Here is a 126777-nt window from a genome sequence, read left to right on the forward strand (position 1 = left end):
CAAAAGTAAAAGTGTAATACCATTCATCCAAATGTATGGATATGTTGGGAATGCTGCCGCAGGGATGCTACCTAGAACAGGAAAGAAACATAAATGTGTGGAATGAAGAGAACACCATAACTAACAAATCTCCGCAATAGAAGCGCAAGACAGAGTAAACAGACATTGAGCATTCTACTAAGGTGACCCACAGCCTGTCAGAGGAAAAGAAATTAAAAGCTGAGGAGGCAGCCTGTGGGCTGAGACTGCAACAAAGATAGGCCAAAAGGTGCTTGCAGTCCACTGAATGGAATATGTGCCTGTCATGGGCAGGTGGCTGCAGGAAGGATAGAGGCAAAAAGAGCTGCTAATGTAGAAAGAACACTGATAGGACCCGAGGTAGGAACCTAGGGTGCATGCAGAGCACCACTCCATTACGATGAAAGATTGAAAACTGCTCCCAGGGTCAACGGTCATGGTCACAGCAAGTGTAAAGAAGTTAGAAGAAGTAAATATGTTCAGGTTGAGAATTCCCACTGACAGGAAAATAAATAGCGTAAAAAAGTGTTTAGGAAATGGGGACACTGTTGAAGGGACAGAACACCTACGGAGGTCTAAAAATGTGTATTCGTTACTCAAAGATGAACGCACTGAATACACTAAGATGACTCTCTAGCAAACCAACAAGTTTAAATTCAGAAAGAGTAGAAGGTATGAATACCATACAGCAAACTATCTCATTGGAAAGAGAAACACTTCTTAAGGAAAAGCAAGGCTGTGGATACACCATCATGAAAAACAGCAGAAAAAATATCCCAAAACCTGGCTAAGCCGTGAAGGCCATAGCCTGGAGGATGGGACGCAGATATGACTAGACGTTGCACGTGAGGAGGGTCAGAGAATACTCCATAGTCCAAAGAGAATTCCAGAACATGAGGAAGTCAAACTGTAGAGGCGAAGAAGGAATCATTAGAGAGTGGGCTCCCAGGACGCAGCTACTTGACAACAGAATCTGCCCCAACAGGGAAAAGAAAGGAGGTGAATAGAAAGTGATTCCCAAAGAAGGGGAAAAGTAGGAGACAATAGTCTGGTATGGACCTTGCCTGGAAGAGAAAGGCACGACAGGCAATGCACTGGAGTAACCATGAGAGGTATCACAGGGATGTTCTAGAATATGAACCAGACTGTTTATTTATTTGTTGCATTTGCATCCCACATTTTCTCACCTATTTGCAGGCTCAATGTGGCTTACATAGCACCGTGAGGCGATCGCCTTTCCGGTATGACAAATACAGAGTGATATTATGGTATAATAGAGTGCACGTGTGGCAGACACATAAGGGAATAGAAAGGAGGAAGTGTTATGTTAAGTCCAGTTCAAGTATTAGTATTGTTGTGTTAAAATTGCCTGTCCAAAAATTGGCGTGCAGCATATCCAAACAAACAACCCTCCATCACAGTCATACAGCCCCCTGACACAGATGGCGAAGCCAAAGCATCGACTGTGTGAACGAAAGTAAAGCAGCTAGACAGTCTACACTGCAAACATTGGATGTGTGAGGCCTCCTAGAGGCTGAGGCTGAGGCTGACAAACAGTCAAGAGGGGAAAAACCCAACAAAAGGGCTTTGCACCGTAGGTGGGAAACTGCTACCATTACAGGGTACCAAAATCGAGTACCAAGAATAACTGTTGCAGGGACTAATGGGGCAGAATTGGTCCCCAAAGGAGAAAGCAAACGAGTCAAGCCATGGGTACATAAGGATAAGTTCGTTCAGAGTCCTAGTGGTCTGAGACCACTAAGAAGTTAAAGTGCACCAGGATATCCCATGGAAAAGAAGCATGGCTGTGTATGGATGGTGGAGGCTATGCAATCCACAAGCTTAACAGAAATGGAAGAAGAATACGACAAGCCCAGTGCTCAAATGGTCTGAGTGACCAGAACATCCGCTTCCTATAGTGGGAGAGACACACAGGCGAGTCAACAACAGAAGAGGGAGACGGAAAGCAGAAGGGACCAGGGTTAGTGTAACAAGGATTCCACTAAGTCCAGCACCTAAAAAGTGCTCCAATTGGACCCTCGAGTACTGGTTGTCGATGTTAACTGTACGGAATCGAACAAGCAAATATAGAGACTCACAGGCAGTGTGGGGAAGCTGCCAAGAAAACAACACATAATAAATATCCTGCACGAAGTCAAAAGGAAGTAAAATGTCCCTAGTTGAAAAGAAAGAGACTGCTCGTGTAGAAATAGTCAGCAAGGCTACAGAGTACAGCTGACAATCACCCAGAACCATGGGGAGTAGGAATGGAAAACCTTCCCCAACTTGGGATGTCCCTGTCTTCAATGGAAGCTTTGGCCCATCTAGAAAACGCCACAGGAAAGGGGCCATCCTAGCCTGTATGCTGCCAAGAAGGAAGCAAAGAGTCCAAGAGGCAGGATAGAAAGCAGCTCCTTGGTGAACAAAGAGCCAAAGAAGCTCAGAGTAGAAACGCAATCATCTAACCCTGGTGAGAAGTGCCCGTGCTCAAAGGCCTTCAGAAAGGCTGAGAGATATTCCAGAAGAAACGTCACGTACTGAGATGATTTGAGAAGTTCTTGGCAGATGAGCCATTAGCCCGGGCCCCAAAGAACTGTAGCCTGCGTGCAACCAGTAAGGCATCTGGAAACTAATTTGTAACAGAGCAATTCTCCTCTGGAAAGTGAGTCTTCCCTAGGGTCATCCAATTTGGAGCATTATGCAGGCTGAGGGCATGCTGAAAACAGGAAGGAATAGGCAAGGTTGAAGTTCATGAAGTCCAGTGAGAAGAGGTGGCAAAGAAAAGGACCTCTATTCTGACTTAAGGAAGAACCTCCTAAAAAGCAGAAAGTCGAAGGAAGTGCTTTGGAGGAGAGAATGTGATGGCGGCCATCAGGTCTTGATGAGGTCAGCAATCCCCTCCAACCGGATCCCAAAAGGGGTCCACTCCAGCAGTTGGGAGCCACCAGCCTCCGTCGACCACACAGTCAGTGAGACAGACACCAAGGACCACCCAGCCCTGCTGTAAGTAGAAATGCTGGAAGCTGCATTAAGGAAAGGCACCAGAACCAGAACGGGGGATAGACCATCTGTCGTTCAGGCACGTGACCAAGTGAGTCGACCAGCTTCAATAAGTGATAAGCTGCCAATGCCAGCGTGGAACGAAGATCCATAGGATACATTCTGGAAAAGGTAGCTGGTCTGAAGTCAGGAGAAAGCCAATGAATGCTCCATACATGACCTTCAGAATAAGCCTATGGAACTAGCATCCTTGCTAGTGAGCACCAAAACATTGGTCATGAAAATCCGTAATCATGTGAGCATGTATCCAACAACCCTGGATGTAGTAGAGTCATAAAACCCAGGAGTGTTCTGAAACTGGTGCACGGTGTCCATGGGAGGGAGCAGGGCCACAGAACCTCACAATCCCTTACGAGAACATCAGGGAAAAACAGATGGAGTAGGACCAGGTCGGATCTCCTAAGAGAAGGTTCGGAGTCCAGAGACTCAAATGGGACAAACCATCCACCACCTGCAAAGGCAGTGAAAAGACAACAACACCAGGTCCTCAGAATAGAAGGGAAGGACAATGGCTGTGCCCATGGAGGGAAGCTGGTACAGACGGCATTCCAAAGGACCCTCTCTCCCAGAAGGTCCGGGAATATGCCACTGATATGTTTATGCTCTGCACACGTGTCAGCCAGTAACAAGCTGTGGAATTTGTTGCCAGAGAATATGGTAAAAGCAGTTGGCTTGGCGGGGTTTAAAAAAAGGTTTGGCTATCTTCTTAAAAGAAAAATCCATAAGCTATTATTAAGATGGACTTGGGAAAATTCACTGCTTATTTCTAGGATAAGCAGCATAAAATGTATTGTACTGTTTTGAAATCTTGCCAGGTACTTGTGACCTGGATTGGCCACTGTTGGAAACAGGTTACTGGGCTTGATGGACCTTTGGTTTGCCCCAGTATGCCAACACTTGTATTCTTATGTTCTTAGGGATCCTTTCACTAAGGTGCACTAATGGATTTAGAGCATGCTAATGATTAGCATGTGCTAAATGATAAGACGTCCATTATATTCCTATGGGCATCTTGTTTAGGGCCCCTTTTATCGGGCTGCTAGTAAAAGGGAAGTCTCTCATTCTTACAGGAAATGGCCATGTGGCCATTTCGGGGGGAGCCCTTACCCCCACCCACTGAGGTGGCCGTAAACGCTCCCGCGTTAACCCGGCGTTAACCGGACAGTGCACTGCACTGCCTGATTACCGCTATGTTCACTGTGGAACTATAAAAATAAATACATTTTTGTAGCACCAGAAATTACGGCAAGCTAGGGATGGGAAGTACCGCCGGGCCGCTGCGGTAGCCCGGTGGTACTTCCTGTATAGCGAGCAGTAAGCCCGTGTTAGGCTTACCACCGTTTAGTAAAAGGAGCTCTTAGTACGTGCGCTAATCATTAGCATGCACTAAATTTGAAAGTGCACCTTAGTAAAAGGATCCCTTAATCAGCTATATGGATTCCACAAAATAGTCAACATTTACATATACCAACTAAAATTTTAAAATAAATCCTTCCTTGAGAAAGGTTACTTTTACCTTATTGTTGCACTGTTACAGCATGACAACTGCATTTTACTGTGAGAGTCACATAAAACAAGTTAAATTTTTATAGTAGTTAGGACCTCTTGTATGATTCTCTCATGATTCTACTGATGTGACACAAGGGGATCAAAGAAGCCCTTTGATAAATTTTACAGAATAAAGATTCTCATAGAATGGAACAGTTAATGACAGCCATTCAATAACAAATTGTTAGTACATCAGTGTGTGCTCATAGCCCTAACTGGCTGGTTCCACTGCCGTACCATTTTAGCAGCTGAGAATTCAACCAAGGACCAGCAGAGGGTGCTGCAAGACCAAGTAATGATGGAATAATAGCAACACAGTTGCTTACTCAAAACCAATAAGGTGCCCACTTTCTTGACAGCTTACTTTTTAGGGCAAGTTAAATAAAACATTACAGATGTCCTGGAATCCAATTACTGCATGTAATTAACACAAGAATGAAGAGAACAACAGAAATGGCAAAAAGAACACACATTTGAGTCACAAAGAGGTCAGGGAAAACAGCTGTGTGAATTAAATAATTTTTATTTCTTGTTCTGTTTTCTTTTTCTAGCTTGCTAGTTTTCTTAATTTCAGAATAGACCACCACCAAGATTGAAGAGTCCCCATCTCTTACACAAATGACTGTATGGCTTCCACCCTTTCCTGGTACAAACGGTGGAATGATTTGGCCAGAGTGCGAAAAGGAACTTCAAAATTCTCCATTTCCTTCTGGAAAAAAAAAAAAGAGACAAAACAAACTATGCAGATTTACTTTATGTCTGATATGTTTTCTTATTATTTCTATTGCTTTAATATTGAATTTAATACTAATAGAATAAAAGATCATTAGTTCACTAAAAGTAACCATTCAAGCAGTGCCCTAATAGCCTATAAGTGTTGCAGACAGAAACATATTTATTACAAACCGCTGAGGTCTCAAAGTACTCCAGTTCATTTTGGGCTGCCCACTCCTGTGCCTGCTTCTGTTCCACTGTTCGGCGACCAACCAGGTCCGTCTTATTGCCCACAAGCACCCCTGAAATGGTGAAGCAGCACAGACTGAATAAGACCAAATGTTACACAGCCATGTCGTCAATGCACCAACAGCTAAGCTAGTGAAGTGAAAAAACTTTTATCTTTTTAAAATCCTTCTCATGCTTGATCTATCATTTTTATTACCCCTGCCTTCTCTTTCTCCCTTGCCTTTTTTTCTTTATAGTTTTCACACACTCTTCACTGACATTAAATTGTCTCTATTTATGTCAAATGGAGGAGTAGCCTAATGGTTAGTGAGGCGGACTTTGATCCTGGGGAACTGGGGAAAGTCACTTAACCCTCCATTGCCCCAGGTACAAATAAGTACCTGTATATTTTATTTATTTACAGCATTTATATCCAACAATTTCCCACCCATGGGTAGGCCCAATGTGGCTTACAACAATCTACATAAACACACAACAAGTCAGGGATCAAACAATTAATGTCCTAGAAGTATAATGGAGAAAGGGCAAAAGCGAGGTAGAGAAAAAGAGAAAGAGAAAGAGCAGTGGTGATTAATATGACACCGGGATAAAGACAGTTCAGAAGTTAGAGATGCCAGGCAGGAGTGGTGCGTAAGCTTTGCCAAATAGAAAGGTCTTGAGGCGCTGTTTGAAGGTAGGGTGATCAGGAGTAAGTTTCACTAGTTTAGGTAGATCATTCCAGAGATGAGTGCTAGTGTAGGAGAAAGTTGATGCGTAGGTGCTTTTGTATTTAAGTCCATTATATACTGGGTAATGGAGGTTTAAGTACGATCGTGCAAAAAAACACAAAGGCGGTAGGTATGTCAAGTCCCATTCCCTTTTCCTATTTGTTCTTTCCTAATACACAATGGGAAATGGCACAAGAAACAACATGAGAATCTCAGAATATCAGGGTGGAAAATGTATGAATTGTATTATTCAATCACACCGCTGAATTTAACATGGGGTCAAAAGCAATTTACAAGTGAAAATATATATTCATATGGAAAAAAAGAGCCATTTAAAAACTGACCACCATGTCTGCAAGTAAAAGTACAACTGTGGTACAGCAAAATATATATTTACACCTGCATTTTAGTGGAGGTATTCGTGGAATTAGTTTAGGTTGGGGGATAAAGCGAAAGCTACATACCTGTAGAAGGTATTCTCCGAGGACAGCAGGCTGATTGTTCTCACGAATGGGTGACGTCCACGGCAGCCCCTCGACCGGAGATCTTCACTAGCAACAGCGTTTGCTAGCCCTCACGTGCGCATGCACCGTGCGTATGCGCGACCGTCTTCCCGCCCGAACGCGTTCGTGTTCGTCAGTCCAGTACATAGCAAGACATAGACAAGGGAAGACACAACTCCAAAGGGGAGGCGGGCAGGTTGGTGAGAACAATCAGCCTGCTGTCCTCGGAGAATACCTTCTACAGGTATGTAGCTTTCTCTTTCTCCGAGGACTAGCAGGCTGCTTGTTCTCACGAATGGGGTATCTCTAGCCCCCAGGTTCACTCAAAACAAGAAACATTGGTCAATTGGGTCTTGCAACGGCAAGGACATAACTGAGATTGACCTAAACTTATTCAACTAACTGAGAGTGCAGCTTGGAATAGAATAAAATGGGCCTAGGGGGGTGGAGTTGGATTCTAAACCCCGAACAGATTCTGCAGCACCGACTGCCCAATCCGACTGTCGTGTCGGGTATCCTGCTGAAGGCAGTAATAAGATGTGAATGTGTGGACGGATGACCACGTTGCAGCCTTGCAAATCTCTTCAATAGTGGCTGACTTCAAGTGGGCCACTGACGCTGCCATGGCTCTAACACTATGAGCCGTGACATGACCCTCAAGAGTCAGCCCAGACTGGGCATAAGCGAAGGAAATGCAATCTGCTAGCCAATTGGATATGGTGCGTTTCCCGACAGCCACTCCCCTTCTGTTGGGATCAAAAGAAACAAACAATTGGGTGGACTGTCTGTGGGGCTGTGTCTTAAGACCAGACTCAGACAAGTGCAGAAGGTATTCAAGCAGGGTCTGTGTAGGACAAGAGCGAGGATCTAAGGCCTTGCTGTCACACCAGATGGCAAACCTCCGCCATAGAAAAAAGTAACTCTTTTTAGTGGAATCTTTCCTGGAAGCAAGCAAGACCCGGGAGACACCCTCGGAGAGACCCAAGGAGGCAAAATCTACACTCTCAACATCCAGGCCGTGAGAGCCAGAGATCAGAGGTTGGGATGCAGAAGCGCCCCCCTCGTTCTGAGTAATGAGGGTCGGAAAACACTCCAATCTCCACGGTTCTTCGGAGGACAACTCCAGAAGAAGAAGGAACCAGATCTGACACGGCCAGAAAGGAGCGATCAGAATCATCGTGCCTCGGTCTTGCCTGAGTTTCAGCAAAGTCTTCCCCACCAAAAGTATGGGAGAATAAGCATACAGGAGGCCTTCCCCCCAACCCAGGAGAAAGGCATCCAACGCTAGTCTGCCGTGGGCCTGAAGTCTGGAACAGAACTGAGGGACTTTGTGGTTGGTTCGGGTAGCAAAGAGATCCACCAAGGGGGTGCCCCACGCTTGGAAGATCTCATGTACCACTTTGGAATTGAGCGACCACTCGTGAGGTTGCATGATCCTACTCAACCTGTCGGCCAGACTGTTGTTTACGCCTGCCAGATATGTGGCCTGAAGACACATGCCGTATCGGCGAGCCCAAAGCCACATTCTGACGGCCTCCTGACATAAAGGGCGAGATCCAGTGCCCCCCTGCTTGTTGATGTAATACATGGCAACCTGGTTGTCTGAATTTGAATAATTTGGTGGGACAGCCGATTCCTGAAAGCCTTTAGAGCGTTCCAGACCGCACGTAACTCCAGGAGTTTGATCTGTAGGCCTTGTTCCTGGAGGGACCAACTCCCTTGGGTGTGAAGCCCATCGACATGAGCTCCCCACCCCAGGAGAGACGCATCCGTCGTCAGCACGTTTTGCGGCTGAGGAATTTAGAAGGGATGTCCCAGAATCAAACTGGACCGAATTGTCCACCACTGCAGGGATTGAAGAAAACTGGTGGACAGCTGGACTACATCCTCTAAACCCCCAGCAGCTTGGTACCACTGGGAAGCTAGGGTCCATTAAGCTGATCTCATATGAAGACGGGCCATGGGAGTCACATGAACTGTGGAGGCCATGTGGCCGAGCAATCGCAACATCTGCCGAGCTGTGATCTGCTGAGACGCCCGCACCCAGGAAACGAGGGACAGAAGATTGTCGGCCCTTGCTTCCGGAAGGTAGGCACGAGCTGTCTGAGAATCCAGCAGAGCTCCTAAGACTTCGAGTTGTTGAACTGGAAGAAGGTGGGACTTTGGATAATTTATCACAAACCCTAGTAGCTCCAGGAGTCGAATAGTCATCTGCATGGACTGTAGAGCTCCTGCCTCGGAGGTGTTCTTCACCAGCCAATCGTTGAGGTAATTGAACACGTGCACTCCCAGTTTGCGTAGAGACGCCGCTACGACAGCCAGGCATTTTGTGAACACCCTGGGCGCGGAGGCAAGACCAAAGGGTAGCACACAATACTGAAAGTGCCGTGTTCCCAGACGGAATCGAAGATACTGTCTGTGAGCTGGCAGTATCAGGATATGAGTGTAAGCATCCTTTAAGTCCAGAGAGCATAGACAATCGTTTTCCTGAATCATGGGGAGAAGGCTGCCCAGGTAAAGCATCCTGAACTTTTCTCGGACCAGATATTTGTTCAGGGCCCTTAGGTCTAGGATGGGACGCATCAACCCTGTTTTCTTTTCCACAAGGAAGTACCTGGAATAGAATCCCAGCCCTTTTTGCCCCGGTGGCACGGGCTCGACCGTATTGGTGCTGAGAAGGGCGGAGAGTTCCTCTGCAAGTACCTGCTTGTGCTGGAAGCTGAAGGACTGAGCTCCCGGTGGGCAATTTGGAGGCTTCGTGACCAAATTGAGGGAGTATCCTAGCCAGACTATTTGAAGAACCCACTGGTCGGAGGTTATGAGAGGCTACCTTTGGTGAAAAAATTTTAACCTCCCCCCGACCGGTAGATCGTCCAGCACGTACACTTTGATTTCGGCTATGCTCTGCTGGAGCCAGTCAAAAGCCCGTCCCTGGCTTTTGCTGGGGAGCTGCAGGGGCCTGTGGAGGCGCACGCTGTTGACGAGAATGAGCGCGCTGGGGTTTGGCCTGGGCAGCAGGCTGGCAAGAGGGAGGATTGTACCTACGCTTATTAGAAGAATAGGTAACAGTCCACCTTTCCCCATAAAAACGTCTACCAGTTGAGGTAGATGCTGAAGGTGTCCGGTGGGAGAATTTGTCGAAAGCGGTGTCCCGCTGGTAGAGCTGTTCTACCACCTGTTCGACCTTTTCTCCAAAAATATTATCCCCCCGGCAAGGCGAATCCGCTATCCGCTGCTGGAGCCTATTCTCCAGGTCTGAGGCACGCAGCCATGAGAGTCTACGCATCACCACACCTTGAGCAGCGGCCCTGGATGCGACATCAAAAGTATCGTAAACACCCCTGGCCAGGAATTTACGACGCGCCTTCAGCTGCCTGACCACCTGCTGAAAAGGCTTGGCTTGCTCAGAGGGGAACTTATCCACCAAGTCCGCCAACTGCCGCACATTGTTCTGCATATGAATGCTCGTGTAGAGCTGGTAGGACTGAATTTTGGAAATGAGCATTGAAGAATGGTAGGCCTTCCTCCCAAAAGAATCCAAGGTTCTAGAGTCTTTGCCCGGGGGCGCCGAAGCATACTCTCTAGAACTCTTGACCTTCTTAAGGGCCAGATCCACCACACCAGAGTCGTGAGGCAACTGAGTCCGCATCAACACCGGGTCCCCATGGATCCGATACTGGGATTCGATCTTCTTGGGAATGTGGGGATTAGTTAGCGACTTCGCCCAGTTCACCAGCAATGTCTTCTTGAGGACATGATGCATGGGTACTGTGGACGATTCCTTAGGTGGCGAAGGATGGTCCAAAAGCTCAAACATTTCAGCTCTTGGCTCATCCTCTGTAACCACAGGGAAAAGAATGACCGTAGACATTTCCCGGACAAAGGCCGCGAAAGATAGACTCTCGGGAGGAGAAAGCTGTCTTTCAGGGGAGGGAGTGGGATCAGAAGGAAGACCATCAGACTCCTCTTCCGAGAAATATCTGATGTCTTCCTCTGCCTCCCACGAGGCCTCACCATCGTTTTTTTTTTAGCTCTGCCGGCGCTGGTGTTTTTTCCCCCCTTCTATTTTGTCTTTGCCGCCCCTCCACAGCAAAACTTTTATATTTTCCTGGTTGCCGGAGAATCGGGACGTCCCTTTAGATTAGGCTCCTCTTCCTGGTCTCTTCAGCCAATCAGAGCGCGTTTCGCTGACAACAGCCAGCTAAGCCCGCTTTGATTGGCTGAAGAGACCAGGAAGAGGAGCCTAATCTAAAGGGACGTCCCGATTCTCCGACTCAGGTACCGAAGGAATAGAGAATGCAAGTGAGCTACAACGAGTAGCTCATTTGCATTCCCTATCGTTGATGCATTCCCGTTCCCTACCGATTCGCTATGGAATCGGTAGGGAACGGGAATTACCGACGTCTTTAATGCATCTGGGCCCAAGAGTCTTCCCATCTTTAATCTTCTTTTTCAACAGTGAAACTTGTTACTTAAAGGAGACAGTCATCTGTTCTCAGGTTAACGAACTGAAGCAGAAGGAGAGAAAAGTCTTTAACACCCACCTGGAAGTTGGGAGCATAAAGTTCGGGCACGAACCCTCTGCAGCCACTTGGCACAGCTATTAAAGGACTGCTCATTGCTGACATCATAAACCAAACAGAGGATACTAGGCTGTTCCCACTATAAATAATATAAGAAAATGTTAAGTGATACTGAAATGAGGCATACGCAAGAGCTAGCTTTTCAATCATTCACTGAAATGCTGGAACTGAAAAAAAAATGTATCCCATCTCCAGCAAGACTCTCAAACATGGTGTGCTTGCTTCCAACTCAAGGGAGTCCCACATAACCTTTAATAATGATTCTACCCAAGGCTCAGCTCAAAAGCCTTGCACAAGTCACATAGGAAGACCAGGCTCCATGCCTGACTTAGGAGCAGGCTCCATGTATAAAGTGTAGGTAAAAGAACTACGGAAGTGTCAGTAACAGCCAGTGTCTGTGTTGTGTGTGGGGGTGGGGAGTGGGGAAGAGAACCGGTACCTACAGAGTAGCTAACAGCAATGCCCAGGGCACAACATGGCTTATATTTGGAAGTTACAAGTTGGAGCATAAGCCTTTGAGAGAAGAGGAAATAAAACGAATACAGCTCTAACCTCAAAACAACAGAAAGCATATTTTAGGTTAAACAAAGGATCTTTGCTACTTGCCAGTTTCTCCATTATTTCGTAGAAAATTTCTTTGCCAGAGGAATCATAGATCAGAAGTTCCTGAAGAAGGAAAGAAAAAAGCATTTTATGTGAAATCGTTTGATTTAGAGGGCAAAAATGTGGAGGGAAAAGATAGGAGACATTGAAGGAGTATGAAAGGGAAAGAAAAAAGAAAAGGGGTGGCATCAGCAAGCGCCATTTTTCTGTAGACACACTCTGCAACCCAAAGAGGGGCATAATCGAAAGGGGCGCCCAGGTTTTCCTGAGGACATCCTCGCAGGACGTCCTGGCCAAGGGGCGGGGAAACCAGTATTATCGAAACAAGATGGGCGTCTATCTTTCCTTTCGATAATATGGTCGGGGATGCCCAAATCTTGACATTTAGGTCGTCCTTAGAGATGGTCGTTTCTGATTTTCGGAGATAATGGAAACTAAGGACGCCCTTCTCAGAAACGACCCAATGCAAGCCCTTTGGTCGTGGGAGGAGCCAGCATTTGTAGTGCACTGGTCCCCCTGACATGCCAGGACACCAACCAGGCACCCTAAGGGGCACTGCAGTGGACTTCAGAAAAAGCTCCCAGGTACATAGTTCCCTTACCTTGTGTGCTGAGCCCCCCAAACCCCACTACCCACAACTGTAAACCACTACCATAGCCCTTACAGGTGAAGAGGGGCACCTAGATGTGGGTAAAGTGGGTTTCTGGTAGGTTTTGGAGGGCTCACATTTACCACCACAAATGTAACAGGTGGCGGGGGGGGATGGGCCTGGGTCCGCCTGCCTGAAGTGCACTGCACCCATTAAAACTGCTCCAGGGGCCTGCATACTGCTGTGATGTACCTGAGTATGACATTTGAGGCTGGCAAAAAATATTTTGAAAATTTTATTTTGAGGGTAGGAGGGGGTTAGTGACCACTGGGGGAGTAAGGGGAGGTCAACCCCGATTCTCTCCGGTGGTCATCTGGTCAGTTCGGGCATCTTTTCGTGGCTTGGTCGTAACAAAAAAAGGACCAAGTAAAGTCGTCCAAGAGCTCATCAGGGACGCCCTTTTTTTCGATTATGAGTCGAGGACGCCCATGTGTTAGGCACGCCCAAAGTCCCGCCTTCGCTACACCTCCAACACGCCCCCGGGAACTTTGGTCATCCCCGCGACGGAAAGCAGTTAGGGACGACCAAAATCGTCTTTCAATTATGCCGATTTAGGCGACCCTGGGAGGACGCCCATCTTCCGATTTGTGTCGAAAGATGGGCGTCCTTCTCTTTTGAAAACAAGCCTGAAAATGAACTATCAGCTAGCGTGACTAGGGTTCAGACCAAAATGAAACCCTAGCTCTGCTCAAGCAGAGACAACACACTCAAGGTAGAAACATTTGCTTTTAGTTGCTGATTTATGGTGGTTTTCTAAGTGCTGAATGAGATTTCTTTGGCTTAAAATGTATTTAATGTGTGTAATAGTTCCTTTATTATAGTCTTTCCATCTTCAATAACTAGCTGGACACCATTACTGGAATAGGAAGCGGTAGGTTTGGGAGATTTTTCAGGAACCATTCAAAAGCAATACCAAATAGTTTTATAAAAACCAATGCTCTGGAAACAGTGAGTTAAGAATATGATGAATGCCAAACAAGATTTGTGCAAATTCCAAAAATATAGAAACATGACAGCAGATAAAGGCCATATGACCCATCCAGTCTGCCCATCCTCTGTAACCCCTAATTCTTCCTGTTCCTAAGGAATCCCACATGCTTTTCCCTTGCCTTTTTAAATTCTGGAACAGTCCTTGACTCCACCACCTCCACTGGGAGGCCATTCCACGCCTCCACCACCCTTTCTGTGAAATAATACTTCCTTAGGTTACTCCTAAGCCTATTCCCTCTCAACTTAGTCGTATGCCCCCTCATTCCAGAGCTCCCCTTCATTTGAAAAAGGCTCTCTTCCTGTACATAAATGCCCTTGAGATATTTAAACGTTTCTATCATGTCTCCTCTCTCCCTCCTCTCTTCCAGCGTATACATGTTGAGGTTCATAAGCCTGTCCCTATTAAAGAGGCAATATTGCTTTATTGCTTAGTCTGTACCTGTTTTTTTTCTGATTTTGTTCTTTCTTTAGCTGCTTTTTAAGTCAAAGCTGATTATTTTTCACTAGTAAAAAAAAGCCCGTTTCTGACACAAATGAAACGGGCGCTAGCAAGGTTTTCCTCGGAGTGTGTATGTTTGAGAGAGTGTGTGTGAGAATGACTGTGTGAGAGAGAGTGAATGTGCGAGTGTGACAGAGAGAGAGTGAGACTGGGTGCGAGTGTGTCTGTGAGAGAGAGAGTGTGTGAGAGAATGTCAGTGTGTGTGCCATGGGCCCCCCTCCCTCCCAGTTCCAGAGTCCCCCCTCCCTCCCTCCCTCCGAGTTCCAGGGTCGTCACCCTCCCTCCCTCCGAGTTCCAGGGTCGTCCCCCTCCCTCCGAGTTCCAGGGTCGTCCGTCTCCTCCCTCCGAGTTCCAGGGTCATCCCTCCCTCCCTCCTAGCTCCTGGGTCATCCCCTCCCTCCCTCAGAGTTCCAGGGTCATTCCCTCCCTCCCTCCGAGTTCCAGGGTCGTCCCCCCTCCCTCCGAGTTCCATGGTTGTCCCCTCCCTCCGAGTTCCTGGGGACCGAGTTTCAGGTTCCCCCCTTCCTCCCTCCGAGTTTCAGGGTCCCCCCTCCCTCTGTCTGAGTTTCAGGGTCCCCCTCCCTCCCAGTTCCAGGATCCTCCCCCTCAGAACGCGACGTCACACGCATGAGGGTGTCATCGTCCCTCCCTTCCAGTTCCAGGCCCCCTACCTCCAAATTTTAAAAGTCAACTTCACTTACGAAGTCGGGTTTACGGTGGCCGGCAGCAGAGGTAAAAGGCGTGCAGGCTCGGCCCTTCTCTCTCTTTCTCAGCTCTAGTCCCGCCCTCATTTTCTGTTTCCGCAAGGGCAGGACCAGAGCTGAGAGAGAGAAGGGTCGAGCCTGCATGCCTTTTACCGCTGCTGCCAGCCGCCATAAACCTGACTTCGTAAGTGAAGTTGACTTTTAAAATTTGGAGGTAGGGGACCTGGAACTGGAAGGGAGGGAGGGAGGGAGGAAGGGAGGGACGCCGACACCTTCAAGCGTGTGACGTCGCGTTCCATTGCCTGGCAACTCTGCAGCGTTCCCTTCCAGTGATTGGTCTTTATGAACACGGAAGTACGTGACATCATTTCAGGAGATGGATACAGAAAGCATGAATGCTTCAGGCTTCACTTTCACAGAGTCAGCTTCAAGAACGTTGGAGGTGCTTTTTATTATATACTAGTAAAAAAGGCCCGTTCCGAACCAATGAAACGGGCGCTAGCATGTGTTTGTTTTTTTGTGTGTGTGTGTGTATGTGTCACAGAGTTATTTTGTGTGTGTGTGTGTGTGAGGGTGGGGTGTGTGTGCAGGTTGTTGATGTGTGTCTTTTATTTTTTGTTTTGTTTTTTTGCTTGGGGGGTTGGGGGATGTGCTGTGCTCTGCTGGCAAAGTGGGATGGATTGGTGTGTGGCTTTGAGGGTGTGTGTCTGTTGTATTGTGTGTGTGGTTTTGTCTGTCAAGGAGGTTTGTGGAGGGGGGTCTTTCTGTTGGTGAAATGTAAATGTGGTTGTAGGGGGGGTCAGCCTTTGCTGAGTGGTGGATTGTTTTTTCCGTTTTTTTTTTTTGTGTTGTGCTGAGGCAGCAAAGTTGTTTTAGATGGGCGGAAGGTAGAGGAGCACGTTCTTGGTCTGTCGGTATTTTTTAGCCGTTTCAGGGCTGCTGTAGGGGAACACTGGAAGAGAAATGTGCTGTGGGAAGTCTTTTTCCGTTGGGCTGGGGTTCTGGGCATCCTGGAGGTGGGAGACGGCTTGCCTGAGGACGGGGATGGTTGTTTTAAGTTGGCGGGAGAGGAGCACGGTCTCGGGCCATCGGGTGGTGATCCGGTATGTTCGGTCCATTTCAGGCCGGCTGCAGGGGAATGCTGGAACATGCGCTGCGGGAAGCTGCGCCGTCTTTTTCTGGGTGCTCGGGGAATCCCCGAGGTGGGAGACTGCTTGCCTGAGGCTGGGGATGGTTGGGCACGGCCGCTTTGACAAAAGGGGAAGAGGAAGGGGGTGGGGAGTTACCTGTAGCTGCGTGAGAAAACGGGTACTCTTTGTTTTGTATTATTAGTTTGCATTTCTGTTGAAGAAAGACTGGATGCCTTTTGAATGATGGAGGTGGTGCGTCGGTGTGCGGTTGTTTCGTTAGTTTGGCAGCCAGTCTCCAGCAATTCCTAGGCAGGGAAGGAGTAGGGAAACACGCTCTGCGTGTTTCCCTACTCCTCCCCCTTCCTTGGTCGCTGTTTGCTGCTGGCTGGGTCGTGGGCAATCCTTCCAGCTGGGCCACAGCTTGTCCTGTTCGCCCACGTCCCAGATGGTGAGGGGCACGTTGTTTTCCGGCTCCTCTGACTCCATGTCAAGCGATCCCAAATATAGTCTTTGCTATGGGCCCTCTGGCACTGTTCAGTACTGGCATTAGGCTTTTAAAAATCTCCCCGCCCCCCCCCCCCCCCCCCCCGGTCTATTTTTGCACATACCCACAGCAGGAATATTCTTCTCTCGTTCCAGCGGTGGTTCAGTGCTCTCCGTGCTGCCCAGATAATGAGCCATTCTGCTGGGGAATGCTCCTCCCTTATTGTCACGTAGTTTCCTCTGATTGGTCCGTCTTACGTTGCCTAGTGTTGCCTGGGAACGGTGTTGTGATGGTCCTTTGTGTTTCAGAATGTTGAGGGTGTTTTTTCTGATTGGTCCGTCATGCGAGGGCGGGGCAGAGAGACATGGTCAGTGTTGTGGCTTCACCACCATGAATCCATGAACCCTTCAGTGAGTGACTGAGTGACTTCAGAACGTTGTCTTCAGAACGTTGAGGGTGAGTTTTATTATAGTAGATGATGATGGGCTCAATCCTTGCTGATCAGTTCCTAAAAACAAAACCAAAGCTGCCTGTGCAGGGAGTTTAGCTTGGTTCAAACATGAAAAATAAGATGAGTTTGGACAATAACCAAATAAAGATGGATTAGTCAATCCAGGCTTGGACAGCACCCTAGCTGGTTTAGTTTTCAGGGTATCTGTAATGAGTATTCAAGAGGTGTATCTGTATACTTGAAAAACAAACAAAAAAACAGCACCACGGGCCTTTAAAATGGAACAAAGTTCTTTAATGAATGAGCCTTGACCCGACACGGGCCGTGTTTCGGTGACTAGCACCTGCGTCAGGGGTCACAGTGATGACGTGGAAAACTTGGGGAATAACTCGAATATTTTCATCTACAATATTCCTTACCCCACGTCTCACGTAGCAAAAGTTATAAAGCACCAAGGCACCTTCACTTTCTGTATCCAATTCATTAAAGAACTTTGTTCCATTTTAAAGGCCCGTGGTGCTGTTTTTTTGTTTGGACTTTAGTTTGTACTTTGTTCCCTCTCTTTTGTTATACCGTATCTGTATACTTGGAAATTTTCATATACTAGATCTCCAAATATTCATTACAAGTATCGCGAAAAAATCAATTATCTAAAGTGTTCTGAGACCCAGATTGAGAACCACTACAGTTGTTGAACTCCTGTTATAATTAATACCCTGCTAGAGTGCATATTTCATTGAAGCTGAGTCGGCCACTGTATTTCAATAGAGAAAATGTTGGTTATAGTAAAAAAAAAAAAAAAACTGCTAGACAGAATATTTTAATATAAATTACTTTAAACTTTCCTGCTTGATCTTCAGTCTATTTATAAATGCAGAGAGAACATGATTCACATATCAAAATGGGATCACGATGACACAAACGCCCGTGTATGATCTTTATTCCTCCATATCATGCATTTTTCATGTTACTGGCACACAATACAGAGGAGGAAAATGCTCTTTTAATGAGACTCCTCCAATAATGAAGTCTGTTCATGGAAAACTGGCAGTAACTCCAAGAGTTCCGTGATATTTGGCTTACTGGCTGGGTTTCTGATGAAATTCTGCCAACTGTTTATTTAGAGGCAAATTTCAGTAGTGTCCTAGACACATTTTGTTTTTCAAACCTCAACAGAAGTGACAGCATCACTGTGTGAGAGCCATTTGATGATCAAGGTGAAATAAATTAGTAGTCTTAGTCTGATTCCCAGAGGACAAACATTCCCTTCACAAAGAAAGGCAAATACAACCCACTGTCAGAATTCAGCACTAATTGACACTGTTGGCAGCAGACTGAAGAACCCAAAGACTGAATTAGCCTCTTATCTCCAAAAACAGGGTTGAGGCATATTGGCAGCGGTTAGCATCTACAAATGACTTTGTTTTGCACATACTAGAACAGGAATAAAATTCAATCTTCATCCACAATATGTTGGGGAGTGCCTCAGATCTCTCAAATGTATTGCTATAGCTTGTCTTAATACTTGCATTGGGCCAAAGAGAGTTTGTTTCTGGTGCTCACGGGGTGTAATATGTAAATATAGCATATCGACGTGTACTTGGAAGTTCATCAGTGTTGTGACATCCATGACATGTGAAAAGCTTGTGCTTCAGTTTGCGAAAAAATACCAGACGGTTTCCAGTGATGCAAATCTGGCATCTTTCAGAAGCACTAGGCTACTAGGAAAAAAATATTTAAAATGCTGTATTTGTAAACTGTGGCAGACAAGTATAGACGTTCAAGCCTGCTACCTTCATAATCTGAGACCAAGAAAATGTGGCAGAAGGATACAGAAATATTTCTCATTGTTTTGGGTGCCACAGGTCTCATTAAAAAGTATTTTTAAGTGCGCCTGGATAAATTGCCTATGTATGTAATATCTTGTGAACTTCAGAAGGAAGCTCTCTTTGGCATAATGCATAATGCAAGAACTATGGTAAGCATTAATAGTAAATTTGAGAGCCAATGCACTAAAGTCCCTGGAGACAACTGCTCGCTATTTCCACCTCGGTAAAAGTTATCAAGGTGGAAACAGAAAGCGATTCCCAAATGAAATTGCATGCAACTGAGCTGCTCACAACAGTGTACAGCTCAGTAGGGGAAAGTGCCAGCGCATGTGTACAGCGGCTAGCTGCTAAGCATGGCTGCTATGCAAATGCCCAGAACAGACGAACAGCTTTCACTGGTACATGGCTTTCATGCACGCCAGATTCATCCGGCGTGTACGAAAGCCATGTAACAGTTCTGTGCTGCAGGACACTCCACCTCCTCCAACGATGAAATTTGTAGTGGGGGAATGGCAGCCAGATTGCTCCACTGGCTGTGGAGGGCAACAGGGACTGCATTTGCTGCACCCCTTCTCTCTGTCCTGTGTGCAACAGTGGCGGTGACCAGGGAAACACTGAAGTCAGGCTGGAAGGAGGGAGTGCTGTGTTCCTGGTCAGCCCTAACATGCAGTGCCAGCCTGGAAACCCCCTGCTATAGCACAAGAGAATGGAATCCAGCAGCATGAGCTGCCCAATATAAGTGGGGAGCAGCCAGGAACTCTACTGTACCGACAGCTCCAGACCTGCTTGAAAATTCTGCATGCTCCAACAGGCGATCCTTTTTGTGAATTGCTGGGAAAATGTTTGTGCAACCCTTGGACAGCTCATTTAAATACTAATGAGCTGATTTAATACTACTACTAATAGCATTTATATAGCGCTATACATTTGCATTGGCTAGTTAGCTGCTAAGGCAAACGGTAAAAGCCACGCTTAACCCCTTTATACATTACACCCAAAATAACATTCGCTTTAGACTAGTTACAACCAGTCTAAAGCAAACATTGGAAGCAAGTTAAGATTTGTGTGTCTGGGCCTGAGATCATACTGTGAGGTTCATTACTGTAATGGTATTCACAAAAATAATCCATTTGGAGACACTGCCCTCAAGAGTGACATGGACCTGAGGACCAGTAAAACCTGCTTCTGAACTGTTTTTAAATGCCTTAGGGTTACAACACATTTCTTCATGCATCGCACCCATTTCCAGATGCCCATATTTTTATGTATGGGCCCTTCCAGATGCCCATATTTTTATGTATGTGCTGCCCTCATCAAACAGATCTGCAGGTCAAGACTAAGAGAATTATGAGTGAGGTTCTGCTAGCTGAATGGCAGGAGTGCTGCAGGTCAGGACTGAGGGGATATTGACAGAGCTATATGTGGGAGCAAGTATCTAGATCCCAAGGAGTAGATCCATTTCTTGCCACTCACTCTCGGGGATATTTGGGGACTTTATCCAAGTCTAAATAAAAAAATAAAAATATTATTAGTATGGCTAATAATATTTTCTGGAAATGCTGAAGTTGACCTCAGCAGAGCTGTTCGTAGGACCTCAGTACTAGAAATAGTAGGGGTGCTTGAAGTCCGGAATAAGTCTGGAAATGCTAGGTTGAATGCCAGTGTTGAAATCATTTGTCCTTACCACGCTGTCGTTTGTTTCTGGAATATGCACTGTCTTCATTATAATATCCACACCAACTGTCTACAAATCAGAAACAGAATGAGTTAAAAAAGATATTACTCCAGATATTTCTAATCACCACTAAGCACCAGCAAGTCTCTCAACATTAGGGAAATACAATACTGAACAGTTAAAGGATGAACCATATAACAGTTAGGGGACTTTTACTAAAGTGCGCTAAGTTTTTGCACTTTGTGTGCCTTAACAGCAGATGTTATAAGTGTGCTAAGTGCAAACGCTGGGTGCTAATTTTGGGGGGTGTGCCCAGCACATTCTCAGCAATTACTACACTTGAAAGTTCATTAGTGCGTATACAATTTTTGTCAATTAGAGCGAAGGTAGAGGCACTAAGTGCTACATCCAAGCAACAGTGCTTCGTAAAAGTATATAGAGGACCATGATGCTTGCTTTACAGATATCACTTTCTCTCCTCTTCTCCCCCTGCACCTGGGTCTGGATCTCTATAGCTCCCCCCCCCAACCCAGTCCTCCTTATGCCAAGGTGGCTCACGGCAGACACAATACTGAAGGTGGCCTCTCTCTCAAGCTGGCGGAGATTTTCTTCTGCTACGTCCCACCCATAGGAAGTTATATCTGTCACGCTGGTGAGGAAAAGTGAGCCCTTGGGCCGCTGCCGAGGAGTGGCAGCAGCAGGCAAATCACCCAAACAGGAGGCATAGCAGACTGGAGCAGCTGGACCGGAACAGAAGCACTAAGCAGAAGCAGGAGAATAGTCCATGAATCAAACAGAGTCTTGGGCAGGCAGCAGACAGTAGAATAAACCAGGAAATAAGCAGAGTCTTAGGCAGGCAGCAGACCGTAGAATAAACCAGGAAACCAGCAGGGTCAAAGACAGGCAAAGGTAAAATTATGTATCATACCTGATAATTTTCTTTCCATTAATCATAGCTGATCAATCCATAGACTGGTGGGTTGTGTCCATCTACCAGCAGGTGGAGATAGAGAGCAATCCTTTTGCCTCCCTATATGTGGTCATGTGCTGCCGGAAACTCCTCAGTATGTCGATATCCAAGCTCCATCCGCAGGACTCAGCACTTAGAGAATTACACCCACAAAGGGACACTCTGCCCAGCTCACCACCGCCGAAACGGGGGAGGGGAATTAACCCAGCTCATCCCCACACAAGTGGGGGAGGGGAATCCGTCCAGCTCATCCCCGCGGAGCGGGGGAGGGACACCACCCCGCCGATGCGGGGGGGATCTGGCTTATCCTGCAACCGCAACCGCGGGAGGAGCTGACTGACCCTAACACCGCCGAAGCGGGAGGGGTACAAAGCTGCCCTACAGCCGCACGAAGCGGGAGGGAGCGCCGGCAGAATTTATGTCTCAATCCAGCCCCGAAAACGGAGGGGAGAGGAATGCAGCAGCTCACTGTAACACAAACTCGTCTCAATTCTTGAAGAATCCAATTGAAAAAACTTGAACACGAAGTCCTCCTGAACAGGAACTGAAGACTAAACTTGAACCTGAAATGCAACCAGAATATAAACAGTACAGATATCTGGGAGGGGCTATGGATTGATCAGCTATGATTAATGGAAAGAAAATTATCAGGTATGATACATAATTTTACCTTCCATATCATCATGCTGATCAATCCATAGACTGGTGGGATGTACCGAAGCAGTACTCACCCAGGACGGGACATTGAAATCCCTGACCGCAACACTGAAGCTCCAAACCGGGCCTCCGCCCGAGCAGCCACAGTCAAGCGGTAATGCCTGGAGAAGGTATGGGCCGATGCCCAAGTTGCCGCCTTGCATATCTCTTCCAAGGAGACGGACCCGGCCTCTGCCATCGAGGCCGCCTGAGCTCTAGTGGAGTGAGCCTTCAGCTGAATAGGCGGCACCTTCCCCGCGGCCACATAAGTCGCTGCAATGGCCTCCTTGACCCATCTTGCCACTGTAGGCTTAGCAGCCTGCAGACCCTTACGAGGACCTGCAAACAGGACAAACAGATGATCCGACTTCCGGAAATCATTGGTCACTTCCAAGTATCTGATGATGACTCGTCTCACATCCAGAAATTTGAGAGAAGAGTATTCCTCTGGGTAGTCCTCCCTACGAAAGGAAGAGAGGCAGAGCTGCTGATTCACATGGAAGCAAGAAACAATCTTGGGCAGGAAGGAAGGCACTGTGCAAATAGTCACTCCTGCCTCAGTGAACCGCAGAAAAGGCTCTCGACATGAGAGCGCCTGGAGCTCGGAAACTCTTCTGGCTGAAGTGATAGCCACCAAAAAGACTGCTTTCAACGTCAGGTCTTTCAGAGATGCCCTCGACAAGGGTTCAAAAGGCGGCTTCTGCAAGGCTCTTAGCACCAGGTTGAGATTCCACGCAGGCACCACTGAGTGCAGAGGAGGGTGCAGGTGATTAACTCCCTTGAGAAAAACGTACCACATCTGGCTGCGAAGCCAGGGAAGCACCCTTCAGGCGGCCCCTGAAGCAAGCCAGAGCCGCTACCTGGACTTTAAGGGAACTGAGCGACAGGCCTTTCTCCAGACCTTCTTGCAGGAACGCCAGCACTGAAGAAATTGGAGCAGTGAAGGGAGAAAGTGAGCCTGCTTCACACCACGCTGCAGAGGTACGCCAAACGCTGGCGTAAGCAGTAGAAGTAGAGCGCTTCCTTGCTCTCAGCATAGTGGCGATGACCTTGTCTGAGAAGCCCTTCTTCCTCAGACGCTGCCGCTCAATAGCCAGGCCGTAAGACCAAAGGGGGAGGGATCCTCCATCACCACGGGACCCTGATGCAACAGGCCCTGCTCCACTGGCAGCCGCAGAGGGTCGTCCACCGAGAGCCTGATCAAGTCCGCATACCAGGGACGTCTGGGCCAGTCCGGACCCACCAGGATTATTCGGCCCGGATGCTTTGCCACCCGATCTAGTACCCTGCCCAACATGGGCCAGGGCGGGAACACATAGAGAAGCTCCTGTGTCGGCCACTGTTGGAGAAGAGCATCTACTCCCAGAGATCGAGGGTCCCGTTCTCTGCTGAAAAAGCGCGGCACTTGGCAATTGGCCGATGACGCCATCAGATCTAGGCTCGGCTGGCCCCAGCGCTTCGTGATGTCCAAGAATGCCTGAGCCGATAACTGCCACTCTCTGGGATCCAAGGTATGGCGACTGAGAAAGTCCGCCTTGACATTCATGACTCCGGCAATGTGGGCCGCTGACAGCTGTTCCAGGTTCGCTTCCGCCCACTGGCATAGATTCATGGCCTCCTTGGCTAGAGGGGCGCTCTTGGTACCTCCCTGGCGGTTGACATAGGCCACAGCCGTGGCATTGTCCGACAGGACCCGTACTGGCTTCAACGCCAGTACCGGGAGGAACTCCAAAAGCGCCAACCGAATGGCTCTGAGTTCCAGGAGATTGATAGACCACTTTGCCTCTGCAGGAGACCAGAGCCCCTGCGCTGTCCTTCCCAAGCAGTGGGCTCCCCAGCCCGTCTGTTGTAGTGGTCTCATATGAGCCCTGGCCCAGGGCACTACTTCCATCGTGGCCGTCATAGAGCCCAACAGCTGCACATAGTCCCAAGCCCGAAGCGGAGAGGCTACTAGGAACTGGTCCACCTGAGCCTGAAGTTTGACAATCCGAGTGTCCGGCAGGAACACTCTGCCCACTTGGGTGTCGAATCGAACTCCCAGATACTCCAGGGACTGAGTCGGGTGCAGCTGGCTTTTCTCCCAGTTGATGATCCACCCCAGGGAGCTCAAAAGAGCAATCACCCGGTCCACAGCTTTGCCGCACTCTGCATAAGAGGGGGCTCGGATCAACCAGTCGTCCAGATAAGGATGGACTTGTACTCCTTCCTTTCGCAGGAAGGCCGCGATGACCACCATTACTTTGGAGAAGGTCCGCGGAGCAGTAGCCAACCCGAACGGGAGGGCTCTGAACTGGAAGTGTCGGCCCAGGACTGCAAAACGCAGAAAGCGTTGATGAGGAGGCCAGATGGGAATATGCAAGTACGCTTCCTTGATGTCCAAGGATGCCAGGAACTCCCCTGCCTTCACTGCCGCTATAACAGAGCGGAGAGTCTCCATGCGAAAGTGCCGAACTTTCAAGGCCCGATTGACTCCTTTGAGGTCGAGGATAGGCCGTACAGAACCTCCTTTCTTTGGTACCACAAAGTAAATGGAGTAACATCCCTTGCCAAGCTGATTTTCTGGCACCGGAACGACCGCACCCAGGCGGATCAGGTTGTCCAAGGTCTGCTGCACTGCCACAGCTTTGACCAGAGACTTGCAGGGAGAGAGTACAAACCCGTCTCTTAAGGGTCAGCAGAACTCTAGCTTGTAGCCGTCTCTGATGACTTCCAGCACCCAAGCGTCTGAAGTTACCCTGGTCCACTCGCCCAGAAACGAGGACAGGCGTCCTCCAATCTGCACTGGGCCATGGACCAGGACCCCTTCATTGGGTACGAGACCCTGGGGGAGGACCGGAGGGCGCACCTCTGGGACGGCGGTCTCTGCGAAAGGAATGCTGCTTGGGGGAGAAGTTCCTCTTGAAGGAAGAGGGGGCAGAGGAGCCCGACTTGCCAGGGCGGTACTGATGGGCTTCCTGAAACCGTCCTCTGGAGTTACCAGGGCGAGCACTGGCCCGAGCCCTGACCTCTGGTAACCTCTTGCCCTTAGACGTGCCGAGATCGGTCACAATTTTGTCCAACTCGACCCCAAAGAGCAGCTTGCCTTTAAAAGGCAACTTAGCCAGGCGGGACTTAGAGGCGTGGTCCGCAGACCAATGTTTCAGCCAAAGCCACCGCCGCGCAGAGACTGTCTGAGCCATACCTTTAGCCGAGGCTCTCAAGACATCATACAGTAAGTCTGCCAAATAAGCCAAGCCCGATTCCAGGGCCGGCCAATCAGCCCTCAAGGAAGAATCCGAGGGGGAAGCCCGCTGCACAATCGTCAGGCACGCCCTGGCCACGTAGGAGCCGCAAACTGAGGCCTGCAAACTTAAGGCAGCCGCCTCGAAGGACGACCTTAAGGCCGCCTCCAATCTTCTGTCTTGGGCGTCCTTTAGGGCCGTGCCACCTTCCACCGGCAACGCCGTTTTCTTAGTCACCGCAGTGATTAAAGAATCCACGGTAGGCCAAAGAAAGGCCTCCCGTTCACTTTCAGGCAAAGGATAGAGGCGGGACATAGCCCTAGCCACTTTGAGGCTCGCTTCCGGGACATCCCATTGAGCCGAAATTAAGGTGTGCATGGCATCATGCACGTGGAAGGTTCTAGGCGGGCGCTTCGTCCCCAGCATAATGGCGGAGCCAACAGGGGCTGAGGGAGAGACGTCCTCTGGAGAGGAAATCTTCAAAATGCTCATGGCCTGCACTAAGAGGTTGGGCAAATCCTCTGAGCGAAAGATCCGCGATGCAGAGGAGTCATCCGCTCCATCCGAGCGGGAATCCATCTCCTCCAAGGAATCCCCAAAGGACCGTTGGGAGAACTCAGATACGCTGCCCTCATCTAACATCAGAGGAAACAGAGTCCTCTAAGGCCTGGGAATCCACCCGAGGGCGTTTACTTCCGGGGGCCTCAACCCCTTTATCGGACAAGGGAGAAGGGGCAGCGTTTTGCATAAGGAAGGCCTGATGCAGCAGCAAAATAAACTCGGGGGAGAAACCCCCCAGACTGTGCACTTCAGCAGCCTGGGCCACAGCCCTAGACGCACCCTCAACCGGCGCTCGCAAGAGCGGGGGAGAAACATGCTGCGCATCCAAGATGGCGTCCGGCGCGACACTCCGCGAAGGAGCCGCGCGGGAAGAACGGTGCTTAACTTTAGCCGCTTTTTTGCCGTCGCCCAAATCAAGGGCGGCCATGGCATTAACGTCTCCCAGCTCAAGGGCGGCCCAAGAAGAAGCCGTCCGAGCAGAGTGGCCGGCCAAGATGGCGGAGGCGAGCAGCGGGGGATGGGCGTTTATGGTGGGAAAAACCGCAGCACTGGAGGAAGACCCAGGACACTGACCGGCCTCCGAACTGACACCCAACAAGGGCAAATCAGACTTTAAGACCCCCGCATCCCCGCTAGAAGCGCACACGCGGTCCGGGGAGCGATTCTCCGCGCCCTCGCCCTCCGACGCCATAGGCCACGTGGAGATCGATCGGGGAACCCCCTGCCCGCTATAAAAAGGTAAAAATTACCTGCTTCTCGCTCCGAGCTGTAACGACCTGGTGTCCCAGTGAGTAGCTGCAATAAACGTTTAAATAAACGTCGAAATAAACGCCCTTAAGGACGTCCAAAATTTTTTTTTTTTTTTTTACGGAGCCAGCGGGAGGGGGGAGAAAAGGAGGGACCTGGCGCCACCAGGTTTGCACTTGCTGAAGAAGAGCCCTCAACCCCAGGTACTCAACAAAACCTAAAAATTAGGCTTGGAGACCTAGCCAGAGTTGCTGCTGTGTGTGACCACCACCTGCTGAGACAGAGAACATACAGAGGAGTTTCCGGCAGCACATGACCACATATAGGGAGGCAAAAGGATTGCTCTCTATCTCCACCTGCTGGTAGATGGACACAACCCACCAGTCTATGGATTGATCAGCATGATGATATGGAAGCAAGTTTTCAGGGCAGGAACCGCAACAGACCAACAAGGACAAGAACACAACTGAAGACCTCTGTTGCCAAGGCAAAGCCTGAAAGTTCCCAGGTGCTTAATAAAGGCAACATACAAGGAAGTTCACCAGGTAAGAGTGCTGCTAAGTTCCAAAAATCCCAAGACAGTCTGGAAGGCTTGAAGATCCGGACCGGACCAGCATGACTTCTGGAACATGGGAAACAGCAAACAGACAGTCCATCGCAGCCACCAGGTCTGATCACCACGTGGCGAGATGAGTGAGAGCATGAAACAGGAGCACAACCGTGAGAATATCAGAGAGGCAGAACACAGGAGAGGCCACCTTCAGCACTGTGTCTGATGTGAGCCACCTTGGCGTGTGGAGGACTGGAAGAGACCTGGACCTAGACACAGGAGAGAAGGAGAGAGGAAAGAGAAAGACAGAGAAAAAGACCTGGAGAAAAGGGGGAGGGGCAAGCTGAAGGAAGATAAAAAGAGAGAGGCATAGACCAAAGGTGGGGGGGAGGAAGATACTGGACTTGGAGGGGCAGAGAGAGACACACATACACACAGACTAGAGAGAGAAGAAGAAACATGGACCAAGGAGGGAGGGAGAGAGAGATGCTGGTCCACAGAGGGAGTTCAGGGATCAGGAGTGGGGAATGGAGGAAGGGAAGAGAGAGGAGAGAAACTGGCCATGGGGAGGGACGGAGACACAGAAGAGATGCTGCAGTTGGAGGGAGAATGGAGACAGGGACACATAGGGGCGATGCTGGATACAAGCAGATGAATAGGAACACAGGTGGATGCTGGACAGAGTAAGATAAGAACACAAAGGGCACATGCTGAGTAATGGAGAGAGGATAGGGACACTGAGAAGGCAGATACTGAACATGGGGCGCAAAAGGGGCACAAAAGGGAGTCACTGAACATGGATAGAAACATTTATATAGAGAGAAAAGAGATGTCAAAAGGAAAGGAGACCATGGGACAAAACAGAAAAAAGCACAAAAGAGACACTGGGACCAAAGCAATGCTGACAATAAAGGTAGAATAAAGTAATTTTTATTTCTGAAATTATTAACTGTAATATGTCAGTTTTGGGAAATGTGCATCTCTGATATCTTGCGCTTCAGTTTCTATTTCTGTTACTATGACAGGTTTTCGATGTAGGTCTGGAATTTGTTTGCCTTTTGCAGGGTTTGTTTACTGGATCTCTGAAAGAGTGTCTCATCTTGCCCCTCCTCCCACCTGGTCCCAACCACCTTGGGAGAGATGATATTATTGTAGGCCCATTCAGTCCTAGATATGCCACAGCAAAGGAGACACTGCATTATACCCTGGCCAAGAAGAAGCTACCCCTCTAATGGAGTGACTCTCATGGTTGTAGGCAATTGTCTATCTGTTAAAACACATGCTAAAGAAATCATATCTTTAACCAGTGAGCAATGATAGCTTTTGATGCTGACTCGCCCTTCTTAGATTTACAGTGGTATTTATAATTCCTGCATTACTTGGTCAAAATCTATTTTCAACAGTTTAGAACAACACATAAAATACTCAGTTACACAACTTTAAAATGTGTTTTAGTTTTCCTTTCATTCTGGGTTATTATATACCATCACTTATAATATACACTATTGTTGGTACCACTATAGCCCTAATTATAAGCATAGAACATGTTACTGGTTGCTATTTTGAATTCCAACATTATTACTGATCAAATGAGTTGACAAAAATTGTGACCATTATATTTTTAACATCTATATGTTTTGCTTGTGATTTAAAATTTAGCTGCAAAAAAAGTCGGCATCTCTCTGGCATGGAGTAGACAAGCCTAGAAGAGAAGCTGATTCTTCACATCACCTGGGCAAATGACACAATACACTCACCCGCCGAATCACAATTAGTTCTACACTTAAGATGAAACAGGCGCGTAGAGCGCAGTATTCTGACAAATGTTATTTCCATTGCATACTAGCAATAAATGCATACCGTGGTAAATGCATTTATTGCCAGTATGCAATGGAAACAACATTGTATTGTGTCATTTGCCCTTGTGGGCTGTGCTACATCGACCAAATTGTGAGGAAAGTAAAAACGCGCATAGGAGTGCATATTAGTAACATCCGGATCAATAAATTGGATGCGCCTTTAACTTCCCACTGGCAGCAGCAAAACCATTTGATATCCGAGTTGCGATTTGTAGTGTTGCTTCAGGTGGTTGGAGAGGGGAGTATGCTGACAAGCAGATTGTTATATAAAGAACAACATTTTGTATATACATGGGATAGCACCTATTCCGGGGGCTTAAACAGGGAAATTGAGTGGTGACAATCTGAGGTGGAGAAGCGTTTTATAAATAGCAAGGGGAAGTGAGGTTTTGATACCTTTTGCTGGAAGCACTGCATTATGGACATGGATTCCCTCTGGAGGAGACGGCTGTGAGAAGCAGGTTAGAAATATGTTATGAAAGTTTTTGAAAATAATTTATGCATGCATTTGTATTGTTTTACTGTAGCATATCCTTCTGAGAAAGCCAACTGCGAAACTCTGCATGAGTAAACGAAACAAGCTATTGAGATTCTCCCACTTGGAGTTATGCCATGGGGAAGCTGGAGCCATTTTTAAAAACAGAAGTCACCTTTATAATATGCAACAGCTTAACTCGAGGATATAAATGATTGGTATTTCATGGAGACATTTAGATTTATGGTTGAACGCTATTGTGTGTGGTTCAGCACATTCAAGAGTGACTGTTGCAGATTGCCTGGGACTGGACACACATTATCATCATTGGGAGATTGGACTTAAGGTTAACATCTTTTCAACATATGCATATATTATCTTCATTGGGAGATTGGTTTGGGAGGTTTACATATTTTCAACATATTTGTATATGATACAGTGAGTGTGATATGGATAACCCAGGAGGCATATTTTCAAAGCACTTAGCCTTCCAAAGTGGAACTTTGGAAGGCTAAGTGCTTTGAAAATATGCCTCCTGTATTTTAAGATACTATACAGATAAGTATTGTTAGGAGTATGTTTTAATTACTATTTTTAAATAAACAATTTTGTGTAAAGCACTTCTGTTAAATAATTTAAGAAATTATTATTGTGATTGTTGATTTTTTTTTTTTTTTTAATGATTTGAAGTACTGTGCCTGGTATAGGGCATTAAATTTAACTACCAGACCTTTGATCATTCTTCTAGTTTTTGGAGATCTCTTCTCATGGTTTCTACTCCTTCCAGGGTATCCACTCTATTGGCAATCTTCAAGCCATCTGCAAAAAGGCACCGAAATAGAAAAGTTTGACGTGCTGAGGAAAGATTGGAAACCCAACCTCTCTGCGCTAAGGAAAACACTAGATTGCTGGTCCTGCGATCGAGCATCAGGATAAGTTTTAAAGTAACAGCGGACTATGGAAGTGCTGCACCGGGCTCCATGGATGACATCACCCCACATCCTATATAATAATTCTCACCTCCAACATTCTATTCGTCTTGCTGACTGAGACCGTGGCTCCTTGGTCTGCTAGGCTCCGTATATCAGGCTGACGTCAGAGCCGGAGGAGAAGGGGCGAAAGGGGCAGGGCACAGGGGCGGAGGCGGACCTTCAACGACAAACAGAACCATTGAGCAACCTGGAACTGGAAGGGAGGGAAGGAGGAAGGGAGGGACGACGAACCTGGAACTGGGAGGGAGGGACGAGGAAGACTAGGAAGGAACTACGGAAAGAGAAGCGCCGGCAGAAGAAAAGCAGGAGAAAAGATTACTACGAGTGGAGGCATTCGGTTGCCAAGGAGAGGACCCCACGGCAACCTCGGGGCAGAAGATCGAGCAGAAGCGAAGTGCTGGGCAGTGTCGTCAGGAGGTGGTCAAGAGTGCGGACCACAATGCGCAGAAGGTGAGAAGCGGTGGGAATGCGACAAAGGGGCCCCGTATCTCTCGGTGGCGAGGAGGCGACGAAGCGGGCCCTGTTAGAGGCAAACGTGAACGAGGAGCGGGAGATCCGCAGGCTGGAGAAGAGCCTGCGGCTGCATAAGCAGCGGAAGGTAAAATTATGTATCATACCTGATAATTTTCTTTCCATTAATCATAGCTGATCAATCCATAGACTGGTGGGGTTGTGTCCATCTACCAGCAGGTGGAGATAGAGAGCAATCCTTTTGCCTCCCTATATGTGGTCATGTGCTGCCGGAAACTCCTTAGTATGTCGATATCCAAGCTCCATCCGCAGGACTCAGCACTTAGAGAATTACACCCACAAAGGGACACTCTGCCCAGCTCACCACCGCCGAAACGGGGGAGGGGAATTAACCCAGCTCATCCCCACACAAATGGGGGAGGAGAATCCATCTAGCTCATCCCCGCGGAGCGGGGGAGGGACACCACACCCGCCGATGCGGGGGGATCTGGCTTATCCTGCAACCGCAACCGCAGCTGACTGACCCTAACACCGCCGAAGCGGGAGGGGTACAAAGCTGCCCTACTGCCGCACGAAGCGGGAGGGAGCGCCAGCAGAATTTAAGTCTCAATCCAGCCCCGAAAAACGGAGGGGAGAGGAATGCAGCAGCTCACTGTAACACAAATTCGTCTCAACTCTTGAAGAATCCATTGAAAAACTTGAACACGAAGTCCTCCTGAACAGGGACTGAAGACTAAACTTGAACCTGAAATGTAACCAGAATATAACCAATACAAATATCTGGGAGGGACTATGGATTGATCAGCTATGATTAATGGAAAGAAAATTATCAGGTATGATACACAATTTTACCTTCCATATCATCATGCTGATCAATCCATAGACTGGTGGGATGTACCGAAGCAGTACTCACCCAGGGCGGGACATTGAAATCCCTGACCGCAACACTGAAGCTCCAAACCGGGCCTCCGCCCGAGCAGCCACAGTCAAGCGGTAATGCCTGGAGAAGGTATGGGCCGAAGCCCAAGTTGCCGCCTTGCAAATCTCTTCCAAGGAGACGGACCCGGCCTCTGCCATCGAGGCCGCCTGAGCTCTAGTGGAGTGAGCCTTCAGCTGGATAGGCGGCACCTTCCCCGCGGCCACATAAGCAGCTGCAATGGCTTCCTTGACCCATCTTGCCACTGTAGGCTTAGCAGCCTGCAGACCCTTACGAGGACCTGCAAACAGGACAAACAGATGATCCGATTTCCGGAAATCATTGGTCACTTCCAAGTATCTGATGATGACACGTCTCACATCCAGATATTTGAGAGCAGAGTATTCCTCTGGGTAGTCCTCCCTACGAAAGGAAGGGAGACAGAGCTGCTGATTCACATGGAAGCGAGAAACAATCTTGGGCAGGAAGGAAGGCACTGTGCGAATAGTCACTCCTGCCTCAGTGAACTGCAGAAAAGGCTCTCGACATGAGAGTGCCTGGAGCTCGGAAACTCTTCTGGCTGAAGTGATAGCCACCAAAAAGACTGCTTTCAACGTCAGGTCTTTCAGAGATGCCCTCAACAAGGGTTCAAAAGGCGGCTTCTGCAATGCTCTTAGCACCAGGTTGAGATTCCACGCAGGCACCACTGAGTGCAGAGGAGGGCGCAGTTGATTAACTCCCTTGAGAAAGCGCACCACATCTGGCTGCGAAGCCAGGGAAACACCCTTCAGGCGGCCCCTGAAGCAAGCCAGAGCCGCTACCTGGACTTTAAGGGAACTGAGCGACAGGCCTTTCTCCAGACCTTCTTGCAGGAACGCCAACACTGAAGAAATTGGAGCAGTGAAGGGAGAAAGTGAGCCTGCTTCACACCACGCTGCAAAGATACGCCAAACCCTGGCGTAAGCAGTAGAAGTAGAGCGCTTCCTCGCTCTCAGCATAGTGGCGATGACCTTGTCTGAGAAGCCCTTCTTTCTCAGACGCTGCCGCTCAATAGCCAGGCCGTAAGACCAAAGGGGGAGGGATCCTCCATCACCACGGGACCTTGATGTAACAGGCCCTGCTCCACTGGCAGCCGCAGAGGATCGTCGACTGAGAGCCTGATCAAGTCCGCATACCAGGGACGTCTGGGCCAGTCCGGACCCACCAGGATTACCCGGCCCGGATGCTTTGCCACCCGGTCTAGCACCCTGCCCAACATGGGACAGGGCGGGAACACATAGAGAAGCTCTTGTGTCGGCCACTGTTGGAGAAGAGCATCTACTCCCAGGGATCGAGGGTCCCGTCCTCTGCTGAAAAAGCGCGGCACTTGGCAATTGGCCGATGACGCCATCAGATCTAGGCTCGGCTGGCCCCAGCGCTTCGTGATGTCCAAGAACGCCTGAGCAGATAGCTGCCACTCTCCGGGCTCCAAGGTATGGCGACTGAGAAAGTCCGCCTTGACATTCATGACTCCGGCAATGTGGGCCGCTGACAGCTGTTCCAGGTTCTCTTCCACCCACTGGCATAGATTCATGGCCTCCTTGGCTAGAGGGGCGCTCTTGGTACCTCCCTGGCGGTTGACATAGGCCACAGCCGTGGCATTGTCCGACAGGACCCGTACTGGCTTCAACGCCAGTACCGGGATGAACTCCAAAAGCGCCAACCGAATGGCTCTGAGTTCCAGGAGGTTGATAGACCACTTTGCCTCTGCAGGAGACCAGAGCCCCTGCGCTATCCTTCCCAAGCAGTGGGCTCCCCAGCCCGACAAAGAGGCGTCCGTCGTGACGACAATCCACTCCGGGGTCACCAGAGGCATTCCTGTAGACAACTTGTCTGTCTGCATCCACCAGCTCAGCGCCTTGCGCACTGCTGGATCCAAGGGAAGGCGCACAGCATAATCCTCCGACATCGGAGTCCAGCGCTGCAGCAGAGAGTGTTGTAGTGGTCTCATATGAGCTCTGGCCCAGGGCACTACTTCCATCGTGGCCGTCATAGAGCCCAACAGCTGCACATAGTCCCAAGCCCGAAGAGGAGAGGCTACTAGGAACTGGTCCACCTGAGCCTGAAGCTTGACAATCCGATTGTCTGGCAGGAACACTCTGCCCACTTGGGTGTCGAATCGAACTCCCAGATACTCCAGGGACTGAGTCGGGCGCAGCTGGCTCTTCTCCCAGTTGATGATCCATCCCAGGGAGCTCAAAAGAGCAACTACCCCGGTCCACAGCTTTGCCGCACTCTGCATAAGAGGGGGCTCGGATCAACCAGTCGTCCAGATAAGGATGGACTTGTACTCCTTCCTTTCGCAGGAAGGCCGCGATGACCACCATTACTTTGGAGAAGGTCCGCGGAGCAGTAGCCAACCGAAAGGGAGGGCTCTGAACTGGAAGTGTCGTCCCAGGACTGCAAAACGCAGAAAGCGTTGATGAGGAGGCCAGATGGGAATATGCAGGTACGCTTCCTTGATGTCCAAGGAAGCCAAGAACTCTCCTGCCTTCACTGCCGCTATAACAGAGCGGAGAGTCTCCATGCGAAAGTGCCGCACTTTCAAGGCCCGATTGACCCCTTTGAGGTCGAGGATAGGCCGGACAGAACCTCCTTTCTTTGGTACCACAAAGTAAATGGAGTAACGTCCCTTGCCAATCTGATTTTCTGGCACCGGAACGACCGCACCCAGGCGGATCAGGTTGTCCAAGGTCTGCTGCACTGCCACAGCTTTGACCGGAGACTTGCAGGGAGAGAGTACAAACCCGTCTCTTAAGGGTCGGCAGACCTCTAACTTGTAGCCGTCTCTGATGACTTCCAGCACCCAAGCGTCTGAAGTTACTTTGGTCCACTCGCCCAGAAACGAGGACAGGCGTCCTCCAATCTGCACTGGGCCATGGACCAAGACCCCGTCATTGGGTACGAAACCCTGGGGGAGGACCGGAGGGCGTACCTCCGGGACGGCGGTCTCTGCGAAAGGAATGCTGCTTGGGGGAGAAGTTCCTTTTGAAGGAAGAGGGGGCAGAGGAGCCCGACTTGCCCGGGCGGTACCGACGGGCTTCTTGAAACCGTCCTCTGGAGATACCGGGGCGAGCACTAGCCCGAGCCCTGACCTCTGGTAACCTCTTGCCCTTAGACGTGCCGAGATCAGTCACGATTTTGTCCAGCTCGACCCCAAAGAGCAGCTTGCCTTTAAAAGGCAACTTAGCCAGGCGGGACTTAGAGGTGTGGTCCGCAAACCAATGTTTCAGCCAAAGCCAGCGCCGCGCAGAGACTGTCTGAGCCATGCCTTTAGCCGAGGCTCTCAAGACATCATACAGTAAGTCTGCCAAATAAGCCAAGCCCGATTCCAGGGCCGGCCAGTCAGCCCTCAAGGAAGGATCCGAGGGGGAAGCCCGCTGCACCATCGTCAGGCACGCCCTGGCCACATAGGAGCCGCAAACTGAGGCCTGCAAACTTAAGGCAGCCGCCTCGAAGGACGACCTTAAAGCCGCTTCCAATCTTCTGTCTTGGGCGTCCTTTAGTGCCGTGCCACCTTCCACCGGCAACGCCGTTTTCTTAGTCACCGCAGTGATTAAAGAATCCACGGTAGGCCAAACAAAGGCCTCACGCTCACTTTCAGGCAAAGGATAGAGGCGGGACATAGCCCTAGCCACTTTGAGGCTCGCTTCCGGGACATCCCATTGAGCCGAAATTAAGGTGTGCATGGCATCATGCACGTGGAAGGTTCTAGGCGGGCGCTTCGTCCCCAGCATAATGGCGGAGCCAACAGGGGCTGAGGGAGAGACGTCCTCCGGAAAGGAAATCTTCAAAATGCTCATGGCCTGCATTAACAGGTTGGGCAAATCCTCTGAGCGAAAAATCCGTGCTGCAGAGGGTTCATCCGCTCCATCCGAGCGGGAATCCGTCTCTTCCAAGGAATCCCCAAAGGATCGTTGGGAGAACTCAGATACGCTGCCCTCATCTACATCAGAAGAAACAGCGTCCTCTAAGGCCTGGGCATCCACCCGAGGGCGTTTACTTCCGGGGGCCTCAACCCCTTTATCGGACAAGGGAGAAGGGGCAGCGTTCTGCGTAAGGAAGGCCTGATGCAGCAGCAAAATAAACTCGGGGGAGAAACCCCCCAAACTGTGCAATTCAGCAGCCTGGGCCACAGCCCTAGACGCACCCTCAACCGGCGCTCGCAAGAGCGGGGGAGAACCATGCTGCGCATCCAAGATGGCGTCCGGCGCGACACTCCGCGAAGGAGCCGCGCGGGAAGAACGGCGCTTAACTTTAGCCGCTTTTTTGCCGTCGCCCAAATCAAGGGCGGCCATGGCATGAACGTCTCCCAGCTCAAGGGCAGCCCAAGAAGAAGCCGTCCGAGCAGAGTGGTTGGCCAAGATGGCAGAGGCGAGCAGCGGGGGATGGGCGTTTATGGCGGGAAAAACCGCCGCGCCGGAGGAAGACCCGGGACACTGACCGGCCTCCAAACTGACACCCAACAAGGGTGAATCAGACTTTAAAACCCCCGCATCCCCGCTAGAAGCGCACACGCGGTCCGGGGAGCGATTCTTCGCGCCCTCGCCCTCCGACGCCATAGGCCACGTGGAGATCAATCGGGGAACCCCCTGCCCGCTATAAAAAGGTAAAAATTACCGGCTTCTCGCTCCGAGCTGTAACGACCTGGTGTCCCAGTGAGTAGCTGCAATAAACGTTTAAATAAACGTCGAAATAAACGCCCTTAAGGACGTTCAAAATTTTTTTTTTTTTTTTTTTTTTTTTAACGGAGCCAGCGGGAGGGGGGAGAAAAGGAGGGACCTGGCGCCACCAGGTTTGCACTTGCTCAAGAAGAGCCCTCAACCCCAGGCACTCAACAAAACCTAAAAATTAGGCTTGGAGGCCTAGCCAGAGCTGCTGCTGCGTGTGACCACCACCTGCTGAGATAGAGAACATACTGAGGAGTTTCCGGCAGCACATGACCACATATAGGGAGGCAAAAGGATTGCTCTCTATCTCCACCTGCTGGTAGATGGACACAACCCACCAGTCTATGGATTGATCAGCATGATGATATGGAATAAGAGCATTTTGCCACAGTCTTTTGCCCAGGACGGACTGGATTATATTCTCGGTGCGCTGGAACCTGGAACTGCTGACTCTGCCCTACACGAGAGTGAGGAGGAGCTGGCACACAGGACACTGCCGGCAGCGATCACGAGGAGGGCCAAAGTGACTTGGGGGAGGGAGTGGAGGAAGACGACGATACCGAAGAAACGCATGACCCCAAGGAAGAGGAGAATGATCATGAGGAGACTGGAGGAGAGCGACAAGATCAGCTAAATGAGAGCAGGACTAAAGACTTCTCTGGAGAGGGGAAGGTAAGATGGCTCACAGGCACACTCGCACCCAGTCTCAATCTCTCTGTCACACACACACTCGCACATTCACTCTCTCGCACACACACTCTCTCAAACATACACACTTCAAGGAAAACCTTGCTAGCGCCCGTTTCATTTGTGTCAGAAATGGGCCTTTTTTTACTAGTGTAAGAATATCATGCTGGCTTGTTCTTGAAGAAGGTCATGCACCCTTATTCCTACAAATTCCTTCCCTGCCGTTTCTCAAGAACCGTTCTTTCAGATTGGCCTCTTAAATACTCATTCTATCCATTATAAATCACACCTCGTGTATGACCTTATCCTTAATCATGAATTGGACTTGCTATGTCTCACTGAGACATGGTACTTTTTCCTCCAGCAATCCTGTCCGCCCTCTCACCACTTTGGCCTTTCTAACCGTACTTCTAAATGTGGTGGAGCCTTGCTTTTATCTCATCATATAAATCCACACAATTACATTTCTATTTGCTGGCCCACTTCGAAGGAATGACCTTTCATATCTATACTCCTCAACCTATCCTTTTTCTGTTGGTCTACCTTCCTCCCCTGTCTTATGCACTTCCCTTCAGGTCTTCTATGACATGGTCTCCCCTTTTTGATTGCCCCCCTCCCTCCTGGTCATTCTGGGTGACTAACATGCATTTCACAGATATTAGGGACTTTCTATAAACTGATCTCTTTATTTTCCTCCACCATTCAAACTTAGTTCAACATGTAAGCCCCTCTACCCCTAGTGTTGACCAAACTTTAGATGTCACCATTATCCCCCATCATTCTATTGTCTCCAGTTTGTCAACTCTCTCTGTCCCATGGTCAGATCATTACTTCATAAAATGTAACCTCTCTATTTCTCCTATGCAAAGTGTTCCACAAACTTGCGAAAAGCAATTTCAGAAACTTGGTCAAGTTACACTTGAATACTTCGTATCTGACTGCTCCCCTTTTCTATCTACTTCCTTACCCTCCCTATAGATCAACAAGTATCTACCTGGAACTCTATCATGACATCACCCTTGGACAAAGTGGCCCCTTTCCGTAAGGTTAATTTGCATTGTTGTCTGACACACCCTTGATACCATCAAGACCTCCATTTCCTTTGCTGTCAACTCTGTCATCTTGAACAGCAGTGGCATAAAACTTGCCTTCCGCTACATCTCATTATAAGAAGTCAGTTACTCAAGCTAAAAAGGACTACTTCTCCACTCTTCTTCGCAAAGATCCAAATCCTTCACACCTTTTTTTCAATCAAATTTAAAATTTTACACCAAAGCAATATACTTGTACAGTAAAGTGAAATACAAGAAAAAGAAAAATGACTTCATCATTTAAATCCAATCAAAGAAAATATCACTCAAGTCCACAACTACAGATCCAAGACTACAAAAGAAGGAGTAATAAGGTAACATTAAAGTAAACAATTTATACCTGAAATGCTCACGGATATACAGATATTCTTTCATGATGACCTAACTATCATGTGAACAGCATCTTGGTTGCCCACAATATGTTTTGCTACTGAGGAGGATTGGCCTAGTGGTTAGGGTGGTAGACTTTGGTCCTGGGGAACTGAGTTCAATTCCCACTTCAGGCACAGGCAGCTCCTTGTGACTCTGGGCAAGTCACTTAACCCTCCATTGCCCCATGTAAGCCGCATTGAGCCTGCCATGAGTGGGAAGGCACGGGGTACAAATGTAACAAAAAAAAAAAAGCAGAGAGGTGAGATGGCTAAATAAAGACATAGGTACCAAGCAGCAAAATACGTGAAATAAATAAATAAAGCCTTTTCAAAACTTCACCTTCATCTCCAGTTGCAGCCTTCAGAACTTCAAAATCTCTTGTCTTAGGGCAACAAGCTTCTGAAAATCTACAAACTGTGCATAAATTAGCTACATTTATTTAATAAAATAAATTTCAGAAAAATAACAGACTTCTTGTGTGTGCTGATGTGAAAGGTTATACTGCTTGGATATTAGAGCATGTGTACGTTCTAAGAGGGCCAGGAAGAGTTTCTCCTGCATAGGCACGCAAATCTGGAATGAACTACCAAAAACCATAAAATCAACCCACGACATAATTAATTTCCGTAAATTATTGAAGACCAATTTATTCAAGAAAGCTTACCATAATAACGCACCCTAATTATCAATTAATAAGATGTACAACGGACTTTCACAATATCTAATTCTTTATTTCCTATGTTTAATATTCATGATTGTTTCAAACTAAGCTATCCCGATTTTTATTATAAGATGAACTTTCCTTCCTGAATACCTACTCCATTCTATCTCCTCTACCTTAACTGTGCATTTCTTTCTTTCTGGAACTGGTAATCACCATTACGGAAATATGTAAGCCACATTGAGCCTGCAAATAGGTGGGAAAATGTGGGATACAAATGTTGTAAATAAATAAATAAATAAAAATATGAATAATTATTCATGTGGAACCTAATTTAAGAAATTCTATTAACAAGCATAGTGTGCTTCTAAGGACGCCTTCTACAGTATGTATAAGCAACAGGAGACTATCAAACCAGAGCTAAATAAATGTGCTGAATCATTCCAAGATTCTGAAGAAGTCTGTTTGGAAGTGAATTCTGTGTCAGTGAAAGGCTAAGGAGCCAAGTACAGCAACATTTTCTGACTTAAATAAAGCTACTTAAGTGCGTTTATAAAGAAAGCTAAACTGAAACTGAAAAGAATAAGACCATTCTTCCCAAGATCCGTCTTCCGCAGCCTAGTGCAACCACTCGTGCTCAGCCATCTGGACTACTGCAACTCACAATACGCAGGTTGTAAAGAACAATTACTGAGGAAATTTCAAACAGCCCAAAACAGCAGCCAGACTCATCTTCGGGAAACCAAAATACGAAAGTGCAAAACCCTTACGAGAGAAGCTACACTGGCTCCCACTCAAGGAACGCATCACTTTTAAAGTATGCACACTAACTAGTCCACAAAATCATCCACGGTGAAGCCCCAGCCTACATGTCTGACTTAATAGACCTACCACCCAGAAACGCTAAAAGATCATCCCAAACTTTCCTCAACCTCCACTTCCCTAATTGCAAAGGCATAAAATACAAAGTGCTGCACGCGTCCACCTTCTCTTACATGAGTACACAATTCTGGAACAAACTACCACGAAACCTGAAAATGATCTACGAACTGGCCGACTTCCGCAAACTATTAAAGACCCATCCATCTCTTTGAAAAAATCTATTGAAAGGATCAAAACACATGAAGTCCACACACTGTAACCATAATCTTGTTGTAACAGATTGTACTTCCATTTTTACAATGTACTGTAAGCCACACTGAGCCCGCAAATAGGTGGGAAAATGTGGGATACAAATGCAATAAAATAAATAAATAATAAATAAATTTAAAACCAGCAGTTGAAACTGTGGAAAGTAGTTATACTGACCACATTTCAGAGGACACTTTAACACTTCTATTGTTCTAAGAATCTTTCCCTGGGGTTCACGTGACACCATGATCAGGAGCGGCTGCTGAAAACTCTGCTCCTGCCAACTCGCTTCCTAACCCCTCCAAAGCGGCAATTTTACAATCCCGAAGCGAAGAGTCCAAGCTGCTAGGGAAAGCGCTAAACAAACAGTGCTTCGTTTACATAAGAAACGAACCTCATGGCGGTGAAAGGAGTCTGCAAAGACCGGGAGAAGGCGCGACTCGGAGAAGACAAGATGGCGGCCCCGGTAAGCCCAGCGGGAAACACTATCAGCTCGGCGTGGGTGGCGGAAGTAGCGGCGGAGGTAACCAGCGCTATGGAACCGCTGCTGGAGAGAAGATTAGGCCCCATAGACAGTAAGTTAGATCTAGTGCAGGAACGCCTGGAGCAACTTAATAAAGATCTGGCAGAATATCAACATCACCATGGAGCACTGGAGGAGAGAGTGCAGACTATGGAAGAAGAAAACTGTAAATTAAAGACTCTGGTTACTGGCTATGAGGAGAAGATAGAAGACTTAGAAAATAGGTCACGGAGGAATAACCTGCGTTTTGTGGGGCTCCCAGAGGCGTTAGACGGAGCTGGACCGCGGAAATTTCTGGAACAGTGGATACAAGAACAACTACAACTTCCAGCAGACCTGGGTACCCTCCGAGTGGAAAGAGCACACCGAGTGGGACCCAGGAACCCAGAGAATGCACGACCGCGAATGGTGATTTGCCGCCTGCTAAATTTCGCTCATAAAGAGGCGATACTGCAAGCTTTGAGAAGGGACCAGGAGCTACGCTATGAGAATAAGAAAGTGCTGTGCTTCCAGGACTACTCAGCAGCTGTTGCAATGCAACGGAGAAAATTTTCGCCTATCTGCAGTAGACTTTTTACTTTGAAAATTCGATTTGCCTTACAGTACCCGGCCAAACTGAGGGTAACTCATCAGGCGACCACAAAAATTTATACTACAGCAGAACAAGCGCAAACCTTTCTGGATTCGGTGGAGCCGAGATGAACGGAAATGATGACCATTAGGAGCTATCATATGGAGATATCGATGGAGCATACAAGCTGGGAATGCAGCGGGTGAGACTAGTATATCAGTTGTTTGGATTTCTATGGTAGTCCAGCCCAGTTTGGAGGGCTGACAATCTCTGAGCAGCAGATCAGAACAGCTACCGACGTTTTTTGTTTTTTTTTCTTTTGTGATGGAAACTGCAGAATGCGACTAGGAGAATACAATCTAAACATTGGACAGGAACATTGGCAGGAGTCGCAAGAGGAAGCAACAATTTAATGGGCACTAGACATCAGAATCAATTTGGTTAATTGCAGCAGCTGGATTGGTTTGAAGTTAATACACGAAGAGCAAAACGACCCTGGAGTTCTAGAGAGGAGAAATGCTGCGGACTAGAGGACATACAGGAAACAAGATGTGAGAGTAAAGAGAGAGACTCCTGTATGTTTCTTCTGTCCTCTCTACCTATATTTCCCCTTCCCCCCCTTTTTTTTGTTGTTGTTTGTTTGTTTATGGAGTTTCTGGTTCCTATCCTTACTCCTTGTTAGGAGGGGGATTTTTATATCTGATATATAAGGGGATGGTTCATGGGAGAATTTTGGAGAAGGGAGGGTGTGATGGATCTTGTTCAAGTGGGGTTAAGAGTGAGGGGCGTTAAACGTGAAGGTCTCGCATAGGGACATGGGGGATAAAAGGGGTAATTTGGGGATAGGGGAGTTGGGGGAGGGAAGGGTCAGTTGGGAAGGTAATAAAAGGGCTAGAAGGAGGGCTAGAGTAGGAACCTGGAAATTTAGGAGGGCTGTACTTGGAGGGAGGAACAGGAAACTCAATAGAGAAGATGGAGGGGGGTGGAGGCTGGGACACCCCCTTCAGTTGCAGGGAAAATATATAACTGGGATACGAAAATCATCGTTACACAAGGGATCCTGAAAGTAGTCACATGGAATGTGGGAGGCATCTCATCCCCTATTAAACGTTCCAAAATATTGTGGCACCTGCAACGACATAAAGTAGATGTTGCAATACTTCAGGAAACTCACTTATCTAATTCAGAACATGCTAAATTGCGGACATGGTGGATAGGCGAGTGCGTGTCTGCAGCAGCCCAGGGGAAAAAAAGGGGGGGGGGGGGGGGTTGCCATTTTGTTTAGAAAAGGAGTAGCAGATAAGATGGAATTGCATTTTGCAGACCCAGGAGGGAGATTTCTGCTATGTGAGGTCACAATTCAGCGTCAAAAAATTTTGGTGGGGAATGTGTACGCCCCGAATCAATATGATAGGAAATTTTATAGGGTACTATTGGCCAAACTGTTAGGGGGGACTCCCATGCCCAAAATAATAGGAGGAGATTTTAACATGGTGATGGACCCTTCAATAGATAGTACAGGGTCAAGGAAATATGATCTGGGACTGGAAACTCGGGGGCTGCCTAATCTATGCCGCCAGGTCGGACTAGTAGACGTTTGGCGGGTACTTCACCCACATGAGAGAGATTACACACATCTTTCAAGGGCGCATGGCACGCAAGCTCGTATTGACTACTACTACTACTACTACTATTTGACATTTCTAAAGCGCTACTAGGGTTACGCAGCGCTGTACAATATAACATAGAAGGACAGTCCCTGCTCGAAGAGCTTACAATCTAATGGACAAATGTACAGACAATCAAGTAGTGGCAGTCAAACTGGGGCAGTCTAAGGTTAGGTGCCGAAGGCAACATTGACTACTTGTTGGTCTCAGATCAACTGTTTGGGTCGATAGGGAGCTCAAAACTGGGTGCATATGTGATATCGGACCATGCGTGGATGGAAATGAGTTGATCGGGAAAGGAGGAGAAGAGAATAAATAGGAGATGGACATTCCCAATAGAGCTGTACTGGGACCAAAAATTCAAGATTTCAATAACAAAGTGCTGGCAAGATTATAAGATTAATAATGTAGAGCATGTAGGAGACCAAGTGCTGTATTGGGAGGCGGCAAAAGCAGTATTATATGGGGAGATAATCAGCTATGTGGCTCACAAACAGAAAGCCAGAGATCGAGAAGTGCTGAGGTTGAGCCGGTTGCTAGGTATTGCAAGGAGAAAGTATGGTCAGTTGCCCTCAATCGCGAATAGACAACAGCTACTGAATTTGCAAACGGCGCTAAATGAACTCCTCCATCAAAGGACCTTGAAGTCGCAGAATTATTACAGATATCAACTCTATAAGCATGGAAACAAAGGGGGTCGACTGATGGCACAATTGGTAGCAGTTAAGCAAGGAAAAGCTAGGATATTAAATATGAAGACAAGACAAGGTGAACGAGTTCACACAGATAAAGCCATCAGGGACATATTTTATGACTACTATAGACGGCTATATGAGGCTCCACAAGAAAACGGTTTGACGGGGGCCTTATACTTAAATCAATTGAGGCTACCTACAGTTTCATCACGTGATGAACAGCGGCTTAACAACCCAATAACAACAGAGGAGGTGCTTTTAGCGATTAGTCAGAGTGAGTTAGCAAAGACACCGGGGGGTGGACGGATATAGAGCGGAGTTTTATAAAATATTGGGGGAGGAAATAGTGGTACCAATGACGAACATGTTTAATGCTTTAGTGGATAAAGAACAAATACCTTCTGCCATAAACACTGCCTGTATCATAGTGATCCCAAAGAAGGGGAAAGACCCTGAACTAGCCGAATCTTACAGGCCTATATCGTTGTTAAATTACGAGGTAAAATTACTAGCTAAAATTATGGCGAACAGATTAACGAATGTACTGCCTAAGCTAATAAAGGAATCTCAAGTAGGATTTGTGAGTGGCAGGACAACTGTCAAAAATGTTCGGAAAGTACTGGCTTCATTGGAGGCTAGGCGTCGCGGGAAACTGGACTCCCTTTTGATAAGCTTTGACGCCGAGAAAGCTTTCGATGTAGTGTATTGGAGCTTTCTATATGCCGTATTGCAAAAATATGGATTCTCGGGTAGATTCCTGTCGGGAATAAAAGCCTTATACTTGAAGCCGAAGGCTAGAGTTTCGATAAATGGAATTGACACAGAAGATTTTGAGATAGGTCGGGGAACCCGTCAAGGGTGCCCGTTATCGCCCCTCTTATTCGTGTTAACTTTGGACCCACTAATTAGAGATATTGAGGAACAGCCAGCGGTGGCAGGAGTGAAGATCGGAAGGGAGGTTTTTAAAGTAGCGGCCTTCGCGGATGATATTCTGGTTCATTTAACGAATCCGCAGGAGTCATTAGGGGCTTTATTGGAGATTTTTTCCGAATATGGAGACCACGCGGGATTACGCCTGAACCTGGGGAAGTCAGAAGCCCTAGCCTTATACAGGGGCATCAACACTCCCTTTCTTCTGCTGGTCACACCTCTCTCTATACAGCCCAACAACCTTCTAGATACAGCCACCGCCTTGTCACACTGTTTCGTCGCCTTCAAATCCTCAGATACTATCACCCCAAGATCCCTCTCCCCGTCCGTACCTATCAGACTCTCGCCACCTAACACATACGTTAGGTCTTCTTTAAGTCAGCAGTAAGGGAGAGAAGAAGTCACAAGCAAGTCCCAGCACAGCTAATTCCCTCAAGTCTGATCAGCCAGCAAGAGATGGGAAAATTCTAGACCTAGCACTTAGTGGAGCGCATGATCTGGTGCAGGAGGTAATGATGCTGGGGCCGCATGATAACAGTGATCATAATATGATCACATTTGATATTGGCTTTGGAGTATGTACAAACAGGAAATCCAATATCTTAGCATTTAACTTTCAAAAAGGAGACTATGATAAAATAAGAACGGTGAAAAAAATAAAAACAACTTATAGGTTCAGTTGAGAAGGTCAAAAATTTACATTTTTTTTTGTTACATTTGTACCCCGCGCTCAATGCGGCTTACATGGGGCAATGGAGTGTTAAGTGACTTGCTCAGAGTCACAAGGAGTTGCCTGTGCCTGAAGTGGGAACTGAACTCAGTTCCTCAGTTCCCTAGGACCAAGGTCCACCACCCTAACCACTAGGCCACTCCTCCACTCCACATCAGGCGTGGATGCTGCTCAAAAATACCATCCTGGAAGCCCAGTCAAAATATATTCCGTGTATTAAAAAAGGAGGAAGGAAGACCAAATGACAGCCCATATAGTTAAAAAGAGAGGTGAAGGAACTTATTAGAGCTAAAAGAAAATCTTTCAGAAAATGGAAGAAGGAACTGACGGAAAATAATAAGAAACAGCATAAGGAATGTCAAGTTGAATGCAAAGTGCTGATAAGGAAGGCAAAGATGGACTTTGAAAAAAAGATTGTGTTGGTGGCAAAAACACATAGTAAATTTTTTTTAGGTATATTAAAAGCAAGAAGCCAGCAAAAGAATTTGTTGGACTGCTAGATGGCAGAGGGGTAAAAGGGGCAATCAGGGAAGACAAAGCTATAGTGCAGAGATTAAATGAATTCTTTGCTTCAGTCTTCATCGAGGAAGATTTGGGAGAGATTCTGTTGCCAGAAATGGTATTCAAAGCTTACGAGTCAGAGAAACTGAATGAAATCTCAATAAACCTGGAGATGTAATGGCACAAATTGACAAACTGAAGAGTAGCAAATTTCCTGAACCGGATGGTATTCATCCCAGATTACTGACAGAATTGAAAAATGAACTTGTAGAACTATTGTTAGTAATATGTAATTTATCTTTAAAATCAAGCACGGTACTGAAAGAATGGAGGGTGGCCAATGTAACGCCAATTTTTTAAAAAGGTTCCAGAGGAGACCCGGCAAATTATAGACTGGTAAGCCTGATATTGGCGCTGGACAAAATTACAGAGCATATTCAAAAGCATGGATTAATGAGACAAAGCCAATATGGATTTAGTGATGGGAAATCTTGCCTCACCAATCTATTACATTTCTTTGAAGGGATGAACAAACTTACTGGATTTTCAAAAGGTGTTTGACAAAGTACCTCATGAAAGACTCCAGAGGAAATTGGGAGTCATGGGATAGGAGATAGTGTCCTACTGTGGATTAAAAACTGGTTAAAAGATAAAAAACAGAGAGTAGGATTAAATAGTATTCTCAATGGAGAAGGGTAGATAGTGGGGATCCCCAGAGGTCTGTGCTGGGACCGCTGCTTTTTAACATATAAATGATCTAGAGATGGGAGTAACTAGTGAGGTAATTAAATTTGCTAACGACACAAACAGGCTTATTTTCGAAAGTGATCGCCGGCAATCTATTTCGCCAGTGACGTTCGATTATGCCCCTCAAAGATATTCAAAGTTGTTAAATTGCAAGAGGATTGTGAAAAATTACATGAGGACCTTACAAGACTGGGAGACTGGGTATCTAAATGGCAAATGACGTTTAATTTATTTATTTATTGCATTTGTATTCCACATTTTCCCATCTATTTGCAGGCTCAATGTGGCTTATATTATGCCGTAATGGCGATCGCCATTTCCAGATTAAAAAATACAGAGTGGTATTTCATTAGAGTACATATATGGTAGAGTAGATTACAAAGTTATGTTACATAGAAGTTCCTAAATTTATTTATTTATTTTATTTTTAGTACATTTATACCCCGCACATTTTCCCCACTAATGATAGAGTAGATTACAGAGTGTTTTAAACAATCAACTATAGAAAGTTCAGTTCTGGCATGAGAGATAAAGTGGTAGTGCGTAATTCGTAGTGTTCATACTTGATAGCGTAGTGTAGAGACGTCGGTTTTGTCTAGTTCAGGTAGGGTTTAATTGTCTAGTAATTAGGATGGATCGTTGTTGTATGCCTTTTTGAACAGGTTGGTTTTCAGTAGTTTTCGGAAGATTGTTAGATCATTCATTGTTTTTATGGCATTTGGTAGTGTGTTCCACAGTTGCATGCTTATGTAGGAGAAGCTGGATGCATATGTTGATTTTGTCACGGTTGTGCCCATGTTTCATGTTCTCCTTCCTCTCGCCACCTGGTGGCCTGACTTGGTGGCTGCAGTGAACTGTCCGGTTGTTGTTACCCGTTCCAGATTTCAGGCCAATCTGGTCTGGATCTTCCAGACTGCCAGACTTGCTCTGCTTGTTTGAACCTGCACAGCACCCATAGTTGCCTGGTGATTGCTGCAGCTGAGCCTCAGCTGCTGTTGGGCTTATTAGCCATTCTGAAATCCTTCTGCTTTGCCTTTGCATCGCCTAAGGCCCTCAGGTTTGTCGGTGTGCTGTGTGCACGTCTGCCTGATCTGGTTTCTGTTTTCACTCGTTTGATTTCTAGTTAGTCTGTGTGTAGTTTAGTTTAGAGTTATTGTTTGTTTCTTAGTCTTGTTCCTAGTTTGCAGTTCTTTGTGTAGTTCTTAGGTTCTGTATTGTCTGTCTTCAGTGGCTGCTTGCAGCTTCTAGTTCTGTCCCTTGTCTGCCCGTGTTTGTTTCCTGTTTTTAGTGGCTGCTTGCAGCTTTCAGTCTCTGTCCCCTAGCTTGTCCTCTCCCTGCCTTGTGTTGTATTGTCTGTTTGTGAGTCCTAGCCCAGTTTCCTGCCTTTTTGCCCGTGTTCATTCAATTCCCCTCTGACCCTCAGTCCCTGTGCTGCCTAGCTGATATCCAGTCCCGGCCCTGTCCAGTAAGTCCTGCCGGCTGCCTGCAGCCGGGAGCTCAACTCCCAGTGAAAAGCGGCCAAGTGTAGGTGAAGTCTCACTATTTGTCAGAGTTCTGCCTTGCCTCTGGTGTGGCTCACAACCTAGTTCCTGCTTGAAAACTTAACAGATTTATATTTAAGTCTTTTGCAGCTGGGGTAGTGGAGATTCAAGAATGTACGTGCTGATCTTTTTGTGTTCCTGGCTGGTAGGTCTATGAGGTCTGACATATAGATCGGGGCCTCACCGTGAATGATTTTGTGGACCAGGGTGCAAACGCAATTCGTTCTTTTAGTGGTAGCCGGTGTAGTTTTTCTCTTAGGGGTTTGGTGCTTTCGTATTTTGTTTTTCCATATACGAGTCTGGTTGCTGTGTTTTGGGCCGTTTGGAGTTTCTTAATTATTTGTTCTTTGCATCCTGCATAGATGGCATTGCAGTAGTCTAGGTGGCTTAACACCGTTGATTGTACTAGGCTGCAGAATATTTCCCTTGGGAAGAAAGGATTTACTCTTTTGAGTTTCCACATTGGGTGGAACATTTTCTTTGCTGTATTTTTCGCATGGTTTTCTAGTGTAAGGTTTCGGTCAATTGTAACTCTGAGAATTTTCAGGCTGTCTGACACAGGAAGGGTGTAGTCTGGGGTGTTTATGGTGATGGGTTTGTTCGTGTTGTATTGTGAAGAGAGGATGAGGCATTGTGTTTTTTTCTGCGTTAAGCTTTAGTTGGAATGCATCCGCCCATGAATTCATTATTTGGAGGCTGTGTTTGATTTCATTTGTGATTTTGGTTAGATCATGTCTGAACGGGATGTAGATCGTGACACTGTCTGCGTAGATACAAGGATTGAGTCCTTGGTCGGATAGCGATTTGGCTAAAGGTGTCATCATTAAATTAATGTGAGCAAGGGCAGAGTGATGCATGTGGGAAAGAGGAACCAAAATTATAGCTACATAATGCAAGGTTCTACATTAGAAGTCACCGACCAAGAAAGGGATCTAGGCGTCGTCGTTGATGATGATATGTTGAAACCTTCTGCTCAGTGTGTGGCGGCTAAGAAAGCAAATAGAATGTTAAGTATTATAAACAAAAAATGAGGACGTTATAATGCCTTTGTATCACTCCATGGTGCAACCACACCTCGAATATTGTGTTCAATTCTGCTTACCGCATCTTAAAAAGATATAGTGGAATTAGAAAAGGTACAGAGAAGGGTGACAAAAATGATAACGGAGGTGAGGCAAATTCTCTATGAGGAAAGGCTAAAGTGGCTTGGAGAAAAGATGGCTGAGGGGAGATGTGATAGAGGTCTATAAAATAATGAGTGGAGTGGAATGGGTAGACGTGAATTGCTTGTTTACTATTTCCAAAAATACTAGGACCAGGGGGCAAGCAACGAAGCTACAAAGTAGTAAATTTAAAACAAATAGGAGATAAATTTTTCTTCACTCAACGTGTAATTGAACTCTGGTATTCGTTCCCAAAGAATGTAGTAAAAGCAGTTAGCTTAGTGGGTTTAAAAAAGGTTTGGATGGCTTCCTAAAGGAAAAGTCCATAGACCATTATTAAAATGGACTTGAGGAAAATCCACTGCTTATTTGTAGGAGAAGCAGCATAAATTGTACTTTTTTAGGATCTTGCCAGGTACTTGTGACCTGGATTGGCCACTGTTGGAAACAGGATGCTGGGCTTGATGGACCTTCGGTCTGTCCCAGTATGGCACTACTTATGTAGTTCCTTGCATGAATATTCAGCCTGCTCTTAAACAAGAGCTGTCTCCTCATACAATAAAGAAAAGCAAGCAAACACACAAAGGCAAAATTTAATATACTGCACAGAGTGAACTGGACAAAGAGCTTGCTGAAGTAGATACACAGGCTGAGCAAAAAATAATGCAGACAAGGGGTTCACAGACTCTTTCTAGCCTCAATCTGAGACCAAGCCCAAAAGAACTTGCAGGTTAACACCAAAAGCTTTGGAAAATTACCAAGCAGAGCAGGAAAAGTATATTGTTAATCTAAATAGGTTCTGGTAGAAGGTGAAAAGAGACATGCATAGTATCTCAAAGGCAGAGGCAGGCAGTGATGCCTATTTTCCACCTCTGCAGACCAGTTATGCACTCAATCAGCAAAAGGCAGAAGAGTACTGTCAGTTCCTAATTAAAACCAATATATATAGCACATAAGCACCGCCATACCGGGAAAAGACCAAGGGTCCATCAAGCCCAGCATCCTGTCTCCGACAGCGGCCAATCCAGGCCCCAAGAACACTGCAACCCACCCCCCCACCCCCCCCACCCCGAAAAAAAAAATAATTTTTTCCCTTCCCCCCCCCCCCTTTTTTTTTTTTTAAATAATGTTCAATGGACTTTCCTTCAGGAATCTGTCCAAACCCCCCTTAAACTGCATAAGGCCAGCTGGTCCAGGAGACCACAGACCAGCAGTGCAGAGATACGGTTATAAATGCCGTGAAGACCTTGGAGGATGAAACCATAAAGGCAGCAGACAACATGTCAGTACTGTCACTCTTCTAGGCATATATCTAAACCATCAAGATCTTCTAAGACACATAGGAAGAGAGTCCACTGTTCAATTTCTATCAAATTGCAAACAGAAGCAGGGGCCGCTAAATCACATGCCCTTTATAGTGAAAAACAAGCAGTACTAAAACTAGAGAAGCTCAGAATAGAAAGCAGCTGCTGCCACCACTGCTGCTGCTGCACACCAGAAAACTAAATTAGATGTGGCTATGGAAGTACAACGGCAGCAAGGAGAGGTAGCTGCCATTGAGGTCCAAGTTAAGGTGCTTGAAGCGGCTTCAAAACAGGATGGTGTGGAGAGTCAGCACAGCCACACTGCCTTCGAAGACTCCGCTCAACGAACCAAAGCTTATGTGATGGCTCACACCTCAGCACCTACTAATGCACGGGCACAGGCTGAACCAGAGGAGTCCTCAGATTCTGAGGACACATACCCTTCTTCACCAGTGGCTATCTTGCCTGAAAGAAGCAAGCATAAGGTGCAACATGTTATGGAGGCCAACCACCACAGTGATCCACACACCAGCTTGCACACGGATACACTGTCAATGGTCTGCACTCCAGGTCTATGCACCAAGAAGATGCCTTACTACAGCCACAGACTCTGATGCTTCACAAGAAGTAGGGGGGCAACAAAGACTTGGGTAGTTACTCTCTGGAAGGACATCAACTAAACAGCCTTGGCCAAAACATGAGGCATCCGAGCAGTCTCATGCCACACCAACACTCAAAGAAGCTAAAGCAAATGGTCAGCAAGAAACAGCTCTCACTGCTATGCCTGATAATTCAGAAAGGGAAGATCTGGCCACATATATGATACGCAAAGACGCAGTGAGCAGGGGCTTATCCAGTTCAGTGACCGTCCTGAAAAGTAAAGAGGATGGAAATCTGACTTTAAGAGCACCATGGTAATTATGAAACATGCCCCAAGAAAAGAAATGAATCCAATGTTAAGATGACTGGGAAGCTAATCAACTGAACTTGTAAGGGGATTAAAGGTTGCATATTTGAACAATCCCTCTACAGGCTTGAAAGAGATGTGGAAAAGACTTGAACAGTACTATGGTAGCTCAGAAGCTATTCAGAATTTACTGATGGAAGAATAAAGAACTTTCCAAAAATCTCACACAAAGACAACCACCAGATACTGAAATTGGGAAAACTCTTCCAAAAACTGGTAGTAATGAAAGCTGGGCCAAACCTCCCAGGACACTCCTACTTAGACATATCTAGGGGCATAAATGACATTGTAGTAAAGATACCATATGACATCCAAGAAAAAGGGTCAGCATTTGGCATGAAAAATAAGGAGAACAATCAAGGGGAATTTCCCCCCTTCACAGTCTTCACAAAATGCATTTGAGACCTAGCAAAAAGGAGAAATGATCCTAGTTTCAGGTCTGCCACACCTGAAGCAAACAGGACAAGCAATTTGCTGAATGAGAAGCCAGTCAAAAGGTATGGCAACACCAGGAAACCTATATCTGTGCACAAGACAGAAATATTACCCTTGGCATCTATACTGTCCAATCCCCCCACCACAGATAAAGCAGAGGATTCAAACTGACAGTGCCCTGTATACAACAATGGCTAGGACAAATCAAACTCGGGTATAAATATAAAGTACCACACACCATGTATATTGAGTTTATCTTATTGGGCAGACTGGATGGACCGTACAGGTCTTCATCTGCCGTCATTTACTATGTTACTATGTTATGTTACTATTTTCTTCACAGAAAATGTCAGTGGTTTAGAAAGAAATCCCTGAAGGAGCTGAATTTTTAGGGTATATTTATTCCTTCTAATATAGTGGTACACCCACCAATACCTAGGAAGAAACAAATCACCCAAGGCTGCATCAGTTTGCTCTTTATTAGATACCCTATCAAGTATTTGTATTATTAGCAGATCAGTGATATCTCACTGGGAGTACAGAACACTGCTACACAAAATTACTTCTATATCTGAGACTCCAAAGAATATACAAGCAATCAGATACTTTTATTTACTATTCCCCAAATATATGTACAATCAATTGCTTATGGGATTACAGTACCACAGTTACACATAGGTGTTCTCTGTGTCTGAGTTTCTAATGTTTTATTTACCAGCCAAAGCCAATTAATAGATATAAAAGACTCAAGACTACTTATGAGAAAGCAATAGGATTATTTGCCAATTCAGATACAATTCATTGGTTTCTCATGAGAGAGAGCAGCCCTGCTTGCACAAAGGTACTGTCTGTGACTGTCTCTCTCCCTTGAAGCAGAAAGTACAATCACTTATATAAGCTCATAAACATAACAGGTCATACATAGGCAATCTGACAACAATCCCATCTATTGGATATTCTAATATAATGGTTAACACTGATTGGTTATGGTAATGAGTTGATTAGTATTTACTGGAAAAGCTAACAATAGACCAGCTCTTACTGGAAGACTAAGAGGCATATTTTCAAAGCACTTAGCTTTCCAAAGTTCCATAGGTTTCTATGGAACTTTGGAAGGCTAAGTGCTTTGAAAATGAGCCCCTAAGTCATCTTCCTGAGGAGTTATCTTGTTCTATTTTTCACAAAAACATCTGTGACCACCATGTTGCTAAATGATGTTACTCTGCTTTTCCACCTATGCCCGTTCCTCTTTCTGCTGCATGAATGTCACAGCAGATCATAAGTTCTGCAGTCACACTTGAAGTTCAGGTTAAAGTCATGGGCCTGTAAGGTTTTTTCCTCATTTTAGATCCTGAACCAAAGTCTCAGACCTTGAATCAAAGCTCATAGCTATAATAATAATAGACAGAGCGCAAAGAACTGCTCAAGAAATGCTGAATCTGCAACAAATAATGTTCCTCCTTAAACCACCTTACCAAAGACTGTAAAGCACCCATCAAGTGCACAGAATGTAGTAGTGACCAACATATCTATGCCCTACACAGTGATAATGCTAAACCAAACCCCACAGATTCCTTTATCTCTGAAACAAGCCAAGATGGGAAGAGGAAAGCAGGGCATTCACACCTCAAAGTCACTCCGAAATTCACAAAGGCATGTGGAGGAAGCTGAGAAGGGAGGTGTATTATGAAGGGCAGCCTGAGAAGGCAATTAAAATGTACATCATTATAGACGAATAGAGCAACAAGTCTTTAGCAAGATCAGAGTTCTACAGCCTGTTTGGCACTCATGAAGACTATTCCTCATACATCCTCAAAACTTGCTCAGGGGTCACACAGGTGAAAGAGAGAATAGCAAGTGACTATGTAATAGAGACAATGGATGGCAGCACTAAATCACGTCTATCCACGCTAACTGAATGTGAACAGAGATAAGAAGACAAGGATGAAACACCCACATCAGAAGCTGCTTGGAATCAACCTCACCTGAAGTCTATAGCCAACCAACTTGCACCTTTAGATCCAGATGGTGAGATCCTGCTCTTAGTGGGATGTGCTGGAGATGCTGGACATCCAAGAGTGGTGCAAGGGCCCACGCGACACTCCTTACATACACTGACTTGACTTGGATTGGACAACAGTAGGTGATGTCTGCCTCAATCGAACAAGAAGGCCAATGGGCTCATTTTCGAAAGAGGATGCCCATCTTTCGACATAAATCGGAAGATGGGCGTCCTTCTCACAGGGTCGTCCAAATCGGTATAATAGAAAGCCGATTTTGGACGTCCCCAACTGTACTCTGTCACAGGGATGGCCAAAGTTCAAGGGGGCGTATCGGAGACGGGACTTGGGCGTGCCTAACACTAGGACGTCCTCGACCCATAATCGAAAGAAACAAGGACGTCCCTGATGAACATTTGGACGACTTTACCTGGACCTGTTTTTCTTACGACCAAGGCACAAAAAGGTGCCTGAAATGACCAGATGACCACCGGAGAGAATCGGGGATAACCTCCCCTTACTCCCCACAGTGGTCACTAACTCCATCCCACCCTCAAAAAAACCCATCTTTAAAGATATTGATTGACAGCCTCTATGCCAGCCTCAGATGTCATACTCAGCTCCATGACAGCAGTATGCAGGTACCTGGAGCAGTTTTAGTGGGAGCAGTGCACTTCAGGCAGGTGGACCCAAGCCCACCCCCCCCCCCCCCCACCTGTTATGTTTGTGGAGGAAACAAACAGCGAGCCCTCCAAAACCCACCACAAACCCACTGTACCCACAACTAGGTCCCCCCTTCACCTGTAAGGGCTATTGTAGTGGTGTACAGTTGTGGGTAGTGGGTTTTGGGGGAGCTCAGCACACAAGGTAAGGGAGCTATATACCTGTGAGCAATTTATGAAGTTCACTGCAGTGCCCCCTAGGGTGCCCAGATGGTGTCCTGGCATGTCAGGGGGACCAGTGCACTAGAAATGCTGGCTCCTCCTACAGCCAATTGGCTTGCATTTGGTCGTTTCTGAGATGGACATTCATGGTTTCCATTATTGCCGAAAATCAGAAACGACCAAATCTAGGGACGACCATCTCTAAAGATGACCAAATTTCAGGATTTGGGCGTCCCTGACTGTATTATCGAAACGAAAGATGGATGTCCATCTTGTTTTGAAAATACGTGTTTCCCTGCCCCTGGATAGGGACGTTTTGCAAGGACATCCAAATCAAAATGAATTCATCCCTTTCGATTATGCCCTTCCATGTGTCAATGTATTTTCTACAAATGTCCTGGAACGCGGGTACACCTCCCTGTTTGAACCATGTCCCAACCACTTAACTATAAAGGAGTCTGGAGATGAGACAGCATTTCATGACCTTCATGCAGGACATGATCACCAATAGCAAAGCGGAGTCTGCCCCCTCCCCCCTCTGAGTGAGAATGAAGACTGCTGGTACCTACCCATCTTTGGAGTATACCATCCACAGAAACCAGGGCAAATCTGAATCATATTTGATTCTAGCACCCAGTTCCAAGGGACCTCACTGAATAATGTACTGCTCACCAGGCTCGACCTGATCAACAGTCTACTAGGGATTTTGATCTGCTTCGGAAAAGAGCCCATTGCCATCACAGCTGGCATTCAGCAAATGTTTTACTGCTTTGTTATCCGTGAAGATTACAGGAATTACTTCAGGTTCCTGTGGTTCCATGACAATGACACCAATGGAGATCTCACTGAAAATAAAGGATGAAAGTCCTTGTCTTTGAAAACAGCCCATTACCAGCAGAGGCCACTCATGGGCTCCAACACACTGCACAAGATGGAGAAAGGGAGTACAGTACTGATGCCAGGAATTTCATGGACAAGCTTATATATGGATGATGGGCTGAAGTCCCTGCCCGCAGAAAAAGAAGCCATCGACTTGCTAAAAAGAACACAGCTGATGTTATCAGAAGCCAGCATGAGACTCCACAAGATTACTTCCAACATAGCCAAAGTGATGAAGGCGTTCCCCTCAGTACATATAAGTACATAAGTATTGCCACACTGGAACAGACCAAAGGTCCATCAAGCCCAGCATCCTGTTTCCAACAGTGGCCAATCCAGTTCACAAAAATCCTGGCAAGATCTCAAAAAAGTTCAATATATTTTATGCTGCTTATCCCAGAAATAAGTAGTGGATTTTTCCCAAGTCATTTTAATAACGGTCTATGGACTTTTCCTTTAGGAAGCCGTCCAAACCTTTTTTAAACCCCACTAAGCTAACCGCTTTTACCACATTCTCTGGCAATGAATTCCAGAGTTTAACTACACATTGACCACGGTAAAGAATTGAAGGACCTAGACTTGAGAGTAGACATACTTTCACTACAACACAGCCTTGGCCTAGGTTGGGACCTGAAGGACACCTTCAATTTCCAGGTCTCCATCCAAGAGAAACCATATATTCAATGAATCATCTTGTTACTGTGAACAGACTGTATGATCCATTAGGATTTGTGGCACCAGTCACCATTAAAGGAAGATCCTTACTACGTAAACTCTCATGAAGCGCAGATGATGGGATGCCCCATTACCACAAAAAGAAAAAAAAAAGACAAGAGTAGGAAATGTGGAAAGACTCCTTAAGGTAAAATTATGTATCATACCTGATAATTTTCTTTCCATTAATCATAGCTGATCAATCCATAGACTGGTGGGTTGTGTCCATCTACCAGCAGGTGGAGATAGAGAGCAATCCTTTTGCCTCCCTATATGTGGTCATGTGCTGCCGGAAACTCCTCAGTATGTCGATATCAAAGCTCCATCCGCAGGACTCAGCACTTAGAGAATTACACCCACAAAGGGACACTCTGCCCAGCTCACCACCGCCGAAACGGGGGAGGGGAATTAACCCAGCTCATCCCCACACAAGTGGGGGAGGGGAATCCGTCCAGCTCATCCCCGCGGAGCGGGGGAGGGACACCACCCCGCCGATGCGGGGGGATCTGGCTTATCCTGCAACCGCAACCGCGGGAGGAGCTGACTGACCCTAACACCGCCGAAGCGGGAGGGGTACAAAGCTGCCCTACAGCCGCATGAAGCGGGAGGGAGTGCCGGCAGAATTAATGTCTCAATCCAGCCCCGTAAAACGGAGGGGAGAGGAATGCAGCAGCTCACTGTAACACAAACTCGTCTCAGCTCTTGAAGAATCCAATTGAAAAAACTTGAATACGAAGTCCTCCTGAACAGGAACTGAAGACTATATTCTGGTTGCATTTCAGGTTCAAGTTTAAACAGTACAGATATCTGGGAGGGGCTATGGATTGATCAGCTATGATTAATGGAAAGAAAATTATTAGGTATGATACATAATTTTACCTTCCATACCATCATGCTGATCAATCCATAGACTGGTGGGATGTACCGAAGCAGTACTCACCCAGGGCGGGACATTGAAATCCCTGACCGCAACACTGAAGCTCCAAACCGGGCCTCCGCCCGAGCAGCCACAGTCAAGCGGTAATGCCTGGAGAAGGTATGGGCCGATGCCCAAGTTGCCGCCTTGCATATCTCTTCCAAGGAGACGGACCCGGCCTCTGCCATCGAGGCCGCCTGAGCTCTAGTGGAGTGAGCCTTCAGCTGGATAGGCGGCACCTTCCCCGCGGCCACATAAGCCGCTGCAATGGCTTCCTTGACCCATCTTGCCACTGTAGGCTTAGCAGCCTGCAGACCCTTACGAGGACCTGCAAACAGGACAAACAGATGATCCGACTTCCGGAAATCATTGGTCACTTCCAAGTATCTGATGATGACTCGTCTCACATCCAGATATTTGAGAGCAGAGTATTCCTCTGGGTAGTCCTCCCTACGAAAGGAAGGGAGACAAAGCTGCTGATTCACATGGAAGCGAGAAACAATCTTGGGCAGGAAGGAAGGCACTGTGCGAATAGTCACTTCTGCCTCAGTGAACTGCAGAAAAGGCTCTCGACATGAGAGTGCCTGGAGCTCGGAAACTCTTCTGGCTGAAGTGATAGCCACCAAAAAGACTGTTTTCAACGTCAGGTCTTTAAGAGATGCCCTCGACAAGGGTTCAAAAGGCGGCTTCTGCAAGGCTCTTAGCACCAGGTTGAGATTCCACGCAGGCACCACTGAGTGCAGAGGAGGGCGCAGGTGATTAAATCCCTTGAGAAAACGCACATCTGGCTGCGAAGCCAGGGAAGTACCCTTCAGGCGGCCCCTGAAGCAAGCCAGAGCCGCTACCTGGACTTTAAGGGAACTGAGCGACAGGCCTTTCTCCAGACCTTCTTGCAGGAACGCCAACACTGAAGAAATTGGAGCAGTGAAAGGAGAAAGTGAGCCTGCTTCACACCACGCTGCAAAGGTACGCCAAACCCTGGCGTAAGCAGTAGAAGTAGAGCGCTTCCTCGCTCTCAGCATAGTGGCGATGACCTTGTCTGAGAAGCCCTTCTTCCTCAGACGCTGCCGCTCAATAGCCAGGCCGTAAGACCAAAGGGGGAGGGATCCTCCATCACCACGGGACCCTGATGCAACAGACCCTGCTCCACTGGCAGTCGCAGAGGGTCATCCACTGAGAGCCTGATCAAGTCCGCATACCAGGGACGTCTGGGCCAGTCCGGACCCACCAGGATTATCTGGCCCGGATGCTTTGCCACCCGGTCTAGCACCCTGCCCAATATGGGCCAGGGCGGGAACACATAGAGAAGCTCCTGTGTCGGCCACTGTTGGAGAAGAGCATCTACTCCCAGAGATCGAGGGTCTCGTCCTCTGCTGAAAAAGCGCGGCACTTGGCAATTGGCCGATGACGCCATCAGATCTAGGCTCGGCTGGCCCCAGCGCTTCGTGATGTCCAAGAACGCCTGAGCCGATAACTGCCACTCTCCGGGATCCAAGGTATGGCGACTGAGAAAGTCCGCCTTGACATTCATGACTCCCGCAATGTGGGCCGCCGACAGCTGTTCCAGGTTCGCTTCCGCCCACTGGCATAGATTCATGGCCTCCTTGGCTAGAGGGGCGCTCTTGGTACCTCCCTGGCGGTTGACATAGGCCACAGCCGTGGCATTGTCCGACAGGACCCGTACTGGCTTCAACGCCAGTACCGGGAGGAACTACAAAAGCGCCAACCGAATGGCTCTGAGTTCCAGGAGGTTGACAGACCACTTTGCCTCTGCAGGAGACCAGAGCCCCTGCGCTGTCCTTCCCAAGCAGTGGGCTCCCCAGCCCGTCAAAGAGGCGTCCGTCGTGACGACAATCCACTCCGGGGTCCCAAGAGGCATCCCTGCAGACAACTTGTCTGTCTTCAGCCACCAGCTCAGCGCCTTGCGCACTGCTGGGTCCAAGGGAAGGTGCACAGCATAATCCTCCGACACCGGAGTCCAGCGCTGCAGCAGAGAGTGTTGTAGTGGTCTCATATGAGCCCTGGCCCAGGGCACTACTTCCATCGTGGCCGTCATAGAGCCCAACAGCTGCACATAGTCCCAAGCCCGAAGAGGAGAGGCTACTAGGAACTGGTCCACCTGAGCCTGAAGTTTGACAATCCGATTGTCCGGCAGGAACACCCTGCCCACTTGGGTGTCGAATCGAACTCCCAGATACTCCAGGGACTGAGTTGGGCGCAGCTGGCTTTTCTCCCAGTTGATGATCCACCCCAGGGAGCTCAAAAGAGCAATCACCCGGTCCACAGCTTTGCCGCACTCTGCATAAGAGGGGGCTCGGATCAACCAGTCGTCCAGATAAGGATGGACTTGTACTCCTTCCTTCCTCAGGAAGGCCGCGATGACCACCATTACTTTGGAGAAGGTCCGCGGAGCAGTAGGCAACCCGAACGGGAGGGCTCTGAATTGGAAGTGTCGGCCCAGGACTGCAAAACGCAGAAAGCGTTGATGAGGAGGCCAGATGGGAATATGCAAGTACGCTTCCTTGATGTCCAAGGATGCCAGGAACTCCCCTGCCTTCACTGCCGCTATAACAGAGCGGAGAGTCTCCGTGCGAAAGTGCCGAACTTTCAAGGCCCGATTGACTCCTTTGAGGTCGAGGATAGGCCGTACTGAGGAGTTTCCGGCAGCACATGACCACATATAGGGAGGCAAAAGGATTGCTCTCTATCTCCACCTGCTGGTAGATGGACATAACCCACCAGTCTATGGATTGATCAGCATGATGATATGGAAAAGCACTTGAACATCTCCATGTCCCATATACATATATTTCTTTGACCCTAGCAAAGGCTCACAAAGACATTTGCATCTTCTCCAGCGCATCTGAAAAGGCTATAGCTGCAGTAGCCTACCTGAAGATAACAGACACCCCCAAGGGATTCATCTATAGCAAGGCCAAACTAGCACCATAGGCTAATCACACCATCCCACACCTAGAACTGTGTGGAGCAGTTTTGGCGGTGGAGGTAGCGGAACTGACTGTAAGAGATGGACATTCAACCAGCCTCAGTCAAGTTCTACACAGATAGCAAGGTGCTGCTGGGCTACATATATAACCAAAGTAGAAGATTCTACGTATATGTCAGCAACCGAGTCAAACCCGACCTGATCAACAGCACTAGATGCCAACCAACTAGAATCAGGTGGCCCATGCTATGAGAGCTGTCTCAACAACCCACTTAACACAGATAAATTGGCTAACACAGATTCCCTCACAAAACCAGCAAGTACTTCTCCAACCACTACAAACGCCTTTGAGTTGGTGAAACCAGAAAGCGGCACCGAGATTCACCTGGAAGTGACCACTCTTATCACAAACATCTTGACTAATGGTAACCTGGGAACATACCACTTTAACCACTGAGATGGATGACGCTTAGAAGTGCAGAGCAAACAGAGAGGGTATTACAGCATACAAAGAAAGTATACAAACACAAAAAGCACAACCGGGCCATCAAGAATGAGACAACAGGAGTCCTTTATTAGTGAATGATCCGACACGGGCTGTGTTTCGGCGTCAACACCGTCTGCCTCAGGGGTCGAAATGTGATAGTAAAATATGTAATAATAATGAATTTGAAAACTTCAAAGTAGAGAGAGTATGATTTTAAATGAACGTCGTCTGTCGCAGAAGGCGATACTTTGTGAATCTCCTGTGGTAACTTCGCCGGTCACACGGGATAAACGCTTTTGAAGGCCCAGTTGTGCTTTTTGTGTTTGTATACTTTCTTTGTATGCTGTAATACCCTCTCTATTTGCTCTGCACTTCTAAGCATCATCCATCTCAGTGGTTAAAGTGGTATGTTCCCAGGTCGAGGGGGCTCGCCCTATAATGGCCTTCAGTACTCCCCTAGGGCTCTACCAGTTTACCTGATTACCTTTCGGATTAAACTCAGAGGTGGCTAGTTGCCAGCGCCTGCTGGACCGGGTGCTAAGACCCCATCAACCTTACGCCACAGCCTACATGGATGTGTATGGTAATTCACAGTAAGGACTGGGGAACCCATGTGGCGCGGGTCCGGGTGGTCCTGAGGTCCTTTAGGGAAGCCGGGTTAACGCTGAACCCCCAAAAGTGTCACTTTGCCCAGTGTCAGGTGAACTACTTAGGCCATAGGGTAGGTCAAGGGAAGGTGCGACCACTTTTAGATAAGATCAAAAGTATACAGGATTTTCCCCAACCCGGTACAAAAAAACCAGTTGAGGGTTTTTTTTTTAGGACTTATTGGGTATTATTGAAGGTTCATTCCCCACTTTTCCACCCTGTCCACCCCACTCACTGACATGCTGAAGAGTAGGAACCTGCATCAGTTGAGGTGGGGATGGGAGGAGAAACAGGGCTTGGATGTCCTGAAAAAAGCCTTGTGTCAGGAGCCAGTGCTAAAAGCGCTTGATTTCTCTAAAGCCTTTGTCTTACAAATGGATGCCTCAGGGGTAGGGCTAGGAGCGGTGTTGTCTCAGGAACATCAAGGGGAAGAACATCCAATACTGTACCCTAGGAAGCTACTGCCTCATGAGACTAATTATTCAACCATTGACAAAGAATGTCTAGCTATCCGGTGGGCAGTCCAAGCCTGCCAGGTCTATTTAGAGGGGCGGGAATTTAAACTAGTAACAGATCATGTGCCCCTGAAGTGGCTTAGCCAAATGAAAAATAGCAATGCCCATTTAATGCGGTGGTACCTGGCACTACAGCTCTTCCCTTACTCGGTGGAGCTTCGCCCGGGTAGGCGATTGGGAAATGTGGATGCTTTATCACGGATGAAGGAACCCGGCAGGAGGAAAAGGGCCAAGGAAGGGGCGAGGGCTTAAGGGGGGGGGGTATGTGAAGAAGGGGATAAGGGAACAAAGAGGGGGGGGGTACCGGCGGAGGAGAAGATAAGGCCCAGAGGAGGGGACAACCCAGATTCTTAGCTCAGGGAGTTCCAAATGTCAGGAGAAAGCATATATCATTTTCCTCAGAGGGCTGGAGGCAGGGTAAAAACTACGATTCCCAGCAGTCCTTGAGGAAGTCTTACAACAGAATCAAAGACTTCCTATCCCAGCAGCCCCCAGTGGAGTCAAAGGGATAGGCAGATAGAGGTGAAACCCAACACATGGAGGGGAGGCCAGGAATGGAAGGGGAGCCTCTAAGCAGAGCTAATCAGGGGGAGGAGGATCAGCTGGGGAATGGGTGGGGCGAGGAGCCCATGAAATGGAAGGGGGAAGAAAATGAGGAAGAAATGAGGCAAGCAGAGCCGATGGAGATTGCAGCTCTGGCAAGATCCACAAGTAAAAGGTTCAGACAGCAGGTAACCACTTGTTACGGGGTCTTGGTAAACAAGGGAAGGCAGTGGCTATCGTGGAGGAGCCAGGGAGCGACGGGGTCAAGTGGGAGAAAGCCAGGAGATAGAGCTGGCCAGAGGAGGGAGGGGACCCCTGGGAGCTCTCTGCCTCTGAACTGCTGATGGGATTTCTAAACTGCTTGTTTGAACTGCCTGTTTGGAAGTGCTTGTTTTCTTTGACCTGCATGTTTTTCTTTGTGGAACGTTTTTTGCTTTGGGAATTACTTATTTTGAATTGCATCACTGGGACTGCTGAGATTCATGTCCTGTTGGTTTATGAACTGCATTTTTGAAGCTGTGGAGATTCCTGAACTGCTTTGCTTTTGGAACTGCATTACTAAAAACTACGTTTTCTAAACTGTTTGTTTTGGGGATTGCATTCTTGAAACCGCTGGGATAATTTCCCTGGTGGATATCTCGGGAGCTGTGCTGGAATAGTACTGCTGACGTACCTCAGGTCGGAGGGTACACCTGGAGGATTACAGGGAGTTGTACCTGTTCAATTTCATATAGAAAACTTGCACCTGAGGCCAGAGTTTTCCTGAGAGTGGCGGAGGGATCCTTCACAACATTTAATGAAAAAATTCAGCCACTGCACATATACATTATCTGTTCAAGTGCTAACTTTTAAATGTGTAACTATCTATTTCAAGAGATAAATGAATTTTAAGATTAGGTACTTAGATGTATTTTCATCAGCACTGTCCTAACTTTAAACGAGTATTTCATATGTTTTAAAGTTTCATATGTTTTAAAGTTATATAGTGTTCTTGTAGAACGATGATAATAATATTGAAGCAAAGCATGCCTGGTGTGGAAACCTTGGTGTGAGCGGGTTCCCTGATGAAGATATTCGAAACGGGACCGAAGGAACCGGCACAGCACTGAGATGGAACAGGCGTACAATTGAAAAAAGAATATGAGAAGATAAGTGAATGGCTTTACTTTTTTCTAATAAGTGAACAATGTATTTTTAGTTTCACTTAGACATCACAGTCATTCAATTCAGAGGATATTTTTTTATATAAAAAATTTTTTCAATAAAAAAAAGTATAGGAATAAAAAATAAATGTTTGAGGGTTTTTCAGTCGGTGATGACTTTTTCTACATGCTATAAAATTAACACCGATGTGTGAATATAGCTGTAGCAGTTGAGACTTTTCCCTCATTTACACAATAATCACTGCATTTGTAGTTATTAAAGTTATATAGTGGCCATGTTGCTGAATATTAACCTCAAAACATTTAGCGTTTGTTTTATACTTTTAGAAACCTTTCATTTAAGTCTTGGTCATTCAAAACGAGCTGTGCAAGTGCATGTAAGGTAAAATTATGTATCATACCTGATAATTTTCTTTCCATTAATCATAGCTGATCAATCCATAGACTGGTGGGTTGTGTCCATCTACCAGCAGGTGGAGATAGAGAGCAAACTTTTGCCTCCCTATATGTGGTCATGTGCTGCCGGAAACTCCTCAGTATGTCGATATCAAAGCTCCATCCGCAGGACTCAGCACTTAGAGAATTACACCCACAAAGGGACACTCTGCCCAGCTCACCACCGCCGAAACGGGGGAGGGGAATTAACCCAGCTCATCCCCACACAAGTGGGGGAGGGGAATCCGTCCAGCTCATCCCCGCGGAGCGGGGGAGGGACACCAAACCCGCCGATGCGGGGGGATCTGGCTTATCCTGCAACCGCGGGAGGAGCTGACTGACCCTAACACCGCCGAAGCGGGAAGGGTACAAAGCTGCCCTACAGCCGCACGAAGCGGGAGGGAGTGCCGGCAGAATTTAAGTCTCAATCCAGCCCCGTAAAACGGAGGGGAGAGGAATGCAGCAGCTCACTGTAACACAAATTCGTCTCAACTCTTGAAGAATCCATTGAAAAACTTGAACACGAAGTCCTCCTGAACAGGAACTGAAGACTAAACTTGAACCTGAAATGCAACCAGAATATAAACAATACAGATATCTGGGAGGGACTATGGATTGATCAGCTATGATTAATGGAAAGAAAATTATCAGGTATGATACATAATTTTACCTTCCATATTATCATGCTGATCAATCCATAGACTGGTGGGATGTACCGAAGCAGTACTCACCCAGGGCGGGACATTGAAATCCCTGACCTCAACACTGAAGCTCCAAAGCGGGCCTCCGCCCGTGCCGCCACAGTCAAGCGGTAATGCTTGGAGAATGTATGGGCCGATGCCCAAGTTGCCGCCTTGCATATCTCTTCCAAGGAGACGGAGCCGGCCTCTGCCATCGAGGCCGCCTGAGCTCTAGTGGAGTGAGCCTTCAGCTGGATAGGCGGCACCTTCCCCGCGGCCACATAAGCCGCTGCAATGGCTTCCTTGACCCATCTTGCCACTGTAGGCTTAGCAGCCTGCAGACCCTTACGAGGACCTGCAAACAGGACAAACAGATGATCCGACTTCCGGAAATCATTGGTCACTTCCAAATATCTGATGATGACTCGTCTCACATCCAGATATTTAAGAGCAGAGTATTCCTCTGGGTAGTCCTCCCTACGAAAGGAAGGGAGACAGAGCTGCTGATTCACATGGAAGCGAGAAACAATCTTGGGCAGGAAGGAAGGCACTGTGCGAATAGTCACTCCTGCCTCAGTGAACTGCAGAAAAGGCTCTCGACATGAGAGTGCCTGGAGCTCGGAAACTCTTCTGGCTGAAGTGATAGCCACCAAAAGGACTGCTTTCAACGTCAGGTCTTTCAGAGATGCCCTCGACAAGGGTTCAAAAGGCGGCTTCTGTAATGCTCTTAGCAACAGGTTGAGATTCCACGCAGGCACCACCGAGTGCAGAGGAGGGCGCAGGTGATTAACTCCCTTGAGAAAACGCACCACATCTGGCTGCGAAGCCAGGGAAGCACCCTTCAGGCGGCCCCTGAAGCAAGCCAGGGCCGCTACCTGGACTTTAAGGGAACTGAGCGACAGGCCTTTCTCCAGACCTTCTTGCAGGAATGCCAACACTGAAGAAATTGGAGCAGTGAATGGAGAACATGAGCCTGCTTCACACCACGCTGCAAAGGTACGCCAAACCCTGGCGTAAGCAGTAGAAGTAGAGCGCTTCCTCGCTCTCAGCATAGTGGCGATGACCTTGTCTGAGAAGCCCTTCTTCCTCAGACGCTGCCGCTCAATAGCCAGGCCGTAAGACCAAAGGGGGAGGGATCCTCCATAACCACGGGCCCCTGATGTAACAGACCCTGCTCCACTGGCAGCCGCAGAGGATCGTCGACTGAGAGCCTGATCAAGTCCGCATACCAGGGACCTCTGGGCCAATCCGGACCCACCAGGATTACCCGGCCCGGATGCTTTGCCACCCGGTCTAGCACCCTGCCCAACATGGGCCAGGGCGGGAACACATAGAGGAGCTCTTGTGTCGGCCACTGTTGGAGAAGAGCATCTACTCCCAGGGATCGAGGGTCCCGTTCTCTGCTGAAAAAGCGCGGCACTTGGCAATTGGCCGATGACGCCATCAGATCTAGGCTCGGCTGGCCCCAGCGCTTCGTGATGTCCAAGAACGCCTGAGCAGATAGCTGCCACTCTCCGGGCTCCAAGGTATGGCGACTGAGAAAGTCCGCCTTGACATTCATGACTCCGGCAATGTGGGCCGCTGACAGCTGTTCCAGGTTCGCTTCCGCCCACTGGCATAGATTCATGGCCTCCTTGGCTAGAGGGGCGCTCTTGGTACCTCCCTGGCGGTTGACATAGGCCACAGCCGTGGCATTGTCCGACAGGACCCGTACTGGCTTCAACGCCAGTACCGGGATGAACTCCAAAAGCGCCAACCGAATGGCTCTGAGTTCCAGGAGGTTGATAGACCACTTTGCCTCTGCAGGAGACCAGAGCCCCTGCGCTGTCCTTCCCAAGCAGTGGGCTCCCCAGCCCGACAAAGAGGCGTCCGTCATGACGACAATCCACTCCGGGGTCACCAGAGGCATTCCTGCAGACAACTTGTCTGTCTGCGTCCACCAGCTCAGCGCCTTGCGCACTGCTGGGTCCAAGGGAAGGCGCACAGCATAATCCTCCGACATCGGAGTCCAGCGCTGCAGCAGAGAGTGTTGTAGTGGTCTCATATGAGCCCTGGCCCAGGGCACTACTTCCATCGTGGCCGTCATAGAGCCCAACAGCTGCACATAGTCCCAAGCCCGAAGAGGAGAGGCTACTAGGAACTGGTCCACCTGAGCCTGAAGCTTGACAATCCAATTGTCTGGCAGGAACACTCTGCCCACTTGGGTGTCGAATCGAACTCCCAGATACTCCAGGGACTGAGTTGGGCGCAGCTGGCTTTTCTCCCAGTTGATGATCCACCCAGGGAGCTCAAAAGAGCAACCACCCGGTTCACAGCTTTGCCGCACTCTGCATAAGAGGGTGCTCGGATCAACCAGTCGTCCAGATAAGGATGGACTTGTACTCCTTCCTTCCTCAGGAAGGCCGCGATGACCACCATTACTTTGGAGAAGGTCCGCGGAGCAGTAGGCAACCCGAACGGGAGGGCTCTGAACTGGAAGTGTCGGCCCAGTACTGCAAAACGCAGAAAGCGTTGATGAGGAGGCCAGATGGGAATATGCAAGTACGCTTCCTTGATGTCCAAGGATGCCAGGTACTCCCCTGCCTTCACTGCCGCTATAACAGAGCGGAGAGTCTCCATGCGAAAGTGCCGAACTTTCAAGGCCCGATTGACCCCTTTGAGGTCGAGGATAGGCCGTACAGAACCTCCTTTCTTTGGTACCACAAAGTAAATGGAGTAACGTCCCTTGCCAAGCTGATTTTCTGGCACCGGAACGACCGCACCCAGGCGGATCAGATTGTCCAAGGTCTGCTGCACTGCCACAGCTTTGACCGGAGACTTGCAGGGAGAGAGTACAAACCCGTCTCTTAAGGGTCGGCAGAACTCTAGCTTGTAGCCGTCTCTGATGACTTCCAGCACCCAAGCGTCTGAAGTTATTGTGGTCCACTCGCCCAGAAACGAGGACAGCCGTCCTCCAATCTGCACTGGGGGGTGGACCAAGGCCCCGTCATTGGGTACGAGACCCTGGGGGAGGACCGGAGGGAGCACCTCCGGGACGGCGGTCTCTGCGAAAGGAATGCTGCTTGGGGGAGAAGTTCCTCTTGAAGGAAGAGGAGGCAGAAGAGCCCGACTTGCCCGGGCGGTACCGACGGGCTTCCTGAAACCGTCCTCTGGAGGTACCGGGGCGAGTACAGGGTATGATACATACCTGTAGCAGTTGTTCTCCGAGGACAGCAGGCTGATTGTTCTCACGACTGGGTTGACGTCCGCGGCAGCCCCCACCAACCGGAAAAAGCTTCGCGGGACGGTCGGCACGCAGGGCACGCCCACCGCGCATGCGCGGCCGTCTTCCCGCCCGTGCGCGACCGCTCCCGCCAGTTGAATGACAAGCAATAAAGTATGAAACACAACTCCAAAGGGGAGGAGGGAGGGAAGGTGAGAACAATCAGCCTGCTGTCCTCGGAGAACAACTGCTACAGGTATGTATCATACCCTTTCTCCGAGGACAAGCAGGCTGCTTGTTCTCACGACTGGGGTATCCCTAGCTCTCAGGCTCACTCAAAACAATAACCCAGGTCAATTGAACCTCGCAACGGCGAGGGTACAACAGAAATTGACCTACGAAGAACAACTAACTGAGAGTGCAGCCTGACCAGAATAAATTCGGGTCCTGGAGGGTGGAGTTGGATTTACACCCCAAACAGATTCTGCAGCACCGACTGCCCGAACCGACTGTCGCGTCGGGTATCCTGCTGGAGGCAGTAATGAGATGTGAATGTGTGGACAGATGACCACGTCGCAGCCTTGCAGATCTCTTCAATAGTGGCTGACTTCAAGTGGGCCACCGACGCTGCCATGGCTCTGACACTATGAGCCGTGACATGACCCTCAAGAGTCAGCCCAGCCTGGGCGTAAGTGAAGGAAATGCAATCTGCTAGCCAATTAGAGATGGTGCGTTTCCCGACAGCGACCCCTAGCCTGTTAGGGTCGAAAGAAATAAACAATTGGGCGGACTGTCTGTGGGGCTGTGTCCGCTCCAAGTAGAAGGCCAATGCTCTCTTGCAGTCCAATGTGTGCAACTGACGTTCAGCAGGGCGGGTATGCGGCCTGGGGAAGAATGTTGGCAAGACAATTGACTGGTTAAGATGGAACTCCGACACCACCTTCGGCAGGAACTTTGGGTGAGTGCGGAGCACTACTCTGTTGTGATGAAATTTGGTATATGGAGCATGAGCTACTAGGGCTTGAAGCTCACTGACCCTACGAGCGGAAGTAACTGCCACCAGGAAAATGACCTTCCAGGTCAAGTACTTCAGATGGCAGGTATTCAGTGGCTCAAAAGGAGGTTTCATCAGCTGGGTGAGGACGACGTTGAGATCCCATGACACAGTAGGAGGCTTGATAGGGGGCTTTGACAAAAGCAAGCCTCTCATGAATCGAACGACTAAAGGCTCTCCAGAGATGGCTTTACCTTCCACACGATAATGGTAAGCACTAATCGCACTAAGGTGATTCCTTACTGAGTTGGTCTTGAGGCCAGACTCTGATAAGTGCAGAAGGTATTCAAGCAGGTTCTGTGCAGGGCAAGAACGAGGTTCTAGGGCCATGCTCTCACACCACACGACAAACCTCCTCCACTTGAAAAAGTAACTCTTTTTAGTGGAATCCTTCCTAGAGGCAAGCAAGACCCGGGAGACACCCTCAGACAGACCCAACGCAGTGAAGTCTACGCCCTCAACATCCAGGCCGTGAGAGCCAGAGACTGAAGGTTGGGGTGCAGCAACGCTCCGTCGTTCTGCGAAATGAGAGTCGGAAAACACTCCAATCTCCACGGTTCTTCGGAGGACAACTCCAGAAGAAGAGGGAACCAGATCTGACGGGGCCAAAAGGGCGCTATCAGAATCATGGTGCCGCGGTCTTGCTTGAGCTTCAGTAAGGTCTTCCCCACCAAAGGTATGGGAGGATAAGCATACAGGAGGCCGGTCCCCCAATGGAGGAGAAAGGCATCCGACGCTAGCCTGCCGTGTGCCTGAAGTCTGGAACAGAACAGAGGCAGCTTGTGGTTGGTCTGAGAGGCGAAAAGGTCCACCGAGGGGGTGCCCCACGCTCGGAAGATCTTGCGTACCACTCTGGCATGGAGCGACCACTCGTGCGGTTGCATGACTCTGCTCAGTCTGTCGGCCAGACTGTTGTTTACGCCTGCCAGGTATGTGGCTTGGAGGAGCATGCCGAACCGACACGCCCAACGCCACATCCCGACGGCCTCCTGGCACAGGGGGCGAGATCCGGTGCCCCCCTGCTTGTTGACGTAATACATTGCAACCTGATTGTCTGTCCGAATTTGGATAATTTGACAGGACAGCCGATCTCTGAAAGCCTTCAGTGCGTTCCAGATCGCTCGGAGCTCCAGGAGGTTGATCTGCAGATCCTTTTCCTGGAGGGACCACAGACCCTGAGTGTGGAGCCCATCGACATGGGCTCCCCACCCCAGGCGAGATGCATCCGTCGTCAGCACTTTCGTGGGCTGCGGAACTTGGAATGGACGTCCCAGGGTCAAATTGGTCCGGATGGTCCACCAGAGCAGTGAAGTGCGACAACTGGTGGAGAGGCGGATGACATCTTCTAGATTCCCGGTGGCTTGGAACCACTGGGAAGCTAGGGTCCATTGAGCAGATCTCATGTGAAGACGAGCCATGGGAGTCACATGAACTGTGGAGGCCATATGACCCAGAAGTCTCAACATCTGCCGAGCTGTGATCTGCTGAGACGCTCTGGTCTGCGAAGCCAGGGCCAAGAGATTGGTGGCCCTCGCTTCGGGAAGGTAGGCCTGAGCCGTCTGGGAATTCAGCAGCGCTCCTATGAATTCCAGAGACTGAGTTGGCTGGAGATGGGACTTTGGGTAATTTATCACAAACCCCAGCAGCTCCAGAAGTTGAATAGTGCACTGCATGGACCGGAGGGCTCCTGCCTCCGAGGTGTTCTTGACCAGCCAATCGTCGAGATATGGGAACACGTGCACTCCCAGCTTGCGTAGGTAGGCCGCTACCACCACGAGGCACTTTGTAAACACTCGTGGGGCAGAGGCGAGCCCAAAGGGCAGCACACAATACTGAAAGTGCTGTGCGCCCAGGCGGAATCTGAGATACTGTCTGTGAGCTGGCAGTATCGGGATGTGAGTGTATGCGTCCTTTAAATCCAGGGAACATAGCCAATCGTTTTTCTGAATCATTGGCAGAAGGGTGCCCAAGGAAAGCATCCTGAACTTTTCTTTGACCAGGAATTTGTTCAGGCCTCTCAGGTCTAGGATGGGACGCATCCCCCCTGTTTTCTTTTCCACAAGGAAGTACCTGGAATAGAATCCCTGCCCTTCCTGCCCGGGTGGTACGGGCTCGACCGCATTGGCGCTGAGAAGGGCGGAGAGTTCCTCTGCAAGTACCTGCTTGTGATGGGAGCTGAAAGACTGAGCTCCTGGAGGACAATTTGGAGGCAGGGAGGCCAAATTCAGGGCGTATCCGCACCGCACTATTTGGAGAACCCACTGGTCGGAGGTTATGAGAGGCCACCTTTGGTGAAAAAAAATTTAACCTCCCTCCGACCGGCAGATCGTCCGGTACGGACACTTGTAGGGCGGCTATGTTCCCGTGGATCCAGTCAAAAGCCCGTCCCCGGCTTTTGCTGTGGAGGCGCAGGGGGCTGCTTAGGCGCACGCTGTTGACGAGAACGAGCGCGCTGGGGCTGTCCCTGTGCCTGACGAGGCCTTCGGGCCGGCTGGTTGTACCTACGCTTTGCAAAAGAATAGGGTGCAGCCTGCCGTGCCCGGGAAAAACGCCCACCCGTGGGGGCGGGTGCTGAAGGCGCCCGGTGGGAGAGCTTGTCGAGAGCGGTTTCCCGCTGATGCAGTTGGTCCACCATCTGCTCGACCTTCTCACCGAAAATGTTATCCCCCCGGCAAGGGACGTCGGCCAGTCTCTGCTGGGTGCGGTTGTCCAGGTCAGAGGCACGCAGCCATGAGAGCCTGCGCATCACTATACCTTGGGCCGCAGCACGAGATGCCACGTCACAGGTGTCAAAAATCCCCCTGGACAGGAACTTTCTGCACGCCTTCAGCTGCCTGACCACCTCCTGATAAGGCCTGGACTGCTCCGGCGGGAGCTTATCGACCAGGTCCGCCAGCTGTTGCACATTGGTCCGCATGTGGATGCTCATATAGAGCAGGTACGATTGGATGCGGGTCACGAGCATGGAGGACTGGTAGGCCTTCCTCCCAAATGAGTCCAGAGTGCGAGACTCCCGCCCCGGGGGCGCCGAGGCGGTATCCCTCGAACTCCGTGCCCTCTTGAGAGCAGAATCCACGACCGCTGAGTCATGGGGCAACTGGGGCCGCATGAGCTCTGGGTCAGAGTGGATCCTGTACTGGGACTCTGCTTTCTTGGGAATGGTGGGATTAGTTAATGGTCGCACCCAGTTCCGGAGCAGCGTCTCCTTCAGGACATTGTGCAGCGGTACCGTGGAGGACTCTCTAGGTGGTGATGGATAGTCGAGGACCTCGAGCATCTCGGCCCTCGGCTCTTCCACAGAGACCACGGGAAAGGGAATGCTTATAGACATATCCCGCACAAAGGAGGCAAAGGAGAGACTCTCAGGAGGTGAGAGCTTCCTCTCCGGTGACGGCGTGGGGTCCGAGGGAAGGCCCGTAGACTCCTCTGAGGAGAAATATCTCGGGTCCTCCTCTTCCCCCCACGAGTCCTCATCCTCGGTATCGGACATTAGCTCATGTAGCTGAGTCCGGTACCGGGCCCGGCTCGACGTCGAGGCACCGAGGCCTCGGTGTCGTCGAGCGGTGGACTCCCGCGCCGGCGGGGACGGAGCTCCCTCCATCGACGTCGACGGGGACTCCACCTGCGTGGCTGTCGAGACCGGCACCGCAAGCGGCGGCGGTGTCGACTGCCCCGGCGCCGGGCTAGAGCTCGCCGGCGCCACAGTCATCGGCGCCGAGGGCGCAAGCACCCCCGGCGCCGGCACAGCCTGGCGCATCAGCCCTTCCAGGAGCCCCGGAAGGATGGCTCTGAGGCACTCGTCCAGGCCCGCTGCCGAGAAAGGCGGTGGGGCCGGCAAGGGTGTCGGTGCCAGAAGCTGCTGGGGGCCAGGAGACGGCACCGAGGTGCCGGAACCCCGACGCGTCGGTACCTCCACCACCGACGGAGATCTCTCCTCTCTGTGATGACGCTTCGGCGTCGACACCTCCTCAGGCACCGAGGGCTCCCGGTGACGGCGCTTCTTGTCCTTCTTCCGGTGCACGTCACCGGTGCCGGAGGGCATGGAGGAGGAGGAGGTCGATCCCCCTCGGTCTCGAGGTACCGGGTCCGACAGGGTTCGGTCCCGTGGCTCACGAGTTGAGGGAGTGACCGGGGCCGACTGCCCACGCGGTCTCTCTACCCCACTCTCGCCGGCGGACCGGCGGGCCGACGGGACCTGTTCTCCTGGGGTCGCTGCCATCGGTGCCGATGTCTCGGGCATCGATACCGGTACCGAAGAACCGGCCTTCGATACCGATGCCGTCGAGGTCGACGTCGAGGGGCCGGCGCAAGTTCCAAAAAGACGGTCCCGCAGAACTTGCCTCGCAACCTGAGTCCGTTTCCGGAGACCGAGACACAAAGCACACGACTTGAGATTGTGCTCCGGCCCGAGGCACTGGAGGCACCAAGCGTGGGTGTCGGTCTGCGAGATCGGCCGGCCGCAGCGACCACACTTTTTAAATCCACTCGGGACCTTCGAGGACATCGACGGAAAAATCGCGTCGGCGAAGTCAAAGTCGGCAATGGTGGCTAAAATCACACCACGAAAATTGAAACCGACCGAGCGGCCACTAGGCCGCAACGAGGCGTCCCCGCTAGAAAGCGAGGGAAAAAGGAGGAGCGCGTGCTCCACACGCGCAAAATTCTTTTTTTTTTTTTTTTTTTTTTTTGGATAACAAACGAAACTGAAAGAAGAAGAGGCCAAAAGGGCCAAAAGCGACGACCCGCGTAAACGCGGTCGAAAATTCCGGCGGCTGAAACGAGAGAGTTGCAAAAACACGACTCTCTCAGTCGCGGGAAAAAAGTAACTGGCGGGAGCGGTCGCGCACGGGGCGGGAAGACGGCCGCGCATGCGCGGTGGGCGTGCCCTGCGTGCCGACCGTCCCGCGAAGCTTTTTCCGGTTGGTGGGGGCTGCCGCGGACGTCAACCCAGTCGTGAGAACAAGCAGCCTGCTTGTCCTCGGAGAATAGCCCGAGCCCTGACCTCTGGTAACTTCTTGCCCTTAGACGTGCCGAGATCGGTCACGATTTTGTCCAGCTCGACCCCAAAGAGCAGCTTGCCTTTAAAAGGCAATTTAGCCAGGCGGGATTTAGAGGCATGGTCAGCAGACCAATGCTTCAGCCAAAGCCACCGCCGCGCAGAGATTGTCTGAGCCATGCCTTTAGCTGAGGCCCTCAAGACATCATACAGCAAGTCTGCCAAATAGGCCAAGCCCGATTCCAGGGCCGGCCAATCAGCCCTCAAGGAATGATCCGAGGGGGAAGCCCGCTGCACCATAGTCAGGCACGCCCTGGCCACATAGGAGCCGCAAACTGAGTCCTGCAAACAAAGCAGCCGCCTCAAAGGACGACCTTAAGGCCGCCTCCAATCTTCTGTCTTGGGCGTCCTTTAGGGCCGTGCCACCTTCCACCGGCAACGCCGTTTTCTTAGTCACCGCAGTGATTAAAGAATCCATGGTAGGCCACAGATAGGCCTCACGTTCACTTTCAGGCAAAGGATAGAGGCGGGACATAGCCCTAGCCACTTTAAGGCTCGCTTCCGGGACATCCCACTGAGCCGAAATTAAGGTGTGCATAGCATCATGCACGTGGAAGGTTCTAGGCGGGCGCTTCGTCCCCAGCATAATGGCAGAACCAACAGGGGCTGAGGGAGAGACGTCCTCCGGAGAGGAAATCTTCAAAATGCCCATGGCCTGCACTAACAGGTTGGGCAAATCCTCTGAGCTAAAGAGCCGCGCTGCAGAGGGGTCATCCGCTCCATCCGAGCGGGGATCCGTCTCCTCCAAGGAATCCGCAAAGGACCGTTGGGAGAACTCAGAAACGCTGCCCTCATCTACATCAGAGGAGACAAAGTCCTCCAAGGCCTGGGAATCAACCCGAGGGCGTTTACCTCCGGGGGCCTCAACCTCTTTACCAGACGAGGGAGCAGGGGCAGCGTTTTGCATAAGGAAGGCCTGATGCAGCAGCAAAACAAACTCGGGGGAGAAACCCCCCCAGACTGTGCACTTCCACAGCCTGGGCTACAGCCCTAGACGCACTCTCAACTGGCACTCGCAAGAGCGGGGGAGAGACATGCTGCGCATCCAAAATGGCGTCCGGCGCGACCCTCCGCGAAGGAGCCGCGCGGGAAGAATGGCGCTTAAGTTTAGCCGCTTTTGTGCCGTCGCCCAAATTAAGGGCGTTCATGGCATTAACGTCTCCCACCTCAAGGGCGGCACAAGAAGAAGCCGTCCGAGCCGCGTGGCCAGCCAAGATGGCGGAGGCGAGCAGCGGGGGATGGGCGTTTATGGCGGGAAAAACCGCCACACCGGAGGAAGGACCGGGACACTCATCGGTCACGAAACTGTCACCCAACAAGGGCGAATCAGACTTTAAGACCCCCGCATCCCCTCTAGAAGCGCACAAGCGATCCGGGGAGCGACTCTTTGCGCCCTCGCCCTCCGACGCCATAGGCCACGTGGCGATCAATCGGGGAACCCCCTGCCCGCTATAAAAAGGTAAAAATTACCTGCTTTCCGCTCCGAGCTGTAACGACCTGGTGTCCCAGTGAGTAGCTGCAATAAACGTTTAAATAAACGTCGAAATAAACGCCTTTTTTTTTTTTTAACGGAGCCAGCGGGAGGGGGGAGAAAAGGAGGGACCTGGCGCCACCAGGTTTGCACTTGCTCAAGAAGAGCCCTCAACCCCAGGCACTCAACAAAACCTAAAAATTAGGCTTGGAGGCCTAGCCAGAGCTGCTGCTGTGTGTGACCACCACCTGCTGAGATAGAGAACATACTGAGGAGTTTCCGGCAGCACATGACCACATATAGGGAGGCAAAAGTTTGCTCTCTATCTCCACCTGCTGGTAGATGGACACAACCCACCAGTCTATGGATTGATCAGCATGATGATATGGAAAGCTTGGATTAAGGTACAATATTAAAAAAAGAGCAAAGAATATTTAATAGAAAAGCTGAGTCATAATACAGTAAAGCTATACCCTAGAAAATGGTATTAAAGGTTGGTGGACAACTCTTCTGCCACTGTATCTTTAAACTCTGTCCTCAATTTTCTATCTCTTTCCCAGGAACACAAAACATCTGATTTCTCCCCCGAAACACAGAATAGATGAAAGACTTTCGTTATATGAGCTTCTTAAATAGGTTACGTCCTTAGAAAGTCTGACATTACACCATACTTAAACAAATTTGCTAGCTACCATGGCATAGTTCTTCTGGAAGTGGGCTCCATCACTCCGGAACAGCTGGGCCAGGGTGCTTTTCCCCACTGTAGCATCACCTATGAATTTGTCAAAAGAAAAATAAAAGAATGCCTTTTTAAAGAAATGTTATTTTCTTCTTCATTTAGCATCTCCCCAAGAGTTACTGATAGAAACATTAGGAACTAGAAGCCAAACATCCCACAGACACATATCATCCTGCTAATGCAGCAGCTTGCAAGAGTTGGAAGATGTTGAAATGATGTAGCCCTGGAAACTACTCCTGCAGCTGTCCTTAGATTGATATCCCGTCCTCTGGCAAAGCCTCCTTATCTCACTTTCATGGCACCCTCCCTGTGCTGCTGCAGTCTGCAATCCACTTCATCCTTACTCATAGAAGGGAGGCTTTTTTATTCCTTGGAGCAAAAAGGAATGAAGGTTCCAAAATTTCCTTCCCTGGCATTTGCTGCATATACACAGAGAATGCTACAATGCCCATGGTTGTGACCATCAAGGATTTACTGAGTTCAGTGACATAGACACAGCATCAGCATGCATATCTAAGCTACTTTGAAATCAGTTAAAGCAATGAGGGGTATAATCAACCTCGTTTCGATTTGGACGTCCTCGCAAAACGTTCCCATCCAAGGGCGGGGAAACCCGTATTTTCGAAACAAGATGGACATCCATCTTTAGTTTCGATAATACGGTCATGGACGCCCATATCCTGAAATTTGGTCGTCCTTAGAGATGGCTGTCCCTAGACTTGGTCGTTTCTGATAATGGAAACCAAGGACGTCCATCTCAGAAACTACAAAATGCAAGCCATTTGGCAGTGGGAGGAGCCAGCATTTGTAGTGCACTGATCCCTCTGACATGCCAGGACGCCAACCGGGCACCCTAGAGGGCACTGCAGTGGACTTCATAAATTGCTCCCAGGTACATAGCTCCCTTACCTTGTGTGCTGAGCCCCCCAAAACCCACTACCCACAACTGTACACCACTACAATAGCCCTTACTGGTGAAGGCGGGCACCTAGATGTGGGTACAGTGGGGTTGTGGTGGATTTTGTTACAAACGTAACAGGTAGGGGGGATGGGCCTGGGTCCACCTGCCTGAAGTGCACTTCACCCACTAAAACTGCTCCAGGTACCTGCATACTGCTGTGATGGAGCTGAGTATGACATCTGAGGCTGCCATAGAGGCTGGCAATCAATATTTTTAAAGATACTTTTTGAGGGTGGGAGGGGGTTAGTGACCACTGGTGGAGGAAGGGGAGGTCATCCCCGATTCTCTCTGGTGGTCATCTGGTCATTTCGGGCACCTTTTTGTGCCTTGGTTATAAGAAAAACACGACCAGGTAAAGTCGTCCAAATGTTCGTCAGGGACGTCCTTGTTTCTTTTGATTATGGGTCGAGGACGTCCAAGTGTTAGGCACGCCCAAGTCCCGCCTTCACTACGCCTCCAATATGCCCCCTTGAACATTGGCCGTCCCTGCGATGGAAAGCAGTTGGGGACATCCAAAATCGGCTTTCGATTATACCGATTTGGACGACCCTGTCAGAAGGACACCCATCTTCTGATTTATGTGGAAAGATGGGCGTCCTCATTTTTCAAAAATGAGCCCAAATGTGTTCAAATAGTCTTCTTCCTACAACTAAGCAGTTTTCAAAGCAGAAATGTGTGGTAAAAGACAATTGTAAGCGACCAATATGTTCTAGGAAAGTTTGCCCAGTAACTATATTGGCTTTGAAGAAAGTACAATTTATACAGGTTGTGCACCTCATTGAAAGAATATAACATTTATACAAAAATGTTCTTGTCCCTATCTGGAATAATCCATTGCTGAAAACAGACAATAGATTGATTTTTTGGTAAGTTTGTGTTAGCAGGGGCATATAGACCACTGATTGAATATTTGATGGTTTGGTTGTTAAAGACTTTGCTACTATGCAAGCATCATTTAGTATCCCTAGCACATTTCGATACCAGCGTCTACAACTAGGCAACTGTCTCCTACACTCTTCTTTTTGTAAGATTTCACAGTGCATGTAGCCAACTATGATGGAACTGCAGTTTAAAAGTTTGTTATTTGGTCACACTGTATCATTGTGTTACAAGACATTGTAAGATCTTTTTTCAAAGCCTCTTACTATTCATTCGCAATGGGCTGAAGATGCTCAAGTATCAGCAGAGCGTATTGAGGGGAATCATCTCTGGCAAACCACAATTACACCAACTTCATCAGTAAACTTTACACAAACTTTTCCTACATCATGTGGAGGGGCATTTTTGAAAGGGACGTCCAAGTTTTGATTTGGCATCCTCGCAAAACGTCCCAATCCAGGGGCGGGGAAATTCATATTTTTGAAACAAGATGGACGACCATCTTTCGTTTTGAAAATACCGTCAGGGACATCCAAATCCTTAAATTTAGTCATCCCTAGATTTGGTCGTCCCTAGACACGGATGTTTCTGATTTTCGACGATTTTCGAAACCAAGGACATCCATCTCAGAAACGACCAAATGCAAGCCATTTGCTCGTTGAAGGAGCAAGCATTTGTAGTGCACTGGTCCCCCTGACATGCCAGGACACCAACGAGGCACCCTAGGGGGCACTGCAGTGGACTTCATAAATTGCTCCCAGGAACATAGCTCCCTTACCTTGTGTGCTGAGCTCCCCAAAACCTACTACCCACAACTGTACACCACTACCATCGCCTTACGGTGAAGGGGGGCACCTAGATGTGGGTATAGTGGGTTTGTGGTGGGTTTTGGAGAGCTTCATGTTTCCTCCACAAACGTAACAGATGGGGGGGGGGGGGGGGGGGGGGGGGGGGGGGGGGCTGGGTCCGACTGTCTAAAGTGCACTGCACCCACTAAAACTGCTCCAGGTACCTGCATACTGCTGTGATGGACCCAAGTATGACATCTGAGGCTGCCATAGAGGCTGGAAATCAATATTTTTAAAGATGTTTTTTTGAGGGTGGGAGGGGGTTAGTGACCACTGGGGGAGTAACGGGAGGTCATCCCCGATTCTCTCTGGTGGTCATCTGGTCATTTTGGGCACCTTTTTGTGCCTTAGTCGTAAGAAAAACAGACCGCTAGACCAAGTTGTCTGACGTTCATCATTCTTAATTCCAGCTTTGGCACAGTCCGGTGATGTCACTCCTGCGGTATCCTTTTTAGGGCTGCAAGTCCCTGGCTCATTGCTCTGGCAGCTGTTGACTTCAGTCACTGCTCTGAGCTGCTCCGTGCCTTTCACTCTGGTTCCTACTCAGCCAAAGCCCCCTTGGGACAGAATGATCCATATCTTGTACTCTGGTTCCTGCTCAAACAAAGCCCCCTTGGGATAGGCTGCCCCATGCCCTGCACTCTGGATCCTGCTCAGCCGAAGCCCTGTTGAGATAGGCTGCTTTGGACCTTATATTCTGGTTACTGCCTTGCTGCTACCTGGAGAAGACTTGTCTGCACTTGGGTGGCTGCAGTTCCTCTACAGCTAACTAACTAGTCATCTCTGAGCTCACCTTCCAAGTTGTCACATCTGCGTAGAAATAGAAGAGATTCCAAACAAACGCATAAGAGTTGCGAGAACTCAAGTACAGATCGAAAAGGAGAGGGGACAGGATAGTCCTTAAGGTATGCCGCAGTGCAATTTCCGTTGTTTGGAAATGGAGTCAGAAGTAACAACTTGAAAGGAACAAGAAGACAGGAAAGGAGTAAACCAAGAAAGAACTGTGCCAGAGATTCCAAACGAAGACAGGTGGGAAAGAAGCAGTGAATGATTAATCAGATCGAAGGTTGCCAAGAGATCAAGAGAGACAGCCAGAATAATACAATACTGGACGAGATGGGAATGGAGTTTGCTAAGTAGGGCTGTTATGGCTGTTTCTGTACTGAAATATGATCTCAATCCAGATTGTCGTGGATGTAATGCAAGCACCTTTTCAGAGAAGGACATGAGCTGGATGAATACTACTTTTTCTTCAAGGACTTTTGACATGTAATAGAAGTGAATTTAGCCTTTCCATTTGTTGGTGGAAGTGACATCTAAGTTTGAACACATAACCCCAGTGTTGAAACAGCTTCATTCGTGAAATGTAGGATACAATGTACGATTTTGTCTATTGTCTATGTTTGTGCAGCGCTGCGTACGCCTTGTAGCGCTATAGAAATGCTAAATAGTAGTAGTAGTAGTCCATCAAGCTCTGTATGGGAACGCCCTAGGGTATTTTGTGGTGGCGGCTTTGCAGGTATATCGTCTGAAAAGATGTTGAGATCAGAGAACACGATGCGGCTTAATGTTGAAGTAGCGAGTAAAGTTCACTATGTATGTATGTACACAAGCCTCATACTTCTCAGTGATGGGTCCACTGAGTTGGAATAAACTCCTGGGACAGCTGCATTTGTATTGAGACAGGGTACAGTTTTAAAAATTATTAAAAACAGCACTTTTGAGGGGGGCTTAATTTGTTGCGTTTGTTAATTTTGCAGTGGTGCCTGGGCATAAGATTTGGGTAGTGGCAAGTAGAAGAGTTTTTGTGCTATGATTCTTTTTTTCCCCCTTTTGGGATGGAATGGGGTCACATGTTTGAACTGAGTTTGGGAGGTGGGGGTGAATAAACAGACTGGAACTAAAAGCTGTGTTGCCTTGAAAAACTTTGTTGTGGACTGCCAGAGGGAGGAGCTGGATTGCTGAAACCCTGGTTATAGCAGAACAGAACAGAAGGGGAGACACCAAAGAGCCTGCCACTACCCCAGAGGGATTACTACAGGGTCATTACAGTGGCACCCCAGATGGGACATGTAGTTTGGACCCGCATTTTATCCCACCCTGTCTGGATTCGCCAGCTTCATCACGTAATAACACTGTGATGTTATTATGTCCATATCCATCTGCTCCTACAAACCGGGTAATCCTGAGCTCTCCCCCTCACCAGCCTCTATACACTCCATTAACTCTGGTTCCCTCACCGCTTGTCGGTGAGATCTCTCCCTACCCTCCCAGGCGGAAGGTATCTTGTACTGATTTCTGACCCAGGGAAATTGAGTTTTTTCATCACTGCTCTCCCTTCTGGCCATGGATCGCCATAGTAGCTGCTCCTTCCAGTCTTTCCCTCCACTCTCCCTATGTGAAGTCCCTGGCAGGTTTTTGAACACACCTTCCTGCACCCCTCTCCCAATACCTTCTGGGACACGTAGTTTGGACCCGCATTTTATCCCACCCTGTCTGAATTCGCCAGCTTCATCACAATACTTACACAATTACTGACATGAACATGTATATCCTAAAGGAAAGGAGAAACAGATACAGACTTCAAATATTTGGAAGGTATTAATATGCAAACAAACCTTTTCCAGAGACGAGAAGGTGCTAGTATTACAAGGCATGATATGAGGTGGAAAGGGGGCAGACTCGGGAATAACATCAGGAAGTATTATTTCATAGAGAGGGTGGTAGATACCTGGAATGCCCTCCCTTGGAAAATGGTGGAGATGAAAACGATAACAGAATTCAAAAATGCGTGGGATAAACACAAAGGAATCATGTTTAGAAGGAATGGATCCAAAGAAGCAACACCGGTAATTGAGAAACAAAGCTAGTACTGGGAAAACTTTTATGGCCTGTGCTCAGATCGTGTCTGGACAGCTTCAGAAGTTGGAGAACAAAGACAGTGCTTGGAAGACTTCTACAGTCCATGCCCTGAAAATGGCAAGGACAAATCAAGATCAGGTATACATATGAAGTATCACACAACATATATAATGAGTTTATCTTGTTGGCAGACTGGATGGACCTTATAGGTCTTTATCTGCTGCCATCTACTATGTTACTATGATTTTTCACCATTTCCTCAAGTCATTCCCCATTTATTTTCCTTGAGTGTTACCAGGGGCGTAGCCACGGGTGGGCCCGAGCCCACCCAATTTGATGTCAGGCCCGCCCAGCAGCAGTGTTCCTGCACAGCGATTCCAGTCACAGGCTCGGCTCGCAGCGATTCCCACACTCTGCTGCCTGCCGCTCAACAATCTCACTTGCAGCTTCTAAGCGCTAACCCGGAAGCCTCTCCTCTGCCGCATCTTGACTGGGCAGAAACCGGAAGTTGTGGCAAAGGAGAGGCTTCTGGGTTAGCGCTTAGAAGCTGCAAGGAGATTGTTGAGTGGCAGACAGTGTGTGGGAATCACTGCAAGCCGAACCTGCGACTGGAATCGCTGTGAGCTAGAGGAACAATGCTGCTGGGCGGGCCTGCAAGGAGGGTGAGGGAAGATGGGGTGAAAGTTGCTGCACGGGGGAAGGGATGATGGGGAAAAGATGTTGCACTGGGGAGGGAAGACAGGGGACAGCAGCTGCACATGGGGGAGGGAAGATGGAAAGATGAGGCATGGTGGGTGGGGGAGATACTTCACGGGGAAGAAGGGAGAGATGCAGCAAAGGGGTGGAGGGGTGAGGAAGGGAGAAGTCTTGGCTGCAAATGAGGTGGAGGGGAGGGAGACATGCTGCATAGAGAGGGGATAGGTGGTGAGAGGGGGAGAAATGTTGAACATAGGGGTGGAGAGGAGAGAGAAATGGTGGGCATAGGGGTGGAGGGAAGGGAGAAATGTTAGACATGATGGTAGAGGGGAGGAAGGTAGAGATGCTGTATGGGAAGGGGAGAGAGATGTTGGACCCAGAACACAAAGGAGAGGGAGAGAGAGATGGAGGACAGTAGGAATGAGAGGGGGAGATAGACATGGGGTGGAGCTACACAGTAGGTGGTGAGGGGGGAAAATGCTGGGCCATGGGGGTGAGGACAGGAATGAAGAGAGAAGGGGCAGGAAAATATAAGGCTACCAGGGTGGGGTGGGGAGGGGATCAGATGCTGGTTAGAAGGGTGGAGGGAGGAAGATGATGGGAATGGTGGAACCCAGTGGGAGAGGCCAAGAGGAGGAGGAGGAGGAGGTGGCAAGGAAACATATGAGTGATAGTGATTACAGAGAGTAGAAATATGGTAATGGGGAGTAGGTTAAAGATAAAAGAGAAAGTAGGGATGGGGAGGAGTAAGATGGGGAATGGGAGAGCTAGTGGGTGAAAGAAGAAAATGGAAATTTGATAGGTAGTTGAAAAGTAAAAAGGAGACGAAGAAAGGTGAGAGAGAGGCAGAAAAGAGCTAAAAAGGAATGATCAATATGTCAGAGGCAGGAATAGTGAGGGAACAGGCAGGAGAGAGGAGAAAAGACAAATGGACTGCAGCCGCTTGAAGAATTAGCAAACGACAGAGAGGAAAGCAGAAATGAGAAATTGGAACCAGCAAGATGGAAAAATAAAATGTCCCGACAACAAAGGTAGAAACAAAGCATTTATTTTGAATGTTTGAAATGGAATATGTTAGCTTTTGGGATTGCCAGGGCATTGGGGAAGAATGGGGAAACCCTGTCCAGCATGCATTTACATCCCTCCAGGCTCTCCACCCCCTGTGAAGAAACTGTGTTTTAAGCCTGTAAAACGTATCTTATATTTTCCTGCCCTAATTAATTCCTGAAGTGTATTTCTTCTAGAAATCAAAAGGAAAAGGAGAGGAAACCTAGTGGTTAGAGCACTAGGCTTGACAACCAGAAGTACCCAGATCAAACACCACCACTGCTCTGGCAGGCTTATTTTCGAAAGAGAAGGGCGGCCATCTTCCGACCCAAATCAGGAGATGGCCGCCCTTCTCTCGCGGGCGCCCAAATCGGTATAATCGAAAGCAGATTTTGGGCGCCCCCAACTGTGCAGTCCGTCGCGGGGACGAACAAAGTTCCCGGGGACGTGTCAGAAGGGTAGGGAAGGCAAGACAAGGGCATGCCGGGGCGTGCTTTAGAGATGGGCGCCCTCGGCCGATAATGAAAAAAGAAGGGCGGCCCTAGCGAGAATTTGGTCCACTATTTTTGGACCCTTTTTTTTAGGTCCAAGTCCCAAAAAAGTGCCCAAACTGCCCAGATGACCACCGGAGGAAATCGATGACCTCCCCTGACTCCCCCAGTGGTCACTAACCCCCTCCCACCAAAAAAAACCGAACTTTAAAAACATTTTTTTGCCAGCCTCTATGCCAGCCTGAAATGTCATACCCAGCTCTATCACAGCAGTATGCAGGTCCCTGGAGCAGTTTTTAGTGGGTGCAGTGCACTTCAGGCAGGTGGACCCAGGCCCATCCCACCCTACCTGTTCCACCTGTGCTGGTAAATGGGACTGCTCCAAACCGCCCCCAAAACCCACTGCACCCACATCTAGGTGCCCCCCCTTCACCCATAAGTGCTATGGTAATGGTGTAGAATTGTGGGGAGTGGGTTTTGGGGGGGGGGATTTGGGGGGGCTCAGCACCCAAGGGAGCTATGCACCTGGGAGGTATTTTAATTTTTAAAAGTGTCCCCTAGGGTGCACGGTTGGTGTCTGGCATGTCAGGGGGGCCAGTGCACTACAAATCCTGGCCCCTCCCACGACCAAAGGGCTTGAATTTGGTCGTTTTTGAGATGGCCGGCTTCGGTTTCCATTATCGCTGAAAACCGATGCCGACCATCTCAAATTCGCCCAAATCCTAGGCATTTGGCCGGCACCAACCGTATTATCGAAAGAAAAGATGGCCACCCACCTTTTTCGATAATACGGTCTGTCCCGCCCAGTGGCGTAGCTACGTGGGGCCTGAGGGGGCCGGGGCCCCCGCAGATTCACCCCAGGACCCCCCTCCCGGCGAACCCGCCCCCGCCGCCGCCTACCTTTACTTTTGCTGGCGGGGTATCCCACTCCCCGCCAGCCGACGTCTTCTCAGTCCTTCCTGCTCTTCAATGTGTTTGCTGACGTCCTGCACGTAATTGTACGTGCAGGACGTCAGCAAACACATTGAAGAGCAGGAAGGACTGAGAAGAAGACGTCGGCTGGCGGGGAGTGGGATCCCCCGCCAGCAAAAGTAAAGGTAGGCTGCAGCGGCGGCGGGTTCGTGGCGGGAGGGGGGGCGGCAATGTCAGCGGTGGGGGGGGCGGCGCCGGGGGGAGGGCTAAAATGTGCCCCTCCCCCCGGGCTCTGGACCCCTCACCCACAGAAGGCTGGCTACGCCCCTGGTCCCACCCCTTCGCGCCCCTGTCCTCGGAGATGGGCAGCCATGGAGATGGGCGTCCCCGTTCGATTATCCCCCTCCTGGTGTCCTTGGCCAAGTCACCCAACTCTCCATTGCTTCAGATTCAAAATCAAGATTATGAGCCCTACAGAGAAAAGGGAAAAATGGAGGGTTGGGTGACTTGCCCAAGGACTTGAATGTAACTCACCTTCAGCTGCTGCTGCTACTACTACTGAAAGATCCGAGAAAAATCCAAATAAATAAAACATCAGAAAACACCTCCAGATTAGTCTGTCTGCAGCGCTACAAGCATCCAAAGGTGCAGATTATCAAAACAAAACACAACTTTTTGAGTAGGCCTCAAGCGCTCCACTCACCTGCCAATATGCATTTCGCCGTCAACTTCACCATCCCGATAACAAGAAAGGTGGTTATCGGAACGCAACCTAATTTGAGGGAGATGAATACATTAACAGGCCTCAGTGAGTGCGACCGCGCCGCCAGATAAGCAAAGGCCGAGCTGTGGTGGCCAACCCCCTGCCAGCAAGCATTTCCATAGCAACCGCAAACTTTCTCGTAGAAGCTGTAAGGAAACAGCGCAGCACCGGTAGCCGATTAGACAAACAGCTTGTCCATCAAGAGTAGCGTGGAAGCTCATTGGTCACAAAAATGGCAATTTTTTTCCCCCCGCCTAGCTGCAATACCTCCCATTTGACGACGGTGGTGCTGATCACTATAAGTTTCGCGCGGCTGGGTCTGTCTGACATTTATCCCGGTGTTCACCCAAATGACGCTTTGGAAAAAGGTGCTGTTTGTGCTCGCGGTGGAGTGTATTTTAAAGAAACATGCAAGAGGGGAAATAAGATAAGAACGGTGTATAAGTTACCGAGTTTCAAAGGCGTCTACTTTCTAATTTGTGTTGATGAAAATATGAGGGAGCTAGTGGTGTTCGTACAGTAAGCAAGCATTAAAAACTCTGTCTCTTTTGGTAACCGTGTCAGACAGAGCGTGTTTGTGTGTGGTCTCTGCTGAATTATAGCAGCTGAAAACAACAGAATATAGACATTTAAGTATATGCATTCTCTCTCCTAGATGAAGATATCTTGTAGCAGAATAAACAATTGGTGTTTCTGTTCCTTGAGGATGCTGGAGCGGAGCAGTGGGGGACGAATTGGGGTGGTAGGCGATTCTTTTTTCGATATTATATTATGCTTTTTCACTGTGATTATGCTGAAAACCTGACTTGGCTGGGGAACCCCGAGGATTGGAGATGAGAATCAATGATGCTATTAAAAAGTTGTTGCTGTAAAATACTAGTGGACTAGTTTGGAGCGGGTACAGTTGAATCGCTTGTTTTATTCTTTCCAAAAATACTAGGGCTAGTCCACGCATTGAAGCTACTAAATAGTAAATTGAAAACAAACTGGATAAAATATTTCACTCATCATGTATTTAAATTCTGGAATTCGTTGTAAGAGAAAGTAGTAAAAGCAGTTAGCTTAGTGACCTTGCTTGGCCACTGTTGGAAACAGGCGAGTGGGCTTGATCAGTGGTGTGCTGGTAAATTTTTAACAGGCATTCTCCCTGGGTATAGCTAGCCCTGCAGTTTGGGTGGGTGGGTGGGGGGGGGGGTGCAGAGGGACTGGGGGCCCCAGTCCATCTATGTATCCCCCCTCCCAATTTCAGGGCTGGCTATACCTGGGGGGGGGGGGGGGGGGCAATGCATTTCTCTCCAGGAAAAATTTTTCTTAATCCTCCCAGGTTCCAATTTAATTCCCAATCTAATTCATATTTAATGTGGGATAAAATGCCATAAATAAGTAAATAGAAACTCTGAATGTTGAGCATCTGATTCTCATAAGATGGTGTGATAGTGACCTTTTACCAGGAGAGAAAAAAAAATCTCTGCTTGAATATAACATTCCCTATAACCAGCCCCCTCCAAATGACACACTGATTATGATTTATAACTACTCTATTTATGAAAAGTTATTCCGTTATTGTACTTCCTCTGTGTACATCCGTTTGGGTTTCCAGGGTTAGGTGCTGATCAATTGTGACCCCTGGAAGTTTTAACTGTCCAAGATGGGTAGGGATAGGTTGGCAGTATTTAAAGTAGAAGGACTATATTTATTATACTGAGACGATAAGATGAGGCAGTGAGTCTTTTCAGTATTCAGTTTCAAATGAAATGAGTTAGCCCATTCATCCATTGTACTCGGACCTAACCTAATAAGATTGGTAATTTCATCCAAGTTCTGTCTGAAAGGTATATATATTGTAACATCATATGCGTATATAAATAGATTTAGATCTAGTTTGGATAGGGCATTTGGATCTTCCACGGTCATGTCTGGTACAATATTCTTAATCATACTGCATAATTTTAAATTTTTTTTACCGTTTGAGTAGCCTTTTTAGGAAGGAAACTCCTGACATCTTTGCAGTGGCGTTCCTAGCCTGGATGGCACCCGGGGCGGGGTGCCGATTCAACCCCCCCCCCCCCCGGCGAAATGACACCCCCCCCCCCGCATGCACACCGCAGGGGGGGGGGTGCCGTGGCGCATGCCTGTCGGCTCCGAAAAGTTCGCTAACTTCGCTCGTTCGCTGCAGCTCCCTCTGCCCCGGAACAGGAAGTAACCTGTTCCGGGGCAGAGGGAGCTGCAGCGAACAAGCGAAGATAGCGAACTCGGAGCCAGGCGCGCGCCGCGGCACCCTCCAGCAGCGTGCACCCGGGGCGTACCGCCCCCACCGCCCCCCCCCCTTGGTACGCCACTGCATCTTTGCCCTTTATATTAGTGGCAGGGCAATCATCTAAGACTGGCTTGATTGTTTCTTCTCTAGAACCAGTGGTTCTCAACCTTTCTTCAGTCGGGACACACCTTACAGATGTTTACATATGTGACGCACTACATTCATGACCCTCATGGACACTTGGTCTGACAGAGTATGACAATTTTTTTTTTTAGTTAAACATAAGCATGCGCTGCATCCACAAAACCCTTATTAATAGCAATCTTCCACATTCCTGAAAACAAAAACCTAACTCAATATACATGTAGCAACCCTACCATAAAAAGTAGCACTAATTCCTGGTATTCAAACAACTTGAACCATACCATTGAATAGGCAGCACTACAAATATTACATGGGCCCTAGGACATCCATACACCTACTACTGTTAAAGCAGAACATGCAAACAGAATACTACACCTCTGTCACACGCAAAATACAGAACCAAGGGATCCCAAATAAGAAATATATAAAAATGAAGACAATAACTGAACTAGCGGAGCGTCTCTCAATGAACAGACACACAATTGGTCTTTCTGGATATGCTGGTTTTTCTTTTTCTTTTATGAGCATTGCAACCCCTGACGAAACATGACCTGTGTCGGGCATTTCTCTGGTATATAGTATCAACAAAATCTTTAGATGTTATATTGATCTGCTTGCTTTCTTTTCCACTAAAGCTAACATACAGCAGAGCACCAATAGTACATGGTAGATGGGAAGCAAAGACCTTGAAACTGCATATTATCATTGCCTCTGGAGTTGTCTTACAAAAGTCGCCAAAGAAACACGTGCACAACTCTGGAGGCAGACAGGAGACCACCAAAAAAACGTGTGTGTTCGTGCTTTTTGGTGACTTTTGTAGACAGCCCTGGAGGCAGGCAGGAGGCCACTGATTTAAAAAAATAAATAAATAAACTAGGCATCAAGGACTATAGTACTGCATTCTAGTCATGTTGCCGTTGCGCATAATCTGGACTTGTGCACATACAAGCAGTGTTTCACTATATTCCACTTAAATTCAAAATAAAGCACTTTTTTTTTTCTACCTTTACTGTCTGGTCATTTTATTTTCCCAAGCATGGTGGTCCCAGTTTCTCTGCTTTCCAGTGTGTGCTGTCCATTTGTCCTTTCTCCAATTTCTGCCTGCAGTCTTCCATTCCCTCACTTCCCCTCCACCTTTACGGTCCAGTATTTTTCTGTCTCTTCTCCCTTCCTCTCCACCCTTGTGGTCTAGCTTTTTCTTACCCCTTTGTTCGTGTCCCCTCTCTCACCCCCTGTCTATAGTCCAGCAGCTCCCTGTCCCCTCCAACCCATGATCCAGCAGTTCTCTCCTTCTCCACCTCTATAGTCCAGCAGCTCCATGTCCCTGCTCCCTTAAGGTTCTACAGCTTCATGTCCCACCTTTACCTCTCACTCCTATAGTCCATCAGTTCTGTGTCCCCTCTTTCTTCCCCCACCCCTATAATCCAGCAACTCTCGGTCCCCTGTACTTTATAGAGTAGCAGCTCTCTGTCCCCTCTCCTATCTAACCCATGATCCAACAGCTTTGTGACCCTTCTTTTCCCCTTTAATCCTGCAGCTCTATGTCCCCTCTCCCACCACTATATGCCCACAGTTCCCCCTTCCTCTCTCCATTAAGGTCCTAAAGCGTCATGTCCCCCTTCTCCCTACCTCCCTCCTCTTACACCCTTATGGTCCAGCAGCTCCCTTCCACCCCCCCCCCCCCCCCCTTATGATCCAGGCCCTCTGTGTCCCTTCTCTCCGAAACTCTTATAGTCCAGCAGCTCTGTCCCCCCTGCCCTTTCCATAACAGTTAAAATTTGGTACTGGCTGGGATAGATTGAAGACAATTTTCGCTTCCTCTACAGAGGTAAAGAAGTGAGTTTGACCAGCAAAGGCGACCCGCAGCCGTTCTGGTTCAAGTAAAACACAAGGAATCTTCCGAACATAGAGTTAAGGGAGCAAAAGCTTTACATTGAGCATGCACTTTAGCAATAAAATCCTGAAAACGCATTACTTCCCGCTCCGTAAAGCCCTCAAAATAGGTTGCTTATCTGCTAGGTGGAAGACACAAAAGAGAACCACACCAGGATGTACAGGATCGCCACCATTAGGACCCATGCAATGTGTCTACTCAATTTTAAGAGGTTCACCCCAAAGATTCCAAACTCAAAGATTTTGTAAGCCAATTGTTCAAACTACGCACGAGCTACTACTACAACAAATCATTTCTATAGCGCTACCAGACGTACGCAGTGCTTCACAGTTGAACATAAAGAATAGACAGTCCCTGCTCAAAAGAGCTTACAATCTAAATCAGGACAAAACAGACAGGACAAATAAGGGAAAAGGGTAGGATAGACAGGATACATAGGGAAAAGGGAACTATTGAAGAGAAGAAGACAAGATAAGGGTTAAGAGTAGGTGACAAGTTATGAATCAAAAGCAACATCAAACAGGTAGGCCTTTAGCCCGGATTTGAAGGCGGCCAGGGAAGGAGCTTGACGTAATGGCTCAGGAAGTCTATTCCAGGTATAAGGTGCGGCGTGATAAAAGGAATGGAGTCTGGAGTTAGCGATGGAGGAGAAGGGTGCAATTAGGAGAGATTTGCCTAGTGAACGGAGTTCCTGGGAAGGAGTGTAGGGAGAGATGAGGGTGGAGAGCTAGTGAGGGGCAGCAGAGTGAATGCACTTATAGGTCAATAAGAGGAGCCTGAATTGTATACAGAAATGGATTGGGAGCCAGTGAAGAGACTTCAGAAGAGGGCTGATATGGGCATAGTGTTTTTGGCGAAATATTAATCGTGCAGCAGAATTTTGAACAGATTGAAGAGGAGAGAGATGGCTGAGTGGAAGACCTGTGAGAAGCAAGTTACAGTAGTCCAAGCGAGAGGTGATGAGAGTGTGGATGAGGGTTCTGGTAGCATGCTCAGAAAGGAGAGGGAAAATTTTGGCGATATAGAGAAAGAAATGACAGGTTTTAGCAATCTGCTGAATATGTGCAGAGAAGGAGAGGGAGGAGTCGAAGAATGAGCGTGTCATCGACAGAAATAGAGAGAGGGGGAAGGGGAGAGGTTGGTTTAGGTGGGAAGATAAGCAGATCAGTTTTGAACATATTGAGCTTCAGGTAGCAGTGAGACATCTAGGCAGCAATGTCAGGCAGGTAGATATCTGGGCTTGGATTTCTACCGAGATTTCTGGTGTGGAGAGGTAGATCTGGGAGTCATCGGCGTAAAGGTGATATTGAAAGCCATGGGATGAGATCAGAGCACCAAGGGAGGAAGTATAGATGGAGAATAGGAGAGGTCCTAGGACGGATCCTCGAGGTACACCCACTGAGAACGGGATAGAGGATGATCCACCACAGTATACACTATAAAAGTACTCTCCGCCCTTTCTGCCTCTCCTCACCCTATGCTTGGAATAAACTTCCTGAGCCCATTCGCCAAGCCCCCTCCCTGCCCATCTTCAAATCTTTGCTGAAAGCCCACCTATTCAATGTCGCCTTCGGCACCTAACCTTTATGCCTCTACTCAGGATATCTAGACTGCCCCAATTTGACTGACCTATTTTGACTGACTGTACATTTGTCCTTTAGATTGTAAGCTCCTCGAGCAGGGACTGTCCTTATTTTTAAACTGTACAGCGCTGCGTAACCCTAGTAGCGCTTTAGAAATGTTAAGTAGTAGTAGAGAGATAAGAAGAAAACCAGGAAAAAGCAGAGTTCTGAAATCCAAGTGAGAACAGCGTACCTAGGCTGTAGTCAACAGTGTCAAAAGCAGCAGAAAGATCGAGAAGGATAAGGATAGAATAGAGCCCTTTGGATTTAGCCAGGAATAGATCATTGGAGACTTTAGCAAGTGCTGTTTCAGTTGAATGAAGGGGGCGAAAGCCAGATTGGAGTGGGTCAAGAATAGGTTGAGAAGAAAGTCGAGGCAGCGATGGTGAACAGCACGCTCTAGTATCTTGGATAAGAAAGGGAGGAGGGAGATGGGGCGATAGTTGGAAGGAGAGGTAGGATCCAGAGAAGGGTTTTTGAGGAGTGGGGTGGCTATGGCATGTTTGAATGCATCAGGGACAGTCACAGTGGAAAGTGACAGATTGAGGATATGACAGATGAAAGGGGTGATAGCAGGAGAGATAGTGTTGAGTAGATGAGTGTGGATAGGGTCAGTGGGGTAGATGGTTAGTTTTGAGGATGAAAGAAGAAGTAAAGTTTCTTCTTCAGTAATTTCGGAAAAGGAGGCAGGGGTAAGAGGGTTGAGAGAGTGGGCTAAGGGAAGAGGGGATGGAGGAGAGCTGGTTGCGAATTCAAGTTTAATCTTGTGAACCTTATCGTGAAAGTAATCAGCCAAAGTCTGGGGAGAAAGTGAAGGGGGAGCTCTGAGTCTTTCAGAGACTGTCGCAGATTTTTGCATCTGGATCTGCCCTCCACAGCCTTCAGTTTGCATTCCATCTATTGAATGTGGAGCTGAAGCTGTTCCAAGTCACGTGCTGCATGCTGAGCCTTGGCCTCCAATGAACTGACCTGATGTTGCTGCGCATCTGTCTCTATGCTGTCTAAACACTCATGAGTGAGCGACTTCTGTTCTATCATGTATTTGCTGCGATTTTGCATCCAACGCAGCCCCCCTGCAGTCCGTACTTCATTCATAATCTCCATGGTCCAAGTGGAGCTAACTGAAGGGCTCGACTGGGCCAAGAGAGCCATCATTTTAGCATCCACTCCCTTCTGCTTCTCCCCGTCTTTGTGGGTCAGTCTTGATGCCATTTCGAGGTTAAGAACTTTGGAGCTTTCGCCCTACCACCCTAACAGGAGCAACTTAGAGCTAGCAAGAATTCAACCAGTTTCTTGCTAAAATTTGCAAGATATGTAGCTTTTAGGTGGGGAGACAGAGGAGCTGAGCAGGCAGCCTCTGCTCCTTGCTACGGATGATTTTAACGACAGATTACAGATCACTAACAGCAGATCTTCAATTTAATGTTTGAGTTCTTTCAGTACCTTAGGGTGTATACCATCTGTTCCAGGTGATTTCACCCTCTTTAACTTGTCAAGTTTGGCTCAGTACATCTTCCAGGTTCACCAAGAGTTTTTAGTTTCTCCACATAGTCACCTTTGAAAACCATTTTCGGTATAGTTAGCTTTCTTACATCGTTTTAAAGACCAAAGCAAGGAATTCAGTCTCTCCGCTATGGCCTTGTTCTCCCTGAGTGCCACTTTTTGCTCGTTCATGATCTAACAGTCCCACAGATTCCCTCACAGGCTTTCTGCTTCTGATGTACCTGAAGAAGGTGTCACTATGAGTTTTTGTCTCTGTGTCAAGTTTTTCCTCATTCTCTTTTAGCCTTCTTTATCAATGCTTTGCATCTAGCTTGACACTGCTTATGTTGCTTCTTAGTTTTTTTAGTTGGGTCCTTTTTTCATTCTTTGAAGGATGTTCATTCCATAGAGTAATACTGAGGCATTACATTATTTGTTTTATTCTCTATTCCTTTGCTAATAGTATCTAGAATGTCTTTTTAGCGATACATACAACTGCTAGTGGGATATGACCGGTGAGAACCTTTTTTAGTGATACTACACAGCTGTTCTTATGTATTTTCGGGGGTAGACAGTTCTAAATAAACTTGAAGAAAACTTTGGTTGCTGCTACACACTGTCCATGATACCTAAATCCTTTTCCTGGAGTGGTAATAGCTAAGGTGGAGCCTTGCATTGTGTAGCTGTAGTTTGGATTATTCTTCTGTGTGCATTACTTTGCACTTGTCCACATTGAATCTTTCTTGCCAGCAGCAACATCAATGTAGTGGTGACAGTAGCCTCTCGTGAGGTGTTCATTTTCCACTATTCCTTTTAATAGAGCATTCTTCAAAGAGGTGGGGAGCCTCCTTAAGCTCTTACGTCACACAGGGTTCTGAGATTGAACCCAAACACCATGCCTATATTAATAACCTGGACCTGCAGGCCAGGATTCTTTGCCCCTCAGGTCTATTCATCTTCTTCTGGACCACTTGATCTTACTTCAAATGGATGTTTGAATTTGTAGAGTTTTTTTTTGTATAGTTGTGTAAAGAAATAATTTTTATTGCTTTTTAAAAAATTTTGTATGCGATTTGTTCTCTGCTTAGACTTTTAAACATATAGTGGGTTTTAAGTAAATTTTTATTAATACTATCTTTTATGTCAATAATCTGGAGAATGATGGTGGTGGTGGTGGGGGGGGAAGGCAGGCAGGCAGGCACAAGATCTCTTTGGACCTATAAAGAAGCAGCAAGGATTTGGGACTTTGTTAGGGCAAATCGCATATAAGCAACCTACCACTCTGGCAGCCAGAATCCAGTGGCCAACAGATTCTATAGAGTCTTCTAAGCACAAGCAGGATCCCTCCATGTCACAGTGCCACAGTCCATGTTCCAGGTGTGGGAAACGGCTTTTAATGGCTCTGTCTGTGTTGAAAATGGAAAGCTGCTGCTCACTCCACCTCTTCCCAGGTCATCTGGTAAGAAATGCTCTAACAATATCCCTATCTTAGCCTCTTCTCTGTGTGTATCCCCTATTCTAGTCATAGCAAAGACTCTGTATAAGATTATCAAGAGACCAGGCATGATGATCCTTATTGTCCCCAGTAACTTGGTTTCCCCTCCTAACAATCTTTCCAACTGTTACTCACACAGGATCTAGGCTGCCATCTTCATGTCCTATCCTTTACACCATTGAAATTAAACACAATTTACTTTCAGCATTATGACTTCTAGCACTTATTGAAGACATTTAACTGCTGCCAGGAAACAGTCTACTTGAAGAGTACTTTCAGGTGGAAGAAGTTATTCACCTGGTGGTTCTTGAATGATCGCAACATTAACTGGGCTTTGTATGCAGTAGTTCCTTGATTATATGGTTCTGGTTCCAGTACATTAACTGCCCATGTTAGCAGTTATGACCTGAGACAGCTATCTGCTTGGTCATTCAAGGCCTACAAGATGTACATTTTGCTGGATGGGCTGCTGCATTTTCTATGTCTGGTTCATGAATGTAGAATGTGCTGCCTCTGGTTTTACAATTGTTCATGGGTGCTATCCCGTTTAGGAAGTTATTGAAAACACACCTATTTTTGCAGGCATTTTTTCTAATTATATCTACCTGTGAGTGAGTAAGGGTAGGTGATGTTGGATAGCTGCTGGATGGTTTTTGGTTTTGTTTTATTATTAATTTTGAATTATGTATGTATTTTTTTTGTAATCTTCCTCGGAGCAGGTGCAATAAAAATTTTCACTCTTCTTGTGTCATTGTGAGTTATTGATACCGTCTCTACCCTATGGGACTTCAGACTCTTCAGTTCAGGTGCAGGTCTGTACTTTTTTGGTCTGTCATACTTAGTTGATGGGTAATTGGCTTCCAATTGAATCTCCATTTTTTAGTTTTTGAAACAATGACTTCATCTCACACACCTTTTATAGAAACTTTGTGTACTATGGGACCTTAACATTATCCCTACATCCCTTATGAAGCCACTGCAGTCAATGGAGTCTGTTTTCTTCACCATCTCACATGAAAAGGTTTTTCTTTTCAGTGGCATTTACCTTAGCTAGAAGCATAAATGAGCTTCAAGCTTCAGCCATCAGCTCGCCTTACATGTAGTTTCATTATAATAAAGGAGTTCTCTGTATTAATTTCAAATTATTACCAAAGGTACAGTAGTAACATCTCCATACTTTTGGCCCTGAGCCCTCCACACACGGCGTTGCAAATGTGTAATCAAATATTGCCTCAAAAGTAAAGAATACTTCAAGAAAAATAAATGAATGTCTCCAATCCTAACAGAACTATTGTTCCAGCTGCAAAACAAGGTGAACCAATTTGCTGACATCATGCATACACTGGATATGAACAAACTAGTGCTGTTTTATTTATTATTTATTTACGGTTCATTTCTACCCCACATTTTCCCACAAATGCAGACACAATGTGGCTTCCATGAATTACAAAAGTTAAAAGATACAACACATGAATTTAGCAGTAGAATAAGGATAAAACGTTAGCAGCAATTAGGATGGCTAAACAGCAGAATTACTAATGGAATACACTTGGTCAAAAAGGTACGTTTTCAGCAGCTTGCAACTAGTGTAACTTTTCTGAAGTCTGCCTTTGGCTAGCATTTGTAAAGCAGGTACCTGGTCTTCATATAATATACATTTACATCACATTATTGCTTGGACCAGTCCACAGTAAAAGACAACGGGCCTGATATTCATCTGCAACAGGTAGTGCGTTTGCTGTTGCCCACTGGCATTAAACCTGGATATTCAATGCTGGGCCCTTTCCGGCAACAGGTATTGAATATCTGGGGGGGGGGGGGGGGGGGGGTTAACCAGCTGTGCCAATATTCAGCACCACCTGCTTAACTCTTTATTTGAATGTTGGCGACTACTGGGTAAGTTGAGCGATATAGGTGGCTATGCGCTAGGTGTTAACTGGCAGTATGCAGCGGTGATAACCGGTTATTGGCCGCTGAATAGGCTACAGTATGCTATTTAACTGGTCAGCGGCTGTGTCTGGCTGCTAAAATAGCTTTGAATATGGGGGGAATATGTATTTCTGTAGGCAGCAGGGACTGATCAGGTACACAATCTCTCATATTTCCCCTAGAGTTGTCATGCATGCTAAGAACTTGACATCAAGTTCTGAGCTTTGTGAGAGCTGTTCTGCCCTGGTGGCACATTATGATGTCACTCACTCTGGTGCCTGATCAATCATGCTGTGGATGGAAAACAACACTTGACAGGTTAGCAGCAGTACTTATACAAACGTTTACACATGAAGTCAGGCAAGCAGCTATGAGACTGCTTCCCTTCAGCACAAGGACAATTAATCATGAGCCTGGTATTGGGATCTTCCTCTCTAGTCTCTTAATTGTCCAGCTGATGCCTCACAAACACAGTTCAGTCTTACTAAGCTGCAGTAGTTATAAATTTTAATCAAGGACTAGATACAAAGTGATGATTCTTCCTGGGAGAATTATATAAACTATACACTTTGTGCCAAAGCTTATTCCAAATCAGTGCATTTTTCCTTAAAGATTAGATATCATTGTATCCTTTTCTTTTTAGTTTTTTCACATCAAACGTTGTAAATACTCAGACACACAAATCTCACTTCACCCTTGCCATCTGTGATTTATAACAGAGGCAATGGATAGTGAAAATGACTTGTCCAGGTTCTCGGCACACTGCTGCAGAGCTGCCAAGTTACCCAGTCCCAGCAGGGAGACTTTTAGCCATTCTTGTTTTTGAATTACATCCCTGTTCAGTGTACTATTTGAAATGAGCAGGTCCCATAATGTACCAGGATAAGGCTGTTAACTCAAGATTTTCCCAGAATTTACCTCCTGGACCTGGCTAACTTGGCAGCTCTTCATGAACTATAAAGCCTTATGTACTTACCTAGTCTCCATGCTCACTCACAAAGTATTTCTGCTGCCATTCCCTCAACTAGGCTCTGCATTCTTTTATGCAGCTTCTGAAGAGGTGGTGGTGAGAAAAGAACTAAATATGGTGTGGGGGGGGGGGGGGGGGGCTCACAACTGTATGTTAGCCTAGGGCTCAATATATTGTTAATCGGGCCCTTGGAGGGACATGTTTATGGCTTTTTGTTCTGTACTGGCATTTTCAAGTAAAACCCTTAAACACACTACATTCATACCTTTCATCAGGGCTGCCTCAAGGCATGAGCCAGGTGAGGAAGCTCAAGGATGCCAAAAGCATGTCTCACCACTGGTGAGAGGGTATTTTGCTCTCACCGCTGTGTTTTTTTTCTGCACAGCAACTGGCACAACCACAGGTTTAAATGTTAGAACAGGTGCCCCTTGTTCTCGCATTTAAACCTGGGGTAATACCAGTAGCCATGCATTCGGAGAGCACAATGGTGAGAGAAAAGTGACATTCTATTGCCACTATAAATGTTAGATCTGATGGCAATAGGGAGGGTGCCAGTGCAAATGGCGTGGTGGTATGTTGAAAGAACAATCAGGGTGAGGAGTGTGGTGTCGAAGCGTCGGCCCAGCCAGCATGACCAATGCTCCCCTTCACGGAGGCGGGGCTGAGGAACGGGCAGGACGCGAGGAGTGAGCAAGACGCGCAGCAGGTGAGGAGCGCGACAGGTGCTCAATTAAAAAGAAGTTGGGGCCCTGAGAGGGGGTGGGGACACACACTCTGTCTCTCACAGTCTCTCTGACACACTCTCTGTCTATCACACTCTATCTGTGCACGTCGGACACAAGGGGGGCGCCTGGACCCTGAAACTGGGAGGGAGGAGGAGGAGGGCCCCTGGCACACAGTCTCAATCTCACACACATAGTCTCTCTCTCACAGACACTCGCACCCAGTCTCACTCTCTCTCTCTGTCACACACACACTCGCACAGTCACTCACACACACACTCCGAGGAAAACCTTGCTAGCGCCCATTTCATTTGTGTCGGAAACGGGCCTTTTTTATTAGTAAAGAATAAAATTACAGAATACATAGACAAACTTGGTTTAATGGGACAGAGTCAGCATGGGTTCAGCTGAAGGAAGTCTTGCCTCACAAATTTGCTTCATTTCTTTGAAGGCGTGAATAAACACATGGCTAAAGGTGAGCCCGTTGATGTAGTGTATCTAGATTTTTAGAAAGCTTTTGATAAAGTTCTGCATGAAAAACACCTGAGAAATAAAGAGTCATGGGATAGGAGGCAAAGTTCTGGTATGTATTAGCAATTGGTTATTGGACAGAAAACAGAGGGTAGGGTTAAATGGTAATTTCTCTCAATGGAGGAGAGTGAACAGTGGAGTGCCGCAGGGATCTGCACTGGGACTGGTTGTTGATACAAAAGTATTCAGGGTTGTTAAAACACATGCAGACTGAAATATTGGAGGAAGACCTTAAGAAATTGGAAGAATGGGCATCCAAATGGCAGATGCAATTTAATGTGGACAAATGCAGGGTGATGCACATTGGAAAGAATAATCCAAATCATAGTTACCTGATGCTAGGATCCACCTTGGGGGTCAGCGTTCAAGAAAAAAATCTGGGTGTCTTTGTAGATATAATGCTGAAATCTTCTGCTTAGTGTGTGGCAGCGGCCAAAAAAGCAAATAGGATGCTATGAATTATTAGGAAAGGGATGGTGAATAAGACCGAAAACACTATAATCGCTTTGTATCGCTCCATGGTGCGTCTGCACCTTGATTATTGTATTCAGTTCTGGTCGCCGTATCTCAAAAAAGATATAGCAGAAATAGAAAAGGTTCAAAGAAGAATGACCAAAATGATAAAGGGAATGGAACTCCTCTCGTATGAGGAAAGGCTAAAGAGGTTAAGGCTCTTCAGCTTGGAAAAAAAAGATGGATGAGGGGAGATATGATTGAGGTCTACAAAATCCTGACTGCTGTAGAACGAGTAGAAGTAAATCAATTTTTTACTCATTCCCAAAATACAAAGACTAGGGGACATTCGAGGAAGTTACATGGAAATACTTTTTCACGCAACGAATAGTTAAGCTCTGGAACTCTTTGCCAGAGGAGGTGGTAACAGCAGTTAGCGTATCTGGGTTTAAAAAAGGTTTGGACAAATTGCTGGAGGAAAAGTCCATAGTCTGCTATTGAGGCTGACATGGGAAGCAACTGCTTGCCCTGAGGCTGACTTGGGAAGCAACTGCTTGCCCTGGGATTTGTAGTCTGGAGTGTTGCCACGCTTTGGGTTTCTGCCAGGTACTTGTGACCTGGCTTGGCCACTGTTCACAGAACAGGATGCTGGGCTAGATGGACCATTGGTCTGACCCAGTATGGCTACTGTTATGTTCTAACCCAGTGGTAATCAGGCAGCGAGCAGTGCTGCCTGATTACTGCCAGGCACGTTTATTCCCCTGCCTTCCGTGCTAGAAAATAAAAAAAATAATTTATGGTGCAGGAAACGGCATGCGACAAACACACAATTACCGCTGGGCACTTAGATGCGCACTGCAGTGGTGCTGTTTTGCCACACGCTACCTGTGTGCTAGCCCTACTGCTGGTTGATAAAGGAGCCCCTGAATGGGTGGTTATCGGAAACTTATAATCCACTATTTGCACAGGCCAATTCTCACCAGTAAATTGTTATAGATTGTGGGGGGTCTTTTACTAAAGATTAGCACAACTTATCTGCAGCAGGGCCCATAGGAATAAAATTGGACCTGTTGCAGATAACTCGAGCTAACCTTTAGTAAAAGACCCCCTGTGTATTTTCTGACCATTTACCAATATCTGAGTAATCCTTAGGTGTTTGCTTAGCAGAATCCTGATCAGTTGCATCACTGCTTTGAACTCTTTTTTTTTTTTCATTCACTGGTGACATTCTCAATAGTCATTTCACATTTGTTTTTTTTCTGGAATGTTGTCATTGCCACTTAGATCCATATCCAAATTAACAGGTGGTTCATTGGTACTTAATTCTGCTTCAGGCAACTTCATTAATTTTTTTTTCATAGTGTGTCTTTGTTTTGCCAAAGACAATTCCAGTTGTGCTTTTCTCTTCCGATATTCAGCACCAGATGGCTTTTTAAATAAATCCATGACTATTGGATCAAAATAGAAGTAATTCTTAATAGCTTATTCCATTTGGACACCTGTGCTCCATTTGCAATGTTTTTGTTCCCCTTTCCCCAATTTTATTTTTCTTTTTATGTATGAAGCAGTTAATAAACTGAGCAGTAGATAACAAGTTGTATTACTGGGATGGACAGAGACTTGGACAAATATAACCAGATTTCTCTTTATATGAAGGTTCAAAGTCAATAAATATATTTTTAAACAATTAATCCCATCTTGGTGCTAATTTTTTTGAGTGCATATCCTATATAATAATTTGCACCTCCAACGTTACATGGCTGTCTGGGCTCGTAACATCTCCTGACGTCAGCCAGCCTCCAGCGTTCCATTCCCCCTCACTATCCCGCCCTCGCGTCAAGACGTAATGATGTCAGAGGGCGGAACAGTGAGAGGGAAGGGAACGCTGGAGGCGAGCTGACGTCAGGAGGGATGTTACGAATGGAACGGAAGACAGTGCCTGCCAGCCAGAGAACATTCAGGTACAAATCGAGGGGAGGAGAGAATCGCGGGACATCGAGGGAAGGGGAGGGCAGGGCAGAGGAGAATTGATCAACATGGATGAGATGGGAGGACAGTAGAGGAGAGAATCGCGGGACACGGATAGGAGGACAGGGAAGAGGAGAATCACTGGACATGGAGGGGAGGGCAGGGGAGAGAGAGAAAAAAAGCTTACATGACAGCCTTCCTAGGGCGCGTTTCATTGTTGAGGAAACGGGCATGGTTCCACTATATATATAATTTTTTTTTAATTTACTCTTTTTTGTGCATGTGCTCCTTTTTTGCTTTTTAGTGGTGTTTCATTTTTGAAAAGTAGGAATATTGGCACTGTGGTTGATTAAGTCATGTAATAAAAAAAACCAGAAACAGTTATGACCCCAACAAATGGAGAGGAGGGTGGAATAACCTATGCGTAGCAAGTACAACCCTGTCCAAGACTGGTGATGGACCACGCTTAACTGTCATTTACTATGTCAGTGATTTTCAACCCTTTTCATCTCATAGCACACTAACAAGGTGCACCATCAGTTTTTTAAAGATATATTTATTTGTTGCATTTGTATCCCACATTTTCCCACCTTATTGCAGGCTCAATGTGGCTTACATAGTACCGTGTTGGCAATCACCAATTCCGGTTTGAGAAATACAGAGTGGTATTGCGTTAAAGTTACATAAGTGACAGAGTAAATTAAGTAGTCAAGGAGGGAGAGTTTTGTCCAGTTTCGTTGAAAAGAAGATTGCGCTGGAGGCAAAAACACAGAATAATAACTTTTTTAGGTATATCAGACGCAAGAAGCCGGCAAAAGAATCAGTTGGACTGCTAGATGAATGAGGGATAAAAGGGGCAATCAGGGCAGACAAGGTCATAGTGGATAGATTAAATGAATTCTTTGTTTCAGTCTTCACTGAGGAAGATGTGGTAGAGATACCGCTGACAGAAATGGTATTCAATGTTGATGAATCAGAGAAACTGAAACAAATATCTGAAAACATGGAAGATGTAATGGAGCAATTTGACAAACTGAAGAGTAGCAAATCACCTGGACCGGATGATATACGTCTCAGAGTACTGACAGAATTGAAAAATGAACTTTCAGAGCTATTGCTAGTAATATATAATTTATCTTTAAAATCAAGCATGGCACTAGACAATTGGAGAGTGGCAATGTAATGCCGTTTTTTTAAAAGAGTTCCAGATGTGATCCGGGAACTTATAGACTGGTGAGCCTGACGTCAGTGAAAAAAATATCCGCCAGAAGGCGGAGAACTCTAGACGCCCCACGGACAACAACAAGAAATGAAATAAAAGTGGGAGGTCGACCAAGGATTCCAAAGACTGAAAGGATATATAATAATAAAGATGTTTATTGAGGTATAAAGACTCGACACAACGAGTTAGGCCTGCATCAGGAGTCTTAATTCCGAATACTTTTGAGAACTATTTGATGAAGGCATGCATTCAAAAACATGGAGGACACCATTCAAAAAATATTCCGATTCTTAGGTCATCTCAGCTGTAGCAAAATAAAACTTTCCACTACTAAGCATATTGTGAAAAATACAAAACCTGAAAAAAAAAATCCTAACATACATATACAAATATGTCATACAACAATAGCACTAATTCCTGTGATTCAAATAGCAAGAACCCTACATCTGAATAGGCAGCACTACAAATATTACACTGGACCCCAGAACACCAACACACCTCCTCCTACTGGTAAAAAACAGAACAAGTGGAACAGATATAGATCTCTACACAGAAGCTACATGCCCACAGAATACTGTACCTCAGTCATATGCAAAACACAGACAGACCCTCACTAAATACAGAACGAGATCACAAATTAGAAATAGAGATATAAAGACAAAAATTGAACTGGGAACCCCAAGAAGTCAAACTAGGCATATACCACAACATGGGAGAAATAAAAACCCAAAATGCATTTTGTTTTTTACTAAACATAATATAAAGACATCCATGATGTAGATAGTAACATAGTAAATGATGGCAGATAAAGACCTGTACAGTCCATCCAGTCTGCCCAACAAGATAAATTCTTTTACATGGTATGTGATACTTTAGTGGAGGAGTGGCCTAAGGGTTAGGGTGGTGGACTTTGGTCCTGGGGAACTGAGTTCGATTCCCGGCACAGGCAGCTCCTTGTGACTCCGGGCAAGTCACTTAACCCTCCATTGCCCCATGTAAGCCACATTGAGCCTGCCATGAGTGGGAAAGCGCGGGGTACAAATGTGTCACGTCTGTGGCGATGACCACCCTCAGCCTTACCTTCTTTCTGGGGGTCAGCAGCTCTACTGGCTTCTGTCTGTGTTTGTGTTTGTCTTGTCTCTAGTCTCTGTGCTTCACTAGACCTCATCTGTGTGGGCTATGCCTCTCTAGGGAGCCAACATCTAAGATGGCTGCCACCGGCTCTGTGCCAGCTTCCAAGATGGCTCCTGCTTGTCTTTCCTGTGGGCTCACTTCCTATGTGTGTCAAGCCTCTCTTTGGGGTCTGTGTACTTCCTGCTGCTGTCCTACTGCTGGTGACTCATCAGTGAGAGCCTTCATAAGGAAGTGCTGTGCTTGCAGTCAGGGCCTTTGCATAAGTGTTATGCTCTTAGGCCAGGTCAGGTTAGTAAGTGTCTGCTGCACTACTGCTTAGCCTCTCTCTGGGTTCCAACCCAGCTTCTTTCTGTGTCTGTGTCTCTGTTGTCCTTCTGTGGGGGGGTCTTCCCTGCCACTGTCTGTCTGTGGACTGCGGTCCTTCCTGGCTTACCCTGAGTTGGGGTGAAGCCTCTGTCTGTGGACTGCGGGTCCTTCCTGGCTTACCCTGGGTTTGGGGTGAAGTCTCTGTTCCTGGCTTACCCTGTGTTTGGGGTGAAGCCTCTGCTCCAGGCTTACCCTGGGTTTGGGGTGAAGCCTCTGTTCCTGGCTTACCCTGTGTTTGGGGTGAAGCCTCTGCTCCAGGCTTACCCTGGGTTTGGGGTGAAGCCTCTGTTCCTGGCTTACCCTGTGTTGGGGTGAAGCTAGGGTTACCATATGGCTCCAGAAAAAGGAGGACGGATTGAGCCAGCTGGGTTTTACTTCCATTGCTTTCAATGGAAGTAATTGAACCAGCCGGGTTTTACTTCCATTGCTTTCAATGGAAAGCAATGGAAGTAAAACCCGGCTGGCTCAATCCGTCCTCCTTTTTCTGGAGCCATATGGTAACCCTAGGTGAAGCCTCTGTCCCTGGCTTACCCTGGGTTGGGGTGAAGCCTTTGTCCTGGTTTACTTTGTCTGTTCTCCTGTCTGCCCCAAAGACCTTGGCCTGTTATTCCTGGTTTGCTGTCTACCCTGAACCCTGCCTTGCCTAGCCTGTGTGCCTACCCTGCTTGTATATCCTGAATCCTGTATCTGTCTAGCTAGTGTGAATTTCCTGGGTGGTTATTCCTGTATCCTGTTTCCACCTAGCTAGAGGGTTTACCCTGTGGGTATTCCCGGATCCCCGTTCTGCCTAGTGTGTATGCTGCCCTAGTCCTTGCTCCTGCTAGGCTTCTGTACACCTTGTGTTCCTTGGTCTGTCTTCTGGGTCTTGCTAGCAGCTGTGCAGCAGCACACAGTCTGTGTTTAGTTCCTAGTATGGTCTCCCTTGTGTATCCCAGACCCAGGGTGGGTCCTCTGGATCTTCAGTTCCTGCCTTATCCTGCAAGTCCTGCCGGCCACCTGCACTTCGGAGCTCAACTCCGGAGGAATGGTGGCTAAGTGCAGGTGAAGCTGTTCCTGTTTCGTCTGTTCTAGTTGCCTGCCTTGTACTACTCCAGTCCAGAGTTCCAGTACTGCTCTTCGGGGTATCCAGTTCCAAGGTGGTCTTGCCTGCCGCTGCCGCTCCTCGGCAGTGGCCCAAGGGCTCACGAACTCCAGTCCTGCCTCGAGGACCTGACAGGATGCCAAGGCCCTCGAGAGCGCAACAAAATATAACAATCAGTGCTTTATATGTATACCCGAGTTTGATTTGTCCTTGCCATTCTCAGGGCACAGACTGTAGAAGTCTGCCCAGCACTCTTCTGGCTCTGGCATCAATGAGGCCTTTCAGAGTGGAGAAATCAGAGAAGATGGCTATTAGGTGAGGAGCATTCTACAACCCCTACACCCTTCTAATCATTGCTAACATTTCTCTGTTTGCTCCACAGGTTGTGGCCAGTGAGGGCTCAGTGGTCTGGAAGATGACACTTGTAGGAACTGCCATAACAAAAAAAAAAAGGTGTGTGTACCTTTTTTAACCTTGTCTCCCCTCTCCTCAATACAGGTGACCATGGATATCCCATCAGGAGCTGGCTCATGACCCCCATTGTCAATCCCCAGAGACCCGAGGAGATCTGCTAAAACTGGGCCCAAAGTGCTACCAGGGCAGTGATAGAATATTTGGTCTTCTCAAGACCAGATTCTGGTATCTTGACTGCTCTGAGGGTGAGCTGTTGTACAGCCCAGCAAAGGTCTACGAGATTTTTACTGACTGATTGCATGCTCTTGTAATGAGAAGGCATATGCCAGAGCCACAACCAGAGGAACAAGCCAGGGAGTAGGAGAGTGACAGCAAGGATGAGGGACTACAGTTACCCCTGGAGGATCTGTCACTTCACCAGGCACTCTAGAGTGACCAGCCAATTTGCAATAACCTCATTCAGACACATTTTTTGTGAATAAGGTGAAAATATTCATTATATACAGGTGACAAATGTGACCCCAGCCTCCTCCCTTCCCCCACAGTGCTGTACAAGGTTGAAAATACAAAATGTGACCTCAGCCTTCCCCCTCTCCCCTTTCTCCTCTCCCATCCCACTCTGCAGTACAGTCAAATATGCGATTCAAATTAACATGAATAATGACCCATGTTTCCCCCTCCCCTTTCATGGCATTCCTAACTGTTGCTCTCTCCTACTGCACCCCAATCAGCTGAAGGATGCCCCATTCTCCTCCCGCATGCTAGTGACCTCTTCCCTAAGCAGGACCTGCGGTTTAATTATCTCTCTTCCCAATTCTCTAACATTCTGTCCCGCTTCTCTTTCTTGTTTCTGTTCAGGGTGGACATGCAGGGTAATCATTTTCAAGCAGATCTTCCACCCCTGGTGTGGCTTCTACTCCAGATCCTCCTTTTGCTCCCATGCCTCCATGCCTGTGCCCCCAATATCATCCTCATCTGCCTCCATCAGCAGAATGTTGGCATCCTCTGCTGCTGCTGCACTGGACCATGGGGCTGGGTTGTGTGCTGTGAAAAGTTTGATGGGGAGACTATAAACTCAACAGTGGTGACAATGTGAGACAATGTGAAGCTTAAGAAGTTGCCTAGTGGCCTAGTAGTTAGGGCTGTGGCTAAGGTATTGAGATGAAAACACAGGACACCCATATGAACTTCAACTATAAAACTTTTATAATTAATACAATATTTTATTTATGATCATAATAATTGCAAAAATGCATAAATAAAAAAACATGTACAATAGGGAGGGGAAAGAAGGCATGACATGCAAACTAAAGGGAAATATATAATATAAACAAAAAGAGTGAGGAAAGGAGAAAGTATCACTGTGGGCAGAGGGAGGCCCCCAAAAGCTCCTGGAGCTGCCTCAGGAAGGGGGCAGACAAGAGTTATGGGGGTGGGGGGGGGGGGGGTCTGGGCCTAGCAGATAAGCATGCTCAAGGGCAGCTAATACATCATAGACCTGATATAATGCGGAAGATGGGGTCCAAATATTTATACCGCATTGTGAGTCCGCATTATATTGTATCTGTGGTACCTGCAACCCCCTCCCTGTCAAAACAATAAAAGGTTGTGTGTTTCATTGATAAATCACATGAACGTTATTAAACATTGTATCTATACATGAAAAGTGAATTAGTTCATAACACAGTCAGAAAACACAACTAAAATTATCATCATACTTTAGTGAGTCCAGAGTTGACTGATTTGTTGCTTCTCATTTCTTCTGTTTTGCAATTTTTATTATATATAATTTTTATTAAGTTTTTAATACTTATACAGATATTATCAATACTGCAAAGTATAATACAGCCATTAAACAATAAGCTTTTAAGTCAGGAAATCAAGAAAATATTTTCTTTATATAACATGACTTCCTTAGACCTCAATGTGGAAGATAAGGGGGGGGTAGGAATATAGTGAAGTTTAAACATAATATATACATAAATCATTATAATTTTAATTATGGTTCCGTATTCCTTTCTTCTTTATTACTCTACAGATTTCTTGCTGTCTAGGAAGGTCTGAAGTTGGTTAGGCAAATAATAGACATATTTTATCTGATTTAGTCTAATAATACATTTACAAGGGTAAGCCAGGAGAAATGAAGCCCCCAATTCCAAAACTTTTGGTCTCATAGAAAGGAATATTTTTCGTCTTTCTTGAGTAGACTTAGAGGGGCATAATCGAACAGAAACGCCTATCTCCATGGGCGTTTATCTCCGAGAACGGGTCCGTGAAGGGGCGGGGCGGATCGTATTTTTTAAAAGAAAAAGACGCCCATGTTTTATTCGTCAAGGTGTGAGCTGGGCGTTTTTGCTTTTCAGCGATAATGGAAAATGAAATCGCCCAGCTCAAAAACGAATAAATCCAAGACATTTATTCGTGGGAGGGGCCAGGATTCATAGTGCACTGGTCCCCCTCACATGCCAGGACACCAACCGGGCACCCTAGGGGGCACTTTTACAAAACCAAAAAAACAGGTAAAAGAGCTCCCAGGTGCATAGCACCCTTCCCTTGGGTGTTGAGCCCCCCAAATCCCCCTCAAAACCCACTGCCCACAAGTCTACACCATTACTATAGCCCTAAGAGGTGAAGGGTGGCACCTACATGTGGGTACAGTGGGTTTGGGGGGGTTGGACGACTAGTAGCATTAAGCAGCACAATTGTAACAGGTAGGGGGGGGATGGGCCTGGGTCCACCTGCCTGACGTCCACTGCACCCCCTAACAACTGCTCCAGGGACCTGCATACTGCTGCTTGGGAGGAGGGTATGACATTTGAGGGTGAAAGTAAAAAGTTGTGAAACATCATTTGTTGTGGTGGGAGGGGGTTAGTGACCACTGGGGGAGTCAGGGGAGGTCATCCCCGACTCCCTCTGGGGGTCATCTGGTCATTTAGGGCACTTTTGGGGGCCTTATTCGTGAAAAAACAGGGTCCAGGAAAAGTGTCCTAAATTCTAGCTCAAAACTGTTCCATTATCGGCGAAGGGCGCCCATCTCTGTTCGCCCGATAACCACGCCCCAGTTCCGCCTTCACCACGCCTCCGACACGCCCCCGTCAACTTTGTCCGCACCCGCGACGGAGTGCAGTTGAAAGCGTCCAAAGTTCGGCTTTCGATTATACCGCTTTATTTGTTTTTGTGAGAAGAACGCCCATCTCCCGATTTAGGTCGGAACTTGGGCGTTATTCTCGTTCGATTATAAGCTGGTTAGTCACGTCCGGGTAAAGCCAAATTTTTTGACCAGCAAACAAACGGTCAGTAGATTTAAAATATAAACGCATTATTGCATTTAAATCCTGCTGAAATACAAATGAAACAATTAATGTCCCTCTTTCTGTTACATCTTCAATTGATTGTTCCAAAATATCTGTGACGTTTTGCAGGTCTATTGACTTCTCTGAATCTATTTTTTTCATTGTAGATGGTATATAATAAATTTTGTTTAACGGTGGAAACACTTCTTGGGGAAATTTCAAATTTTCTTTTAAAAACCTGCAAAACATGTCATTCGGGGACACTCCCATCAATCTAGGAAAATTCAGTATTCGAAGATTTAATCTCCTATTATAGTTCTCCACTTGCTCTATCTTCCTTCTTAAATCCATATTATCCTTTATCACTGCAATTTTAAATTCTTCAGTTTGTTTTGATTCTCCCTGCAAGGCCTCAATTTTCAAAGACAGATCTTGTTTCACCAACTCATGGGAGTTCTTCACCTCCTGTATATTAACATTCAATATCTTTACCTCTTCAGAAGATTGTTTCAATATTTTGTCCATTTCTACCAACTTTAGCCAAATCTTCCCCAGGCTCACCTCCATCTCTCCGGCAACTGCAATGTTTTCTCCAGATTCGAGCTCCCCTCTGGGCTCCTCTTGATCGCCCCTTCTGGGTTCCACAGGGAGCCCCATTCGAATCGCAGCAGCTGCAGGGCAAGGAGGCGTCATAGAGCTTGGCGGGGAGAGAGATGTTTCAATTTCCAGCGGGGGAACCGCTTCACCGGTTTCTCCCGCTATGGACTCCGCGTCACCACGTCGGGAAAGAGCGGGGAAGAAGCGCTCCAGGCCCACAGTTACTGGCGTGGACGTTCCAGAAGGTAGGGGATTCTTCCGAATCGTTCCCTTTCGTTTTGTATGCGGCATATTGTAATGAGGCAACTAGAAAAAACAAGTTTTAGCAACTGTAGAGCGGAGAACACCTCAAACGTTACCGCTCACGGCGCCATCTTGACACGCCCCCCCCTGTTTTGCAATTTTAATAATTGATTTCAAATGAAGAATATGAATTATGTCCATATTTTCCAGTTGCAGCCATTGAAGAACCGTATCCATGGTCACTAAAGCCACTGTTAGTTTTGATGGTGAGGTGGAGAGTCATCTTCATTACTGCTGTCCTGAGTTGGGTTTTCAGTTTTTTGCTTGAAGAGTTAAAGCATTTGCTGCAATTGTCTGGTCATTTAGACAATCATATGTAGGTCACTCATCATCAATACTACACTGTGTGAACAGTTCATGAAATAGAGCTTTCGCCTTGTCTTCGGAGTCCAGTCTCCCTGTTTTAGGTGCAAATGCTTCATGTAGCCCTCTCTCCCAGCACTCTTCAATTGTAGTTGGTGTAATTATATCTCATGCCCTGTCTGCTAGATCAAAAACAGTGGCGAGTGTAAGTTTTTTCAGACATTCAGTGATGGTTATTTCTTCATCAATGATCAGTCTGATTAAATTTTTTTGATAGTACATCTTGAATGTTTCAGTGACACCTTGGTCCAGAAGGTTGGATTTTGGAGGTGATGTTTTTCACAAGTAACTGACCTTAATGTTCCCATAACAGCTGATAAGGTTTTCTTCTGAGAGATGGGTGGGGCAGTTGTCCAGCAGCAGAAGTGCTCTAGGTTCCAAGTTTTTCTTCTTTAAATGTGCAAACACAGATGGCACAAACAGTTTGTGAAACCACTCTGCAAAAATGTTGGCAGTCATCCATGTGTTTTTACTATAATTTATTTATTTATTTGTTACATTTGTACCCCACATTTTCCCATCTATTTGCAGGCTCAGTGTGGCTTACCTAGTACCGTAGTGGCGTTTGCCAACTCGGTTGATAACAGATACAAAGTTATATTGTGGTCAGTTGAGGTAGATGTGGATCAGGTGTCATGGGGTCGAAAGAAGTGAAGATTATAAATTGTCCAGTACGATCATTAGCTATGCTGTGTTGCTAGGTGTGAGGATTTACGTAGGATCTGTGGGATAGGCCTTTTTGAAGAGGTGAGTTTTTAGTGATTTCCTGAAGTTTAAGTGGTCATGGATTGTTCTCACAGCATTTGGGAGTCCATTCCATAGTTGTGCGCTTATGTAGGAGAAGCTAGATGCGTAAGTTGTTTTGTATCTTAGGCCTTTACAATTTGGGTAATGTAGGATTAGGTATGATCGTGATGATCCGATTCTGTTTCTGGTTAGTAGATCTATAAGGTCTGTCATGTAGCCTGGGACTATGCCGTAGATAATTTTGTGGACCAAAGTGCAGATTTGGAAGATGATCCGTTCTTTTATTGGGAGCCAGTGCAACTTTTCTCATAGGGGTTTGGCACTTTTTTTAATGGTAAGAAAATGCTATCAATTTCAAGTTTTTGTGGTGGAAACACCGGTTAGGGGAGGGGGGGGGGGGGACTCAATTTTCCTATGCAGAGTGGTTTTACTTTGTGTGTGCCACTCTTATTTATATAAAACAGCAACGTCACTCTGTCATCAGTTTGAAACCATGTGGTCCAGGGTGGGCAGGTGGGGAAGGGGAAATGGATTGGAGGGGGCAAGCAGAGTTGTCCTCCTCTTCTTCGTCCTCCTCCTCCATGTCGTCTTCCTCCTCCTCTGGCCTCTGAGCTGCTGAGCCTAGCCCTGTGGCAAAAGCTGGTCCAGGGGGTGGGGCAGCTGGTGGCAGAACTACAAAGGTGGGAAATATAGACATTGGTTACAATCACACTCTCCATCGCTTGCACATTTGACCATGACATATTCTGAGGTGGGCATTTAAGTTTGGGAGTTGACCATGGGGGTTAGGGACAAATGTTTAACATTTCCATGTTGGTTATACATTGGCACCTAGTGGCTGTCATAGAGATGAATGAGAAGTGGACATGGTCATTGGATTCTAAAGTGTTAGTCACTTGCTTTGGCATGCAGCTGTTCGTGCACCCCATGTAGAAAGTCCCGGTCATGCTGCCGCAGGTAGCTTCCCCTTTTCCAGGGGCCTTCTGTTTGAATGGAGACAAGGGGTGGGAAGGGAGAGAGCAGCTGAATGCCAGGTACATGACAGATTTTTCATACAGCTCTTTAACATGATTGTCAGCTCCTGCCTCCACCTACATCTCACAGGAACCAGTAAAAGGGATTTGAACTTGCCACCTTAGAAAGATAAACCTAGTGTTCTAGACACTAGGCCATGCCTGTCTGACATTGCTGCCTGAATGTTTCACCACCACCTGAAGCTAAACATGACCAAGACTGAGCTTCTTATCTTTCAACCTAAACCAACCTCTCCTCTCCCCCCTTTCTCTATCTCTGTGGATAATACGCTCATCCTTCCCGTCTCATCTCATCAGCACGTAACCTTGGGGTCATCTTCGACTCCTCCCTCTCCTTCGCTTCACATATTCAACAGACTGCAAAAACCTGTCGTTTCTTCCTCTATAACATCACCAAAATTCGCCCTTTCCTTTCTGAGTATGCAACCAGAACCCTCATCCACACTCTTATCACCTCCCACTTAGACTACTGCAACTTGCTTCTCACAGGTCTCCCACTGAGCCATCTCTCTACTCTTCAATGTGTTCAAAATTCTGCTGCACGACTAATATTCCGCCAGTGTCGTTATGCTCATATTAGCCCTCTCCTCAAGTCACTTCATTGGCTCCCTCTCCGTTTCCGCATTCATTTCAAACTCCTCTTACTGACTTACAAATGCATTCACTCTGCAGCTCCTCAGTACCTCTCCACTCTCATCTCTCCCTACACTCCTCCCCGAGAACTCCGCTCACTGGGCAAATCTCTCTTACCTGTACCCTTCTCCTCCACCGCTAACTCCAGACTCCGTTCCTTCTATCTTGCTGCACCGTATGCCTGGAATAAACTTCCTGAGCCGGTACGCCAAGCCTCATCTCTGGCCATCTTCAAATCTAAGCTAAAAATCCACCTCTTCGATGCTGCTTTTAACTCCTAAACCTAACCCTTCAACTGTCCCCTATCCCTGATATGTCCTGTCTGTCCTAACCCTTATCCCTTACTTGTCCTGTCTGTCTGTCATGTTTAGATTGTAAGCTCTATCGAGCAGGGACTGTCTCTCCATGTTCAAGTGTGAAGCGCTGCGTACGGATAGATTAGAGGACTTTTTAAAACACTGGGAGGAAGCAGTGAAACTTAGTAAAAGGTGTAAAAGAATAGAATTGCATGGCTCTTCATTATTAGAATATTGCAGATACAAAAGGATCCCTAGGGGTCTTCGTATCAATAAACCTTCAACCTTGTTTAGCGATGATGCTTCTTTTATGTTGCAATGGGAAGCAATTTTGAATAAATGCTCCCTTGACCTTATGATCCTGATCATCAAGACTTGTAAAGAAAAAGAAGAGAAAATTAAAGAAAAACTAGATAAGGAGCTTACTTTCTTGAAAGATAATGACACGTGTTTTGACATCCTTTATGAGGATTTCAAAAAAAGCAGTGAGCAATTTGAACATGATTTAAGGCTAATTAAATTTGAGAAGTTTATCCATGATGATCAGGATTATAAAAATAAGTGTGTGTATCCATGGCATAGAGACAAGTTCCAAAGAAAGAAAAGCTACAATAAGAGTTCCAGTAGAAACAATAGGGACTATTACCAGTCTAGAACTAGAGATAAGTCTAGAAATAGAGATAAGCAACAATATGATACCATTAGGCCAATACAAAATACATTACAGAATAGCCCTAACATTGTCAGAGAGAGGAAGAGACCCAGAAGTGACCAAGACGAGGTTTTCGACCCCTCAGCGTCCCTTTATACTACACCACCCTGAGCCAATGTTGATAAACAGGTTTTTCAGTTAGGCCAGTTTTGGAAAAAGAAGTCCACCTCAGAGGATTATGTAGTGGACAATTCAAGAAACCATATATATTACAGAGGGAGAGGACGAGGACGTGGCAGAGGAAGAGGAGGTTGACAATACCAACAGTACCCTGTGAGACGATAAACTCAAAGAATGTATTGAATAATGTTTTTAACATCTCAGATAGGGAATTAAGTGAGTCTGAGACCAATGTATTAAGGAAGGGCCTTTCATTCGTTCCAACTCCGAAATACAATGCCTTCAAAACAAGGGTAGAACTGTTTAAGTTTACCAGGAAATTAAAAATTATTGATTTTTTCTCAAAAAATACCACAAACACAATGGATGTCTCTATAGTAAAAAATGATAGTAAATGGCTACCACCAAATAGTATGCATCATCTCATTCAATCATTTGAGTCTCTTGTATTGAAAGAAGTAACAGAGTTAGAAAAACAAGGAAAGGGAAAAGTTTTTTTCAATTTGAGTAAAGAAGAATCCAAAGCTATTAGTAGCTTACGCAGTGATCCCTCAATTATTATAAAACCAGCTGACAAAAGGGGGAGCGGTAGTTGTAATGAACAGGGAGTCTTACATTGCAGAAATAGATAGACAACTAAGTGATAGAACATTCTACTATGCCCTTAAAAAGGATCCAACAGTTAGACTCAGACAGGAGATCAAGACACTTGTGCAATTGGGTTTAGATGCACAATATATCACTAAGAAAGAAGCAGACTTCCTGAAAGTAGACGAACCTGTGATTCCAACACTTTATACCCTCCCAAAAATTCATAAATCCCTTTCCTCCCCCCCAGGGAGACCGATTGTATCTGCTTGTGGCTCCATTTTGGAACCACTGTCTATTTTTGTGGATAAGTTTCTACATCCATATATTAGTCAAATACCATCTTATATACGTGACTCATCGGATATTATCAACATTCTGGACACCATGACATGCGGTAAAGATATTTTTTTGGTTACATTAGATGTAGAAAGTCTGTATACCAATATACCGCAGCAAGAAGCACTGGAGATAATTAGAAAGACACTCACTAATAGAGTATTCACTCTAAGGATTCCAACAGAATTTATAGTAGAAGTGGCTAGGATAGCACTTACAGAGAATTATTTTTGTTTTAATGGGAAGTTTTATAAACAGATTAAGGGCACTGCTATGGGTGCAACATTTGCTCCTTCCCTAGCGAATCTTTATGTAGGTGATTTTGAAGGAAAATATTTACATACATCAACATTCAATGATAGAATAATCCTCTGGAAGAGATACATTGATGATATTTTGCTGGTTTGGAAAGGAACAGAATGTGATCTTATTAAGTTTCACGAATGGCTCAATACTCTTGACAATAATCTTAAATTCCAAATGAATTATAGCAACAAATCAGTGCCATTTTTGGACATTAATATTATTATGAAAAATAATAAGTTTGTGACAGATATCTATAGAAAACCAACTGATGTTAATAAATTTTTAAATTACACTAGCTGTCATAGTAGACCCCTTAAGGATAACCTGCCATATAGTCATTTTCTACCCTTGAAATGCCTGTGTACAGATGAGCGTACATTCCATCTGAGATCAGGAGATATGTGGAATCGTTTTTTTGATAAGGGGTATCCTAAAACCTTTATAGACAAAGGGTATCAGAGAGCTATTGGGGTCCCAAGATCTGAGCTCCTACATCCATCTAACACGAAAAATAAGAATGAGAAAATAGTTTGCACACTGCCCTTCACACATATGTCGAATCCTATTGTTCAAATATTGAGAAAACATTGGCATATGATTCAGAACTTAACACCGTTTCAAGGAAAAGACTTACTTGTTGCCTATAAACGTGAAAGAAATTTAAAAGATATGTTAGTACCATCAGCACTGTTTGATAACATACAGCAAGCCAAAAAATTGCCCATGGGGCATTACCCTTGTGGTTCGTGCTCGGTGTGCATAGTGAATGTTAAAACTATTACTTTTCATATACCATCTTCAGGGAAAACTATGAACTTAGGCATTTTCTAACTGTAAGACTGACAATGTCGTGTATGCAGCTGTATGTCCATGCGGACTGGCATACATAGGGAAAACAAAAAGAAGACTTAACGTTAGAATTATTGAGCACAAGAGTGCACTTAAGAGGAATTTACAAGACAAGCCACTGGTAGAACATGCTATGAAGTTAGGACATAAGTTTGAAGATTTTCAGTTCTGTGCCTTGTTTGTATACAAGAGAACTTGGAGAGGAGGACCGATAGACACTCAGTTGCTGCGTAAAGAACAACAATTAATTTTTGATCTTGCTACATTGCATCCAGCAGGTCTAAACATGGAAACAGATCTATCAGTGTTTTTGTGAATATCCCAGTATGGGTGGTTTTCACAAAGGTTTTTTTATATATACAAATTTGAATTTTTTTTTTTATAAATAATTTTTATTACCATTTCTTCCCCAAGTTTACACACTCATATTTATGTTTTACTTTTTTTTTTTTTGTCATGGTTTATTATTATTTCCTTATTGTGATTGAATTTTAGACTGTCCTTGCTCAGTAGAGCTTATAATTGTGATATTCCATTCATTGGAGGAGCAGTTTTTGCAATGGTTTTAGCTACATATATATGTCTAGACATGAACCATCTTTATAAATGAGTGCTATGCTTACTGATGCTTTGCTGTGATTTATTTATTTTAAGGCTCAAATTTATTTAATTATTTATTTATTTTCTCTTCTTCTTTGACCTTTGACACCAGTATTAAGGAAGTCAGTGTTCACTTCCGGGTCTCTCAGTATTGAAAGTTTGACCTTTGACATCTGTACTAATAGAAAGGAAGTTATTGTTCACTTCCGGTTTTTTAGCATAGAAGATCTTTTCGATCATATGATGTCCTGATTTTGAGCGCAGTAAGTAGCAGCATTTTTATTATTACGCATGGTTCGTGTATAACGTTTGGCTCAGAAGTGGAGTGTATAGGGGTATGTATGTTTACTCTATGAGGTCGGTTTGAACAACATATTACGCCACTAGTTTTAATAATACACCCCCCCTTCTATGTATACCTGCACTAAACTATAGCTGCACTCAGTTGTGGGCTGCCTATACGTTTGGTATGCCGTTTCTGAGGGTCACCCCATGAGGTTTTAATAGTGGTCTTATGCTGTTTAGTAACTGTGCTGTTTATATATATGCTGATTAATCTATGAAGCTTTAACAGCGTATTCAAGTTGTTCAGTTATTTATGATATGCTGGTATGGTTAGTGACTCTATTTTTATTTAGGCAGTTTGTTTGATTGCATTTTATTTTTTAGATATTGCTTGGGAAGAAGCTGACCTGCTGTTTATATGCTTTTGCTTTGTTTAATATCACAGCAACTGAAGTGAGTCATTATAGGCTCATTTTCAAAGCACTTAGCCTCCCAAAGTTCCATAGAAACCTATGGAACTTAGCCTCCCAAAGTGCTTTGAAAATATGCCTCATATATGTTATATATATTTTTTCCTCTCATGTCACTTTCTTCTATATTAGATTAGAAGACTGTCCAATATCTTTTATTATATGTTGTAATTTTGATATTTTTATTGCGCTATGCTGTAGTATATGATCGCTTGTATATGTCTATTAGGCTGCATTTTATATTTATGGATATATAATTTGAATATGTGATCATTTTACTAGGAGGATCATTGTTTTAATGTTGAGTTTTCGGTTATATAATTTGTATTTATTACTGTTTAATTATGATTATGTGTAATTTTGTTATTGCACACGTCATGGTATCCTATGTACTTCTTTCTTTAGCTCTTTATTTTTCTATATATATTATGAGTGGTGTTATATATGTTATTGATTTATTTATTTTATTACTGTTTGTTATTTTAGAGCCCCTGACGCAGCCCTTGTGGGCGAAACACAGTCTGTGTTGGGCGATTATTTCTCCAATAAAGTCTGATTAATACCACCTAGCGATCTGCTGTTTTGTTTGCCCCCCAGGCTGCTTGCATTTTGCACTTCCCTCCTCAGGAACGCAGACTTTCCCATTATAAGAGGCATTATATCACAGGGAAGGAGGTGGCCATGTGGTTAGAGCTCTTGGCTCATCTTTCTGGGGTGGGGAGTTGAAATCCCTCCACTGGTTCCTGCTCACCTGAATCATCTGCACCTCCCTCCCCAGGGAGGCAGGCCTCTACCTCACCCCAAGGTGGCCAGATCAAAATCCTTGCACTTCTTCATAAGCCATTCACCCCCTCCCTACACTGTCCTAGGGAGGGGATGAATTCATTATGAAGGAACACAACTTGTGCACAGTACTTTGCATACCTTTTGTATTTACATCACTGGGGAAGGAGGCTTGGGAATTGTATGCCACTGTTAATCTCTCCCAGGCCCTTCTGTACCTTAGGTACAATCACCTGTGACCTGGGAGGATAAAATAGTATCTTTCTACCTCAGGAAAAGCCTTGCTAGTACCTTGGTAATGGAAAACAACAAAGCAGCTCAGTGGTAAACAAAAACAAGCTTTATTTAGAAAATAGCATATAGAGTATACTGCCTGACACAGGCCATATTTCACCAAGCTTGGCTGCATCAGGGGCTACTCAGTGATCTTTACTATAAATACCTTCTAATAATTGTATGTTCCAGTAAAGGTTTAATGCTCAGAGTTAAAAAAAAAAACCAGCACTAACCATTTCTGGGTCGAGAAGATGTGTGACAGTTACTAGATGTTGCCATTTGTTTAATTAAAAAGGTTAGTGCTATTTTTTAACTCTGAGCATTAAACCTTTACTGGAACATACAATTATTAGAAGGTATTTATAGTAAGGATCACTGAGTAGCCCCTGACGCAGCCCTGCTGGGCAGTGGCATAGCAAGGGCGGGGCGGTGGGGGCGGTCCGCCCCGGGTGTCCGCGGTTGGGGGGTGCTCCATCGCGTCTCTTCTCCTGCCACCGCCTGCCTTTTTCTTTTTTTTTTTTAAATCCGTGCAGCCATGCAGGCAGCGCTTCGCGTCTGCCCTGCGTGTGCTGTGAAAGAAGTAAATCACCAGCGCTGGCGTCGGGCCTTCCCTCGATGTCCCGCCCCCTTGTGAGGTAACTTCCTATTTCCTCGAGGGCAGGAGATTGAGGGAAGGCCCGACGCCAGCGCTGGCGATTTACTTCTTTCACAGCACACGCAGGGCAGACGCGAAGCGCTGCCTGCGTGGCTGCACGGATTTAAAAATAAAAGGCAGGCGGTGGCAGGAGAAGAGGGCTCTTTGGCTCTCAATGGAGTGGGGACGGGACTGGGTCAGGGGGGGAGCTCAGAGGGGAGAAGGGGATTGGAGAGGGGTAGGGGAGTTCAGAGGAGGGGTGCTCAGAGGGGAGAATGGGGATTGGGGAGGGGTGGGGTGCTCAGAGGGGATTGGGGAGGGTGGGGGAGCTCAGAAGGGTACTCAGAGGTGAGAAGGGGATTGGGGAGGGGTGGGGGAGTTCAGAGGAGAGATGCTCAGAGGTGAGAAGGGGATTGGAGAGGGTGGGGGTGCTCAGAGGGGAGAATGGGGATTGGGGATGGGTGGGGGTGCTCAGAGGGGATAAGGGGACTGGGGAGGGAAGTGCTCATGGGAGAAGGGGTCTGAAACTGGAACTGGGGGCTGAAAAGGGGCAGGGGCTGAAACTGTGGGGACTGGGGGCTTTAAAGGGGACAGGGAGAACTGGCTGGGGCTGAAGCTCAGGACTGGTGAGAGAAAAGGACTGGGGTTGAAACTAGGGGCTGAAAAGGGGACAGGGAGAAGTGGCTGGGGGCTGAAGCCCAGGACTGATGGGAGAAAAGGGCTGGGGACTGGTGAGATAGTGGGACTGAAAAGGGTGGCAGGTGGGAGATGTGGGCTGGAACTAGGTGCAGGTGGAAAGAGGGGGCAGAGAGAGGGGACAGACCCTGGATGGAAGGGGGGGAGCGTGAGGGAGGGCAGACCCTGGATGGATGGGAGAGGGAGGGCAGACAGATCGAAGGGGCAGAGAGAAAGGGCAGATGGTGGGTGGAAGGGGGAGAGAGAAAGAGGGCAGATGGTGGATGGAAGGGGCAGAGAGAGAGGGCAGACACTGGATTTCAGAGAAAGAGTGAAGACAGATGCTGGATGGAAGGAAGACAGTGAAAAGAAGATGAGGAAAGCAGAAACCAGAGACAACAAACTGTAAATAAAATATATATTTTTATTTTTTTGCTTTAGGGTATAGTATTGTATCTGTGTTTATGTGTTAATAAATGTTTATAAATAGAACATATAAATAAGGTAATCATTTTATTGGACTAATTTTTAATACATTTTGACTTAACTTTCAAAGAACAAAACCCCCTTCCTCAGGTCAGGATAGGATACTATAACAGCACTATACTGTATTGACCTGAGGAAGGAGGTTTTGGCCTCTGAAAGCTAAATGTATTAGTCCAATAAAATGGTATTTTATTTTCTATATTTGTTTTATTTCTATTTGTTAATTTGTAAAGTGGTGATCGGATTTGTTAGTTTTTACAAATTTACATCCACTGTCTTTATATTTTGCACAGTACTAGGGGACATTTTCTGTTTCTGTGGTGTTGCATTGTATGCAGAGTCTGGCATCAGGGGTTCAGTTTAATTTTTGTCTAAATAGAAAGTTTATGATTACTTATTCTATAGTGGATTAGGATGTATCTGTGTTTGTGAAAAAGACATGGCTTTCGGTTGGCATTGACTGTGCAGGATCGACGATCTGTACTAATCTGTCTGTTTTCGTTTTACAATAGGTGAATTGATGTTCTAGTGCTCACTGTACCGTTTAAGATGCTTGTGTGACTTGTAGAAATGACTGCTTATGGTATGGTAGAATTGCGCTATAGGTCCTGAGTGTTTTGTATTCTCGGTATGCCTAGTACTGGATTTGGGGGGGGGGGGGGTGTTAAAAAATGACCGGTCCCGGGTGTCAACTACCCTAGCTACGCCACTGCTGCTGGGCGAAACACAACCTGTGTCGGGCAGTATACTCTATATGCTATACTATTAATAAAGCTTGTTTATATTTACCACTGATCTGCTTCGTTGTTTTCCACTTTGGAGTTTGCGGATCACTTGCCTTGCTGTTCCTTAGTAGCTTGGTATCTGCATCAGAAAAATTGGGTTGCTGACACCTAGACACCATTTTCCCAGTGTCCCCGCACACATCACATCATGTCGTCATTATACACTGACGTCAAATCAGCACTGAAAAGTCAGCACCGACGTAGCACTATTCTATAAAGCCCACAGAGATTTAGGCAGATTATTATAAACGGCATAGAATCTAGTTAGGCGTATTCTGCAAAACCCGCAGAAATTTGAGCAAATGACTTGGAAGTTGATGCTCAGTGCAATTCTGATAAAGGTGCTCTACTTTTATAAAATAGCGCTCTGCGCTTAAATTTTGTGATGCCGAATTTTAGATGCCATACATAGAATCTAGTGCCTTATGTCTTTTTTCATTTTTGCAGGTCAGTAAAACATGAATGAACATTAGAATGGAACACAAATGTACAGTTTTGTAGAAGACTAACATCTGTAGTTTTGCAAACATAACAGTAACCAGATTTAGTCCATCACTGAAACAATGAACATAGATAACTTATGGTACTTCTTTTAGAAGTGATGCTTGTACCCCATTCAGTATACATTTCATTTTGCTGCCACAATCATAGGTTTTAGCAATGCATCTCTTCATATCAATGCTACTGCAAGCTTAAGTATTCTTTACATAGCTCAGCAATGAGGCTGCATCCAGAGAAGCATATGGTCAAAAACCAACAAACCTTTCATTAAGGTTGGCTTTGTAATAATAACAAACAACGGAAATCTTTTATTGCTTACTTATGCCCTTTGTTTCATCAGCAATTAAAGCAAAGAAACCAGCTTGATTAACCTATTGAAAAATAGAATCCAGCACCAATGTACTCAAAATATGCAGCAATTCATTTTGAATAGAAGGATAGCTGTACTTGGCATTTCAAAGCAATCTGCCTGTTTTAGGCTAATCATTATGTTTAGCCACTACATGTGCTTTTAATACTTTGAGAGCATTTACCCTCTTATCATGAGTATCTCTTCAAATGTCCATGCTGAGCCATTTTACATCACTGTTAACAAAAGTGGTTCTGCAAGAAATGTAACGCCTATTTCCTTTGATGGGTTCTTTGAGATAATCGCTGTGAATTAAGGCTGGGTCTACCTTTGATTTTTCTTGTTTGTCTGAAGTTTTCCTATTCCACCATTCATTCTTTGTGACAAGAGCTTGGAATATTTTACTGATGGAAATCTTTTGAGCAAAGACTATACTGAAATTTCTTTCTCGGTCTGAGAAATGTCACTTGTGCCTGGTAAATTTAGCATGAGACAGCTCATGGTAGCTTGGGACCTGTCAGTGATTCCAGTATGTAATGCACTTGGACATTCACTATCTTTTTTTTTTTTCTCATTATCTTCACTGTCACAGAATTCTGATTCACTACTGGATGATTCATCTTCCCACTGTGGTGCAGGACTGCTCTGACTTTTCATGCCAAATAAATCCCGATCATGGTTTACTTTACCATTGGATGTTTTTCTCATTTTCCCTTATTTTTTGACATAAAATCTAACGCACCTGTTGTAGTTACATATTTTACTTAGGTTATCAATAGAAATCAAACAAAATAAAACATGGAAAAGAAAATAAGATGATACCTTTTTTATTGGACATAACTTAATACATTTCTTGATTAGCTTTCGAAGGTTGCCCTTCTTCGTCAGATCGGAAATAAGCAAATGTGCTAGCTGACAGTGTATATAAGTGAAAACATTCAAGCATTACTATGACAGTCTGACAGGGTGGGAGGATGGGGGTGGATAGGAGGTATGCATGGGGACATCAAAGCATATCATTGATATTCTAACAGGAGGGGTGTGGATAATTGAGGGGTGGGATGATCAACAGAGAAATACAGCTTTATGGTTTATAATGGGCTAGGAACCCCAGATCCTTGTTAAGTCCTTTCTGTTGGGTGTTAAAATATTCAATCATTCTGACTTCAAAGGTCTTACGTTCTTGTATGGTTTTAAAGTTACCTTTCAGGATTCTCACTGTGAAGTCACTGGTACAGTGTCCTGGTCCTGTAAAATGTTGACCAACAGGCGTGGGACCCCTACTGGCACCAGTATTGTTCATGTGATGTCTATGTAAATTGAATCTTGTCTTAAGCATCTGGCCTGTTTCTCCAATATAGCATCCTTCGTTACATTTTTTACACTGAATGATATATACCACATTGGAAGATGAGCAAGTGAAAGATCCCTTTATGTTGAATATCTTTCCTTTGTGGGTAACTGTGGGGTCCTGTGAAATATTTTGGCATAGTTTGCAACTGGATAAATTACAGGGAAGTGTGCCCTTCTGTTCCTTTTCAGTCTGTGATGGAAGTTTACTTCTGATTAGCTTGTGTTTTAAGTTGGGTGGTTGTCGGAAGGCCAGTACTGGTGGGGATGGGAATATCTCTTTCAGTAATTCATCCTCCTGGAGTATAGGTTGTAGATCTCTTATGATTTTCCTCAGTTTTTCCAGCTCTGGATTGTATGTCACTACAAGGGGAATTCTGTCTGTAGATTTTTTCTCCTTGTACTGTAGCAGATTCTCCCTGGGTGTTTTGAGGGAGGAGGCAATATTCTTGGAGATTATTTTGGGGTTGTAGCCTTTCTGTTTGAAGGATGCACTCAGGCTTTTAAGGTGTCTGTCTCTGTCCCCTGGGTCAGAGCAGATACGGTGGTATCTTGTGGCTTGGCTGTAAATGATGGATCTTTTTGTATGTGAAGGATGGAAGCTGGAGTTGTGGAGGTAGCTGCATCTGTCTGTGGGTTTCTTGTATATAGATGTTTGTATACAGCCATCACTGATTGAGACCGTGGTGTCCAAAAATTTGACTTTTTCTGGGGAGTAGTCAATTTTGAATCTGATTGTAGGATGGTATGTATTGAAGGCAGAATAAAATTGTTTCAGAGTTTCTTCACCCTCCGTCTTAAGTAGAGGAGTGTGGTAGCCGTGTTAGTCCACTCTTAAGGTTATCAATAGAAATCAAACAAAATAAAACATGGAAAAGAAAATAAGATGATACCTTTTTTATTGGACATAACTTAATACATTTCTTGATTAGCTTTCGAAGGTTGCCCTTCTTCCTCAGATCGGAAATAAGCAAATGTGCTGGCTGACAGTGTATATAAGTGAAAACATTCAAGCATTAATGATATGCTTTGATGTCCCCATGCATACTTCCTACCCACACCCCTCCTCCCACCCTGTCAGACTGTCATAGTAATGCTTGAATGTTTTCACTTATATACACTGTCAGCCAGCACATTTGCTTATTTCCGATCTGAGGAAGAAGGGCAACCTTCGAAAGCTAATCAAGAAATGTATTAAGTTATGTCCAATAAAAAAGGTATCATCTTATTTTCTTTTCCATGTTTTATTTTGTTTGATTTCTATTGATAACCTTAAGAGTGGACTAACACGGCTACCACACTCCTCTACTTAAGACGGAGGGTGAAGAAACTCTGAAACAATTTTATTCTGCCTTCAATACATACCATCCTACAATCAGATTCAAAATTGACTACTCCCCAGAAAAAGTCAAATTTTTGGACACCACGGTCTCAATCAGTGATGGCTGTATACAAACATCTATATACAAGAAACCCACAGACAGATGCAGCTACCTCCACAACTCCAGCTTCCATCCTTCACATACAAAAAGATCCATCATTTACAGCCAAGCCACAAGATACCACCGTATCTGCTCTGACCCAGGGGACAGAGACAGACACCTTAAAAGCCTGAGTGCATCCTTCAAACAGAAAGGCTACAACCCCAAAATAATCTCCAAGAATATTGCCTCCTCCCTCAAAACACCCAGGGAGAATCTGCTACAGTACAAGGAGAAAAAATCTACAGACAGAATTCCCCTTGTAGTGACATACAATCCAGAGCTGGAAAAACTGAGGAAAATCATAAGAGATCTACAACCTATACTCCAGGAGGATGAATTACTGAAAGAGATATTCCCATCCCCACCAGTACTGGCCTTCCGACAACCACCCAACTTAAAACACAAGCTAATCAGAAGTAAACTTCCATCACAGACTGAAAAGGAACAGAAGGGCACACTTCCCTGTAATTTATCCAGTTGCAAACTATGCCAAAATATTTCACAGGACCCCACAGTTACCCACAAAGGAAAGATATTCAACATAAAGGGATCTTTCACTTGCTCATCTTCCAATGTGGTATATATCATTCAGTGTAAAAAATGTAACGAAGGATGCTATATTGGAGAAACAGGCCAGATGCTTAAGACAAGATTCAATTTACATAGACATCACATGAACAATACTGGTGCCAGTAGGGGTCCCACGCCTGTTGGTCAACATTTTACAGGACCAGGACACTGTACCAGTGACTTCACAGTGAGAATCCTGAAAGGTAACTTTAAAACCATACAAGAACGTAAGACCTTTGAAGTCAGAATGATTGAATATTTTAACACCCAACAGAAAGGACTTAACAAGGATCTGGGGTTCCTAGCCCATTATAAACCATAAAGCTGTATTTCTCTGTTGATCATCCCACCCCTCAATTATCCACACCCATCCTGTTAGAATATCAATGATATGCTTTGATGTCCCCATGCATACCTCCTATCCACCCCCATCCTCCCACCCTGTCAGACTGTCATAGTAATGCTTGAATGTTTTCACTTATATACACTGTCAGCTAGCACATTTGCTTATTTCCGATCTGACGAAGAAGGGCAACCTTCGAAAGCTAATCAAGAAATGTATTAAGTTATGTCCAATAAAAAAGGTATCATCTTATTTTCTTTTCCATGTTTTATTTTGTTTGATTTCTATTGATAACCTTAAGAGTGGACTAACACGGCTACCACACTCCTATATTTTACTTAGGAAACATCTTGGAGGTAGAAAAGATAGTATTAACACAAGCACATGTAGAATTGAATAAACATTTGACTTAGCCTTTGGTGGCAGTGTCAGTGGCGTAACCATGATGAGGTCTTGAGGCCTGCCCCCCCCCAATTTGGGTTCAGGCCCCCCAAAATTGTGATGCAGTCTGCTACTTTGGCTGGCAAGAGTCCCCAAGTCCCACCAATGGAAGCTTTTCCTCCTTGCAAAGCCAGGCAGATAGCGGCATTTTTCTTGGGCTGCCAGCACACCCCCTCCCACTGCAATGCTTGGCCTTGTGAAACAGAGCATGCAGAAGGGAGGCCCACCCCCTGCACATTCTCCGGTTTTGCACATGCGCGAGGGAAGGGCCTCCCTCGCGCATGCTCAGTTTCACAAAAAAACAAGCATCTGTATGGGAAGGGGGAGAGGGATTCAGCCAGTATGGTGGCGGTGGCCCAGGAAAAGTGCTGCCAACTGCCTGGCTTTGCAAGGAGGAGGGCCTCCACTGGTAGGGCTTGGAGATCCTTGCCAGTTCAGGTATGTGGATGTGAATATGGGTGTGGGTGGGGGAAAATGTTATGCACCTCCCCCCGTCAGGCCCTCCCAAAATCTGAGATCTGATTATCTACCTGGGCAGTGCAATACTACGAGAAACTGAACAGACTGCAATTATCAGGCAGCTAGCTGACTTTCTAGTCAACATTCAGCCAGTATGTTCAGTGTTTTTTAAACTACAGCTGCTTTCAACTGAAATCCAGAAATAAAAATGCCTACTGTGCCTATATGTACTATGTAAACTACTTTGATTGTACTATAGAAAGGTGGGTATATCAAGAATCTCATAAACATAAACATATTTGGTCCGATATTCAGATAATCAGTTGCTGCCCTCACTTTATCCAGATAGTT

At 46.8% G+C, this 126777-nt stretch overlaps 1 protein-coding gene across 3 annotated transcripts; it reads right to left on the reverse strand.

Annotated features, from left to right (window-relative positions):
- Positions 1-5190: 5190 nt before the first annotated feature.
- IFT27 (intraflagellar transport 27) lies at positions 5191-86191 on the reverse strand. 3 transcript variants are annotated; one of them, XM_030210042.1, is made up of 7 exons: positions 86012-86191; positions 76566-76645; positions 20406-20465; positions 11989-12048; positions 11344-11461; positions 5533-5642; positions 5191-5335 (listed from the first exon to the last, which is right to left on the reverse strand). In XM_030210042.1, the coding sequence occupies exons 1-7, from the start codon at positions 86043-86045 to the stop codon at positions 5237-5239; spliced, it is 561 nt and encodes a 186-aa protein (XP_030065902.1). In that variant the 5' UTR covers positions 86046-86191; the 3' UTR covers positions 5191-5236. The 3 variants fall into 3 exon arrangements, with proteins under 3 accessions (XP_030065902.1, XP_030065918.1, XP_030065910.1); XM_030210058.1 differs by lacking the exons at positions 11344-11461; positions 11989-12048 and adding an exon at positions 29397-29448; XM_030210050.1 differs by lacking the exons at positions 76566-76645; positions 86012-86191 and adding an exon at positions 29397-29421.
- Positions 86192-126777: the final 40586 nt, after the last annotated feature.

Source organism: Microcaecilia unicolor, chromosome 1 (genome assembly GCF_901765095.1).
Source record: "Microcaecilia unicolor chromosome 1, aMicUni1.1, whole genome shotgun sequence".
NCBI classification, from domain to species: domain Eukaryota; kingdom Metazoa; phylum Chordata; class Amphibia; order Gymnophiona; family Siphonopidae; genus Microcaecilia; species Microcaecilia unicolor.

What these genes read in the sequence shown, in the direction of transcription:
- IFT27 (XM_030210042.1), bottom strand. Translation starts at nt 86,045, where the DNA reads ATGGTGAAGTTGACGGCGAAATGCATATTGGCAG. An exon ending in TCCAGAAGAACTATGCCATG is followed by an intron (nt 20,466 to 76,565) that starts GTAGCTAGCAAA and finishes TCTGATTTGTAG; the next exon opens with ACAGTTGGTGTGGATATTAT. An exon ending in ACGAAATAATGGAGAAACTG is followed by an intron (nt 11,462 to 11,988) that starts GCAAGTAGCAAA and finishes TATTATTTATAG; the next exon opens with TGGGAACAGCCTAGTATCCT.